At 36.5% G+C, this 144,179-nt stretch overlaps 2 protein-coding genes and 1 long non-coding RNA gene across 3 annotated transcripts; all 3 read left to right on the forward strand.

Annotated features, from left to right (window-relative positions):
• Positions 1-4,467: 4,467 nt before the first annotated feature.
• On the forward strand, positions 4,468-64,142 carry LOC116177895 (protein dachsous-like; the record flags this gene model as incomplete). Its single annotated transcript, XM_031497061.1, is given in 26 exon segments — positions 4,468-4,587; positions 5,443-5,515; positions 15,690-15,961; positions 17,405-17,569; positions 25,079-25,272; positions 25,327-25,543; positions 25,804-25,973; positions 32,692-32,858; positions 32,907-33,081; positions 33,128-33,290; positions 44,142-44,277; positions 45,843-46,025; positions 48,441-48,556; positions 48,610-48,837; positions 49,080-49,205; positions 49,258-49,369; positions 49,429-49,526; positions 49,575-49,976; positions 50,574-50,675; positions 59,337-59,559; positions 59,858-59,967; positions 60,020-60,183; positions 62,597-62,794; positions 63,043-63,213; positions 63,258-63,336; positions 63,747-64,142. Coding segments are annotated over 26 exon segments (4,191 nt in total), but the record flags the coding sequence as incomplete, so codon positions are not given.
• Positions 64,143-71,227: 7,085 nt separating this feature from the next.
• On the forward strand, positions 71,228-71,538 carry LOC116177899. Its single transcript, XR_004146778.1, has 2 exons — positions 71,228-71,370; positions 71,426-71,538. It is a non-coding gene; the product is annotated as an uncharacterized LOC116177899 (long non-coding RNA).
• Positions 71,539-80,325: 8,787 nt separating this feature from the next.
• Positions 80,326-82,038, forward strand: LOC116177897 (protein bowel-like). The gene is made up of 3 exons (XM_031497063.1): positions 80,326-80,863; positions 80,924-81,389; positions 81,446-82,038. Exons 1-3 carry the CDS (start codon positions 80,809-80,811, stop codon positions 81,858-81,860), a joined length of 936 nt encoding a protein of 311 aa, XP_031352923.1. The 5' UTR covers positions 80,326-80,808; the 3' UTR covers positions 81,861-82,038.
• Positions 82,039-144,179: the final 62,141 nt, after the last annotated feature.

Consider the following 144,179-nt stretch of genomic DNA (forward strand, 5'->3'; position numbering starts at 1 on the left):
TGGATTAAGCCATCGTAATCCATATCCAATGGTTTGTCCCAATTTTTTCCCAACCATTCGTGTACAGGTTCATAGTGCGTAGGCGCACTGTAAAGAAATCCATTCCGTGGGATTCTTTTCCTGATAAATGATATGAATTAGGTCTTTAATGGATTTATCGAAAGTTCCTTTCTCTCACACCTCTCACACTTTGTTTTCTAACATGTAGGAAATCCGCCTGCAGACTGTCACGTGGAGTCCTTTGTTTTGTACACTTCTCATAATGTTATCAAAAGTCCTTTTAATGCCTAAGATGGCATCCAGTGCACTTTCTCCACCTGTACAGTATATCTAACAAACAAACATGATTCAATAACGTCATATAACACAAAGCTGTCACCATGTGTTGTGTCATGGATGTTCTCCATATACCACACATATTAGTCACACGATTTGGGAAGGAAACTCAGACTCCTGAGTGCGGAAGAAACCCGTCAATACTGTTAAGTGCGGGAGGCACATGATAGAGAGTTCCAGTCACGGCTGACTTTCCAACCAACGCAACGTCGTGGCGCCACGCATTCTACGCCTGAATGTACCTGAAACCTTGGAGTTTTTTTGTTGAAGTTGTCTGTTCTTTTCTTCTTTTTCCACAGTGCATCTCAGCGTGGCTTGGCTAATTACCGGAGGTGTGGGGGGGGGGGGGTTAACTAAACTACTAAATAGCTTTTGTTTTTGATGAATGAAATGTCCATATCAGTACCGCACCGCAACTCGTTTAGACTTTGAATATAAAATTAGGAAGAAGTCTAACCATTGAATTTATTGAATTTATAAATTCAATGGTCTAACTTAATCACTTAATGGGAACTTGTGGTTCCGTGGCAATCCAGGGAGAGGTAAGGTGTACCTCTCCCACTTTTATAATAATATAATCGGTGTGACTAGCCTCCCGGCTCCGGTATTCATACGAATCCCGGTTTTACTATGACATCACGCTAGTGACGTCAGCGATGCCCGGGATTATTATAAATCCCGGCGGGGTAAGTTATTTAAACATTCAAAATAGAGTTGATAGCATTATACACTTAAGTACGTAGGTACCTACTTTGTAGGAGTATAATATTTATTCAAAATTGGTAAATATTTTAATCGTACCTACAACTAGAAAAATATAATAAACGCAATGGCAAAAGTTGAGCCTAATCGATTCAAAATGCATAGTGCTCTTTTGGTATCTCGGCCATTTATGAACCGAATTGCAAACTTTTTTTAATTTATAAATGTATTTAAATGACATTTGACACATATCCACTTGGAATAAAAGCAAATCTAACACCAGGTTCAATTTGGTTTTGCACATACTATAGCCATACCCAAGAGCTCGTTTGCTATATTTTTTACATAGTTATTTTTACCCATACTAATAATACACTATCAGAAGGGCGCGACGCAAAACCCTATAATTCATCAAAAGTACGGTTTGGGCTGAATGTCATTTTACTCAACAAAACCAAGTGATGTAAAAACATCCGCTGAATCTGAAAATCATAATCCCCTGGCCGGAAACTCCCGAAATATATTGTTATACAGAAAAAATGAAGAAAAAATGGGAAAATGTTTTTTTTCGCATTTGACTGCAATTATCTCGTTAACTATCGCCCCGAGGGAAAAAATGAAGAGAAGTGATATTTTTTATGAACTTTTCCATTTTTTTTCTGGTGGGGTATTCAAGTGAATTTGTTTAGAATCGAATTGTCTATGTCCTATGACATACATTTAGTATGGAACGTTCATTTTTAATTGTTATTGTTTTTTATGGAGAAATATAAAAAACGCATTTCCGAAAATTAACAATCTGTTATTACTGAATAAAATTCATCCGATCTTTTTGAAAATCCGAATTTGGTCCCTTCTTTTGATAACAAAACAATACGACAAACCCGATCACCGTAGGTATCATAGTCATTGATTAAATAAACAAACAAATTGGGTAACGCCCATATAGCGTTCTAAATGTTTATATAGATGGTGGAACCCCAAAGCAACCTTTTCCAAAAGTTGTCCCGATGATTTTTGCAAATTGACGGGCGGATTTCGACGTATTTTTTTATGTAGGTACATTTTCCGAGAGGTTCTGTTCGCCTATTAGGGAGTCAGTCGTCACATTTCTTGTTATATTTCGGAAATTATTTCATTTGTTAACTAGCAAAAGTCTTCGGATTTTGAAAAAACAATTTGACAGTCCGTCGATTTGCAAGAATCATCGGGACAATTGTTGGAAACGATTTGCTTAGGGTTCCACTAGCGGAAAGAATTGGGGGAGAATCTGAAGGAGACACCCACACCCACTTTGAAATACAAAGCATGGATTTTTTAATTTGTATTTTTAATTAATCAATGACTATGAGACCTACGGTGATCGGGTGATCGGTTGCCGTATTGTTCCGTTATCAAGCTACGGATAATATAAAAGATAGGATGAATTTTGCTTAGTAATAGATTGTTAATTTTCGGGATTACTTTTTTTATATCTTTCCATAAAAAAAACTATAACTTTTGTAAATGAATGTTCCATACCAATTGTATCTTATAGAAAATTCGATTCTAAACAAATTCATTTTTCTTCATTTTCTCTCAGAGCAATAGATAACCAGATAATTGAAGTCAAATGCAAAAAAGACGAAATTTTCCCATTCTTTCTTCGTTTTTTACGTTTTATAACAATTATACAGGGTCCTATAACACTGCGTCGGTCTTTCCTAGTTCATACCTGGTAAAAAAATAGCAAAAAATCTTTTGTGCAAATGTCAACTATAGAATGTTATGCATATACAGAAATTATTTATGAATGTACAGAGTGTCTCATGTTTACGGTGTCAATAAACAGCTGATTTTTTTAAATGGAACAGCCTGTTTATTTTTAGCTAATTCGATGTCATTTTTTAACCTCTGCAGGCGAAATTATTAATTTTTTTTCGAATAATTCTCTATAAACCAGCCCCGCTTTGATAAATCGTAGCGACCTTGATTTTAAAGTTAAGAAATAGAAATCAATAATTTCAATCTGAATAACAGGTAATGAGAAAGTTGAATTTAATGATACAGAGTGTTTACAAAAAAATTGTAAAATTTCTAGATTTCAAAGTGCTATAACTATTTTTATTCAAATGGAACTACCACTATTCTGTTTCTCTATTCGATGGTCTGTTGTATGCGCTCGTCAATTCTTAGAAGGGATATCCTGTGCCTGAACCCCGTAGTTTTTAAGTTATTCAATATTTTTCACTAAACAGTTACACATTAATGAATTACATGTTTATAAACAGGAGTAAACCGTGATAATAAAAAACCAAAGAATGCCAAATAGTAAACAATAAGTGCCATAAATTAATTGTTTGCTGCAAGTGTACTCATTATTTCCTAGTAAAATAAGATTTTTTAAAAAGACTAGTTCGAAATTCGCCTTTTTAATTAATCTTATTTTACTACGAAATAGAGAGCACATTAATTGCAGCAGATAATTTACTTGTGACACTTGCTACTGGAATTATTTTGGTTTCTATTATCACGGCTTACTCGATCCTGTTTATAAACATGTAATTCATTATTGTTTTGTGAAAAAATTGAATAACCTAAAAACAAGGGGGTTTAGGCACAGGACACCCCTTATAAAACTTGAATAGCACACAAAACCCTATCGAATAGAGAAATAACATAGTGGTAGGAAAACATTGAAGCGTACCTACCATAAAATTGCTCACAACCTTTGAATTTTAGATTCAGTCACAAAACGAAAGGTACCCACATTTACTTTCAAACGCTGTGAAAACGAAACTTCGTACAGAAAAACTCAGAAAACATAAATTGTAGAGAATTTAATTTCCTACAAAAAAGTCCGCGACAGCATATATGTATCTTTAACCATGAATATATGATAAGCGTTCAAACTTTCACAAAGATATTATTGAAACCAACGAGGACACTAGGTACAACTTTAAATGGTTGGTAAGGCTAAACGATTAAAGATAGATATATGCCGTCGCGGACTTTTTTATAGTAAATTTAATTGTCTACACTTTTTGTTCTATGAAATTTTCTGTGTCTAAATTGGTATTTGCAGCGTTTTCAATTATGTACGCGCGCCTATTATCAACATAAGAGTACGGTAACAAATCAATGAGTGCAAGTGGGAGAGTTCAGCGTATCTTTGTCCTACACATAAAACGCTCTGTAATAAGGAAGAGCAGTGACTGCCTTCGGCGGAAAGCGCGCATATAAATCCAAAGGTACTTTTCACGTTCATTTCGTAGCTCCATCTATCGCTCAAGGTACTTTTAGAGACCCACGCGAAAGTACAGGCTTAGACCTTTGACTTAAGACTTCTTCCTAATTTTATATTCAAATTTTAGGCTACTTGCATTAGAACGTGAAATACTTTGGCTTAACTGCATCTATTAATTTTTTATTTAATAATGGGGTTTTTAGGATTCCGGAGGAAATACATATACAACGAGCATAATTATACAAGTTATAGATGTACCAGATCGCCCTCCTGTATGGACATCAATTTTCTCGTATATAACAATACCGGAAAAAGAACGTATGGTAAGAAACATCCCGAGTTCTAACTGTATTACCGTTTTAGTTATCTTTTTAAGCAACCGTTATAGATTCATTAATCTCATCCTTTGATTATTTATACTCCTTAATGAAAGGTTTTACAATATAGAAAAGATAACTGAAACTGTTATGTGAAAAATGTGTATGTATTACTTCTTAGACGGATAAAAAGACTTGTAAAGTATTATTTCATTTTCATCTTATACAGATGCGTAAAATTGTCAAACCCAGTAAATAGCTCTAGAGTTTTAAGAGATATCAGAATGACCTACACCCTGTATTTTATTTCAATTTTGCGTAAAACGCGTTATTGTAATGTACATTTAATTAACGTGATTTATTTATATAAAATTAAATTATACATGTTCAGAAGACACTAACTAAGGAGCAATTTTACTCAAATTAATAACACTTACAATCTGAGCGCGGATTTCACTGTTTATCACTTCGGCATCGAATGAATACTAAGCCTAATTACCAATACAATTTAATTTGCTAATAAAGCAAACAATATAAACGTTCTCGAAAAATCTAGAAGACATGAAAACGCTTATTGATCCTAAATGTGAAAGGGGCACATGGTACCAAGGAGTTTTAATGAAACATTAGTCTTCTGCTCTTTCTGCGTTTTTAGTGAAATAGGCGCGATCGTGATTTTTACAAGAAAACATCATAAAATTTCATTAGCGAAAGTACGATAGCTTAACCCTAAACGCCCTCTGTAACGATTATAAACTTATTTACTTTGCGCTTATGCTCCAATAGGGAATAGGGAATCCATACTCTACCGTATTCAGCGTGCCTAAAGGGACCATACCAATCTGACGCACTTTGTTTCAGTCGAAGACCGCGGTGGCCATCGATGGGGACGTAGCAATAGCAGCTGTTCTAAACTACAAAATAATTACACAAAGTAAGTTGGCTATTAGATAGCATTTTTGTTTAAACATACAAACTATTTAAATGTGCAATGCAATGTTCTTGTTTCCGTCAATATGAATGCGACGCACTGTATCACTTACGTAAAGTAAGCATTGCCTTGTCTATGTTTGTGTACAAGACAAATGCCCAATGTATGATCTTTATAATATTGAAGATAATATAGCTACGATGTGACAGTATGCCCACGTTTTCGAGATGTTGTATAATATGTCATCTGAAGAAAAAGAAAGAAAATATGACCCTTCAAAATATTGTAGATGATTTGCATACGCTTCCGAAGTGTTGCCCTGTATATTCAAGAAACCCTCTTTGATGCACATCGGATATCTAAAATGCGATTCTCTTTCACATATTAAAGATGTAACATACCGGGTGAATATTCCCAAATCGAACATAGTGAATTAACATGGGAAATAGTTATTTACATTGTTAGTGCGGGAACAGTTATTTTGCAGATGAGCGCGAAGTTTGGCGGCGCGAGTGCGCAAAGCGCACGAGCGACGCATATCGCTCGAATACAGCAAATACTGTTCACGCACGTAACGTGTATTCTATTTTTTGCACGAATTAGTTAAATGGAAATTCAAATCATTTCCGCGAGATTTTTGCGACATTATAATTCTTTTGAAAAAATCAAGTCCTCTATGCCGATAAAGTAGAAATCTAGAAATTTAAAATGTCAATTTATTGTTCAAAACTTCTGGTTTCGATAATCTTTTTGTGCATTTTCACATAAAAATTGTCTTCTGATGAGAACTTGATAAACTGCACACCCCCAGAGGTTCGTGCTACTGCATGTTGCAGCAGTTAGCAGCTTACTACCTGCAAAATCGGCGGCCAGATATGAAAAAGCCATATAATCACGAACTTATAAATTAAGATGGACTGCTAATACTGAATTGACAAATGACACCTACATGGGGGCAGCCATGGTACAATAAGACAAGGTATGCCTATGCGTGACGTCATTGGGATAACTGGGCTATATCGTTCAATAAAGTAAAGGGGTTTTGTGTAGTCCTACCAGTTAATAAAAGTCTATCCCCGTTACGGATGTGATAAGATTTGTTCAATCCATGTCAAATGCGTCAAGTTTCTCACATTAAACTTACAAAGTATCAATTATTGCATGTTATCGCAATACAAATATTTAAAGTTACAATAAAATATGTAAGTAAAAAAAGTAAAAATTATATTAGCGTTTTCAAATAAGGACGATACCTCTAGCGGCAATAAAAAAACTTAAAAGGCTGATTAAATTTCTGAAATAAGTAGATTAAGTGGTACGTTTAGCTTCTCTATTGCCTGATATTTATTTCTAAATGCATTCCGAGATGCAGTGTGACTATGCAACTAATAAATACAGTTTAAAAAGGCATATGTTAATGCACACAAGAATTCCAGGTTTGTGCAATGTGCATTGTGTGATTTTACAATCAATTATAAATCCAGTTTCAAAACCCACTTTTTGTTGAAGCAGAAAACTTACAGAGATGCAAAACGAGACATAAAATGTGCCTATAGTATAATTATAATTATAATTATTATAATTATAATTATGCACACATGAATAGAAAATGCGCGTAGCCAATGTAACTTTGTAACCAATATTAATTAAGAAACACTTTGGAGCACATCCTATTACACATGACACTTCCGAGGATTGCCACCAAAGTTATTTATCCATCATTATTACACACTAATTGAGTAATTGCAATGGCACTTCTAATTCAAGTATGAAGCGTATGTCATTTTCAAACTTGGCGGTGATTCTTGTGACGTCATTGGAATAAAAACGTCATCTCCGTTTAGTTATAGGCATACCTTGTCTTATTGTACCATGGGGGCAGCCATGATGTGCACTCACTTGGCGCGAAATTCAAATCAACTAATAAACAAGCATTAACCTCACGTTTTCTAAATAAATTACTGTGACACCTGACACATATCATTTTCCAAGGCTGCAATAGTCTCAAAACTTGAGCACTAGGAGAATTCCCCTAGAAAATAACTAAAAGGGTCACATCATGGCCGCACCCATGCTAGAGTTATTTCTACCTCTATGCAACTGTTTGATCAGCAGTCCATCTTAATTTATAAGTTCGTGCATATAATGCTTTCATGGAATGGTGTAAAGCTAATAAGGTCAAAAATTACACGAAAAACTGTTTATTGGCTTATTTTCAAAACATTAGTGACTACAAGGTCATTATGGTCAATACACGGCATGTTCAAATTGCGCCTTGACATTAAATATAATGTGGATATTTTAAAAGCTACTCCCAAAGGGATTGTTGGCTAATAAAGGTGCCGATTTTTTTCTCTGTCAAAAGGTATATAGTGGATTTAGATCTTCGGCATTTACGGAAGGTTATGTTCTCCAACAAGATACAGGTAGCACAAACTTTAATTTCTGCGACAGGCCCATGCGGTGGATCCCACATAACTACATCATTCCTACGAAGTTTCGAATCGGTGTTTGAGTAATACAGTTAGTAATGAAAGTAACCCTGGAGTTTCTGGTATTTCAATTGAGCCTTCCACTAATTGCAAAATCACTGCAAATGTTTATAACAATAATTAAATTATTGTAGGAATAAGTACTTATTTGCTACTTTGTTTATTAAATCATTTACTGTTAGTCAGGGAGACATTTCTGAAAAAGGCTCTCTAAATCAAGTCTAACGGCGTTTTGTGCTACAAACTGGCTACAGGCGGTTTTAGACTAATTTCGACCCCGCTGAAAACGATGCGCCATGTTGCCAGACCTGATTTTGGCATTTAACCCCTTCAATCCAAGAGGGCGATTGAAATTGCCGCTTTTCGGTTATTTCGAGCCCCCAAGGTAGGTACGTCATTGAACATTTTGGGTATACTTTACGGGTAGAAATAGAATAACATCTAGTACACACGACGACACCGTTTAGGCACACTTTCGTATAAATAATAGGGGCCTAAATGCAAACATGTCGCTTAAAAACGTCAAAAATGCAAAAATGCGTCATGTTTCATCTTGTTTTCTTTTTGATCTGTTTTCAACGCCCGATATTTATTTCTATGGTAAACTTAACATTTAAGTATGTACCTAGACACCTCCAACAGCGCCATATGCCTGGTGCCTAAATACCAATAACTCTTGGCTTGGCAGTCGAAACTGTTTAGAATATTGAACACTAATATTATGCAAAATGATATTATGCAAACTGTAAAACGGTTTAACGAATGAGAAAGTTGCAGTTTAACTTTGTGACTTCCTCCATATCAGGGAAAACAATAATATTAAAAGTCATCGTCCGGGCCGTTACCTATCGCTTTTAATGTCAGATAAAATAATGTTACTTTCGCTGCCATTGTAGTAATTTGCACTACAACCGCACCTCTGATTGCATGGAAGAGGTTCTCCATCTTCGTCAAGTGTCCACCGACACTTGTAGGGTCTTGTTTTGCAGCCTCCCCTGCAGCCACAAGACACGAAGAGAACGTACGCACGAGAATGGATTCAAGTGACATCAAAATTGGCTTCATTGCATCATTCTGGATTCGCCATCCACACTCCGTTGCAGAAGTAAGGCGCCGCGAATCTTCACAGGCGGTGTTCAAATAACTGACTAAAAATAAGTAGCAATTTCACCCTTTCCTTGGGTCACGTCATCAATCTTTGTCAAAGCATCGTTTCCTCCAAACAGCTGGGATAAAAACGGACCATGGCAACTGCCTCGCTAATGCTGGTCTCAGGTCTGGCGTTAAGAGGTACCATTTGTACTGTATCTTACAGATTTCAAGTAACTCAGTGCAACGTGAACAAGCTCCGAAAAAAGAGAGTATATGGTGGCGGGTAAAACGCAAAAATCATTTCCATAAAGATTTTCATTTTGCATAATATTAGTGTTCAATATTCTAAACAGTTCCGACTGCCAAAAGTTACGTTTTAAACAAATCAAAGAAAACTTGGGAAGTATGTTTTCATATATTTTTACTTACCCATATTGCCCGCATATTACGCCGCCAAAAAACCAACTTGGCTTCTACGACAAAAAAACGACTTTTTCCCTGTTTTTGGACTTTCCAGGCGCCATATTGGTATTTAGGCTCCTGGCATATGGCGCTGCGGGAGATCCCCACATATTAGAAGAAATATTGGATGCCGGCACCAGGCCAGCAAGAAAAAAAAGGACGAAAAGTGACGAATTTTGCATTTTTAACGTTTTTAAGCGTCATTTTGGCACTTAATATGCATACCAAAGTGTACTTAAACGGTGTCGTCGGGTGTACCAGATGTTATTCTACGCGTAAAGTACCCAAAACGTTCAGCGGCGTGCCTTAGGGGATCGAAATAAGAATAACCGAAAAACGGCAATTTCGGCCGCCATCTTGGATTTGGGGGCTTAAATACCAAAATGGGGTTTGGCAACAGGCCGCATCGTTTTCAGCGGGGTCGAATTAGTCTAGGACCGCCTGTTGCCAGTTTGTATCACAAAACGCCGTTAGACATCACTTTTCAGAAATGTCTCCGTGACTATGTTGTGAATTGCCATTGGTTACCCTTTTTCTTTTCAATTACAAGATTTATACAAAGACGAGTACATTAAAAGCACAACACACGTATGATGGCGATGTCCTTGACCATATTTTAGTTACAATTAGCAGTCCATGTACTATATGGTCTAAGTTTAAGGGTTAGACCAAAGAGTACCGTTACTCTTTGGTTAGACTTAGTTAACTAGATGTGCAAAACTTATAATAGATGGCAACACGTGGATCAAGTGAAATTTTTAAAGCTTATTTTTAGCGCATTTCCACAAAAATAAAAAAAAATGCGCTATTGTGGCCACTTTGTCCGTCCGTCCGTCCGTCCGCTAACTTTGCGACGCTACTAGTTTTTTATCTTAAGAGCTATTGTTCTACTTTTTTCGCTATTTGGTTCGTTATGGTGTCGAGTCTTGTACCAAGGAAGGAATTTTTCTGTACCGCTTACAAAAAAAGTTATTGTAAAAAAAACAAAAAACCGTTTTTTACATGTTCCATAATTTTTCACTTTTGCCGTTTATTAACGATCCTAGAGATCGTTTATAATTTTGCATTGCTATCTGTCGCCTGCCGGTTGATCTCTCCGTCTGTTCCTTTGTCTGTCTGTCCATCTATCTGTCCGTGTGAACGATAACTTTGTTTAGAAATGTTCGATCGCTTTTACATCTCCGTTAGTTATGAAATGAATTGCATGAAATTCAATATGGGCATAGCTTTAGCCATATAATACGCAATGCCAAAAGTTGAATCGAATCGATTCAAAATTCACAGTGCCATTTTCGCATCTCGACCATTTGTAAACCGAATTGCAAACTTTTTTACTTATAAAAGTATTTGAATGAAATTTGATACATAGGCACTTGGGATAAAGGAAAATCAAACGCAATTTCAAAATTTGGTTTTGCGCATGCGCAGTGCCAACTTTTTTATTTATGGAAGAATTTAAACGAAATTTGATACATAGGCACTTGGAATAAAGGAAAATCAAACGCCAATTTCAAAATTTGGTTTTGCGCATGCGCAGTGCCAACTTTTTTATTTATGGAAGAATTTAAACGAAATTTGATACATAGGCACTTGGGATAAAGGAAAATCAAACGCCAATTTCAAAATTTGGTTTTGCGCATGCGCAGTGCCAACTTTTTTATTTATGGAAGAATTTAAACGAAATTTGATACATAGGCACTTGGGATAAAGGAAAATCAAACGCCAATTTCAAAATTTGGTTTTGCGCATGCGCAGTGCCAACTTTTTTATTTATGGAAGAATTTCAACGAAATTTGATACATAGGCACTTGGAATAAAGGAAAATCAAACGCCAATTTCAAAATTTGGTTTTGCGCATGCGCAGTGCCAACTTTTTTATTTATGGAAGAATTTAAACGAAATTTGATACATAGGCACTTGGGATAAAGGAAAATCAAACGCCAATTTCAAAATTTGGTTTTGCGCATGCGCAGTGCCAACTTTTTTATTTATGGAAGAATTTAAACGAAATTTGATACATAGGCACTTGGGATAAAGGAAAATCAAACGCCAATTTCAAAATTTGGTTTTGCGCATGCGCAGTGCCAACTTTTTTATTTATGGAAGAATTTAAACGAAATTTGATACATAGGCACTTGGGATAAAGGAAAATCAAACGTCAGTTTCAAAATTTTATTTTGCGCATGCGCAGTGCCAACTTTTTTTATCTATGGAACTATTTAAGTGAAATGTGATACTTAGGCGCTTGGAACAAAGGAAAATCTAACATTAGTTTTAAAATTTAGGTTTGCGCATGCGCAGTTCCAACTTTCTTATTTACAAAAGCATTGAAATGAAATTCTTCTCACTGAAATTGAAGTAGCACGTCAACAATGGATTGCCCATGTGCAACGCTATCTTTCATATTTGTGGGCGGATTTTTACGATTTTAACAGAAGTTGCATCTTACAAATGGGAAATGAATGCAAGTGGAAATGCGCTTTATGTAAATCGTTTACGATTACTTTTTAACTTGTTTCTTTTGTAGTACAGGGAACGATGTAAAGGGTATTTATATTTTCTTTTTTACTTTTCCATCATATTACTTATTAGTTTATGATCCGCACTAAATAGATAATTTTGTTGAATTTTTAGGCACTAGTGCGCGAAAGTAGATAGTCAATTGTAAAATTGACGTTCCCGTCGTTCATGTTTATTGGGAAAACACGATTTAGAATGAAGGAGTGCAAAAAAGGTTTCTTGTAGATTCTTGCTCCCCGTGTTAACTTAGAGGGTTTATAATGACACCTATCGAAAGAAGATTTTTTTCCTCGTCTAATGATATACGAATTAGTTCATTTTCAGGTGTATTTCTCACTATTTTATCAAAAATTCGGCAATAAATCCACTTACCAAAATCATGTTAAGCCATGACTAGTAAGACAAAAAGCAGATTCAAACGTCGAAATCAATATCAGTTTATGACAACTGGCATTAATTTTTTTGTAAAATGTGGTTCACTGAGGAAAAAGTATTTATATAATAAACAACGTTTACAGCGGAAATATTTACTCTAATAGTACGAGATATTTGTTTTCCGTGCATTTTAATGAGCCGAATGAGCGTGTTAGTGGGTTCATATGTAATCACCACTAAACAAAAATAAAAAAAGAAACGAATCTAACTTTTCTTTATTGTACGGAATAAATTGCCAATGTTTATCTGGCGAAAGCAACGGTGTTCTCCCCTTAAAACTATACCGCTGATGGTTTTCATCCCGGCAAAAGGAATGACAAAAAATCGTCCGGCACCTGCTTTGTCGGGGTGGCGTGATTTGTATTAATTACATGTCAAAGTCATTGGTCACGCCCGACCAGCTGGTCGAGGGTTGTTAGTTCTGTGGGTTAATGTCGCCACAAGCGTCCCATTCCGATTTCCGTCTGTGTGTGAAAACCTATCTCATTCTTTAGGAAATTCCATGGCTTAACATGATTTTGCTAATTGGATTTACTTATTGCCGAATTTTGGATAAAATAATGAGAAATACACCTAAAAATAAACTAATTCGTATATCGGTATATCATTAGATGAAAAAAAAAACCTTCTTTTGATTGGTGTCATTATAAACCCTTAATAGTTAACATGGGGATCAACGATCTGCAAAAACGTTTTTCCCATGTTAATTGCCTATGTTCGGTTTTAAAATATTCACCCGGTATACTATAATAAAGGAAAATGCTAAAAATAAAATATCTGGACCAGAGTTGTGCACAATTGATACTTTCCTACGTTGCTACGTTTTTTGTTACGAACATCGAAGATTAAAACGAGTAATTCGTATCTCCTGTGTTCTGTGCGTTCAAAATAAATCTGAAAACTTATAGATTTTTTTCTTGGGGCCAAAAATATTGCTGTAGAATTTTTTTGGAATTTTTAATAAAGAAAATTACTCGGAAAATTATATTCTTTATTCTCACGTTGGAGAACATATTTGATTTTATGGTCTCCTTTTCCACTCATTCAGTATGTAGCCTGTTAAATGAACCATAGGAAAGCATTATTAGAGGCTTAGTTCGAATTTTAGGTAAACAATTAATGTCACTATACAGGGTGTTACACGACCGTTCGAAAAAAAAAAATCGGGTTGTAGAGGGCATCAAAACAAGCACTTTTTCCAAATAAACCGAGGGTCCAACGTGTTTCGTTTGGGAGCCACCCCCCAAAGAGTGTTGAAATCTGCATTTCTTCTTTAATTTTTTTCTCAGCAACCATAAGAGTTACAAAGTCGGGTGGCATGTCTTTGAATAGGTTTTTGGGTATGCTCTTTCCGATTTTGCAATTTTTTTTTCAAAATTCCTACCCCTAAAGGGCGCACCCCTAAACTAGGGTGCAAAAAAATTCTGATTTCGACGAAATTTGGTATCTGGGGTTTTTTAACATGAAAATCACGAATCTGAAATTAGTTTTTGAAAATTCGAAAAAAAAAGTTCCACTGCAATTCTTGGCGGGACAACGAAAATAGAGATAATTCCACGAAATTTGTTGTGTACATACTAAACGAGTTAAGGAACAAAACTGTCGAACAGTTTTTTTAAATAACTTTTCAAACAAAAGTTATACTCATTTGAATGTTGGTCCTTCGGGTCGCGAAGTGTCCCAAGCCTACTAGTAAGCCATAAACCAATGTGTTGGTTGACAATGTCGCAAAAACAAAAGATTAACGGTTTGAGTCGATATTTTGTTATTTGGAATTAATTCGGTCATTAAATGATTAAAAAAATTCGATGTATCGATTAAAACACCTACCAAGGTATCTTAAAGCGCTGATCGATTGTTTATTATCTAAATAAGGTAGGGGAAATTTGTCCTTAAAAGGAGCGTGTTCTATTGGAAGTTATTTTTCAACCTAAGATTATGAAAATTTTTGATCATAGTGAAAAAGTATCATACGGAAAGTGATTTGACAATTTTTCCGATTAAATGATTAATTCGATGTATCGATTAAAACACCTACCAAGGTATCTTAAAGCGCTGATCGATTGTTTATTATCTAAATAAGGTAGGGGAAATTTGTCCTTAAAAGGAGCGTGTTCTATTGGAAGTTATTTTTCAACCTAAGATTATGAAAATTTTTGATCATAGTGAAAAAGTATCATACGGAAAGTGATTTGACTTTTTCCCCTACCTTATTTAGATAATAAATAATCGATCAGCGCTTTAAGATACCTTGGTAGGTGTTTTAATCGATACATCGAATTTTTTTATCATTTAATGACCGAATTAATTCCAAATAACAAAATATCGACTCAAACCGTTAATCTTTTGTTTTTGCGACATTGTCAACCAACACATGCGAAATTATGGCTTACTAGTAGGCTTGGGGCACTTCGCGACCCGAAGGACCAACATTCAAATGAGTATAACTTTTGTTTGAAAAGTTATTTTAAAAAACTGTTCGACAGTTTTGTTCCTTAACTCGTTTAGTATGTACACAACAAATTTCGTGGAATTATCTCTATTTTCGTTGTCCCGCCAAGAATTGCAGTGGAACTTTTTTTTCGAATTTTCAAAAACTAATTTCAGATTCGTGATTTTCATGTTAAAAACCCCCCAGATACCAAATTTCGTCGAAATCAGAATTTTTTTTTGCACCCTAGTTTAGGGGTGCGCCCTTTAGGGGTAGGAATTTTGAAAAAAAATTTGCAAAATCGGAAAGAGCATACCCAAAAACCTATTCAAAGACATGCCACCCGACTTTGTAACTCTTATGGTTGCTGAGAAAAAAATTAAAGAAGAAATGCAGATTTCAACACTCTTTGGGGGGCGGCTCCCAAACGAAACACGTTGGACCCTCGGTTTATTTGGAAAAAGTGCTTGTTTTGATGCCCTCTACAACCCGATTTTTTTTTTCGAACGGTCGTGTAACACCCTGTATAAATTGATCACGCATACAAAACTAGTTCTAATCGAAGTGCGAATATCATAAGTTGGTTTATAATTGTTAATGTTTTATTTTGTTAATATGTACCTACTAAGATATTTATGTTTAATGCTTTAAAATAAATATTTTCTTGAACAATTAAAATAATGTAGTACGAGCTGTTTTATGTCCATCAAGGCATAATAAGTGATTAAAATTAGAAATTTTGTAGGGCACGACCTGTTTAAGGTGGAAAAAGATACTGGTGAAGTTATTATCGGACCTATAGACAGAGATGATGAAAAACAAGAAATATTTAATTTCACTATAAGAGCTTACGAAAAAGACGATGCAACATCATACGTGGAACAAAGCGTTACAGTGAATGTACAAGATAAAAACGATCATTATCCGAATATTACTGTTACAAAAGATTCCGTTTCTATTAATGAAAGTTCTATATCTACTCTGGATACACAAATAGAAATAAACGATCTAGATCTGGTAAGTACATTGCTCAGAAAACTGCATTCTTGTTTCTCAGAAAGTAGTTAGCCAATTGTAATAGCCCTAATTAATTCAGCTGTTATTTCTTTATCATATCGCAAGTCGCGAAGAGAAGAATCTAGTCAATGAAGTTACAGTGAGTTTTTTTTAAATGCGAACATAGGAGTTTGCATGCAATGTTTTCCCTATGTTCGATTTTAAACAAAAACACATCAATCTATGAGGTGTGCGCGGTTCACATTCCCAAATCGCGCAACTTGTGTGACTATGAACAGCAACTCTAATAGTCTTTATGATGAAGAGCATTCGGTAAGATTTTTTTAAAGAAGTCATGTGAGGCCATGGCAACTTTAGGATACATTTTTCTTAAATTTACGATAACTTGACCTCACAGGCCACGCACTGACACCACAACTCATTGTAAACCAACCTTCAATTATTTGTAGGTCATGTACACCTGGTATTCTACTAATTTGATCTATTCAATACATAAATGAAGAAAATAAGAAAGTAAATAACGAAAACAATTACAATAAATGTTCGAAGTGTCCTCCTTGACATTCTAAGCAATAACCTAACCGATTTCGTAATTAAACTGGATGGCGGTATTTTTAAAAATGTGACAGCTGTCAATTCTATCTACTACTCATTTGAACTACTCAATAGATTGATGTGTTTTTTTTTAATCGAACATAGGGAAATTACGTACAGTACGACACATACAGTGAGTTTTTTTTAAAATGCGAACATTGGAGTTTGCATGCAATGTAATTTCCCTATGTTCGATTTAAAAAAAAACACATCAATCTATGCGGTGTGCGCGGTTCACATTCCCACCAGCAAAACGCGCAACTTGTGTGACTATGAACAGCAGCTTTATAGTCTTGATGATGAAGAGCCCTCGGTAAGATTTTTTTAAAGAAGCCATGTGAGGCCATAGCAACTTTCAGATACATTTTTCTTAAACTTACAATAACTTGACCTCACAGGGTACGCGCTGATACCACAACTCATTGTGAACCAACCTTCAATTATTTGTAGGTCACGGGCACCTGGTAATCTGGCATTCTACTAATTTGATCTATTCAATACATAAATGAAGAAAATAAGAAAATAAATAACGAAAACCACTACAATAAATGTTCGAAGTGTCATTTTAAGCAATAACTTAACCGATTTCGTAATTAAATTGGACGGCGGTATTTTTAAAAATGTGACAGCTGTTAATTGTATCTACTACTCATTTGAACTACTCAATAGATTGATGTGTTTTTTTTAAAAATCGAACATAGGGAAATTACATTGCATGCAAACTCCTATGTTCGCATTTAAAAAAATTCACTGTATGTTGCGTTGCTCATTTTTGTATAATAAATGATAAATAGACCACACATTTGATTCCATTACCTCAAAAATGTTTACAATGTAAATTAATTTTAGGGGAAGCATGCCACTTACAAGGTTTCACTGACGCCAACTAAATTTAGTGATGCTTTTCGAATTGTACCGCCTACGGGTTATCAAAAGGCATCCTTCTTTATTTCAGTTGTAAATAGTGAGCCACTTGATTACGAAGACCCGGAATGGAGGAAATTCGATTTAGAGGTTAGTGGAAATTATTAAAACACAAGTAAAGTTTAATTTCAATTTTGCGCTTGCGAATACACACTAAACAATACATACGTGCCTTTACACATTTTTTTGAGTTTTTGACCCAGCGGCAAAGAGACGGGATATGACGATGTGTTAAGATGTCGAGACTTCTCACCTTTTATTTGTGAATATCGGAATATTCTATTCTGACACTCCGCATTTAGGTATACTGTCCACTCAATTGACACCTTGAAGGAAAATCATGGCTAACAACAATGACTTGACCCCTAAACAAATCTGAAATTTATTGCGTTTTGTAGATACAATTATGCGTTTTATACTTCCGCTTCTGGAAATCGCGTTATTTACCAAAACTGCAGAAAAAGTAAACAAAGAAAAACATTTTTTTCTATTTCGGTGTCACAATGATGATTTTCGCCCGAAAACAGTTGTATAAAGACAGTGATTATAGTCGTTTTTTTTGGTAACTCATCTCTTAAGTTGGCAGTTACTAGTTAGTACAAGTAGGTACTTCGTTGGGTACTTCCATGTTTGAACTTCAAAATGTCAGTCTTACTACGCTGCCAACCTAAAACTTAACGGCATAAAAAGTGTTCCCAACATAAAACATGTTAGTTCTAATGTTCCCTATAGTTTCTGATAATGATTTTTTTAATTAAATTAAAGCACCGAAATAGAAAAAATAGTATGAAAAACGCGTGTTACAATGCTTTATTGTAATACTCCTATCTTGCGGACACTCGTGGCTACGCTTCGCGTCGCCACTCGTGCCACAAGATAGTCGTATTACAATAGGTCGCATTGTAACACTTGTCTTTCAATATACTATTGTATCCTTTAGTCCCAAATCATTCGTGATACAATTGTACGAACGACAAAGAAGTTTCTCGCGTGGCGAATTTTGCCCTGCGCGGATAATTAATGCGCGATCTTGTAGGGCTTGTTAAATCTACATTAATACCAGATAGGGCATTATATACGCATAATTGGAGGCGCATATCATTCTAGTTTAAGATACCGAAAGAACTATAATGATATCGTTCCTAGAAAAAGAAATATGATGGTGTAAAGATAGAACACGGATTTACTATCGTCGTTTTATCTCCAAAGACTTTAAACCTTAAAATTAATTATTTCCAGTATTTCTAAAAATTAACAAACACTATAATTTAACTGAGTAGATATACAATGCAGATCCTGGCTCACTTCAAGGTCGCTCGCCACCTGGTGGTGACCTTAGAAAGTGAGTTAGTCACGCGGCCGTGACTTTGGGAAGTAGGTCAAGGTGAAAGTTAAGTGTCATCCCATTAATTTCCGCGGTCATCCGAGGTCATTTACCCATTAATTTTCAAGGTCATCCGAGGCCATCGACTCCATTGAATTTCAAGGTCATCCGAGGTCATTGATTCCATTAATTTTCATGGTCATCCGAGGGCATTGGCCCCTTTAATTTTTAAGGTCATTCGAAGTCGTTGACCTCATTAATTCTCAAGGTCATCCGATGCCTCAAATTACATTTCCAATGTCGTCAGAGATCATTGACTCCATAAATGTTCAAGGTCATCCGAGGACATTGACCTCGCTTTTTTGTTAACAAATTACATTTTCAAGGACATCCGTAGTAATTGGCCCCCATAAAATATTAAGACCATACGATGTCGTTGGCCCCGTTTTGTTGTGATATCAAATTACATTTTCAAGGTTATCCGAGGTCATTGCCCCAATAAATTTTCAATTTCATTCGAGGGCATTGGCCCCATTGTATGTAGTGTCAAATTACCCGTTTAATGTGGTGTCAGATTTTTAAGGTCACAGGGCAATACCCTCTTTTTGTGGTGGGCAATTACATTCTCCAGGTAACCCATGGTCAATGAACCCATTTTTTTGTATATCAAATAGCATTTTCAAGAGTATAGGTCAAAATCATCATGTTTTGCGGTCTCAAAGTACATATTAGAGGTAATCAAAAGGCAAAGACTTCTTTACGTGGTGTCTAATTATATTCTCCAGGGGCGGCTACTACTAAGGGCCGCATGGCCGCGGGCCCCTCCTGAAAAAATCACAGAAAACAGAAAAAAGAATTTGTTTATGCGGCCGGCGTTGCCATGACAACAGACAGTAGCATGCGCACTGCACTACTTTCAGTCTGTTCATTTAGATTAGCCTTTGGCCGCACATCTTTAGCGGCTGGAACTCAGCAGTGCCCGGTGTTATACGTTGATTTGTATCGAGTTTTCACATGAACGAGATTGAGATTGCCTACAAAATAACGTAGTACGAGTGTATGAGTGTCCAGTTTGTTACCGGTCCTGATATTCGACTTTCTGTTTTTATGACTATACTTACCTACCATATATTTTTTTCTTTTTATTTTATTTTGTGAATGTACGGCTCGAGGTACGGCTTGTATAAGAAATAAACTCGGTTTATACCTACAATTACACCTGTAATTGTTGCCATACTGGTCGTTATATCGAAAAAATTCGTATTATGAACGTCTATATTTTTGTATAAAATAATTTTTAATTGAAATTCAGAAGTGCCAGGAAAACGCGTGACCTTGAAAATTTTAAAAAAATTTCCCTGCGGCGCAAAGTGGTCTCAACCCCCTCCTTCAGCCATCGCCGCATTTGATAATGCATACAAATATATCTTCGCGCCCCCATACTCAAAGTGCACGAGCCGCCACTGATATTCTCACGGTCATCCAAGACATAGAGTAAATAATATAAAGAGATTCCATGTTGTATAAATTTGTGGCAGTGAGAGACTATCCCTGAACATAGATGGCGAAAAGCAAATGCCGGCGCTCCCTCTGGATTCAATAATAGTGTACTAAATTATTACTAACACTGCTTGTTAATGTTGTTATCTCAGCTCGCTGTGCGTTAATAAGTGGAGAATGGAGTGGGCGACACGCGACCCTGAAATGTGTACTTTTATTTATCAGCGACATTTTGCTACTCACATAACATTATTATAATAAATGTGCTGCTCCCATTGACGAAAGATGGTCTTTACCTTGACCTACCACAATTTGTCATTTAATAATAAACTTTTGCATATCGTTTGATCATGCCCATTATAGAACATTATCTTAGCTATATTTGCATCGCAAGACGGCATAGCGTTTTAAATGACATCACTGATTTACGTAACAATTATTTTATGAAAACTCAAAATTCAAAGTAAATACTCGTAAGTGCCCCCTTCATACTGGTTTGTTTCACAGTGCTGCACTGCGTCCTGTCCTGCCGCTTAGCAGCGCTGCTAAGTCACCCAGTGCGAAGGAGCACTTACGAGTATTTACTTTGAATTTTGCAAGTATATGCATTTGCTCACTTTTATTCATATGGGCCATTGTGTAGTACAATAGGCAAAAAAATTTCATATTTATTGTGTGCATGTTTTTGAACATGAGAAATACATTCATGTACGGGGTGCTTGGATTTGGCCCATTTTTAATAAGTTTATTACATATGATATAGAGTATAGGCCAACTGTGCGCAGTTTGAACCGAATCGGCTCAAGCGTTTGGCAGTTACCTATCCTGTTCACGGACGGACAGACGGACACCATCGACTCTCCTATAAAGCTTGTATCGCTTTGTTCTGTAGCTTAATTATCATTACAAAAAAAAAGAAATTTCAATGCTGTGGACATGGACTAAATTACACTAAGAAAATTGACGAGAAGTATTTCAGAAAAATTTCATCACATACGTCATAAGAAGTAATCTACATAATCAACGTCCGACTTCAAATTCTATTATAGAATTAGATAAAAGTGAAAATGGCCTTGTAATGTGATCTTCATCTACGCCTACGTAAATTTTTGCTTTATCTTCAAGTCATAAAAGTAATTCAATCTTCGTAAAGTAGGAAGTAGGTCAGGGAAGAGAGAATTTTCCTGATTTTTCTGTGCGGAACTGCCGACTGCCCAGTGCCGAATCAGTTCCGATGTAGTATTTTTTTAATGCCTAGTATCATTGTATATACATCTTTATATACAATGGTAGTATGGATGGAATGGATCTTTGCTCTCACAAATACACTATACAGCACTCCCACATTAGTGAATTGCGCAAAAGGGCCTTGTTTGCGTAAATTCCACACAAAATTCCTAAAGCAGTGTTAAAACGGTCTACGTGTACGGCTAATCCAACAAAAACGTTAGAAATTATACGCATAATCAGTTATATTTTCTCACTGTATTTAATTTTCATTGCTAGCTAAATTCAAATAAAGTTTGTAATTGGGTAAAGGTAAGGCGTTAAAATAATAAAATAAATAGGTCTATGGCCTGAAAGAATTAAAAGACTCCTTGCATAGGAAGCATAATATCACATTCCGGTGATTAAATATAATGCTGACAGTATCGGTCTGTGTCTGGTGCAAAGTAATGACGTAATTCAAATCTCAACTTTGTTGTCAGTACATTTAAATAGGTAATACAGGTTACATGCTGCTATATGGTAATACAGCGATACAACAGCTTTGAAGAACAGTCACAAGATAGCAACACTTCCTTAGAAGATTTTCTACTGCAACAATATACTATCCCATGACGCCTCTTTATATTATTTGCTATATGTCCAAGATCAATGAATTCATTTTGTCCGTGTAAAATTATATTTTCTCAAGGTCATCTGAGGTCAATGGCCTCGTTTAAGGCAGTCTCTAATTACATTCTCAAAGTCAGCCAAAGTCAATGGCCTCATTTTTATGTGGCGTATAATTTCATTCTCAAGGTCGTCCGAGGACAATGAACCCATTCTTTGTGGTATCAAATTACGTTTTAAAGGTCATAGAAGTTCAATGACCTCATCTGTTGTGGTGGCCAATTACATTCTTGAGGTCATCTAAGGTCATTGGCCCCATTTGTGTGGTGCCAAATTACATGTTCGAGGTCATCCAAGATCAATGACCTCATTTTTATGTGGTGTCTAATTACACTCTCAAGGGCATACAAGGTCAAGGACCCCAGTTTGTGATATCAAACTATACGTTTGAAGTAATCCAAGGTCGAGGACCTCATTTCTTGTGATGTCTAATTACACTTATGACTTAATAAGGTTAGTCAAGATCAATGAAACCATTTTTAAGGTGTCAAATTACATTTGCAACGTTGGCACCATTTTTGTAATGTTATCTATTTTTATTTTCAAGGTTATCAGCGGTCAGTGACCTCATTTTTTTGGTATCAAATATCACTAGCAGGCCTTCCACGTGCATTCATTTCATCGAACTTGGAATTAACGCCATGTCTTCGAACTTGGAACAGAATGTTGAAACACCACTTCCACGTTCGCACATGGTTCGTACAAACTTGGCGAACAAATACAGGTACGATTGTGCACGCGAAAACAACGATATGCGTTTTCGGTTCCACATGTACTACAATGCGTAAATCTATCTCACTTATGTCTTAACTCCAGGAGCGACAACCACATCCACGCACGCGCCAAGCATCGCTCCGCGCCAAGAATTTAGGGTTGGCAAAACTCTTCGCTCCGCACCAAGAACGATGCAAACTTTGCGCGATGACCCCTTCCACGTTCGAACTTGGTCTGTTTGTAGGAGTGTACACTCCAAGTTCGATGAAATGAATGCACGTGGAAGGCCTGCTTTAGGTCATCCAAGCTCAATATCTCCTCCAGCCGTTCAGGAGAAGTTCAATCACAACATAACGTACAGAAGAATTTTATAAATTTAATGAATACGATCGCGCTTATTTGATACTACCTATGTGGTTTTTTTCAATTCATCAGCATTATCTAATACTTTTTATCAACTCCAATAATTATAAAATAAACAGAAAAGCGATCAAAAAGGGAAAGTCTATTTGTTTTGGTCCAATTATTACGCGTCTGGGTTCGTATAAGAAGCTGCATAGCATTTAATTGGCAGTTATGGTTTACCGGTTACTTATAATAGACTTTTTTTTGCAATCCTAACGTACTCGCATAGTAACTTTATTTGCCTGTAGCATAGAGTAAACAACGTTTACTCTATGCCTGTAGTTATATCGCCTCGTGAGGAATCTCATAACTTAAATACCTAATGCACAAATTTTTTTAATAAACAGGCTATGTGTAGGCATCATTGAACTGTATACTCTGTAACTGGAACGGCACTTACACTGTTTGCCGGAGCATTGCTTGTTTAGTTTGTACCACTATGTAAAGATCGTTTTGTTCGCAAGTAAAGTGTTCACATTGTAGTGGATGTTTGCGCTCTTTCGGTTCGGACACGGACGACGAACAGTAAAAACTATAAAATCACAAAACCGCCGTCAACTATGCTCGCGCGCGCCGGATGGTTCCCTTTGATGTACCGCTACCTGACCGAACAGTCGAAAGTGTTTTACCTGATTGCAAGCACTCAAAACGCTGCAAACAGGCTAAACACGACGAATATGATTTTGGTTATTCTTGATGCTGCTGGCTCTGTTTGTTTCGTTCTGCTTGTTCGTGCTGCTCGGCGCACCTTAAAAGGTGGGAATAGACCAAGCAAACATTGTTGTGCCACAGTTGAACAACAGTTGAAAAACACACAAGTTTACACAGTGCGTACGTGTTGCGCAACAGTTGTGCACCTGTTGCCGAACTGCTGCGCGGTGTTCGCTCATGAGGCGGTACTTCAAAGGAGATGTTGCCCTACAGTGTGCACACAGCATCTTCAGTGTAGACGCGTATAGCCGTATACGGGTCAACTTTAGTGAACGAACACTGGACAAACACCGGAGAAAGCAGGCTGGTCGCTGTTGACCAACAGTTTGTCGACAATGTTTTCTCCCCACGGAAACAAGTTAGCCAACAGTTGCCTACCTGTTGTTCAACTGTTGCACAACAATGTTTGCTTGGTCTATTCCCACCTTTACGTTTGGTACGTTGTTTCTATAAACATCCTTGTCTGGCACATTGTTTTGTAAAACGCATAAACGCCACGTGAGTGCAATAAGTACAATGAAGTATACCTACCTCTACCTATCTCTCTTGTCACGGCGCCCTTGCATCGTTTGTTTACGGGCGATGCCATTCCAGTTACGAGTAGGTATCTAGTTCAATGGTAGGTATACATATTATCTGTGAACAGGCTGGGCCGTTCCTCTACAATCTATATATTCACACTGTACAACTGAATTCCGTCTCTTTGCACCTGGACACAAATATTAAGATTATTATGATGTTCCTGGGTTCATAAATGAGTAGTTTCGTCACATTGTGATATACAGGGAGTCAAGTTTCTTAACTTGACTGTGTTGTATCAGTGGTGTGCGAAAAACTATTTCTTCTACTTATACAAATGTCTACTGATCCCAATTAATTGATGTACCTATTCATGTCTATTCACTCGACTCGTCCTTCTCTTTGTCGAATAGTTTCAGATTTTCTGCACCGTAACATCTTTTGGTGACAAATCGAATCGACCACAGGTCTGTGCTATAGGAAAATAATCAATAATATGCCGCATATTTTGAAATTTCTTTGTTTAACAGATTCGTGCTGCTGAAACCGTAGATGAAACTCGTTTCAATACCACGACCATCCATGTATCGTTACTAGATTTGAATGATGAGCCGCCAGTATTTGAACAAGAAGAGTACACAGTTAATGTGACGGAGGATGCAGGTGCTGATTTTTCTGTTGCGACTATCGTAGCAACAGACAAGGATAAAGACGATGTAGTAAAGTAAGCTCCTACTATTCCCAGTGCTCGAAAGATCAATATTTTGTGATTTTTTAGATACAGTTTGCTAGGGTCAGCGGATAAGAACTTCAGGATAAGCGATGCGGGTCTAATTACGACAAAATTTGCGAAGGTATTTGATTATGAAAAGATGACAGTAGTGATCGTCCAAGTTCTTGCGCAAGACTCACTTTACGAAAAGCCTCACCGGGCAACCGCACAGCTAACAATCAATGTTTTAGACGTTAATGACGAGACACCCAGTATAAGCGTAGTACGTAAATATCGCTTTACATTACATGGAAACTAATTCGAATCGATTCCTGTTGTTGTGGGTGCTGTAGGCACACTCCATTAGGAAATCTACTAGTTCAATTTTCAGAAAAGTTTTAAGTCGTTCTATCACCGATAATAATACAATTTTTTAGATCTCTATTCGCATTAGTTTCCTATATAATAATCGACTCAGCTATTCGTGGGCCACCCTGTATCTTAAATTTAACACTAAGTATTATAGAAAATTTTGTATTGCAGGAAGGACTGGAAATAAGTGTACAAGAAAACGAAGTAGTTGGCAAATTAATTAACGATAAAACTAAAATTACGGCTACTGATCCAGATACCGAACCACTCTTAGAATTTTCAATAAATTGGGGCCGGTCAGTTGCAATAAAAAATGGTCAAAAAGTACAACATGGCATCGGGTATGTAATCGCTTAACTTTTTAATATTACAATCTAACGAGATTGTAAGATTTTAAACTTCTAATATCTTACAATTATTTTGCGGGTCAAGCACATAATTCACAAACTAAAAGAAGGATCCCATACGATTTTCAAAAGGGGAATTTTAGATAAAATCATATCCTTAATGCAAATTCAGAATAACAATAGTAAACGTAACGTAAAGCGGACGAGTCTCGTTCAGAGCTTCCCTTTGTGAGTACCCCGAGAATTTAAACAAAACAACTCGCAAGATGATAAATTGCATGTACATAAAAAACATCAAAATGGCATAACTCTGCTCGGTCATCGACTACCATTCATTTAACGCGAAAAGTACAGGTGAAAATGCATGAAGTTTTCGTGTTAAAGTCAGAGATTAGACTCAACATTATGACACCAACAAAAAACCATTTACCCACGCCGACTTTTTGCCAACCTTCATATGCAAAAATCTAACCGTAAGGGCATGTATGTCACGACAAAGGTAAAAGGTAGCATTCGAAAACTTACAACAACATAGATAGATTCTTTCTTCTTATGAAGATTATTTCCTTTATGTAGTAAATGCACTAGAATTGCTATCGTTACTGTCCATATTTCAGCAATTAATTTGCAAACGTCTAAATTTTACCGCGGTCAAAAATGTGTGTAAATTTTATCGTTTTTGATTTGATTCGTTTTACCTAAATAACAAAGATACTTAGACGATCACAAACATGCTCTTGCTTAGATTTTGTTACGTGGCAAATTGACTCGACGTACTTCTAAGCAAAACATTTGCCGACAACGTCAAAATTTAATCGGCTATTTTTGTGCACTTGGGATATTACTGTTGACAATTCAACTCATGTATAAAAAATCGCATAAGCCGCAGTGAAATTGTCACTTTGACAGCGGCAAAAGTTACCTGCAACTTTTCCAGCGACAAATGCACTAGTGGTTTTTTCACTTATTCATTTTCGAACCAATTATCGCATTATCCTTTCCCATATGACTAGTTTGACGTCTGTCAATAATTGATTAATATGGTGAATTTCTTGTTCGTTAAATTGTCCTGCCGAATTACACTCGAGGTTTGTATTTAAACCGAGTAAATTTGGGTTGTTGCAATTCAAATCTGTTTCCTTTTAGCAATTGAACTCGAAAAACTGTCAACCTAAAAATGCTCCACCTGCGGTGTCGCATTTTTATTAGTTGACAGTTTTTCTCGTCTAATTGCTAGGCAACAGATTTTCATTACCTAAACAACCCAAATTTACTCGGTAAAATACAAACCTCTTTGTGCAATTATAAGTGACAATTCAACTCATGTACTGCAACTTTTCCAGCGACAAATGCACTGTATAGTGGTTTTTTCACTTACGGGGTAGCAATTAATTTGAAAACTTACCCCCCCCCATGTCTTAGGAAATAAACGACATATTTTAAAAAATCAAAATCCGTTTCGGTAATACGGAGGGGGAATCACAATGACATAGTTGGCGACGCACCCCTCCAACCCCCTGCGCCCCAGCCACCCCAACTTTTAAATCTTAAATAGTGACCCCCCATGTGTGATACGTCGTTGGAAAGCTCTGAAAAAATGCTTTCCAACCATACAAATAGCATTACATTTAGGTTAGTAATTATCGTGCAAATCAAAAAATGATACATTTGAAATCTGTCGTATTTAAAACGCAACCGGCGAACTAAAGCTGAATTTACAGTTCCGTACCCGCAACACCTTACCGTAACGTTTGGAATTAAACCCTACTTGTTGGGTGTGAACATTTATAATTCGCGTTAACGTTGCGTTAGAACGGTTACGGTACGTAGGAAATGCCCAAATCTTATTTCTTACGGTAAATCGTGCTAACGCGCTTGTGTTCGGTAGTACTCGGATAATTCAAACAGTTGAGTTTCGTTTATTTACAATAATTATTGACACTTTGTTGGTTATTATTATTTTGAAATGCACGTTACTCTTACTGACAGATGACATACAATGACAGAATTCGTTACGCGCTAATGCGCAAGCTGCCACTTGCCACTACGGAACTATAAATCTATAATTTTCGTTAACGTAAGATTTTACGGTTCCGTTCTTACGTTCTTACGGCTACGGAACTATAAATCCGCCTTAAGACAGAGAATAATTCAAGAATGTCGAAATATTGCAAAACTAACATTTGAAAAGGTTCGACAAGAGTTTCAGTAGTACTACTGCCTTACCAATAACGGAAACCATTTTGAACATTTATTGAAATAAAAGCCAACTTTAGAAAATGTACGAGGCATGTTCAATAAATACACGTTCGAACGCTGTTGCACGAATGTTAGTTGTGCTATAACCGCAGAGAGTTACATAGGACGGTCGTCGGTAATGTAGGTGTCTACTGTGACAGTTGACTCGTGATATTCGTAGAATACACAGTTGTTGTGCGCGTTTCAGTATGGCAGGTCATATCGTTGGAGCGTCCAAAATCGATCACCGAGCAGTACCTGCTTTTTCGATCACCGTGGACCATGAATTTAAAGACCCTCATGTTAACATCAATGCTGTCCGATACAGTGAAACTTTGACTCGCTTGCGTACAGCCATAAAGAATAAACGTCTTGGGATGCTTACGAAAGGCGTGATTCTCTTTCACAATAACGCCCGTCCGCATATCGCTAACATTATCACGTCACAGATAGCGCGACTGAGGTAGGAGGTATTAGAACACCCCCGTCACAGCTCGGTTCTGTCACCCTATTACTTCCATGTCTTTGGACTCTTAAAGAAGGCACTCAAGGGACAGCGATTCCATTTGGACGCTGAAGTCGAGCAGGTAGTTTTCACATGGTTCTGTCAACAGCCACAGGAGTGGTATGCCACCGGTATACCGCGTTTTGTGAAGCAGTGGGATGCCTGCTTATGTAGTAATGGCAATTTTGTTTAGCTTAAATGAACCGCTTATATGTAACATCGCTCGAACGTGTATTTATTGAACCTGCCTCGTATCATATTAGTTTATTTTTAGCGCATTTCCACAAAAATAAAAAAAATGCGCTGTTGTGGCCACTTTGTCCGTCCGTCCGTCCGTCCGTCCGCTCGTTTTGCGACGCTACTAGTTCTTTATCTTAAGAGCTATTGTTCTACTTTTTTCGCTATTTGGTTCGTTATGGTGTCGAGTCTTGTACCAAGGAAGGAATTTCGTCTGTACCGCTTACAAAAAAAGTTATTGTAAAAAAAACAAAAAACCGTTTTTTTTACATGTTCTATAATTTTACACTTTTGCTAGATATCGTTTATAATTTTGCATTGCTATCTGTCGTCTGCATGCTGGTCTGTCCGCCTGTTCCTTTGTCTGTCTGTCCATCTATCTGTCCGTGTGAACGATAATTTTGTTTAGAAATGTTCGATCGCTTTTACATCTCCGTTAGTTATGAACTGAATTGCATGAAATTCAATATGGGCATAGCTTTAGCCATATAATACGCAATGCCAAAAGTTGAATCGAATCGATTCAAAATTCACAGTGCCCTTTTCGCATCTCGACCATTTATAAACCGAATTGCAAACTTTTTTACTTATAAAAATATTTGAATGAAATTTGATACATAGGCACTTGGAATAAAGGAAAATCAAACGCCAATTTCAAAATTTGGTTTTGCGCATGCGCAGTGCCAACTTTTTTATTTAATGGAAGAATTTAAACGAAATTTGATACATAGGCACTTCGAATAAAGGAAAATCAAACGCCAATTTCAAAATTTGGTTTTGCGCATGCGCAGTGCCAACTTTTTTTATTTATGGAAGAATTTAAACGAAATTTGATACATAGGCACTTGGGATAAAGGAAAATCAAACGCCAATTTCAAATTTGGTTTTGCGCATGCGCAGTGCCAACTTTTTTATTTATGGAAGAATTTAAACGAAATTTGATACATAGGCACTTGGGATAAAGGAAAATCAAACGCCAATTGGTTTTGCGCATGCGCAGTGCCAACTTTTTTATTTATGGAAGAATTTAAACGAAATTTGATACATAGGCACTTGGGATAAAGGAAAATCAAACGCCAGTTTCCAAATTTGGCTTTGCGCGTGCGCAGTAACATTAGTTTTAACATTTAGGTTTGCGCATGCGCAGTTCCAACTTTCTTATTTAGAAAAGCATTGAAATGAAATTCTTCTCATAAACTGAAATTGAAGTAGCACGTCAAAAATGGATTGCCCATGTGCAACGCTATCTTTCATATTTGTGGCCGATTTTTACGATTTTAACAGAAGTTGCATCTTACAAATGGGAAATGAATGCAAGTGGAAATGCGCTTTATGTAAATCGTTTACGATTACTTTTTAACTTGTTTGATTTGCACGATAATTACTAACCTAAATGTAATGCTATTTGGTATGGTTAGAAAGCAAGCACGTATCACACATGGGGGGTCATTATTTAAGATTTAAAAGTTGGGGTGGCTGGGACGCAGGGGGTTAGAGGAGGTGCGTCGCCAACTATGTCATTGTGATTCCCCCTCCGAATTACCGAAACGGATTTTGATTTTTTAAAATATCTCGTTTATTTACTAAGACATGGGGAGTGGTAAGTTTTCAAATTGCCACCCTGTATAAACGAAAACAAATGGTAGATAAACAAACAGAAAACTCAACCACATATATTAAAATCCCAGTTTAAGTACTCTTCTACACTGTAGAATGCATTATTTTGCAGACGTTTTCGCACTTGAGTTTGAAATTGTTTTGTTGGCAAGCATCTTATTTGGGTAGGTAGTTTGTTCATAAATTTTATACCGTTCCTTGTTCGTGTAAAGCGTAGTTTTAAAAATGTTAAGTCGTTTTGGTTGAATGAAAATAATATAATATTTTCAGATATACGTATCTAAAATATCTTGAGAAAGTGCTTGAAGTAACGACTTTGAAAGTATAATTTTCAAAAATTTCCGGGGGAGTGCTCCCGGACCCCCTGCCGGTGGGTGCCCCCCCCCCACAATCATTGTTAAAAAATGCCCTGTAAAACATTTCACTCCAGGCCTAAGGACGGCCTTGTCTGTGCTGATAGTCTATGAGCCAGGCCCGTAGCCAGAATGAAGTAGCAGGGGTGGCCGGTATTTTTCTAGGTGGAGCTTAAGAAGTGTTTGATATCGACTGCCTCTGTAATTTTTGTAAAGGAACCATCAACCGAATTTCCAGTGGGGGCAAGACCACGTTCTAGGTGGGGCTCAACCCCACCTGGCCACCCCCTGGCTACGGGCCTGCTAAGAGCTAGTGGTACATTTTTATTATTGTTGAAATTTGGATACCTATAGGATAGTTATGTATATGCTAATAACATATCCGAGCGTCTGGCAGCAATTCCACGGATGGTGCGGTGGCGGTGGATGTTCGAAAAGGGATTAAATTTTGAAACTTCAAACAATTCTATTATTAATGAACCTTTTTTATGCATTATTTTTTAAATTACTTCGGTTGATTTGCCGGACCGACAATCCTTTTGGTACGTGTTGCCAGTGAACGCTTCTTTTTTTAACATTATTGTATAAAACAAAAACATGCGCACGTCCGGGGTTCGAACCCGCGACGTCGCATTCAAAATCGGCGATATAGTCATACATGTGCGCCAATCGGAGGGCAGTAATGGTACTTGTTTATGCTATTGTAAATGTGACAATTCCCTACTGCGTATAATTAAAGGCGCCTTTCCAAGTCTATATACCGCAAAAATCGTCTTGCATAATTATTTATCATTTCAGTACATAAATAAAATAAAAAAGGTTCATTAATAATAAAACTGTTTGAATTTTCAAAATCTTCGACCACTCACCGCCACCACACCATCCGCGAAATTACTGCCAGACGCTCGGATATGTTATTAGAATATACACTACTATTCTACCACTAGCTCTCCTACTATAAGTATTTGTCGATACAGCCAAGGATCTTGGTCGCACTCATATAGAATTATGCCGATAAACGTGTAATTTATACTGAATTTTTACGTGTAAGTAAACACTATTTATCTACACATTTCACACACTCTTATCTACCTTTAGTCCTTCACTGGAACTCTCAGAACCGTATTATAAGTACGTACCTATACTTATAAGAAATTATTCAATTGCTTTATAAATGTGTAAGGATGATTTTTATGTTGGGAGCTGATGGGCTATAGCATTTAAGTGCGTCTAGCTTTCTCCCTAACAAAGTTGGTAAACAGGTTGAGGATTATTGCTTCGTTGTTGTATTCATATACATACAGCATTATCCGTTTTCGGGATATTGACATTTTGGGTTTTTACCTTATCAACATATACGTGTCAACCAGCCCTTCCATTTTCCTTGTGCGAATACCTATTTACAACACTCCGTTCTCGAGATTTTCGTATTTGAGGTTTTGACCAAAAGAATAGTCATGTCTGGTTGAGACGCACAATTTTCTCTTTTCCAAGTTTTCCCTGAACATCGAAATTCCCTCCATCAGGTTACGTTCCCGAATACTAGACAACGTACTGAATATTATGAAAATCTTACACGTTCTATAATATATCAAAAGTGAAAGCTTATGGTTTTATATCAGCCATACTAAAATAAAGGAGCAAGTCTTAGAGTGGGATAGAGACATTTAGGTTTTTTCATGGTTTTTTCTAAGTTTGAAATTGTTTTGAAGGATCTGCAACAGATCTGCAGTATTACGCTCTTATGAGGTTTCCTTTTTAGATGCGTTATGGTAGAGACTAATTTTAACCCCCCAAATACCGCAACTGCCAATTTAAGGGTATCAGATAATAAAAAATGCGTATTGGATTACGAACTATTTGACACATTGAATATTTTCCTTGTTGTCACTGATAAAAATCAAAAGATTGGAAATGATAAAGTGGAAGGTAAGTAGACAGCCGTTTACGCATTATTAAAGTAAGTCCATATTTTAGTACAAATTACGATTGGGATTCTGGATGTGAATGATAACGATCCCGAATTTGTTCAAGAAACCGTTGGTTCTAAAAAGAAAGTAATAGAAAGGTCAGCAGAGAGCACAGTAATTGGTACAGTAACGGCGATTGATAAGGACGGTCCCGGAAATAACGTTGTTATTTACTCTATCAGGTACAGTAATTTGTCAACTAGTGGTTAGTTGTAAGTAATTTTTTAGACCTGTCGATGACAAAACTCCTGATACGTGGGTGGCCATCCATGAGAGTCTAGGAGAAATATTTGTGAAAACAGGTAACAAAATAGATGCTGATACACCACCCATCAAGGAAATCAGATACATGGTTAAGGCATCTGATTCTGAGCGGTTTACTGAGACGGAGGTATGTTTACCCTTGCGGGTCAATTATGTTACTTCCCTCTTTACCTTTATTTTTTTAATTTATTGTCTTTATGTTTAAATGGACGGGATTTCGGCCAAGTCTCGTCTACAGAAGCAGAAAATATAGTAGTAAACTCTTGACTCTTGATCATAAACTGATGATAGCTATACTGAATTATATTAGCTTTGATCCAGGGGCGGTGATGTTGATCAAAAATTATTTAAGTGACAGGTATCAGGCAGGTTCTTTAGGGGGAGAACTTTCGAATTTCTTATATAATGGCAGGGGGATACCACAAGGGTCTGTGTTGGGCCCACTTCTATTTATGATTTATATTTCTAATTTTTCAAATGTAATGAAACACTGTAAATCTCATTTCTATGCCGATGATACCTTAGACCATATAGTACATGGACTGCTAATTGTAACTAAAATATGGTCAAGGACATTGCCTGGGTATGTGCGTTTCAGGGTAAACGAGTCTGTCCGAAATTGTCCGATGAGACACGATTTGAGGCTGTCAACCTATAAATTAACAAACGTCAATTAATTAATCCCTTAGATATGGCAAAAAAAGCAAACCTAACTTGTGGACGTATAGAAGATAATCAGGAATATTTAAAGCTTCCCGTACTACGCGGTTACCATAAAAGCTACTCTTTACGCAATCCGAGTGGTGTTCATACGACTTTAGTTTACCCTGAGATTCACATACCCACGACTACAGTGCCCTCTATCCGTGACCACCCATTTTGTATTGAAAGCATAGGGCTAATAGCAGTCCACGTGCTATATGGTCTAAGGATGATACCCAAAGATATTTGACATTCTCTGCAGAGCAAGTTAACAATGCGTGTGATCTAATTAGTGAAAATCTGCAATTAATCAACAACATCTCTGAAGAGCATAAATTGAAATTAAATGTATCAATTGATGCCTCAAGAATCCAAAAGCTACAAAACGCGTGTTTACGATTCATTTATGGTATCCGTAAATACAACAGGATTAGTCACACTTTAGGGGCCTAAGGTTGGTTAAATGCGCGTAATCGACGTATGCAACATGCTGCGTCACTGTTTCACCAAATTATTTTATGCAAAAGTCCTGAGTCCACCGTACCTTTTCAAAAAATAACCTATCATTTCGGACAGATGTCCTTACGCTAAATTTAAGATAAAAATTATCAAAGTCCTCGTGTGAGATCGAAGGGACTTTAGCGCATTTTTGTGTGGCAGATCAGTATTCTATTAGCCACTTTTTACTCAACCATGAATAAAAGATCTTGTCGAAGGATACCACATTCCCTTTGACGGTACCCACTTCCGATGTCCCGTTCACCCGCAATTCGCGTTTGAAGATTTAACTCCACCATCAGTAAGATCATGTCGGGAGCTACCACATTCCCTTTGACGGTACCCACTTCCGACGTCCCGTTCACCCGCAATTCGCGTTTGAAGATTTTTCTCCACCATCAGTTAGATCTTGTCGGAGATTACCACATTTCCTTTTTCGGTGCATACTTATATTACACCCACATTTTGGGGGATCTCGCTAAAAACCTTCCACAAGATAGTACCATTGAATAAATTTTATTCAATGATAGTACTTAATTTTTGGGGGGCACTTCTCATTGCTCGAGCTTCTATTGGCGACACGAGAAAGAGAGACAGCCATTCGAGATTTACGAAACGCTAAAACGCGTGATGGCTGGCTGGCTAGCTGGATGGCAGCAAATGTGGGCGCGTAGAAGAACTCTTGTAGAAAGGCAACGGGTGTACCTGTATCTACAAGGCCGTATAATTTGTCAACCTTAGGGACAGGGCTACATGATGTGGGGTTGGCGACATCTGGGCGTCATCCTCGAGCGTAGTATACTAACGTAAAGGTTTTTCAGTTTTTTCCTATCTTCTACTACAGTTTTGGTCCGATTCTTTTCAAATTGGTATCGTCGGAAAGATGTTGTAAACGCGCACAACTCCTGCGTGGCGGAATTTTGTTTTTTGTCCTAGGGGCGAAATTAACGACCTTTTGCAAGGCGCGCGCGCGCGCGCGCGTCTTCGAGAAGTAGTCAACTTCGGGCACCTTTTACCTTCCGTTGCGAATTCTGTCACGCGTTTTAACGTTTCGTAAATCTCGAATCGCTTTCTCCCTTTAATAATAATAATAATAATTTTAATCAGTATAAGACAATTGCACAATTGTATAACATCGTCACAAACAGAATATAATAACCAGCGGAGGTCCTTCGTACTAAATCTCACAATATAAATTACTATATAAATTAATAATGGAAACTAGACATTTTTCATACAGTCTAAAGAATTCCTGGTGGCTGTAAACAACATTTTCTATTAAAAAACATTTTAATTTTTTTTTATTGTACAAGTGATGTACCTTCACTAAGTGAATACGGTAACATATTGTAACGGAAACGCTCCAGACATGACGTCGCCTTTGGCGCTCTGGAATTTTCTACGCGCGCGATAGTGGAATTTGTATAGGAATATTCCAGACTTATCCGGTAATTACGCGAGTGTTCTTGACTTACATTGCTTGCGTGTATAAATGGTTGCGGACCGAACATCGCAAGCAGTTTTTACTACCGAACGAGATCGAGTACGTATGAAACATCGAGCGCGGAAATATAAATTGCGAAGTGTGTGATATAAATAATCGATATAAATTGTACGGTTTTTATAGTGTTTTAGTTTTGTTTAATAAATATTGATATACATCGAACCCGAATTTAAAAATCACGTTACAATATTAAAATATTTGCACCCGGTATATTCCGGCGACTTCTTAAAAAATGAATGTCTCGGCTTTTCCAAAAAAACGCTTATTTTTTTCCCTCGTGTTGTAGCTGTGGATATCACTACGGATTATAAACTTTTGTCGATGCTTATACAGGGTGACAATTTGAAAACTTACCCCCCCCCATATCTTAGTAAATAAACGAGATATTTAAAAAAATCAAAATCCGTTTCGGTAATTCGGAGGGGGAATCACAATGACATAGTTGGCGACGCACCCCCTCCAACCCCCTGCGCCCCAGCCACCCCAACTTTTAAATCTTAAATAGTGACCCCCCATGTGTGATACGTCATTGGAAAGCTCTGAAAAAATGCTTTCCAACCATACCAAATAGCATTACATTTAGGTTAGTAATTATCGTGCAAATCAAAAAATAAACATGGAAAATCGTATTTAACCTGAACTTCCAAAGCCGACTCGACAGCAACTCATTTTTGATCGCCAGTTATAATCTATTCTCAAACTCTTGTCGAACCTTTTCAAATGTTGGTTTTGCAATATTTCGACATTCTTGAATTATTCTCTGTCTTAGTTCGTCTATGTTCGCCGGTTGCGTTTTAAATACGACAGATTTCAAATGTATCATATTAGTTTATTTTTTGATTTGCACGATAATTACTAACCTAAATGTAATGCTATTTGGTATGGTTGGAAAGCATTTTTTCAGAGCTTTCCAACGACGTATCACACATGGGGGGTCACTATTTAAGATTTAAAAGTTGGGGTGGCTGGGGCGCAGGGGGTTGGAGGGGGTGCGTCGCCAACTATGTCATTGTGATTCCCCCTCCGAATTACCGAAACGGATTTTGATTTTTTTAAATATCTCGTTTATTTACTAAGATATGCGGGGCGGTAAGTTTTCAAATTGTCACCCTGTGTATGTACCACACAATTGTACACATAGATGGAAAAAATGTCAATATCCCATTCTCACGAAACACACTACGACAACTTTCATTATACTTTAGCCCAAATATGAGGCGGAGCACTCGTTTTTGTAAGATGAATACCAGACTGGCATGACACGAGTTATACCCCACACAATTATATTATAATTAATCACGGAGTACACTAATCTAATGCATAGTAGACGTTTAGGAGCGCTTCGACCTTTAATGTCATGATTAAGAAAAACGCACTGTTTAGTTTGTTGCATACCGTTGAGTGTTGACACATCATGTTCGGACCATGATAGATTAGAGTTCACTGCTACTCCTAGAAATGAAGTAGTGTGCACTCTAGGAATTTCATTATTTTTAGCGCATTTCCACAAAAATAAAAAAATGCGCTATTGTAGCCACTTTGTCCGTCCGTCCGTCCGTCCGCTAACTTTGCGACGCTACTAGTTTTTTATCTTAAGAGCTATTGTTCTACTTTTTTCGCTATTTGGTTCGTTATAGTGTCGAGTCTTGTACCAAGGAAGGAATTTTTTCTGTACCGCTTACAAAAAAAGTTATTGTAAAAAAAACAAAAAACCGTTTTTTACATGTTCCATAATTTTACACTTTTGCCGTTTATTAACGATCCTAGAGATCGTTTATAATTTTGCATTGCTATCTGTCGCCTGCCGGTTGGTCTCTCCGTCTGTTCCTTTGTCTGTCTGTCCATCTATCTGTCCGTGTGAACGATAACTTTGTTTAGAAATGTTCGATCGCTTTTACATCTCCGTTAGTTATGAACTGAATTGCATGAAATTCAATATGGGCATAGATTTAGCCATATAATACGCAATGCCAAAAGTTGAATCGAATCGATTCAAAATTCACAGTGCCCTTTTCGCATCTCGACCATTTATAAGCCGAATTGCAAACTTTTTTACTTATAAAGTATTTGAATGAAATTTGATACATAGGTACTTGGAATAAAGGAAAATCAAAGCCAATTTCAAAATTTGGTTTTGCGCATGCGCAGTGCCAACTTTTTTATTTATGGAAGAATTTAAACGAAATTTGATACAGAGGCACTTGGGATAAAGGAAAATCAAACGCCAATTTCAAAATTTGGTTTTGCGCATGCGCAGTGCCAACTTTTTTATTTATGGAAGAATTTAAACGAAATTTGATACATAAGCACTTCGAATAAAGGAAAATCAAACGCCAATTTCAAAATTTGGTTTTGCGCATGCGCAGTGCCAACTTTTTTATTTATGGAAGAATTTAAACGAAATTTGATACATAGGCACTTGGGATAAAGGAAAATCAAACGCCAGTTTCAAAATTTGGCTTTGCGCATGCGCAGTGCCAACTTTTTTATTTATGGAAGAATTTAAATGAAATGTGATACATAGGCACTTGGAATAAAGGAAAATCTAGCGCTAGTTTCAAAATTTTATTTTGCGAATGCGCAGTGCCAACTTTTTTTATCTATGGAACTATTTAAGTGAAATTTGATACTTAGGCGCTTGGAACAAAGGAAAATCTAACATTAGTTTTAAAATTTAGGTTTGCGCATGCGCAGTTCCAACTTTCTTATTTAGAAAAGCATTGAAATGAAATTCTTCGCATAAACTGAAATTGAAGTAGCACGTCAACAATGGATTGCCCATGTGCAACGCTATCTTTCATATTTGTGGGCGGATTTTTACGATTTTAACAGAAGTTGCATCTTACAAATGGGAAATGAATGCAAGTGGAAATGCGCTTTATGTAAATCGTTTACGATTACTTTTTAACTTGTTTATTTTGAATGTAAATATTTGCTGTTCTATCCGTGTGGAATGTAGTTCTATAAAAGACGATTTTGTATAATTGATTTTTAAATGGTTATTTGCGCACCACTTGTCAAATTGCAGTAAAACTCTCTCGTCTTTCATGGTTACCTCTTGGTAGTTGCCCTCACCAACCGTCACCGTAGTGTCGTCGGCATACATAAAGGTCTTGGCGTCATCGATGTATTGTGGAAGATCGTTGATAAATAGAAGGAAAATGAGCGGTCCGAGAACACTGCCAATTCTTTCTCGTGTCGCCAAAAGAAGCTCGAGCAATGAGAAGTGCCTCCCAAAAATTAAGTACTATCTTGTGGAAGGTTTTTAGCGAAATCCACAAAAATGTGGATGTAATATAAGCATGCACCGAAAATGGAAATGTGGTAGCCTCCGACAAGATCTAACTGATGGTGGAGTGAAAACTTCAAACGCGAATTTGGGGTGAACGGGGCGTCGGAAGTGGGTACCAACAAAGGGAATGTGGTAGCCCCCAACACGATTTTACTGATGGTGGAGTAAAATCTTCAAACGCGAATTGCGGGTGAACGGGACGTCGGAAGTGGGTACCGTCAAAGGGAATGTGGTAGCCTTCGACAAGATCTTTTATTCATTGTTAAGTCAAAAGTGACTAATAGAATACTGATCTGCCACACAAAAATGCGCTGAAGTCCCTTCGATCTCACACGAGGACTTTGATAATTTTTTTCTTCTAATAATATATGTAGTAATGGGGTTAAATGGAAGAGCAGACTGCCGCAGTACTGAACTTCGCACCTTATTATTATTATTAAATCTCTTTATTTCGAAGAAAAGTATACCTACAGAATTTTTAAACGGCCTTTTTACTCATAAGGGAAGGTGGGACGACCTCTCTGCAATGCATTGTTTTATATACGAGTTCATGAGAAACAATGTTATTGACTGCAGTAACAGATGTAACAAATTTACTTTTTCTTCTACTTCTTCTGGTTGATTAAATAGGATGTAATCCTTGAGGTGTAGGTAATTGTAATTATATTGATCCTCGGCTGCTCGTCCGTTAATTAATCATCCTTAATTAATCATACCCATGCTTATTATCGGAAAGGTAGAACGCAAATAAAACACTTATGGAATTTGAAAAGCAAAAATTGAATAATTACTCAAAAGTGTAAAATAAATCAAAAAGCCGAAAGAATTCCTACAAATTTAGACAGAATACATTTAAAGCCAAAAGAATGTCGTGTTTCCCTATAACTCATCGGACAAAAGAACCGCTTTAAAGAAAATTCCTAATCACTGTTCACAGAGGTTAAATATAGGTGGAAAATCTGACGTTAATTTAATACAAAATTTGATAAACTAAAGGAAGGTCAGCTGAAGTAGATTTAAAAGCACCTCCAATCCTTTCCTTTTGTAAAGGATAACATTCCGAGGTCTATTACATAAAGTGCATAAAATGCATTGTTAATTAGCCGAACCTTCTCCGATCCGGTATGTATCTGAAGGTCCTGGATACGGTAACCTTCGAGGTGAATGCCGTTAAGTATGTTGCTACTTCAGTATTTATTAATTATAATTATTAATTCATTTTTCGAATAATTCATTTAAGTGTAAAAACTGATAAATTTGATAGTAAAACATAAACAAATATCTTGGTTTTCCTAGTTTTTATATTTTAATCTTAAATAAGTTCTAATTTACATAATAACGAGGTGAATATGAAAAAAAATGAAACTAATATCTCTGACTGGATGACATTAGGAGTTAAATTAAATTTGCTTTGTAGTCAAATGTTTTTACTTATTCTCCAGTTTTTGAACTTAAAATAAATTGTTTGAAAAATAAATTAATAAATTAATTTCGTTTTGGACGAGATAGATAAAAATTGCCTTTTTTGCATGGCCACCTCATTATTATGTAAATTACATGTAATATTTATATTTATTAGAATATAAAAACCAGGAAAACCAAGATATTTCGAAAACTATCAGAGATAGGTAGGTATATAGGACATTATTATTAAAAGTTGAAGGTTTTTGGAGGAGCTAAAAGAATGTCCATGAACTTGGCAGGCCTAGTACAGCAGACCATGGTTCTGCTTACTCATATCGTTAGTGTTCCGTTAGTGCACGTTAGTGCCGCTGAAGAATTCGTTAGTGCACAACAGGAAACTTACTATTTAAAAAAAAATATTTGTGGTTCTACTAACTTCATGCCAGCAGACCCATTTGAGAAAATCGATTCAATCTTTACACTAGTTAAACTAGCAGCGTTAGTGCTCGTTAGTGCCGCCAATATAATCGTTAGTGCTCAAAGTGTAACAGCTCAAAACGTTGTAAAAATGGGCCTGCTAACTTCATACAGCAGACCCACATTTGTCAAATTGGCTCTGTCCTAATGCGGATTTGAAGCGGCTCGTTAGTGCTCGTTAGTGTTTCACATGCGAACGTTAGTGCTGCAAGGGATCCGCGTCAAAAAGGTACCAAACCACCTCAAAATTAAACTTGACTTATTGGGACCTGCCAACTTTACGCCAGTAGACCAACGAACGAAATCCGTTTGATTTTCTACTTTAATCGACCGGTAAGTATTAGTGCTCGTTAGCGCCGCCAATATAAACGTTAGTGCTCAAAGTGTACCAGCTCAAAACGTTGTAAAAAGGGGTCTGCTAATTTCATGCAGCAGACGCACATTTGTCAAAGCGGCTCGTTAGTGGTTCACATTCGAACGTTAGTGCTGCAAGGGATCCGCATCAAAAAGGTACCAAACCACCTCAAAATCAAACGTGGCTTGGGACCTGCCAACTTCACGCCGGTAGACCAACAAACGAGTCCGTTTGATTTTCTACTTTAATCAGTATTAGTGATTATTAGTGTCGCAAAACAAACGTTAGTGCTCAAAGCGTAAGAGCTCAAGCGTGAAATTATGGATTTGCTACATTCATGCAGCAAGCCCACATTTATTAAAGTGGTCCTGCCTTAGTGCGAATCTGAAGCTCCTCGTTAGTGCTCGTTAGGACTTCACTTGTACACGTCAGTGCTTTTAATGGATCCGTGTCGAAAAACTACCAAAGTATCTTAAAAATTAACTATAACCTATAGATTCTGCTGTCAACAAAACAACTAGCAAAATTTGTTTCCAATTAAAAAAAAAGTCGAAGAGAATGAACGAAATGTATTTTGGGACTATTTTTAATTTTTTACAGGCGAATAATGAAATTAATTTCTTAAAGCATCGGAGTGAAAAGTCGTAAGTATTTTCTTTTAATAAAAAGTCAAACGAGTACGATAAGGAGATAGTGGCGTTTGAAAATCAACAAACTTTCCCCCTAAAAATTAATTCCGACATACCGTATATTGTCAAATATAAAGAAACTCGCTATTATTGGCAGGTCCCAATAAGTCAAGTTTAATTTTGAGGTGGTTTGGTACCTTTTTGGTGTGGATCCCTTGCAGCACTAACGTTCGCAAGCGAAGCACTAACGAGCCGCTTCAAATTCGCATTAGGACAGAGCCAATTTGACAAATGTGGGTCTGCTGTATGAAGTTAGCAGACCCCTTTTTACAACGTTTTGAGCTATTACACTTTGAGTCCTGACGTTTATATTGGCGGCACTAACGAGCACTAACGCTGCTAGTTTAACTAGTGTAAAGATTGAATCGATTTTCTCAAATGGGTCAGCTGGCATGAAGTTAGCAGGCCCACAAATATTTTTTTAAAATAGTAAGTTTCCTTTTGTGCACTAAGGATTTCTTCAGCAGCACTAACGTGCACTAACGGAACACTAACGATATGAGTAAGCAGAACAATGGTCTCCTGTAGTAGGCCTGCCAAGTTCATGGACATGCTAAAAGATGACAGAAAAATATACAAGGTGTTCCATTTAGAAAAAAGTGAGATTTTTTTAATATGAAGTTTTGCAACTTTGAACCTACACAAAACACCCTGTAAGCTATTTTTTAATGTTTCATATTAGATGGATTTATTTGACTTTTACTTTTCACAGGATAAAAGATATAGAACCTGAAAGCAAAATTTAAGTAATAATTTTGACATACAGGCTGATTCAAATTCGAGGGCCACCATGGGGATCTCGGGAACTGTAAGAGATAGATAGGTAGTTTAAATTTTGATGCTTAACAGTTTTGAAACTTAAAAAATTCCGACTACTTTCGGAGATATCCGGAAAACACCGAAATTTAAAAAATCGTTTTTGTTTTTTACTGAAGTTATTTAAAAAGATATTTCGAAATAAATAACACATTATTATTGCCACTTTTTTCTCTCTACAAGATGCAAGTTTCAAATTTTATATAAGAAACGGGTCTGTTATTACATTAGCCAAACTGCGCAATGCCAACTTTCTTATTTTTGAAAGCATTTAAATGAAATTTTATACATAGGCACTTGGACTAAAGACAAAAAATCTAACACCAGTTGCAAAATTGTGTTTTGTGCATACGCAGTGTCAAAAAGTTGGTCTAACGCATGTACAACAATGCTAACTTTTTAGCGTATATTCCTCAAAGTGAAAAATCCCTATTGGCTGCACTTTGTTGTCCGTCCGTCCGTCACACGTACTCAATAGGCGCTTTCTTTCGGTGATCCAAACGCGTTTGGATTGTCAAATCACGTTCTTTAGAAGCGTGATCTTATGATCATGATTGCGAAAATCGTGACCAAACTGAACATAACAGTTTTATGATCAGGAATTCCTAACCTATAAATGCAAGGATATTCTGCTCAAATTAGGTTAGGTTAGTCAATATTTGTAACTGAAGAGGAGCATAATCGTGCTTCCACTTGTATTTAAATTATTTTCATAATCCAAACAAAAAATACCTAATTCGAATGCAAATGTGTATTCCGTAAACTTAACCACACTTTGATTTAAATTCGCGCGTTCTTTGGGGGGGTATTAGCCAATGATCCTACGAATCACGCATGATTGCGAAGTAGTCGAAAGAAAGCGCCTCTTCTACACCGCTGAACCGATTTGGGCGATATAGGGCTCATTTGAAAGGGCTTGGTCCAAGGATTCCGTGCATACCGATATTTTTTGGTTTTGAGCATGCGCAGTGTCAAACATTTGGTTTAACGCATGTTAAAGATATTTAAATGAAACTTTGAATGTGAATACCACGAATATAAATAAAATTAACGACGTTTTCAAAATGTTGTTTTGCGTATGCGCAATGGCAATTTTCTTATTTATAGTTAATCATTAATCTTAATTCGGTATACCTAAATACCTACACCACTACGCGTAGACTTATTGTTCAATTATAGCTAGCCATTATCTTTGTTACAAAATGAAGTCCACTATTTTATTTTTTGTCTGTGTGTTTTAGATATCAATTGAGGTTATCGACACCAATAACAAGATACCAACATGTACATTTCCGACTGAAGTACATATTCCGGAATCGAGCGAGACAGGAACAATTGTCCAGTTCCCTCTAAAGTGTGAAGATAAAGATCGCGATGGTATGTTTAATTTTGTAAAATGTGGTCAAAAACCAGAATAAAAAGAAACTACCAGCGTATATAAAATATGGTGAATGAAGTATGTTTATAAAAACAAACTAAAGGAAACCGTGCTTTCACATTGTCTTTACCGCCTAATTAATATTTTACTGCCCTTTTACTAAAATTTTATTCTATGATCCCCATTTCGCTGGTTATCGAGAACCTTTTGAAAATCAGTGTGTTTAGAATAATGCGATAAGGTGATCTCTTTGGCCATATTTCTTTGACGCGGCACATTAATACCTGATCGATTCAATTGTTAAATGGCCTTAACTAGTTAATCAGATAATTGCGCAGTGTGATTGGCCGTTTGAATATCGTGATTCATGACACTTAAAAAATCAACCAATCGCATACCTTAGTTGCATAGTTAACTAATCAAGACCTACTGTAAGTTATCCATTGAATAAAACCGTTGTAAAACTTCTGAAAAATCTGAATTTAATTTAGACGTCAAAAATAGCAAGCTTCTATGGAAACGATACTGACAAATGTCATTAGAATGTCCAATCATTTGTTTCATTTTATCTACCCTTGCCTTTTTATCTACTCTTACCGTTAAAGAGAGAATTAGCCTGCTCATTCATATTAAAATGTCAATTTAATATGGTCAAGGACATCGCCTGGGTATGTGAGTTTCAGGGTAAACGAGTCTATCCGAAGTTGTCCGATTAGACACGATTTGAGACTGTCAACCTATAAATTAACAAACGTCAATTAATTAATCGCCTAGATATGCCAAAAAAAGCAAATTTATTGCGATTTGTGGACGTATAGAAGATAATCAGGAGGATTGAAAGCTTCCTGTACTACGCGGTTACTATAAAAGCTACTCTTTACGCGATCTGAGTGGTGTTCATACGACTTTAGTTTACCCTGAGATTCACATACCCACGACTACAGTGCCCTCTATCCGTGACCATCCATTTTGCATTGAAAGCATAGGGCTAATAGCAGTCCATGTACTATATGGTCTAAGGGGTAGATAAAGTGAAATAAATGATTGTGTATTCTAATGACATCTGTCATTCTTATTTCAAATGCACGATATAAACTGACGTCCAGAACATATGATAATTCTGTTTCTATAGAAACGATCACGACGGCAGAACCTAAGCTTGGTATTTTTGACGTCTAAATTAAATTCAGAATTGTCAGAAGCTTTACAATGATTTATATGGCTTCTGCTATAAAATAAAGTTTTGTATTATAAGTACACGACGATAAAGGGAAACTAACCATCTCATGAAAGTTAACTCACTTAATGGTTAAAATATCCCTTTATCGTTATTGTATATATTATTGTATAGCTTCTGCTATAAAATAAAGTTTTGTATTTTATACCCGACGATAAAGAGAAACTAACCAAACAAAGCATCCCTTTATCATGTTGTATAATTAATACCTATTTTTAACCATGCAACGAAGTGGCGTGGTTCAAAAAACCACAAAAATAATTTTGTCCTTTTATTCACAATAAAACGTTTTAGAAGCAGTCATTTAAATACAATTTTCCATTACAGATGATTACCATACTCCTTGGTTCCAGTTGGCTTCTGACAGTGTTAAAAAGTTATTTTCCATTGACACTTTTAACGGAACGGTGAAAGTTTTAACGACGCAGCCTGAAATCGATCTAGATAGAGAAAGTGAAACAACTAAGTTTAAGATTCCATTTCGGGTTAACGACAATTATTACCGTACAAGTAAGTTATTTTGATTTGTAGTTTCAACGTACCAACATTTTGTTTGATTTCTTGTCAAAATCCAAAAGGTAATTTATAAAATTAACAACCCACTAAAATAGATAATCTATAACTACAATGAGATGCGGACAGAACAGGTAAATGAGTGGTCCGATAAAATCAAGATCCTCTGTTTAAAGTACTTTCTTTCGATTATCTAGCGATTTTGATTCAATTAAGTCGCATTGATAAACCCTTTTATGTGAAGCCCCAAGTCGAACAATTATGCAAAAATCATGAATAAAGAATGAGTTCTTAGGAAAAAGAAAATTTAGTTGAATGCCAGAATACTATTCGTACACAAGCACAGGGTGGCCAACTAAGAATGCGAGGTACTGCATCTGAGAATCTATCCATCGTAGAGGCTTGCGGTAAAAAATTTATTACTAAAACGGCCACGAGCAAAACCTGGAAAATATTTTTAAGTTTCTGAAATGACCGCTAGGGGGCGTACCTGTAATCTGGAATCTAAAAAAGTAATTTTTCTGTGAATTCCCCTATATTAACCTAACAAATGTCCGGCCTTTGAAGTTGACGATAGTCTGAACAATTTTTGTTTGACAATTTTTCCTGTATCTCTACAAATGAAGTGGTGGGGGGTATTCAAAGGTTTCCGTAAAGAACACCCTGTATCTTCGAAACGGCTGAGCCGATTTTAACAAACTCAGGTTAGTTCAAAAGAGCTATTCTTCAGCTACAAATATTATACTATTTGAAGTTTTGTTAGTTTCACATATCACCGCTTGAGGGCCTTTTTCGACATTCCGACAGAAATGGTTAATTTTCTCAAAAAAATTAAATGCATTGGTACGATTTTTTTTCATGAAAAAGTAGCTAAATGATGCCTAAACAACATATTTTATATCGTGATGACCAGCATTTCGAGCATTTACGGCGGCATTAAAAGCTTCCTTTTTTTAAATCGATACACTTTAGGGCCACAAATTATATAATAAAAATAATTCCGGAAAAATTATCTTAAAAAAATAAAATTTTGAGGGTATAAAATTTTCTTTCGCCTAAATTTTAGGTTAGGAACAAGATATCGAGATGCGGTTTTCGCGAGCATCATTTAGCTACTCGACTTTGTTAAAATCGGCTCAGTCTTTTCGAAGATACAGGGTGTTCTTTACGGAAACCTTTGAATACCCCCCACCACTTCATTTTTAGAGATACAGGAAAAATTGTCAAACAAAAAAGGTTCAGATTATCGTCGTCTTCAAAGACCGGACATTTTTTTGTTAGGTTAATATAGCGGAATTCACAGAAAAATCACTTTTTTAGCTTCCAGATTGCAGTTACGCCCCCTAGCGGCCATTTCAGAAACTTAAAAATATTTTCCAGGTTTTTTTCCTGGCCGTTTTAGTACTTAATACATTTTTTTACCACAAGCCTCTACGATGGACAAGTTCCCAGATATAGTACCTCACATCCTTATTTGGCCATCCTGTACAAGGCTACAAGGAGAAAGAGCGGTGTAGTAAGTAGAATGGAATAGATGACTAAAGAAATCTGGGAGCTAGAGGTAGCGCTGCACATGGATATCGAAATAAGACGAACGGTAAAATTACATTACGGGAAAGCGCGGTGCACAAGAACCTAACCCAAGAAAGATTTTAGAAACTTACAGAGCAATTGCAATCGCATTAGAGATGTAAGGCTTAATGTTTCACGCAAGCAAAAATACACAAGGTAAATTCGGTCTGAGATTCTGTATCTCAAACGAGGTAGTTGCGGACAGTTCGAAAGATTGATAATTGTATAATGTTTATTTGAATCGGTTACAACAGTTTATTTTATATCACAGAAATTATACGTTACGTGATATATAGCTGTGTGCAATAGCAGACGGTTACAAACCCACCTGCAAAGCACATGTCCAGCTAGCTCATAAAAAACAACCTTTATAATTTTTCCTTGTATGATTTTTCTTTATAGTGAATGGCGGACGTCATTCACTATAAAGAAAAATCATAATGTTGACTTTAAATTTTATTATTTTGAAATGCTCGATCAACTCCCGACATTTCCAAAGAATTAACTGAACATATTTTAATTAACACCTGACATACTTGGGCACGCATACACAAAATCTGACATGAAAACATGACACTTTGGGTTCGATTAAATACACAACTGATTAATTGCCATAGACAACATTTTATTCCGCGAAACATAACAGAAATTAAAACACCAATGTTGGAAGAAAGCAAAACGTTAGAGCCTGTTTTTATACATACCACGCAAACAGGCGTTCGACAGACAATTAAATAAAATCTTAATTACTTACAGCTTTCCAATTTTTTAATTTTATCCGTGTAAAAATGTATTTAAGCGCTGTAGTGAAAAGTAACATATGTGATTACTTCATTACAGACACTAACATACAACAAGGAACGGATTATTCTTTTACAATTATATTAGACGATATCAACGATAATGCTCCAATCATAGAAACTAACGAGCTTAGAGCGATCGAAAGTATGGTAAAAGTACGTAGACCTATACATAATGCTGATGTCACTGACTACATCAAGCGTTTTAGGATAATGAAATTGGATCAATAATTGCGACGGATAAAGATGAAGCAAATACGGATAACTCAAAGATAAACTTTGAAATAGTAGAAATAGTAAAAGTGGGGGACGGTGCTGTCGACCTTCCAAAGGATTTGTTTACAATTCGAGTTGACAATCATTTTTCTGCAAAAGCAACATTGCTTGCAGGTCAAGCGCTTAGGAGTCATTATGGTACTTACGAAGTGAAGATAAAGGTAAGTTTCCACGGCTAAGCTGATATTTCGAATATGCAATTTAATATTTATCGTGCCTTTGATGTGAGGCTTATTTACCTTAACATGAGCAATGAGTAGGTACATAATCAAAGTAACTTTCCTAACACAGTGAAACCTTGTAACTTTTATATTCAAGAAAAAAATACAAAACTTTTATCTATTTCCAAAAAAGAATAACAGCTTTCTTTCAAATCCGGCCAAAGTAATCTAATCCGTCTTAGGCTGAAGACTATGGTACGCCTCATCAAGAAACTAAGAAGTCTTTGAAGGTAACTGTGGATAGGTACAACTTTTTACCGCCCATTTTTAAATTTCCGCTTGACAATGACATTATTTACTTAGCGAAGGTTTGTGTGATACTAATTTTATCAATAAGTTTGTAATAAGTAATTTTTGTAGGACCAGCCTATAAAAGCCCCGTTAAATAAAATGTCAGGGGGTCCACTTGAACCTTTGAGGGTAAGCGACCAACAGAATGAGAAATGGGATATTGTGATAACAATTGACACAGGTATTACATGAAAAACTATTTTCGTTCATTTTACGTACCTCGATAACTTTCTCCTTTAGAGACCAACCCCAATACCATATTTGGCATCCATAAATTACAAAACAATAAGGCGAATCTAATTTTAAACGCTTCGCAAGGAAATATTACCAGCATCAAGGTTTTTATCTTTCATTTTTATAGCATAAATCTATCTAAGTCATTTTAGTTGAAGTTAATCGCCGATTGCCAGTGTAAAGGAGAAGAGCCCAAAAAATCTGAAATATTGGTCAACATAAGATTTGTAGATACTACCACCGAACCAATATTTCCTAACACATCTGCTTACATTGTACTACCCGAAGGAGAGACAGGATTAACGGAAACACTTCCAAAGGCTTTCTTTAATGCGGAGGGAGAACAATGGGCCAATTTTACTCCATATTACTTTTTACAACCGACTGCTATGGCACAACATTTTAAAATCGGCAAAGAAAATGCCGTATTAACCTTGATTGAGGAACTCGATCGTGAAGCGGTGGCCCAATTTCAGCTTAAAGTGACCACATCAAAAAATTCAGCCGGAATTATTGCACCAGCAAATAGCTCGGTTTTAACTGTTTCTGTTACGGTTAGTATAAAACGACGCTTACACAGTGCGTAAATTTTAAGATATGTAACCAATCTTACTTACTTTCATCTTTTTCAAATGTTTTTCAATAAATACCAATATTTGAATTATTTATTAAATTAAGATTATTAATTATTATATTCTTAATAAAACGTATATACAAAAGAAGAAAAAATGGCAATGTTACAGATGTATTTCAATAATCACAGGATTTATTTGCTGCTAAATGCCCCGTAGAAGAAAATTCAATTAAATCGCTGTTCGTAATTTACCTAGAGAATTTGAAATTTCATGTCCGTATTAAATTCCACAATTCACAGTAAATGAGTAAAATTCCGGTAACTGAAAAAAGTACTCGTGCTATAAAACTACTTTAAAGACAGTTTCACAGTTAATAAGTCGAATCTGCTAAACAAATCGGTCGAATGCGTATCTAAAATAGCTACACTTTTGTTTCCACAGTTATTAAATTTGTGTGTAAGGTGGGTTGCATCACTCTCAAGCATATCAATGGGTTTAACATGGGAAATTTCTTCAAAATTTACGCACTGTATATGTAATGTTCCTATCGAAATGTATGTATATGTATTGTTTCAGGTGCAAGATAAAAATGATGAAACTCCCAAGTTCACTAAAGAGCAATATAATCAAGGAATTAAAGCGTCTGATGTACTAGACTCTTCTATACTAACTCTTCAGGTAAGGTCTGAATCGCCAAATCTTGACGTGCCAGTGACCCCATTATATAGTTAAGCTTTACGGGCAAAGTAGAACGTAAAAATTCCGTCGTTGAAATGCTTAACTGATTCTCTGCACTTCGATAGTCGTCTATCATATAGCAGTGGTCTCATACAATTACTAATTTTCAAGAAAGTTATTCATATGTACAGCCAAAAGGACACGTGATATAATGCTATTTGTATGGTTGGAAAGCATTTCCAACCATACAAATAGCATTACATTTAGGTTAGTAATTATAGTGCAAATCAAAAAATGATACATTTGAAATCTTTCGTATTTAAAACGTAACCGGTGAACTAAGACAGAAAATCATTCAAGAATGTCGAAATATTGCAAAACCAACATTTGAAAAGGTTCGACAAGAGTTTGAGAATAGATTATACTAATGTCTTACCAATAACGGAAACCATTTTGAACATTTATTGAAATAAAAGTCAACTTTAGTAAATGTATCATATTAGTTTATTTTTTTGATTTGCACGATAATGACTAACCTAAATGTAATGCTATTTGGTATGGTTGGAAAGCATTTTTCAGAGCTTTCCAACGACGTATCACACATGGGGGGTCACTATTTAAGATTTAAAAGTTGGGGTGGCTGGGGCGCAGGGGGTTGGAGGGGGTGCGTGCGTCGCCACCTATGTCATTGTGATTCCCCCTCCAAATGACCGAAACGGAAACGGATTTTTTAAATATCTCGTTTATTCACTAAGACATGGGGGGTGGTAAGTTTTCAAATTGTCACCCTGTATATCTACAACACACAACTCGACGTTGTTACCAAGTCTAAAATAAATCAGTGTCGCACGTTAAAAGTTTAAGGCTGGGATTGCCTGAAAAGAGAAGTACCCATAGTAAAGGACAAAGTTTTTTTCGTTAGACTGTGCTGGTACCTAATAATGAGTAGCGTAACTACAGCAGTTTTCTATACAAATATTTAAATCATTATACTCTCTTTAAGTGGGCCCCAAACAACACAGAGGGAGCTTTAAAAAAAATGCAATTTGATTTGCATAACCACACGACAAGCAGTGGCGGCTCGTCAGGGTGGGCAAGGTGGGCAGTGCCCACCCTGAAAAAATACAGTAAAAGAAAATTGAAAACGAAAAAACAAAATTAATTTTCTTTTTTTGTTTAAGTTCAGTAACAGTTCTTTCGTTAACTGTGCTTCTTTTATAAAACAACAGATTCCAAAACTTGTATTAATATAACGTTTCATTTTCACCGAAAGGCCCGAGCGGCGAGCGCAAATCTACTCTGTATCTCGCCCGTGCTAAATAATATAGCAAGGTGGTCGAGCCCAAAGCGACCGATCGCTCTACGACAAACGCAACTAACCTATCATATGAGAAAGACAAAGAGGAGATGTGGCGCGTGTATGTTCAACCACACCTCCGATGCATGTGGCAAGGTGGGCTGGCTCATTTGAGACGCTCGCATCTTGCGAAATAACAATAAATTAATCTTGCTATTTTTGCATTTTTTCCATACCAAAAGCTTTCAGTCGGTAGTTTTTTTACTATGTGTTTCAGTTTTAGACGAGCAACAGCAAAGCCGAAAATGGTATTTTTAAAATTCTAAAATACAGCATAAGAATTATTTCCTGAGACGTCAATTCAAATTCGTACTTCGAAAGCTCGTGCGGTGCGGGCCAGCCCATCGGATGCATTCGTCTTTCAACGCAATATTTGTGCATACGCTCACATGTCATACTGAATTCAATTTTACAAGTTTCAGTAGCTATAAAGTCGAAGAATGCGGAATTTTTTTGCAAATCATACGGAAATATCATTCGCGCTGCTATAGGCTTAAGATGTTAAATGATTTTGTTATTTTTATTAAATGTGTTTAATTAATCTAGTTTTTGAACATATTTTAGTCGGGTATATAATGAAATATTTAAAAATCAAAGGCGATTTTGTAATTTGGCTACTATTTCAATGGAAAAAGGGTTAACGAAGTATTTCGCGCATAAATTGTAACATTAGGGACTGGGTGATCGTGAAAAATAATATACCTATTAAAAAAACTATAAAATCTTGTGTATAGGGAATTTTTAATTTCTGGTCGCCACTTCGTCTGCCCACCCATTACCGAACTCCACGAACCGCCCCTGACGACAAGAAGATACAAAACACAAACGCAAGGTCGTTCACGGCTCCTTACAGACTGCTAGCTTAATTAGCTCTCTACCGCACATAACTTGAGGAGAATAATGAACCGCTTGTAACGTAACGTATGAAGTAAAAATCGCGTAATTATTGGCATGGGGGACCTTCAAAATTAAGGTCGTAAAATTGGTTCACAAGTGGCGACAGGGGCTTTTTGTTTGGAAGGGCCCTCAGTAAAACTCTCGATTCCTTCACTTAACGGTAAAACGCTGACATTTCTAAGAAAACACCTTTGGAAATTCAATTCTTTTTCATTGTTACCATTGAATAAAGAAGTTTTTATTCAATGTCATTACGAAGTGTGTTTGTTATACCATTGAATTTCCAACTCCTCAGAATGCTTATATGAGCGGCAGACTTTGGAGTATGTCGCCTGCCGTTATTTTGCAGAGGGCGCCGCGGAACTTGCCGTTTTGAGGTATGCCAAACGTTGCCGCTAGATGGCACCCTGCGGATTAGATATTTCAATAATAGCGAATTTTTAATCACAACAGTTACCGTTATCCACTAACAGGGGGCGCCTTTGAGGAACTGTGATTACAGACGGTGTTGTTAGAGCATAATTGCGCTAAATGTGCACTGCACTTGCACATCATAATACTAATATTAAAAACTAAAAAGGATTGCATTTTATCATTAAGGATGTATTCCACTTAAATTTTAATTCTATTTGACGTATGTTGGGTTGGCTAATACTTAATTGCAATGAAACGGTAACGAGTAGACAAAGATCGAAAAATGTACCTGCCCAACCATTGTATAAAGTAAACAAGTAATTAGACTAATTTATTAGTCATTGAGATGAATATGCAGATAATTAAACATCGATTAGAAGACGCAGATATAATTTTATCATCATATACAGCTATGCCTCAATAATTTCACTTTTCCCAGTCTGTTGATACCGATGTCCAAACGGCCCAAAAAAAGGAAAAATTTCGAAAGGCCTGGGCGCGGAAGTCGCGGCCCCCCCCCCCCCCCCCGCGGGGGCGGACCGGTACCGGAACACGTGTGTGGAAAGAGGCCTAAGTTGCTCGAAAACGTGACGTCTTTTCTCCATCGGAGCGCATCCGATGTAAAGCCCGGAAGGTCCCGAGCCTAACGTACGGGGTCGTTACCCCGACATAACTCTCGTTTGGTGATGAGGGTGAGGGGGGGTGCAAAGTTGGCCATCGTAGACGTCGCTCCGCTTTATCCTTCGCTACGCGAATACCCGACGACCTAATAAAAACTTTCTAAGGCTCCCAACTTACGGCGTACCGTACGACCACCTTCGTCGAAGGGGGCGAGAGGGGTGGTGAATCCCCATTCTGACAACCATATCCGGATTACTTTTAGGACGTAAAACGGGACGGTGTTCTTACAAAAAAAATAAAGTGGCACGTGTTTTTCAAAATTGTGAATGTCGTGGAAAAGTGTGTGTTAATAAAATACACTTCACATGGCACACAAGAAGAGGAGCATAGCGATGAAAATCCATGATACTGTATCATGATGAAAATCTCAATAAATTATTAAATTTATTACTTATTGAGAAAAATTAAAATCTTTTTGAGAAGATTAAGTTCAAGTATGAACAAGAAGACGCCTACTTACGCAAGTTGAAGTCAATGGAGCTAGGGGATTCATCGAATCGGTTGAAAAGCGACAGCCGCTACTCAGTGCATCGTCATACATTTTTTATCCTCATTTTTTTAATTGTAAAGATATTTTCAAAATATACCCCTCATTGGATTCGCAAAGTTACCCTATGAATTATAAAGGGTTTTCCAATAGGGACGTTAAACTTTGATAGTTGATTGTGGCGTTTTAACTACATCTGTCAAATTGGCTGTAATTTATTCAGTATGTTTTGACAAATCATAATAATCATCTACGCGAATCGTAAACCACCGATGCCCTTAAAGACAACATTACTCAATGCATCAACGAGATTCAGCCCGATTTGTGTGCCAGAGTAATCGAAAATTGGATCGTATACGTGCCACCTTTGTTTGAATATAAAATATGCCACGCAACGAAGTCACGGCGGCCATGTGAACGATATGTGATAGTTTTAGTTTCTTAGCATGAAGATATTTGTAGTTAGTTTTGCTGCTAGCTGGTTCGTGTGTTCTATCCAGTTTAGTTTTTTGTCTAAGGTGACCCATAAAAAAGATACCGATTTTGTATTTTCCTCTTCTTGGGTTTGTTTTAATGTGAAAATCATACGCTGTGTTTTATCTATGTTTAGAAGCAGCTGATTTGCTGCGAACCAATCCCGAGCCTTGAGTTGTATCTCGTTGCTACTGTATTCTAATTCATTTAAGTTTTTACCATTTAATGTTATCGTGGTATCTATCATCAGCGTAATGAGTGATACTGATATTATTATCTACATTCAGACAATTTGAAAAGTTGTTGATGTAAATTATGAAAAGCAACGGACCTAATATACTACCCTGGGGGATACCAACTTTAATTGGCAATAACTTTGAAAGGTCATTAGTGTTAACTGCTTGATACCTGCGATTTAAGTACGAATGTATTAAATTAACGCTATTGGAATCAAAGTTATATTTTGTGAACTTTTGAAGTAAAATATCGTGCGCAACGTAATCAATAGCCTTTGATAGATCTAAAAAGATCGATAACGGGTATTTTTTTTTCAAAGGCGTCTAATGTTTCTTGAGTGAATTTACAAATTGCTGTTGAAGTACTCATGTTCTTCCTAAAGCCAAACTGATTGTTGAAGAGATTGTTGGTTTCGAAATAGTCTATAACTTGTAGCGCAAGAGCTTTTTCAAAAATTTTTGAGAGGACCGGTAAAAGAGCAATGGATCTACAATTGGTCGGTTTATTTAGATTGCCTTTTTTAAAAATCGGCACTACCTTAGCTACTTTAAGTTTCTCTGGGAAAACACTTTCGGAGATACATAAATTAATTAGCTTTGTTAGTGGTGAAACCAAGCTTGATACATTTTTTTTTATGACGTATGAGCAAAGACCGTCAATATCCTTTGTTTTAGAAGATTGACCAGCTTTTTTACATACTTTTCAATTATACGCCAGATTCTTTGTTTTTGCCCTCGTGTTGTAAGTATGTTGCAGAAATTCTAAGACTATTAATATTTTTATATATAAAGCGAGATACAGATAAAAGGTAAAATTGATTAATTGTAAAAAGTTTGGTGTCCTTGAATAACAGATGAGATGGATAACGAGAATTTTTTTAGTCGTAATTTTGATTATCAGATTTTGTGCCACCTCTAGCTTATTTAAATATTTTTGGGCCGCTCCTCCTCCCGCCAGCAAACCATATCAAAGCACAGATTGCACAAAGCCGTAATATAAGTAGTTTTTAATGGTACTTCATTGCAGAACCGCGTTTTAACTTTCGAAGTCGGTAGACGTAGGTACCTCCTTAGAAGGCGCTGATAACTAACATTCTACACGGAAAGAATTTGGGACAACTAATCTATTACAAATTCCCTAAATGGGATAATGCCAGAGTTAAAAAAACCAATTTACCTAAAAAAACCGTCCAACCTTGGGACAATGAAACAACAATTTAATTAAATCCCTGTGGGTAAAATAAATCAATATTTACTACTAAAAAATTGTAATGTTTAAAAATAAGTTAAACTTGATTGAATCTACCGTAGTGAAGAACTCTCTCCGCGATAGCACCTTTACAAATTAAATTATCAATGGATGGCCATTGATTAACGTGCTCAAGACATGTGTGACTGAATGATGCCTTTATTAAAATATAGTTCAAGGCCTCTCGATTTATTTGGATACGCGTTCGGAGTAATTATACTAAGAAATGAAAATTAATTCTTTAAACGGAAATATTCCTAATTTTGCAATTAATTCTTCTCAAATTTTGAAACGTAAATCGTGCAGATTTACTACGGCAAAATAATTAGGGACGTTACAATACCCGCGCTTTGTGTAAAAAGTCGCTGCAAAGATCGCTGTTGCCGACATTGCACTCTGTCGGTAGGTAGTCATAGCTTTTGATTTGTTAGGAAACTCCACAACTTAAACCCACTATATATTTGGTTTTCCCCCCAGCTATAATTATGCTAATTTTGTATCTACAGGTTCTTTAACTCGTTAAAAAATAATTCCCCATATATTACTATTGTAATAAGCATTCTGAGGAGTTGGATATTCAATGATTATACTTATAACGATCCTAGTGCTTATTCAAATAACAGGTACCTAACTGAGGTAATGAAGACTTTGTAACTATCGAAATGTTATTACAGTAGAGACGCGTTTTGACTTTTAGGACTTGGAAAAAGTTCAACCATATTTTCGTTTTTTTTTTTGTATTTTTCTCTCGGTAGGGAAATTTCGAATTAGAAAAAGCAAAAGCTTTTATGGAGAATGCATTTTTGTCAAAAACTATAGTAAGTTTTTCTTCTTGTAAAGTCAATCCGGGGACATACGGTATACCGATTTTTTTTACATTTTTTAGCCGTTTATACCTAAATATACATTTGTATCTCTCTTCCCCATGTCTTAAATCCGAGGGATGGTCTTTTGTAAATTAGTAATATACAGGCTGATTCAAATTCGAGGGCCACCATGGGTATCTCCGATCTCGGGATTCGGGAACTGTAAGAGATAGGATAGGTAGGTAGTTTATATTTGACACAGTTGTGTATTTTGATGCTTAACAAAATGCAGTTTTGAAACTGAAAATACTGACTACTTTCGGAGATATCCGGAAAAAACCGAAATTTTGAAAATCGTTTTTGTTTTTACTGAAGTTATTTACAAAGATATTTAATAATAAATGACATATTATTATGGCCACTTTTTTCCCTCTACAAGTCTTCAGTAAAAAATAAAAACGAGTTTACAAAATTTCGTTTTTCTCCGAAAATAGTCGGAAATTTTTCAGTTTCAAATCTGCATTTTGTTAAGCATCAAAAATACGCAACTTTGTCAAATGTAAACTACCTACCTATCTCTTACAGTTCCCGAGATCACCATGGTGGTTCTCGAATTTGAATCATCCTGTATAGGTCAATTATCACCCATTACACTAAACTAATCTAATACTAATATATAACAGATACTATCATTGAATAAAGAGCTTTATTCAATGATACTATTGAAGTTCAAAAAATTTAATTGGCAGCAAGGTATGGATTATAAATTTACGGTATTTTAATCTGCAATAAGCAAAGATAAAGAATAAGGAAGACGGTCAAACAAATCGCATTACAAATAAACACCCACACAAGGTCGCCGCTTGCCAGACATCAACAACAATATACAACAACCCTTTGTTCTAAAAATAACGTAAAATTTTGATGCTTATTGTAAAGGAATGTTACCTATCCCCATTTCTATTATTTATTTCATACAACGGTAGGTCGGTAGGGGGTACACCGTTTGCAATGAATAGGAAAGGGAAACCAAATAAATATCGAAGCAAGGAGTTGACAAAATAAAATAATATACCAGTGAACGATCTTTTTTTTGCTGTCAGCAAATTCTTCTATTACACGCTCTGTTCAACCTTGAAAGAGATCGCTAAATGATTTAACATAGGCAACTTACATAGCCTGCTAGTTTTTTTTGCTCGTAAATTTTTGTCTTTTATTATCCCCATTACACAGTACTAGCCTAGACCCTAGTTAAACAAAATATGTCAATTTCAATTCTCTATCTAATGCAATAGTAAGAAAATGGTTTTTTGTCTTTGAAATTTTTTAAATTTGGATCTCCATATGCAAGTTAATTTTTTGTAAGTATATACTAAAAGAAAGCCCTATTCTTTCTCTATGCACTATGCACTGGTAAAAATGGATTACCATAACTAGAACCGTTTCCATAAGTAATCAATTATCAAGGTATCATCTGCATCCGCCATTTTTTTTAAGTCAAAATAAATTAAAAACCATGGTAGATATCGACATGTGGGTATCAAAAGAATTGAAATTTCACGTAGAATCCAAAAATGCAATAAAAAATAGGGGTTGCTATTTAAAATAACAAAATTACTAGCTACTTGCAGTATTTTCGGAAGTACGACCATGTTGACAATATATTACATCGATTCGGCCTTCAAAGTAACTCCTAAATACAAATGTTCAAAAAGCTACCTTTTTCACTTTCCCACAAACGTTTAACTAAAACTCCATGTAGGTAGGTTAGTAGGTATTATTTTTGAGATTTCATGTCAATGATAAATATTGAATAAATCCAATCTCTTTCTCCTCATGCTCACAATTAGCGACGGCCATGGTTCCACTAAATCAGTGTCACTCAGATCGCTTTTGGAGGGCGTGGTATCCGATAATTACGCAACCAATATATAAATTCGATTGCTCACATGTTTTTTCCTCATCTACCCTCGCTGTTAAATTCTACTCGGGTCCTTCAATGAAATTTACGCTCTACAAGACCAATTTATATACCTACGGATAAATATTTATACTTGTAGGCAATCGACTTAGATGATGAAGGCGAGCTATGTTTTAACATAGAGGGAAGGATTGAAGCAGTTGGAGATGAAATTAATAATTTGAATGTGCCCTTTTACTTGAAACCAGGAGCAAAGTTGCAACAAGGGAATATTATTGCTGATGTTCATGTACATCTAAATTTCTCAGTGCAATCAAGTATGGCAGGTTATTTCCGTTTTAAAGTTATGGTGATTGATGGAGGTACGTACATTATACTTTAAATTTATTGTTTAAGTTTCCATCATTTTATCTAAAACCTAAACGTCTCGATGTCAATAATGTAAAGAATCCTAAAATCAAATGGTTTTCTTTTAAATTTGTCTATAACTCCCATAAGCTGGTCGTTTGTAATACACCTACCAAGTTCGGCTGCTTTGCTGTTAATTTTTACTTCCACGAAAATCTGCCTTCACATAGCCCTTGTGGTAAAATTAAATCACATGTTTGAAAAAGCTTGATCTAAATTCGGTTTAGAGATCTAATTAACATTATTTTTCAGCCGACCACAGAACTACAACCACAGTCAAAATATATATTGTTGCCGACTCCAACAAAGTTACATTTAGGTTTCAAAACGAACGATCACTGATACAATCGAAGGAGGAATTAGTAAGGCTGCCTCATGAAATAATGTATCGAGTGTTAAGTTGTTGTTTTAAAGATTAAAGAAACTCTAGGAAAAGTTTTTGGATACGTATGTCACATTGAAGCAATCAGTAGATCGACCAACGACGCAGGTGAAGTTATTGACGGGCAAACCGATGTGGTTGTGTACTTCGTAGATGAGAAAACAAATGAGGCTGTTGCTAGTAAATATGTGCTACAGTAAGTGTCTACTTTCATTGGGCCAGTGAAATTTATTTCCGATTAGATCTCTTATCAATAATTTAAAGTGAGATATTGGTGATATAGTTTGTAGGCACCCTTTTAGGATTAACTGGAGAAATGCAACAATGCATTAGTTGTTGGACACACGACAAAATGATTCAAAATTCAAGTTTTGAAGTTTTCAAGGTCTAAATGTTGCTATACTGCGTTCATACCTCCAGATTCAGTATGGCGTCTTATTAAAACACAACTAATCTCCTTGTGCCTTGTGCTTGTCCTTGTGACAATGACCACGTTTGGCAAGCATGTACCTACTCTATGTCCATAAGCATTAAGCACCATACTGCATCTGGAGGTGCGAATTTAAAAGATAATCAAGTCACATTGCAAAACTGAATCTGAAAATGCAAATAACAACAATTAAATTAGATAATTTTTATAGTTGCCTACCCCTTTTATCAAAAATAAACTCATAAAGAGCGTTTAAAAAAGCGGCAGAGCACCTCGGGTGACCCCACGGAGTCATTGGATTTGACCCATTTTCAATTGTATTGTTATATTGTATGTATCGTATATACACTGAGTTTTTTTTAAATGCGAACATAGGAGTTTGCATGCAATGTAATTTCCCTATGTTCGATTTAAAAAAAAACACATCAATCTATGAGGTGTGCGCGGTTTACATTCCCAAATCGCGCAACTTGTGTGATTATGAACAGCAACTGATAGTCTTTATGATGAAGAGCACTCGGTAAGATTTTTTTAAATAAGCCATGTGAGCCCATAGCAACTTTAGGATACATTTTTCTTAAACTTACGAAAACTTGACTTCACATGGCACGCGCTGACATCACAATTCATTGTGAACCAACCTTCAATTATTTGTAGGTCATGTGCACCTGCTATTCTACTAATTTGATCTATTCAATACATAAATGAAGAAAATAAGAAAATAAATAACGCAAACAATTACAATAAATGTTCGAAGTGTCCTCCTTGACATTATAAGCAATAACCTAACCGATTTCGTAATTAAATTGGACGGCGGTATTTTTAAAAATGTGACAGCTGTCAATTGTATCTACTACTCATTTGAACTACTCAATACATTGATGTGTTTTTAGCGCATTTTTGCAAAAATTTTTTTTTGTAAAAAGTAGCTTTTAATCTCACTTTGGCTGGCTGGCTGGCTGGCTGGCTGGCTGGCTGGATGGCAGTAAATGCGCGCCCGTAGAAAAACGCTTGTAAAAAGACAAGGAGTGTACATGTAACTATCGGGGCCGTGTAATTAAGAACGTTAGGGATGGGGCTACAAGATTTGGAGTCGACGACATCTGGACGCCATCCCCGAGCGTATTATACTAACCTGGAGATTTTTCAGTTTTTATCTGTCTTCTTCTACAGTTTTTCTCCGATTGTTTTCAAATTGGTGTCGTCGGGAAGATCTTGTCAACGCGCACAACTCCTGCGTGGCGGAATTTTGTTCTTGTTTCCTAGGGGCGAAATAAACCACCTTTTGCGCGGCGCGCTTCGAGGGGTAGTCGACTTTGGGCGCCCAAAAGTTTCTTACAGCGCGAATCGCGGTCTCTCTTTCTCGTGTCACTAATAGAAGGTCGAGCTATGTGAAGTACCCAAAAGTTGAATACGATTTTATGCCGGGATTTTAGCGAAAACTACCAAAATGGGAATTACGAATGAACGGGACGTCGGAACTGTGTATCGACAAAGGGAATGTGGTAACCCCCGACGAGATCTTACTGATGGTGGAGTCAAAACTTAAAACGCGAATTGCGAGTGCACGGTAAGTGAGAAAATGGTACCGACAAAGTGAACGTGGTAGCTTTCGGCAAGATCTTATTGATGGTGGAGTCAATATTGGCTAATAAAACACTGATCTGCCACACAAAAATGCGCTGAAGTCCCTTCGATCTCACACGAGGACTTTGATAATTTTTTTTTAAATCGAACATAGGGAAATTACATTGTATGCAAACTCCTATGTTCGCATTTAAAAAAATTCCCTGTATGTTAACTGTGCAAAGTTTGAACCGAATAGCTTCAAGAGTTTGCCCGAGGCAGAGAGGCGTGACCGTACGGGGTCATTGGAATTGACCAATTGGCCATTTTCAATAGGCTTATTACATGTGGCATGTAGGTCAACTGTGCAAAGTTTGAACCAAATCGGTCCAAGCGTTTGACAGTTATCGTGTTCACGGACAGACGAACACCATCGACTCCCCTATAAAGCTTGCATCGCTTTGCTCTGCCGCTTAATAAATAGCAAACTATTAGACATCTGCTTTTGCTCTGGGTTTTTTAAAATATGACGAGGACTTTTTATTGATCAACACGTACCAGCAAGATCCCTACTGATGCTTCAAATTTTAATTGTCCAATTTGTGTATTTCAGGTTACTCAGTAATCCTGAGATCTTTGCGAAAATTAAGTCGCCTTTACAGGATGCTGGCATTGAACTTTTAAACACGAATAATCCAACACAACCTGAAGACTCTGAAGGAAAGTATAAGGCTTGGCTAATAGCAGTTTCAGTTGTATTGGGAACCCTATGTATCGTTTTGATTATCGCTTTCATCATAAAAACCAGAAGGTAGGTACATTTAGTCCAGTCCAATCATTTGATAATTGATATTAACACAAAATGAAAGTAAACGAGGTGTGCATAATCTTATCTTCAATATAAACCTACAATTAATTATACAGTTAACCATTTTATAATTAATTGAAATATTCGATAATAAAAACGTCAAAGGATGATAATGGACGACGTTAGTAAGTTGGTCAACTACATTTCATAGAGATAGAGTTGCGGTTTTTTAAACCGATTATGTGTTTTAGTTTATTGAAACGATTGAATAAACTGTCCTGCCCAAAGTTCGGTTCTCAAGAATCTGGTTTGAATAGAATAGGTTTGGCAGCACCCACAACAAATAAAAATACGACAGAAGGATCGAATCCAGTTTTTAGAGATGGTGAAAAAGCTCAGGAAATTGATCGGGATCGTTACAGGTTTGTCTTTATACAGCATTTGTATTTACTAATGAAATTTTTAGTATGGGAAGTGGCGATTCAGATTTAATTGGAATTGAAGATAATCCTAACTTTGACTACAAATCAGATTTAAAAACTACAGTAAGCATTCTAAACATACTTACAAAAACTTTATAAGTAACAGTTGTCTATGATGAAATGGATTAACATACAGTCTCTAGATTAAAATAATGATTCCTCAACAATTTATACTTTTTCAATTATATATGATCCAGTTGACCTGTGACGGTTGACATTTTTTTTATACCAAAAAAATCATGCCACTGATGCCAATGAGAAAATATGGCATGACTAAAATCATATCTGCTATGTATGAACACATAAGCAAATAAATTAATTATTATTGTACCCTAGAAGTCGGATATTACGATGCCTACCATACAAACCTTTCAACTGCATGTAACAAACCTCGTCATCAATGGCAACTTTTTACTTCGAACATTTGTTATCAAGTGTGCGTCTTTACAATTGTATATGTATTTTTTCTACAGTTTATAAATCCAGCATCCAAGAAGTGAACACGCCTTATATCGTCATATGTCTACATTTATTTCTAAATAGGTAACTTGTATATAAATAGGCTTAGTCTCACAATGAATAACATTTTTACATTGTTTATGTTTATGCCAAGTCTCAGGAGTTACGACATTTAAAACTGACTAATGGTGGGTTTATATAAGATTATCATTAGTTCACTATCAAAACCCGAAATAGCCAATAGAAACTGAGGTTTATTGCGCGTTGCTAACCAACGAAACCATCCTGAGCTTAGTGAACTAATGATAATGATTATTATAAACCCACCATTACTCTTACAATGTCTCAAGGTGATTCAATATAACTTTAATGTTTGTTTAATTTTAAATAAATGTAATTTAAAAATTTAATCGAGTTTTTTATTATTTCTCATTTCTATTATTTACTAAAGTGCTGTTATTTGTTCAGTGGGTGCAATTATAATCTCTATATGTCAAAATCAAAAATTGTGCAGAAAATTGCAGAAAACTTCTATTCAAAAGCGAAAAAACGCGCGGCGATCTAACGCGATGGAGAGCAACCGCTGCATGCACAATTTGCACACCATTTCGCCCCATGTCTCGGAAGAAAACGCGCAATGACAACAACTAATTCAATTCTCTTAGCTTTTCTTTCGAAAAATTCTCTTAAGATTTATATCTAAAAATATGTGTACCTACCGACCAAATTCGGTTCCAATCCGTTCAGCCGGAAATCAGAATACAGACAGGCAGACCGCCATATATCGTATGTCGGTAAGAAATAAGAACCTTTTAATCTTTCATATAATACAAATAAACCGATACAACGAAATATTCTCAGTATTACAATCACTTTTAACGCCAATTTATTTTATGTTATAGCAATGACATTTCATAGGTTTAAATGAGTAGGCTAATGTAAAACTGTGTAAAACAACATTTTTAAACATGATATAAATAAAACAAGATATGCTAGATTGCCGTTCCAAATTCGTCCAGTTCGCGCATGACGTCACGCGGTGATAAAATTTGAATTTAAAGCCGGATTTTTTTCTTAATTCTGCTACAAATACTATAATTTCTTAATTATAATGGTTTAGGGGAAAAAGAGAGTTGAAATTATAAAACCTAAACGCAAAATATGCCGAAAAATATTAAGAGATCGTTAAAGACCAGCTTTAAAAATGCTATAAGCTATAATTAAGCGCACCATAAAAAGAGGAAATGCAGGCGTTTTTCATAATATGGTAAGATACCTACTTATGCTAAAGTATCTAAACATTGTGGAGTAGATATTAAAAACGAAATGATTAATATAAAATATTGAATTATGTAGGTACACAAATTATAATTTACTAGTTTCAAAAACGCATTCGATAAGATGAGAATATATTGAATTATTGTTCTTTATTGGTAGATACATTGGTAATATAGAATTTAAAAAGTAAATCGGACATCAGGAAGTGTAAAGGAGTAGGTACAAAAAAAGACATGTTTGTTATTAGAATAGTCTCAAGTTATTTACAAAATATTAAATAAACAAGTACACATAACATATTAAATTAGTAATCTCGTGAACACTGAGATATGAGATGGAGTCAAACACTATTATTTACTACCTTCTTTAATATTCCAGGCATTAATGGAATTTTTTACACCATGCTCTAAGCGTTGACACTGCTGGCAAAGGGTATCCTTTTTTCCATAACAACCTATAGGCTCTTGTACCAGCTGAATGAATGATAATAGCTTTAGAAATATCTTCAATTGTCCATATTACTCGCTTATAAGGATGTTTTAATTTACTACCATCACCAACACTCCTATAATTAAACAAAACCTTGAAATATAGCTAATAATACTTTAGGTTAGATTTGCTTCTGAAAACGTCTCTAAACCAATTTCAAATACACCAAAACAAGAAACTTACCTGGTTTGTAGGAGAGTCGCAACTAATTTTGACCTATTTCTTTTGTTAATGCAACTGGTTCGGGCCGATTCCTCTTTCAGATCCTTTGAGTTTCCCAGTGGCAAATTGAAAAATGGTACGGCGTCTGGTTTCAACAGTCGACGATTTCGGGCGTTATAGCACAGTAGTTAAAACCGCAAATTTCGTTCATAAGACGACTCGTCAAAATGTTTCGAACATACTCTGGTAGTTTTCACATTAATATGACCTGGCCGGTTACAAGCTAACACCCAACGCTTTTGAATATTTTGATCATTCGGGAACCGGAAAAACATTAGATTGCTTGAAAACTGTTTTGATCCATTAGCTGTGGTACATTCAACCACGGAACACCTCATTTTGTTGAAAACTAATTCACAAATTCCAAAAAAGCACCAAAATCTACACTGACAGATAATTATATTTAATTTGAAATTCACCACGTGACGTCACACACGTGATTCATAACTCCTCCCACATGCGCAATATCATATCTTATATTTATTGTATCATGTTTTTTAAATACATCTACTTTTCAGATTTCCTTTAGACAGTGAATGGTGAGATAGATGGGTTTCGTTTATAAAAAGTGATGAATCTATCTGGAGTAAAATGTATGTAAGTTCAGTACTCTCCGCCAAAAAATTAAATATATTAAATGTGTGTACGCCACTGCGCGTATGAATGTCCGCCATATTGGTAGCCTAATAGGATCCTAGGTAATATAATAGGTACATAAACTGTGAGCTGCCTAAGTATCTTTCTTCTGTATTAAAACCATCAAGGCGAAACACAGGAGAGAGGTTTTCCTCTACCATTTTTCAAGAGAAACAAGACGCCATTAAAACTTGAATCGGTCCACCGATTGACTTTTAAACAACGTTGCCAAACTTCTCGGCATGGCTTGTAATTATAGACGGCTGTGGTTTTACTTTACCGTAAATGTCAATTAATTGTCAAAGTCGGTCATAATTGGGCGCGTTCATAAGACACGACTATTGTGGAACAGTTATCGATACGTCTTATAATTACGTCGCTACTTTTACGCTCTTTACGGAGCAGTCGGCCATTTTTAGTACCGCTATATATGTCAAAGTAAGGAACGTGACATAAGACTGTATCATGACATAAGACCCCAACTGTTTCCGATACGATCGTAGCGGTACCTATCTGTTGTGTCTTATGAACGAGCCCATTAGAAGCTTAATTAGAACCCTTAACAAGCGTATGTTTTATGTATGTAACCTTCCTTCCTTATGCCCGTTTGCACCGACAAATTTAAGCGGAACTTAGCTTAAGCGTCCCTTAAAATCCATGGCAACGATTATTGAGACAATGGTTGCCATGGATTTTAAGGGACGCTTAAGCTAAGCTCCGCTTAAATTTGTCGGTGCAAACGGGCATTAGTCTTTTATTTCAATGATTCCAAGTGCCTATGTATCAAATTTCATTTAAATGCTTCCATAAATAAAAAGTTGACACTGCGCATACGCAAAACCAAATTCTGAAACTGGCGTTTGATTTTCCTTTATTCCAAGTGCCTATGTATCAACATCATAAATAACAATGGAGCGCAAATACGACCCAATCAACGTAGACATCTCCAAAAAAGTCGAGACTGCACTGATGGACTAAAGAATGCTCACCTGGACCGGACGACATCCCAATTGCGATGTTGAAGAACTTACCGGCTAACGCAAAAGAGCATATGAGACAGATATTTAACGTTATGAGAACCCAAAACAAATTCCCCATGAGGTGGTCAGAATCTATAATAATCCCAATACCAAAACCCAACAAAAACAAACTTAATCCAGAATCACACCGACCAATATCTCTGACATGTGCATTGGAAAAAATTCTGAACCAAAAACTAACCTGGAAAAAACAAAATGTGTGATGTTTTCTAAAAGGCAAAATATTAATACACCACAGCTAAATTTTCAAGGGCATAGCTTGAATTTTGTCGAGACCACTAAGTTCTTAGGTATGACTTTTGACAAGCAACTAAATTGAAAGTCTCACAAAAAGCAAATAATAAGAGGATGCCAGCCAGGCCTAAACCTTCTAAACACGTTAAGCCATAGCAACTGGGGAGCAGATACTGCTAAACCCAATTCACAACACGGCCATTATAACAATCATTGGAATTTTTCATACCAGCCCAATACAAAGCTTACTTATTATGCGAATCAGGAGAGCCATCTCTTGAAAGGAGAAAAAAAAATTAGAAATGAGCCCTCCGATGGTCGAGGAAGTTAGGGCTCAAAAGAAGGGGAGAAATACGACAATTAAAGGAAGCATAACATATTTAATTTCGCCTGGGACGTAAAAAAACAAACTATAGGTATAACAAAATTGTGACAAAAAAAAATGATAATAAAAGCAAACTGTTTGCGTTAGGGTTTTTTTTTGAGGGGAAAACAATAATCTAGGGGAGGAAGAAGGGATGGGGGCTAGGTAGGAATTATGGTATAAAGGGTAACACTCAATGAAAATATAGATAATTACCAAACTACTAAGATACTGGGTTACTGCTTATTGTGAGATCTCACATTACATACGGGCAGTGGGGTTACCTTTCTTGATTTTTAATTTATTTATGTATTTATTTACTTGGAGTGATTGGGGGGGGGGGCGAAGCAAAAGGGGAAATATAACAAACAATTTGCGAACTCAATACAATACTTGCAGTTTCTATTCGCGGAGTCCAGCAGGCGACGTTAAGGGTAGTTATATAGAGAAAAGGGGACGGTAAAGAGCAAGGGGAAAATAGGATTAAGAATAGAGGAACGAAACTTAAGCGGTAGGGGAAATACTGAATAGAAAAGGAACAATGAATTAGGGGAACGGAAACGGGGTAAACGGCGTCTTCGTGTCTTCAGATCCGGCTGATGGTGTCGTTTAGGGGCTGCTTACATGAAGGTAGTAGGTAGACGCCGTACAGTAATTAAATTACAGAAAAGAAGGCCCTAAAAGGGGAACGAAAGATAATGACACGCAAAACGACAAACAAACCAAAAAAAAATACTCACAAGGTGGTGGAGGCCTTAAGGAAGAGTCATCCGGTGTGCGACGAACTACAGGGAGTTAAATACAATTCTACAAAAAAAAATACAGGATGTACAACAAAAATTACACAAGGGGGTACTTACAAACGATGAAACGGAAACGCACACCGAAAGATTGTAATCGTAGACCAATACGGCGTGTTTTACGAGATCGCTAAATCCCCAAAATATGGGCGGCTCGATAGTCGATATAATAAAAACTTCTCCGAGCTTCTGGAGATCTCAATAAAAAGAGGCTAAATCCCAATTAAGCTTGGATAAAAAATTTGGAAAACTTTTGCACCTCATGCACGCACAGCAAAAACGATAAGTATTAGAATGGCCTCCGGAAATAATAAAAAGGAAGACGATCACGCAATCAAGGACGAAATTTGGGGAAAAATCAAAAAGTAACGGACACTAAGCGGAAATAACAAAAAGGCGGGAAAATAAACGTAAAGCGGGAAAAATTAATACAATACACAAACGATAGAGGACGCTACAGAGGAAACCAAAGAAGCGACACAAAACGTAGAAAGCAGGTGAAAGATAAATGAGCAGAAAATCATAAGGAAAAGATTAAAGAGCCAAAAAAAATAGGACGAGGGTAAAAACGGCATCACAGATACAAAAAAAAATATACGGCGAATTCCAAACGTAACTTACAGTCCTAAAAGAAATAAAATGAATACTATAGAATGGTACGCCACTGGTATACAACCATCAACGAAACCCAAACAAAAATCCCTAATTCTAAAACTAAATATAAATCCTAACCTAAAATAAAATCAAAATAAAACTTATAAAGGGGTTTCGAAGGCGACAAAACTAACGACAAACTGAACAAAAAAAAAGGAACGTAACAATACATCAGAATGTTAACGGTTAACCTTCCTTTGGTTCCTTTTGCTTGTTTCTTTTGATTTTTTGGATCCTTCACATTCTTCCAACGCTGCGATGTGGAGTAATTCCGATTCAGCCGTTTTGGTCACGTAAAAGACACTAAGATTGTGTTATCGCCCCTTCAGACTCACCAGAGGAAATTTTCCCATGCGATTAATCGGTCACAACACATCCGGTACCTAATCACAAAATATAGATCACCAAATTCATTAATAATGCAGTGGCTTAAAAAATTGGATAATCACAAAATATTAGACCTCTACTGGAACCACCCTGCATCTTTCATAATACTCAACTCAAAAAACTGAGCTATACCCAAACTCGTTTCAACCACCAAAGCCTCATAAAACCCACATCCGATATGTCCTAATCACTCATGTGGAAAATGAAAATTTTAAGAAAACTCAAATTCCAAGCTTGAACTTTAAGTATCAAATTTTAAGCTTTGGACGCTAATAAACTTTTTTTGCACTAAGGTTCAATTTTCTAGATTTATACTTCAAACACAACGATATGTAGGTTTTAACACATACCAGTAGGTCCTATGTCTAGTCTTAAGAGTGCCTTCCTCCGACATGATCGAGGTCGCGGACTAGAAGCGTGGTTGGTAGAAATGAATTCCTTTTTTTGAGAACCTTTTATTAGAGTAGGTACTATGAAGGATAAAACCTGAGATTAGGGGCTGTATTTAATGGAAAACCACGGTTGCAACTTTAATGGGCCTTTTTTTTATTGTGTGAGCTATAAATTTCAAATATAAAGCTCTAATGTCATTCAAATACCATAGATTTAAAAATACGTGATTTACAGAATCTTAATTTCAAGTTTAAAAAGGGACGTAAGTATTCATTTTTTTGGTACCTATCCATTCTAGATGGCTCGTCATATTTTTAAAGTTCAGGGGATGGTGCTGCAGTGCGGAGTCAATTCAGTTTCAATTACTCCAACAAAATTGGTGACTAATTGTCCGATTTTAATTGAAACAATTTTCAGATGTGATTAATCTGGTTATTGGATATTGATAAAGCAATGATTACGTTTAACAAGTAATTAAAATCAGTTTAATTTGATTTCAAGTATGTACCTAGCTACAAATGAGAGCATACATTTTCGTAATTCCCTTTTCAAACATACACACATCATCTCGTGAATGTATCAAATATTACATGCACTTACTCGTATTTATTTATCTAAAAACCACTTAAAACAGGCGCAACACATCAGGAACATTCGTCCTCTCCGAAAAGATAAAAACCGTTCGACTTTTAAAGACTAATGGCAGACCTAAATTTACCTAGAAACGAACAAAATTCGGTCTCGAGGCGGCGTCCCTTTGATCTTAATTTTAAAATGCGACCTTTTCGCTACCGAAAACTGACACCAATATTGATATGCACCTTAAAAGTCGATTTGTTTCTAAATTTTATGGCTCTTTCTTGAAGCTACCACCTTAATGTTTCGCCGTCCTTGCACGTCCCGGTTTTAGGGGTTGAAGAAATTTCGACGGCAACTTCCACGATCAGGTGCGGCGGGTATAATTTTATTGGGGCCGAGAAAGTAAGTAGGTAGACGTCTCGACGTTTTTATATGTCAAAAATGATCGGAAGAGTTTCGCGTCAGTCACCTCCTCTTAACGACGAGCAACGTAAGCAATTGCAGTTGGAGATTTTCATTAACGCTGTCCTATTTTGCACCACAGTTTTCGGAATACGACTAGGTAAATCCTTTTGCTATACGCGAGTCAGAGATTTATCCATCGTTTTTTTTTGCAGTGAAATGGTTTACAAACTGATCATTAAAGATAACTTTGTTACGGAGATGTGTCAGCGCCTTGGGTTTTCAACAAATTGTAATAGTTGACTAATAAATGCGCCATAATTAGTTCTGATTTCTTGGCCAACTGCAACGCCACGATTTGATAGACCAAACTGATTTCATATGAACCACCAAAGCATCCCAAACCCACAACAAAATTGGGTTCGGAGTCGGACACCATACGAATGAAGCTTTTAATTAAGGGCTGTTTGATTTAAGGCCTAACTGTTAAACTACAAGCTTCTGGATTTGAGCGTGTATAGTTTGAGTCTTGATCCAAACGTTTAGCTGGTGATACCTCAAGTTTGATCCCTAAAGTTTCACGTTAGGGACGTAGGGGCTTATTGAATAATAAAGTGTCTCCAGCTTAAAATTTGGATATATTTTATGGGGAGATCTTGGATTTTCATTTACTTAATTTAAAATTTGAAGGCTGAATATGATTGATCTTTAAAGTTTGCTCTTGGAAGTTTGAAAAATCTCCAAGATTCAAATTTGCAGCTTTGAAATTCGAATCAGTGTGGATTTTGCATTGTTAAAACCTCATTCCTTCCTCCGACACTCCATTTTCACACGTATATACATTTTATATCGGCAGTAGATATTCAGACACTCCGTTCTGCAGATATTTACACTGAAATATTTGACATCACCAGTAGATGTGTCTCGTCCAGACGTTCCAATTGCCCTTATGAGTGCAGTCTTTCGACATTTCGTTTTCGAGATAATATTTGTTTCGTCCTCCACAATCAATATGCCTCGTCCAGACGATTCATTTCACCTTTGTGAGTACTCTCCTTCAACACGCCGGCCGTTTTCGAGATTAAAAATTTTGATATCAGCAAGGGATGTATTTCCTCCCGACGCCCCAATCGCCCTTTGTGGGGTACGGGTACCCTTCTCAGACACTCCGCTCTTCAGATATGAGGATTTATAACAGATCACGATCATGGGTCGAAGAGGAGAGCTGTGGTTGGTAAAAATCAATTCCTTTCGTTGAGACCTTTCCTTAAAGTACCATGAAGGATAAAACCAATAGGTACCCCTCCCCAATCACCCGATTTTAATATGGGGTCAGAGAGGAGTGCGGTAGTTGACAGAAAACAGCTCCTTTCGTTGAGGCCTTTAACTAGAATACCATGAAAAATAAAAGCAATTTTGAACTCTGGGCCTTTTAAAAATGTATACCCTCAAAGGCCCTTGGATGTTGTTAAAATTTCTTATACGCCCAGAACAACTCTGAAAGGCTCAGCTCTTAAAAGCTCTTAAGTACAAAATATCTCAAATGTGCTTAAGAAAAAAAGTATTGATAACTAAGTTTTTAATCATAATAAGTGCAATTTTGTGTTCTTTATTTCTCAAAGGCTAGAAATAACAAATTAGACAACCTTTGATGTGTCAAAATCTCGCAAAAATGACATAAAAATTTAAAAAGATGACATTTTAAATAACAAATAAATTTATTTATGAAACTGAATAAAACCGCAAAATTAAGTATGTTAATAAGCAATTAGGTAAGATAAGACAGGAATTTCATTGGTGGTTCATTTCCACCCTTTGCAGGTCAGTCAAAGAAACTGGGTTATGTAAGGTATATAATGACTCACTTACCGTATCCCAAAGAAATGTAATCCCTTTGTGGGCATTCGTTTGTGGATGACTTAAGCACGTTCCAAGAAAACGTTAACTATGCATTTAGCTTATAATTTAGGTTTTAGGCTTCATTTCTGAACAGGTAAAGATACCCGGAACTACCGAGAAAAGAAAAATGTTGCATTGTATTTTAGAACTCTAAGACTGCATGAAAAATAAAAATTTAACAAAGGTTTATAAGTTCACCAAGAGAAATACCGTAAAATATCAATAAAAGCAGCCCTATTCTTGAAAAATGGAAAAAAATCATAGTAAAACACACAAAAACTCCAAAAATACCGTAAAAATTAGCAAAAAATTACCCATTGCTCAAAAATGGCAAAGAATGCAAAAAAATGCACCAACAAGTTGCTGTCATTTGATTCAATTTATCCTGAAACACGTTTATACAGGGTGAGTTGTTTTCATTTTAAGCATTAGGATCTCAGAAACCGTAAGACATAGAGATTCGGTTAAATGATGAAAGAATTGTCGTTTTTAAGAGCTTATTCAAGATATGCTTTTGTTTTTTGAAAAAAATTCACAGTTTACTAGATATGAGCGAAAAACAGATTTAGTGATTTTTCTTTTAAATGTTGTATTAGAAATACAAAGATATGTACCTAAAGGACAAAAATTGTTGATTTTTTTTCCGCTTAATAAGGTACATTCATTAATTTTCATTCTACTTTTATAATTTTCGAGTTATAACATTTAAATGGCAACCATAGTTGGCTGTGACATTTTTAAAAAGTGCATTTTTTTCTGTTCACTGTGATATAAGGTTCATTGTACTTACTTTGACAAATAAACATGATACACAACTGTTTGTATTATTAAGAGTAGGTATATATAAGTAGTAAAAACAGAGTTTGTCATGGGAAACATTTTTGTTCTCTTAATTACTTAGTCTATGCCTTCAAAATAAAGGTAAAATGAAGTAAAATAAAATATTATAATATTTAACTTAAAACTATAGGGCCACAAATAGAACAACAAAGAAAAGAAACACATAAGCGGCATCTTTCGGGATAAAATTTACAGCTTTCCGTATTATCCTACCATCTAAATTGCGAAAAGCATTTACCACACCATCATGTAAGTACCTAGTCTTTTGTCGCATAAGTTCGCTGATATAAACCCTTTTAGAACACCGAAAAGGAAAAATCGAAAATTGAAAGGGCTGGCGATCTTGGTGACCAAAGAGCCGACCCGATCATACCTATCCATGACTTTGGAAATAAAAATCCTTGAAAAAGTCCTATCTAACCAGATTAAAGAATACTTAACCCAGCATAATATTCTTCCAGAAATGCAATCAGGCTTTAGATCGGGATATAGTTGTGAGACGGCTTTACTTAAGGTAACCGACGATATTTTGTCAGCCGTGGACAGTCACAAATTTACAGTGTTAATATTGTTGGATTTTTCAAAGGCGTTCGATACCTTAAATCATGATTTTTTTGTTTCTATGATGTATTCCATTGGCTTCGCCGAAGATTGCATTAGACTTGTATCTAATTATTTAAATGATAGAAGTCAAGTAGTTGCAGTCGATGGGAATTGTTCAGATAAGGCATATCTGCAGTGTGGAGTACCACAAGGTTCTATTTTAGGTCCCATATTCTTTTCAATTTACACTGCAAACATCATTAAAAAGCTAAAATTTTGCAAATATCATTTGTATGCAGACGATACTAAGTTGTATTACAGTTTTGATAAATCCGATATCGCCAAGGCTAATAAAGAAATTAATGAAGATTTAAATAATTTCATTTCTTATGCAGCTCAGCATTCATTAAATATAAACTTAAGTAAATGTAAATTGATGTTATTTGGCGCTCAATATAATGTTGTTGCCCGTGAGGAAATGTGTGCGCTTTTGGATATAAAGATTGATGGAGAAAGACTGGAGTTGGTAGACGAAGCCCGAAATCTCGGTCTGACTATTGACGTTAAATTTAATTACAACACACATATTAAAAAATGTACTCAACGAGATTTTGCTAGTCTTCGGTACATATATGGAATTAGATTATCAATTTCATCAAAAATTTTGCTCTGTAGGTCACTTGTATTATCTCACTTTACGTATTGCAGTGCTGTATATATGGTCCTCGACTCTCGTACTCGCATAAGAGAAGGTTGCAGGTAATTCAGAATTCTTGCTTAAGATTGATTTATGGCAAACGTAAATTTCAAAGCGTTTCGCATAAATTAAAATCAATATCCTGGCTTGATATGGAAAAAAGTCGACTCCTTCACGCGGCGATTTTGTATCACAAAATAATATTTTTTAAAACACCACCGTATCTTTATAATAAAATCACCTTTCGAACTGACGTTCATAATGTAAATATCAGACGAAAGGATCTCATTACTATATATCCCTGCTCTTAGTTCAGAGATATTCAAAAAATCTTTTTCATATAGCATTACCACTGTCTACAATGCCATTCCATCGAATATTAAAAAGGTTACAGTGTCCAGGTTTAAATCAGCACTACGTCACATTCTTTTGAACGAGTAAAGTGTCCCATTCTCAAGTTACTTATTAATTAACTTTTTTTTTTCACAGTATTGTCTTTTTGTGTGTGTGTGTGTGCTCTCTCTTTGTCACCCGTCCATCGAAATTGTAAACATTTAAACTGAAGTTATGTTATGGGTTAAGTGGAAGAACACCTGGTGGCGATGTTGCCCCTAGGTGAACTTCCCCCTTTAGATCGTCATCTAATAAAGACCTTATTATTATTATTATTAAGTTAAGTTTCCGAAACGTCGAGCAACTAAAAATAGTAACTTTACACGAGAGTAAACTCGAAAATGGATTTTATTAATAAAAATAGTAGCGCTCGTTGAAAACAATAACATAATCTTATCGTACCAATAGTTATCGACACATCGATATATCAATAGTAATCGGCATATCGTTATATAAATAGTTATCGATATAACGATAGGTATCAATAGTTATCGACATATCGATAGGTATCGATATATCGATAGTTATCGATCTATCGATATATCGATTTTTTTAGCTCTGCCTATTGTTATTCGATATATCGATAACTATCGATACCTATCGATATATAAAAAACAAGTTGTAAATCAGCATATGCATGATTAAAGCGCATTTTTGGTAATGCAGGTCAGTATTTTATTAGCGAAGTTTAAAATTATCGATCTCACGAGTAATTTTGGCTGCGTTAAATAATTAATTTTATTTAATTTCAATTGACGGTACGTCTTCATTTTGTAAAACAAATCACAAAGTAAATAATAAGTTTTTATACTGGTAGCGCTATCTAACGGTAAAATTATAGCACCTCCGAAACCCATATCGAAATTATTTTCTTCAATTATCGATCTCACAAGTAATCTAACTCAAAATAGACTAGTGCCTGCACATCTACACTATAGCAGAAAGCTTTTAGTGAAAATTTGAAGTCTCTAGCTATTGTAGTTGTGGAGATCAAACGCGGACAGCCGGCCTGCCAGCAATGACGAATATAATAGCGTATTTTTTTCAAAAATGCGCTAAAAATTCCCATGCGTACCTGTGACAACTAGCCCCGGTCTCCCCTACATTATCATAGATAGGTACCTATACCTAATGCATTAATCTTTATTACGAAGACAACGACGTACGGCATATATAGGTAGGTACTTACCTATAAAAAATACAAAAGTTGGAAACATATTATTTTCAACAGGATTGTGTACCTACGCGCTACGCACAACGCGCTAACCGTGCGAGAGTAGGTATGTACCTCTGTATGTAGTACTTACCTATCGGACAAAGTTTCTGGAAAATGAAAAATTTGTAAGGAAACATGTTTCAAGTGCACAGCTACCTATAACCTTCAAAAACAGTAGGTACCTAGGTAGGTACATATATTTACTTCCTATAGGTATGTAGGTACCTGCCTAGGTAAGTATAGGTAGGTACCTACCTATAATACCTAGCAATAAATTACCTATAACTCTTTTATCGAATTATATACCTAGTACCTACTTACCCTTTAATCCAACAAATAAGTTTATGATTTAAATTTTTTTGAGTGATTTTATCAAATAAATTTTTTAAGTCTTAGTAGATATAGGTACGTACCTATAGGTACCTATAAGTGCCTATCTAACACTAAAAAAGTCACAGATACCCACCTAAATTTAAATGGATCCATCAAAATTTGCAATTACTTACCTATTAGGTAAGCCACGATTAAGTATACCTACCTACTATACCTATATAACTATATGCCTTTTTAAAAGTAGGTGCCATTGTACAACACCATATACCTAGCTATTCTATTAGGTCCCACAAGCCAGCAGAGCCATTTTAGAAAAATGAAGGACGAAATACATCAGAATTATAGGCTGATTATAGGCCCTTTTTCGACACTTGAACAAATTTTCAGGCGGCATCCTTTAAAGAAAAAAACTATGGCTCTGCTGGCTAAAGACGAAGCTAGCTGACCATTTGTGAGATTTACTTCGAAGACGAAAAATTCAGATCACAAAATTATAGGCTATTTATATAGGCTTTTTTTAGACACTACAACAAATTTTCAGGCGGCATCCTTTAAACAAGAAAAACTATCATCCAGATCAGTTTGATTTTGCCCCTCTCGGAGATGTAGTGGATAAATAAAAATTATTTATTTATTGTCTATTTATTGTCCTTCTCTTGTTCTGGGCCCTCAACGGGCTTTCGCCCAATTAATATATTTATTTAAACTTATATTTCAAAAATCCGATACAACTGAATACCAAACGATCCTCGAGATCTTCACACATACATCATTTTTACAATACACCCTAAGGGGTTGATTCTGTCCCACCTGACCAGCATAGCTTGTAACACAAATTGTTTGAAATGACATTAGTTTCACTTTTATTCGAGGCGCCTAGATACAGAATTTCATTTAACTATATTAACAAATAAAAAATTAGGATTGCGCAAATACAAAAGTGGTTATGCGCATGGGCAGTATTTGTTTGCATCTGCATAGTTGCCTGAAGTTTAAGGAATATTTACTAACACAGAAAACCGGACATTCATATGTTCTTTGTAACAAGAGTTAGAAACCCTATTTGGAGGTTTGCGCAGTTTTTGGTCTGTAACTTTTTGACCCGTTGGTCTACGTAGCCGAAAAACAATTGCGAACTTTGTTATATCCTGAAGAACATGTGTATATCAATTTTTAAAGCGATCGGACGTTTCTACACACTGACAGACAGACAGACGCACAGACAGGCAGCAATACAAAATTATAAACGATCTCGAGGTTCGTTAATAATATAATGAGACGAATAATTTTAATTTTTTTTGTACTTCTTTCCAATTCAGGAATATCGTTTCAACTTTTCTTCTCCTATAATATAAGAGAAGCTACATAGACAACTAAGACACTTTTAAAATCTGAAACAAAACAACTTGCTATATATTTGATTTATTAGTAAAAGAAAATTCAAATTTCAAATACCTACTTGACAGATGTGTCCAAACAGGTGGAACAATCCCTAACATTAAAGTTACTAGAATCTGGTATCTTCCTCAATTTTTGGGCAAAAAACATGCGTTCTCTCTCTAACTCACGGGCCCAATGGATTGCGGTACTTGCTATATTTAGTGACTTATAATGGATCTACAGTGACTGTATACCTACTGTATAGAGGCAGTTTGGTCATACTTTGGTGTTGTTTTTTTATTGGTAGGTTGGATATCCGCCATATTTTAACCAAATAAATCGGGTTGGCGGAAATTAACTTGGAATCCAAGGTGATCAAGTTACAAACAGTTGTGGCAATAATATTGTAACCATAGAAAAGTGCCAAAATCTACCAATTCAATTAAACCGATCAGCTCAATGAAGAATATGGGAAAACATTGCGGATATAGAGCATATGATCACACTGTCTTTATACAGTCACTGTTAATGGATCGATATTAATTACAAGGCAAAAATTTTGCGCATGCGCATAGCGTATCGCACATGTGATCAGCTAGCTTCTTCTTTAGCCAGCAAAATCATAGTTTTTAGCATTGCAAATGCATATGTTTTGTACCTATGGGTATGAAATGAATTTACCAGGTTTGCCGAGCAGAAAAAAAGACAGTGGTGTCGCGTCTAGTGTTGATTGTACCGTACTCGATTGCAATCGGTAAGATTCAGGAAAAGTCGCGGATACTGTCGATACGGTACTTATACTTAACAGTGCGCAGGGGTTTTTTAATTCGAATTTAAAATTTTCGCACATCTCCCGTGATTGTACTTACGCCGCTTATTATTCAGAAAGTCTACGTTTGCGACACGAGCGAGCTTGTGAGCGAGTGGTGCAAGATTATTCCGTGTGAAGGGTTATTTATGACTTTATAGGTTATACGATTATCATTTCCAATGTATCCGATGGTTGCAAGGATTGCGAAATCTGTGAATTTTTTGTTTAAAGGATACCGCCTGAAAATTTGTTGTAGTGTCTAAAAAAAGCCTATAAATAGCCTATAATTTTGTAATCTGAATTTTTCGTCTTCGAAGCAAATCTCACAAGTGGTCTGCTAGCTTCGTCTTTAGCCAGCAGAGCCATAGTTTTTTTCTTTAAAGGATGCCGCCTGAAAATTTGTTCAAGTGTCCAAAAAGGGCCTATAATCAGCCTATAATTCTGATGTATTTCGTCCTTCATTTTTCTAAAATGGCTCTGCTGGCTTGTGCATGGGACCTTATTCTATTAGGTATATCATGGGTATAGAAATATACCTATGCAATGTATTTATAGGTAGATATATTAAAAATTGAAAACGGAAAATACCAATAGGTAGGTAATTAGAATTATGTCAGACACTATAATAAGTATAGGTACAACGTCGTACTTTTCAGCTTAATTATTTATATGGTTAATCATTGCAAAAAATACAAGAGAGTGTCCTATACCTATAATAAAATAGATTCTAATCTTATATAATTCAATTCCAAATAATTTATCTCTGAAATAAAACTAATTTAATGTTGCCTATTCGGGTTTTATCTCGCACAGAAAATGTGAAGAACAAGAATACTATCATTACTGCCGATTGGAAATAAAAGCCGTAATCTGCATTTTCGAAAATGTGCAGCTGCGATAACAAGGTTTGATAAAACGGCACGCGCGCGAGGCTTATCATTTCACCCAAGAAGTAAACGCGTGTTCGTATTCGAAAATGTTTATTAAAATAAAGTCAGTGTTTTGTGTTGACAGGTGTTATGGCAATTAATGAATTATTCAAAACGGGCGCGCAAGCTGCACCGATTTTTCGAGTAGGACTCATAATTTATCTTTGACTACCTACTTGAAACAATACGAATTGTCCACAATTTTTGACGAGGGTTAAATGCAGCTGGCCCGCCTACGGCCTTTTTTCCGAAATTATGCAAATCTCGCGTTTGTTGATGTTATTGTGAAAACCACCCAGATTTTTAAGCGCAAAGAGGACGGTAGCTTTAATGAGGTAGGATCCTGAAGGATATAGTGACGAGGGCGCACGCGTTCCGGTCTCCAATCGTGTATAGTCCTGTAATGGTAAAGGCGTGCTTTCCTGCTACTTTATGATATTATCTTCCCTACTCCTTGCTGTAAACGGCTTGGTAGTGGTAGCGTTGTTACCACCACATTCGATTTCTCAGTCGATACCCAAAGGTTACACGGTGTAGTTATTCAGTGAGTGTTTAAAATGTCTGCTGCAAGTGACTACATTAATTCAGATGCGATAGTTAAAGGTCATCAAGGTAAGTGCTGATTACTTTGCATTGTATCGCCTTATAGTAACGCGCTACGATTTACTTTAGGATATCCACCACCTCCTTATCAGGAAATTAAAATCGAGGCCACGCATACGTCCCCGCTTTTAACGCCGCCGCACACGCCGACGTACTCGACGTCGCCTCCTCCACGTTACCCTTGCGAGCCTTGGTTTCAAGAGCCACAGAGATACCAATACCAAAGTCAACCACCACCCGTGCCGTATCCGTCCTATAATGCCGTTTTGGTGAATCAATGGTTGCGAAACGCCGCACTTTACCACGCGAGAAGTCAAGTGGATCTCCGCGCACCGGGCAGAGCCCCAATGCCTATGAAGATGGGCCCTGGATCGTCACGTCCCAAAAAGCAATTCATTTGCAAGTTTTGCAATCGACAATTCACAAAGAGTTACAACTTACTTATTCACGAACGGACCCACACCGACGAGCGCCCGTACTCTTGCGACATCTGCGGAAAGGCCTTCAGGAGGCAAGACCACCTAAGAGACCACAGGTAAGACTCAAAAACTTAGTGTATAGTAAGTTGCTATACAATCTCGTTTCGTTTAGGTACATCCACAGCAAGGAAAAGCCGTTCAAGTGCGGAGAATGCGGAAAGGGTTTCTGTCAAAGTCGCACGCTGGCAGTTCACAAGATCCTCCACCTGGAGGAATCGCCTCACAAGTGTCCCGTCTGCAACCGCTCGTTCAACCAACGCTCAAACCTCAAAACCCACCTTCTGACGCACACAGAGAGACCGTTGGAATGCTCGATGTGTTCACAATTTTTCACTTCGTACGCCGAACTGAGGGCGCACGAAATCCAACACTCCACCACCAGTAATCCATCAGTCGACACAAACTCATGCCTCGACCTGAGCACCAAGCGATACTCCTCAGTACAGCGATTACCAAACACCACCGACAAGGACGGCAGCACGCGAAAACCCCTCGGTTTCAGCATCGAAGACATCATGAAGCGATAGTTTGCCTCGCACATATCTGCAGCCACTGTTAGAATTTATATTTCTGTTAACCAAAGATTCCAGTAGATCAGATTACCTCAGTTAAAGACTGAATCTCAATTGCGTTACCATTTTCGATCTCCTCTATTTAATTTTTTTTTTTGTAAATATGTACAAACACAATGTAATTAAGTTGTTTTTTTTATAATTGTAGGATTAAAGTTTTATTTTACGAGCGCGTTTTCTCTTCCGACAACTACCGCCACCAGCGGCCTTAGGCTGAAAGATAAAAAGAAAACTGCATTTTCAAGGGCGCGCACACGTTTAAAACCGCAAGGTTAAACATTAATCCACCTGTCGGTAGGTCAATAATTCATTAAAAAAAGCGCTATAAATAATCGTGGAAAGGCAGAAGCTGTCAATCATTATATAGGTAGAAACCTCAAACTACCACCTTATTACATTTAATTTCGCTTATTACCCCGCGTGATTTACCCGAGCGTATCTATACCTACAGGTATATCAAGAGTATAAGAAAAAGAATCCATCAATCTATTTGACAGCTGAAAATCGCGTGCGTTATTTTCGTTTAAATTGCATTTAATTGTTTAATCGACCTATTGTTAAAATGTTTTCGTCTAATTGTGCGAGCGGCGAGAGCAATTATTTTCTATGGGGATGCGCGCTTGATTTGTGCCTGTCAATTGTGATAGATAGAAAATGCTCAAATTTGTGGGTAATTCTAGAAATTGGCCCGAACTGTTTTTGTTTCAAAAGTATTTGCCCCGATGTATAATTATAGAGATGAAAACGAGAATGGTATATAGGTACATTATAAGGGTTTTTGATTAAAGTAGAGGATTTGATAATTGATGTGGCTAATTGCAAAATTTCTTCCAAGAAAGAAGCTGTGGTGCTTCGGTCAGTATAATCGATGATCGATTCATATTGCACGCAGCATGCAGTAGATGCATTGGGGGATTCTTCATAAACAAGGCCAAAGTAGGTTAAACCTAAAAGTCCAAAGTGTCTTGAGGAAGATGTTAAGAAGATATTTATACTTACATTCACTTAGCTACCCTAGAGATTGTTCCTATCGCGAATACCTACTATAGACTTACCTAATTAAGTAGGTAGGTACCTAAGTATAGCCGATAGGTACCTACCTACCTAATCTGAAATCTAGAATAAGAATTTTAATTTGGTTTTCATGTGTGTAGAAAATCCAAAGCCTTGAAGATATTTTTCTAATTATGAATTTTCTTAATTGTCGAATTAAGAGTCTGAAATCAGTGCTATATTTATTTAGAAGCAGATTTAGGGATTTACGTGTATTGTTTTTCCCTATGTCTACTTTTAAATGACAAAATCGTTTCTGGAGGGCGCCTAATTTTATGCATCCAAAGTAGCTTCTTAAAACAAATAGATATCTGGCTGTCAATTTGAATATTGTTTGAACATATACCTACTTCACAGAAAATAAATCTCCTTATACTGTTATGTGCACTAAACTAAGTGACGAATACAACGATTTACGGCAAAATATGATTCTCTATTATGTCATTTACTAACAGGAACCATCAATAAATTATTTTGATATTTTGTCAACGCCTACTACACCAAAATGTTAAAAATTGTTTATTATTTACGTCAGAAAAAAGGCTTGTTAGTAAATTTTTCACATTTTATTTTGGTCTAGCAGGCGTTGACAAAATGTCAGAATAATACATTGATGATTCCCTTACAAATGACGTAGGTACCTCTACCTAATAAAGAATTACCTATATTGTGCCATACGTCATTGTATCCGTAGTAAAAAATGTTACTCAATATAGCATGTAGGTACTAGTGATTCGCACAAGAAGCAAGAATGGAATACTGATCTGTCACTCAAAAATGCTCTGAAGTCCCTTCGATCTCACACGAGGGATTTGATCATTTTTTCGAATGTTTTCCGAACTGATCGAAAGGTCCGAATTTTTAAATGAATTTTTTTAAATTGTTGAATTAAAAGTCTGAAATCATACCTATAGGTGTAGTGATGCTATTCATTTAGAAGTAGACTGACGTGTATTGTTTGTCTACTTTTAAATGACAAAATCTCTTCTGAAAGGCGCCTAATTTTATGCATCCAAAGTAACTTCTTAAAACAAATAAAGATCTGGTTGTCATATTAATCAATTTGAATATTGTTTGAACATACTTCACAGAAAATAAATCTCTTACGCTCCTTATATTGTTACGTGGACTACACTAAATGACAATATCAACTTTTTTTTTCAGAGTGAATACATCGCACACGAACGAAAATAAAAATACGGAATCCAAAGCAATAATATTCCAATTAATTAATATCAAGGCCAGATCTTTATTTGTTTTAAGAAGTTATTTTGGTTGCATATAAATAGGCGCCTTTCAGAAGATATTTTGTCATTTAAAAGTAGACATAGAGTAAAACAATAGGTATACGTAAATCCCTATGTTTACTTCTTAATAAATAGCACTGTATATAGGTACTTCGATATTGATGCTATAAACCCGGTTTGAACTTTGAATTATAAACTTTGATTCTGGAATTGCACAAGTCTTAATTTGTAGATTCTGCAGGGAAATTTGAATCAGTTAGTAAAATTAGTTTAGAATAGTAAGTCTGAATCTTGACGTTTACATCTTAAAAATGGAAGTAGGTATCTGTTATAGTTAGGTAGCGTTGACTATTACACAGACTGATTCAAATTCGAGGGCCACCATGGGGATCTTGGGAACTATAAGAGATACGTTAAGTTTGTCAAAGTTGCGTATTTTGATACTTAACAAAATGCAGTTTTTAAACTGAAAAATTCCGACTACTTTCGGAAATATCCGGAAAAAAAACGAAATTTTGCAAAATCGTTTTTATTTTTTACTGAAGTTATTTCAAATGATATTTGGAAATAAATGACACATTATTATGGTCTTTTTTCCCTCTACAAGGTACCACTTTTAAATTTTAAGTTTGACGTTTCATCTCCGGTCAACCATCATCAACTTTGTTTTTTCTTGTGGAAGTAATTTTTACTTTCTGTGTCATTCGATAGCGCATTTTTTTCTGATTTCAAAAATGTAAACATCACTAAATAGCGCTATTAATTCGTAAAAATGTAAGAAACTACGTATACGTAGATACAATATCCAAGACAATGTTTTCTAGGCTCTTAACAATATTAAAAAAATTGTCATGTTTACATTTTTGAAATCAGAAAAAAATTCTCTATCAAATGACACAAAAAGTAAAAATTATTTTCATAAAAAAAACAAAGTTGATGATGCTTAATCGGAGACGAAACGGGCGTCCTGACCAAAACAAAATTTGAAAACATGAAAGCACCCTTTGAGATGTTCAGATACTTAGGGGAAGATGAAGCAAAATCAGAAACTTGAGAAATGCTCGAGGGAAACCTCAATGAAACTTGATCTTGAAGAGAACATAAGAAGAAATTGGAGACCACATAGGAAATCCTTAGACTAAGGAAACTAAATGTAATTTACGAACCTGCAAATTTAACCTGAGGAAAAAATAAGGAGCAAGCTCAGAAGCAGCGTATATGCTTAGAACAACTTGGGATAGGTTAGCAAGTTTGAATTACTTGATGAAAACTGGAAGAAATTGAAAAGCGTGCCTCCCCCCCCCCCCCCCCCCCCCCAGTATGGGGTAATCGGAAACTATAAGAGATATACACACTCGGCTAAATTTAAAAAAAGGATGCGTAGTTTAGGACATAGACGCTTTGAAAATCTGGACATTCCGATCAGTTCCGAAGGCATTCGAAAAACCTATCAAAGCCCTCGTGTGAGATCGAAGGGACTTAAGTGAATTTTTAAGTGGCAGTTCAGTATTCCATTGCAACTCCCGTTCACCCGCAATTCGCGTTTTGACTCCACCGTCAAGCACATTCCCTTAGTCGGTACCCTCTTTCGACGGCCCGTTCACCCGCAATTCGGGTTTGAAGTTTACACTACAGCATCAGTAAGATCTTATCGGGGACAACCACATTCCCTTTATTAGTACACGTCTCCGACGTCTCGTTCACCCCCAACCCGAAAAAGAAATAAAATTCCGTCATGCAGGAGTTTACAAGATTTTCCCGACGACACCAATTTGAAATCAATCGGGCCAAAACTGTAGAAGAAGATAAGGAAAAACTGAAAAATCAACACGTTAGTATAACACGCTCGGGGATGGCGCTCTGATGTCGACGACCCCACATCATTTAGCTCCGTCTCTAAAGTGTTCAATTACAATGCTCCGGTATGTACATGTACACCTACTCCTCGTCTTTCTACAAGCCAGCAGCGGCCCAAAATGAGATTAAAAGCTACCTTTTTACAAATAAATTTGCCAAAAGCACTGTTTGAATACACTTCCTCATATGAAAAATTTACAAACGATTTTTCTGAATTAAATAATAAATAATTTTTAACATTTTGGTGTAGTAGGCGTTAACGAAATGTCAAAATAATTGATTGATGGTTCATGTTAGTAAATGACATAACAAAGAATCATATTGTGCCGTATAACCGAAAAAACCGAAAAAATCGAATATGGTTATTTTCGGTTTCTTTTCGAATATTTTCAGAAGTGATTGGAACTTCTAAATTTTTAAAGCCCGTTTTACATGGTCAAAGTACGATTTGAGGAAATTTTTGAAGTGAAGTCAAATGAAATACGAACCAAAAAAATATAGGTTAGATCGACGCCTTTCATAACTTTTTTCTCTTTTATTTCTGTGCAGTTGTAATTTTCGCCTTTACGCCCGTCGACACACATGACACAATTTATTTATTTATTTATGTATTTCCCGATTCCCCATGCTGTTTGTTCTTATCTTGGACACACTGTATACATAACAATATATTTTACACTAATTATATAGTCAAAAAAATGATGAGGGTAATCTTTTTCTGTTAAGGAATTGTACTACGATGGCAAGGGGGGGAGGGGGCAAATTATCAGAGCCTAGGGTTCATTAGTCATTATCCGGCTAGTCCACCTCTGAGTGGATGTTATATTAAACAGGGGCCCGTAGACGGTTTACAAATGTAGATAATGTCAACAAATGTTCACCTACCATTATCTACCTATACAGTATACAGCGTTGAAATTTTGTCTGGAACGCTGTATATCTTCAAAACGATTTTTTTAAAGAAATTTTTGCTATCAATCTACGTACTTTAAAACTGTGGTCAGTGGCGTACGTCTGCAGAGTCAAAGGGGGCATACATATTTTTTGATACAGAAACCACTATTCTTCATTACACATTCTTAAAGTGCACGCACACCTTTTTACATATAAAAATGTAACAAATTTATTATATTACATACCAAAATTTAATAGAAAAATTAAGGAAAATAGTCGTTTTATGATTAATTTTAAAATTTCATTAGATTGCGTGATATTATTGTAATAATATCATATAGTTTGTTCTTCTTTAGCGGCCGAATTAACTACAGACGCACGCCACTGTTTTTAAGTCTGTAGATTTTTTGCAAATTTTTAATAATTCTTGATATAATAAATCGCTTTGAACCCAAACTAGTAAAATTATACCTAAAATTAATTAGCATACATAACTATTTTCCTTAATTTGATTATGTAATATAAGTTTTGTATGCTGCTATATCCAGAAAACTGTAGGTGCTCTATAATAATAGGTAATGAAGGCTAGTTGTTGCCGTTACAAAAATATGCCCCCCTTGAAAGTGCAGAAGTACGACACTGAGTACAAATTTAAAGTACCTACATCTACATAGTTAGCGAGGTAGCAAACTTTTTGTAATTGTGGATACCTTAAAAATAGTTGGAAAAATTGTTGTATGTATACTCAATGTTCCAGACAAAATTTGCACCTTATATTAAAATACGTATAACCAAGTGGATACAGATTTTAGTATTTGACTACCAAAAACAAAATATACCAAAATCAACAAGAATAGTATACTAAGATCAGGGCTTCAGTCGAGGGTACACGGCGGTATACGGCCTTCTTAGAATAACAAAGTCCAAAAAAATCTCATTTTTGTGGCACCCCAAAATGCAATTGCAGCACATACCGCACGATAAATTATACAGCCGTTTTTATACAGTAAACCTCATCATATTTCGATGCGTGCACAGTATACCCTCTGCTAATTTTACGACTGCAGCCCTGACTAAGATACAAGTGTATAATCAAGTCTTTAAAGCACGCGCAACGAGTTTAATGGGACGACGCGAAGCGGAGTGCCTTTAACGTCGCAAGTGCTTTAAAGATCAATTGTACACGTGTATCTTATAGTATTTTCTATTATACCTGCAGTGTAATTTAAAAATAGGAAATACAATGAAATCATATTGACGTTATACTCGAATACATGTCTAATGAAGTCACCCAGCCCACTTAATTAGACATGTATTCGAGTATAACGTCAATATGATTTCATTGTATTTCCTATTTTTCGTAATTTCACGATTGCCATGGAAATGTCACTTGACGTTTGCTTATAAAAATCATCGTCTTTGTGAATAAAACGATTTCCGTTGAAAACGATAATACACCGTCCATTAAATCGCTTGTTGTAAAATCTAAACAAACGTTGGTAGGTGTAAAATCCAAATCCAGTGAAGCCTATTATAAAGAATATGAAAGGTTGTTTCCATGGATGAATAGGAAGTTACTTACGAATGCATCGATAATGCTGGCATATTTATCTGAAGGAAATGTCAAAGGTATTTAGATCTTCTATCTTTTGGCGCATTCATTCAAAACTTCAAACAATGCTGCGATTAAAAAGTGGAACAGATTTGGAAGAATATCCTATATTACGCGCGTTTGTGAAAGCTTCAACCAAAGGGTATAGGTACAAAACCTCGGTACAAGCCAAAGAAATGTTCTGCATTTACAGAAAGCGACCTAAGAGGATTTTTTATTTCACCCAGATGACAGTTTCAAAAGTCATACTTGAAGCATCATTACCTAGCAACTTTAAACCACGTGTGTTTTAAAGGCCTTTTTTCGCACGCATTTAAGTGTTTAAAACCGAGATTGTGATTCAGGTATAATAAAATAAGATTTTCGCACTGAGGCGAGTATCGCATTTCCCATGACCAAGGGACTTTCCGAATGGACACAAGCAGGGCACAAAGGATATCTTTATAAATATGAAAGTTGACTCTGTACATTTGCGTATTTGAGGTTCAACAGGGACGCTACAGTGCAGGAATGGTGCCTCACTTGGGGGGCTTACAGTGCACCCAGACAACATACAAACAGAGAAAAAGGCTTAGTCTTTGGGAGCTACGATTGCCCATGCAGGAGATGGAGTATAGGTGCACTCCAGAATGCAAATACTTAGGAGTCATGCTGGACTCTAAGAGCCTCACATCACGATGGCGATCAATAAAGTCATCACGGCCTAAAGGAGCTGCCGAAGCCCTTCGGAGAGAAAATGGGTACTAAATTCCCGCCGCTCCTTCTGGCTATACACCACTGTAATTAGGCCTATCTTGATCTACCGTGCGGTGGTATGGTGATCCAAACCAAGGGTAACCCTGACTCAACAAACTAAAAAACCCAAAGCTTATAGCTGCCATGGAGGTTATGTTGAGTCTCCTCCCTCCCTCACTTAGTGTGGAAGAAGGAAGCAGCGAGGAAAGGGATCAGATTGCTCTGGAATATACAAAGCTGCAAAATACTGAATTGTACAACAATTAAACATTCCTGAGTACATATACAGGATTTCAGCCTGTGTGGCCCCCAAATACCGCCACGACAAGCCCTCTGGGACAAGGAAGTCTGTAAGCACAGTCCAGAATTTGAGAAAGCAGCTTTATGGTGGTACACAGATGGTTCCAAGTAGAAGGATAGGGTGGAAATAAAAATAAGAGGGCCTAGTTATACTCTCTCAATGGGCTTAGCAACCACTCCTAATAGCTATAATCAGGTGTGCAGAGGTCATTGTGGCCAAAGGGCTGCTGGATGCGCGCATTTACATCTACTCGGACATTTAGGCAGTTCTCAAGGCTGTAGCAGCCCTCTTCCTGACTTCCAAGCTGCTCATCGAATGCTACACAAAATTGAAAAAAGTAGCCAGACATAATCCTGTTACGTTAGTGTAGGTACCACTACCAAGACATGGGGGATAGCCGGCTGGCACCAAACATCACGAAATTGGAGTACCAGCAAGTCTAGCTGAAGGGGTGATAAAAAGTCAGCTCATAAAATGTGGAAACGTCTATGGTAATCTGCCCCTGGACTAAGACAATCCAAGAAACTGATCAGCTTCCAGGCTCGTTGCTAGCGCTCGGCGCAGAAGTGATGTAAGGTCTGGTCACTGCCGCTTGAGATATCAACGCAACAAAATCGGAGTAGCTGCTGCTTCGAGGAGAAATCTGCTGGTGTGAGGCTCCGAATAGAGATTACAAGATCTGGACGAAGCTGTAATAGCACCTCAGTAAATCAGGGAGTTGCAGCCCAGATGATCCTAAGATTTTTCAGAGTGTGTCTCTCGGAGTAAGACATTGGGGCACGCACAATAGATCCAAGGGTCAAACTGCGTAAGCATGATATAGCTCAACCCAAGGAGGGAAAAAAGGTCTAGGTAGGCTGAAGTGCTTGGTACACCTTTTGTGCTTAGTCTTTCTTCTGAAACAGCTTGAACTGTTTTCTTACTCTACTGTGGGTATACTGAAGAGTGACTTTTTTCGTACACTTTTTTCGTAAGTGGTACAGAGGAAATTCCTTTCTTGATGCAAGCCTTGACACCATATATATCAACCAAACAGCGAAAAAAGTAAATTGCTCGTAAAATAAAGATTGGGTAGTGTCACAGTCGTAGGGGCAAAATGACCACAATAGAGTTTTCTTTTTATTTTTGTGGAAATGCACTAAAAGGGTATAATTACGTGTGCACAATTTTAGTAGTCGATTAAGACCCTCGTCTCTTCTAAGTAAATGGTAGGTATCGTATAAGTAAGAAGGAGCCGGATGTTGCGGTCCCACGGCTTTTTAAATAAATTAATTTGCGAAATGGGGCGATTAGCAATCATATTGCCATAAAAAACCAACAAAAAAGCGCCTCTTTGTTACCAACCAAGACCTCGCCACCTGTTTCTTCTACAGCTTCGGGATATTGTCTCTCAAGGTCTCTCATCTGCATGGGTAAGCATTTCCTGAAATCGCCTCCCTTATTAATCGATCATCCTACACCTGGACTGGTTTTTACTTATAATACACGTATCAATTCTTTCGAGCATTATACCTACTGCTAATAATATCATGAGTATTATACTTTAATAATAAAAAAAATAAAACTGCGCATTTCGGCGTAACAGAAAGTCGTGTTAGAAATTCCGTCGGCTCTGGTACTCTATACTTATGTATGTCTCCAGAGGCGTTCCTTATAGGGGTTCGAGAAGGCAAACCTTGCGGCGCCCTCGCACGTACCCGATAATTTAACTGTTTATGTGGGTGGGTTATTCCCGAGATTAAAATCATTCTTAGATTTTTCCCAGACTTTTATAAACCTTTGCCGATGAGCGCGTCGTTGACAGATTTTCGCAGATTTTTGGGGGGAGGCGCAGTGGTACCAACGACGACTACCAACATCCCTTTTAGTTTCGGACCGCGCGCAAACCGCCAATTAGTTATGATATAAGCGGCCGCGACACAGTTTTATACATTTTAGTAAATTACCGGGTTCGGTGACTGTCCGCCCGCCCTAAACACAGGCCCCTGCTTTTTCACCATAAAGGGTCGCCTCTCCTCCAAATTGCCAAAAGGCGAAATGGTAGTGCGTTATTTATTTTACTTTTTCCACTGACGTATTTCAACGTAAACGTTTCATCTTATTTTTTTGTGTTGTCTTCGTGGTCTGTGTGTGTATAGAAAAAATGACGGGGCGTGACATTTTATAGCTCGAGAAAAAAATTATGACATTCCCTAATCTTGTATCTGCATGACTCTAACATTTACACCTTCCACCGTATAACTGAAGACGTGCAGCATACTGGAACTGTATCTATGTGCAATCGCGGCTCTCTTATGTAAATTTACGGAGGTTATGAATCAACAACGTTATTACTTTCATATCCTCAAAAGGAAAAAGAGAACTACGTACTCACGTAGCGTATGAGCAAAATGGATATCAGCGCGTGTCTGGCAGACTCCTTCGGGGTATGTAGGAGTTCAAGCCGTGGGAACGCGTGCTTAAGACCACGCTTTTCCCGTAAAAATCGCCCCGATAGGGTTGCCGTCCGTTACAACTTCATACCGAATTTTTTTACGCCCAAACCTGCACGACGAACGGAATTTTGTGGTATCAAAGATTTACAGAAGGTCAGAGGTCAGTGGCGGGTCACACACCCGGCCGCAGGGCGAGTGGATATGCACGAAACCGCATAAATACTCTAACAACTTTTGTCGCTATTTAGTAAGTAGTTGTTGCCTTTTTGGTTCCGCTTTAGACTTTCTTTCGTATAGTATAATTAAAACTGTTTACGGTTTTTAGAATTCTCTCTTCTCACCAACAATTCGTTCATTCCAGAGGACGCTTCACCGTTATACTTAAAAGCGATTCGATACCGTGTCACTTAAAAACGCATAAAACGCTATGTTCTCAGCTACGTTCTCAGGACCTCGGGATTAATTTCGGTTTTAGTGCGCGATTAATAGCCTCGAAAAAAATGAATTTAATGGCGGCATCTGGTGGAAAATCGGCCAATCTCGCAATTACTTACATGAACACCGCGACCCTTTTCTGATCCGAATTTTCAATATTTCGACAAAAACCTTTGGTAAAATTACAAAACACTTAAATGTGGGTTATTGAAGTAATATTCAACAAAATACCTACCGATTATATTTAAGTGGAACGCCCTGTATACTTTTTTACTATTCTTTCTTCCTCGACCAACCTATTAGGTCTAAAACACTCAGAGGCGGATTAGCCCACCTTTGGTAATCAGTGTACTTTAATGTAGTAAAGTTCACCGTCATGTTGTTCTCAAGTTCTTCAATTCTTTAATTTTTCCTTAAAAAAGTTCATCCCAAGCTCTTCACGAAGTTCTTTTCAAGTTTCTCTCAAGTTCTCTTCAGTTTTTCTTTCCCTCGCGCTTCTCACAACATCTTCTTGCGTTTTTCTGGCCCGTCTCATGCTTCTACACTACACTTTGTTCTTAGCCATAGTGTCCGTATCCAAATTCAGGTTTCCTTTTAAGTTTTTACCTTACCTTTAAGTTCTCCTTAAATCCTTTCTTTCTTTGCACGGGTGTTGATTTTTTTACATCTCAAGGGCCCATTTTGTAACGGTTAGTTACATTATAGAGGTTTAAGAACAAGATTGATCCTCTACGGCACTGGTAAGAACGTCACAATTAATCTTACCCACGGCTAGCTCTGTAACAAAAGTGAAAAACCGTTAACCTTGCGAACGTTTGTCCTTTTATCTCTTTCGTAAATCGGATCGTAAATCGGAGAACCAAAACTTGACGCTCTGGTTTGACTACCGAATAAATACGTATTCCAAAATAAATAATTGAATATGAGAAAGTAAAATCGATCCAATTCCATTACTCCTTTACATTTGTTCTGATTTACAATATTGATTTGTTAAAAAAATACAACCCTTATCTCGTGACTATACGTATCAGTTCTAAGTTACGCTTACTTAAATGTTTTTATGCATAATACATCTCCGGCAATTTCTGCACAAAACATTCATGAACGCCTTATAGCAAAACAAAATTTGAATCCATCCACGGCCCTCTCTCGAAAAAGGATCCCTCCAAGAAAAATTGAAAACTGGATCGTTTTGGGATGATACAGTTGAATCCTCTTGTGAGTGGTTCTCGTGCAATTGGCTCTCGTTGTATAGACATTTTCAGGGTAATGAACCTTGTATTTACCTCGCGTCCAAAGCTTGCGTTAAATTCTTAAAGAAATAACTTGAGTTTTGGGTATTAGTGCATAGAAAATAACAAGCCCACTAGTCCAATTATCCCTCGGGCAGCATACTTCAGCAGCCCCCTACCGCATTTTGATATCCACCCTTAATATCTGACGAATCTGGAATTATGAGAAAAAAACTAATAGGGTTACAAGTTACAAACAATATAAAATTAGGAAAAATAAATTTTGATTTTCACACCCCCCGAAACAAGTTCGGGTCTTCGCCGATCTTTCACAGATACTTCTAGTAAAGGCGAACATATCGCATATGGCACAAATCAGATGTGCGCATGCGCATACTACGCAATGCCAACTTTCATATTTATGAAGATATTAAGCGTACCCTCCTCGGACATTCTGTTCTGCAGATATTCGCACTGAAAGTTAGGACATCCCCAGTAGATGTGTCTCGTCTAGGCGTTCCACTTGTCCTCTCCTCCGATACACCGTTTTCGAGATATTCGCTATTAGTTTTGACAACGGCAATGGATATATTTCAGAAGTTCCAATCGCCTTTTGTAAGTTTGCAAGTACCCTCCTCCGACACTCCGCTATTGAGATATGATTAATTATAACCAATAACGATAACGGGTCTAGGAGGAGCAGTGTGGTTGGTAGAAATGAATTCCCTTCGTTGAGACTTTTCATTAAAGTATAAAACCAGCCTCCTCCCTCCAAACCCCGCTTTTGGTAAGGGGTCATAAAGAAGGCCGGCAGTTGGTAGAAAAGTTTCTTTGGTTGAGACCTTTATTTAAATTACCCTCAAAGATAACATTACTTTCTATCCCCCCCCCCCCCCCTTGGCACCGCTAAATGCATGCGTATGAACCTTTCGTCGATACTTTTAATCTCGCTTTTAATAGATCTCGAAAAGGAGTGGAGGATAACAAAAAAGGAATAAATGGAAGAATGGGCTTTAGTGTAGACCCTCTTCCATGATGTCCATTTACGGTTTATTGCGGACGATATTGCTATTTGTACAATTGTAATGACGAGGTTGGCGATCTCTTGCGGTAGCGCTGGGAAGGATTTGTAAGAGAGGCTTCGACGAAGGCCCATGATTTGCAGCGACAGGAACGACGAATTTTCGCTGCTTGAACGATGCAGATGATTAAGACGACCACGATGGCTTTCACATTTTCAGAGTTTCCAACTTTTGTTTTTTTTTGTACCGTACATCGTAATAAAAAATGCTACTCAATACAGTATGTATTTTTTTTACGGGCCGTATAATAAAATCAAGTTGATTTCTCCTAAACAAAACGTTATAATGAAAATCTCAGTGTCTTGGAGAGTTCAAAAAGTGGCAATGAGGAAGTGTTCTTTATTTTCATGAAACCGGCAAATTTTCTGGGATATCTTCGGAAGTAATCGGCATTTTCTGGTTTTCTTTAAAGCAATAGCATGATAATTTCCCCGAATGTGGCCATCGTCGTATTTTCTATGGTTCCCGAAATCCACATGAGAGACATCCTTATCTTGGACACAGTTTACTACTTGTTCAATAATCCCTGTAATATTTCTGTAATATTTAATTTTTAATTTTTTATAGCTTTCCGGAAAGTTAGGTTTCCAAAGCAAAGTCTTTAATAGAAGATTATTGTTTCGCCGTAATCTAAGTACAATTTCCCTAGCAATTTCCTATATTTAAATGCTTACTATGTCACACCGTTACCGAGATGTACCAACCCGCATGCCTGGCGCGATTTTGTTCATATTTCTTGTGTTTGTGGAGGGATATGATATTGATGGAATTTAACCACGCAATTTTCCGCGGAGAACTGACAGCACCTTGATTTTTGATAATCCATTCTCATATCTTTTTCTTCGTAAGCCGCACGTGAATTAAGAAACAGCTGAAAGCGTAAGGCAGAACGCCTGGAATTGTAATTCTTATCTTCCGAATATATGTATATTGATCTCTGGCGATTGAATTTTTAATTTGGGAACTCCTGGACGGGATTCACCTGTGCTCCCAGTGGAGGTTATTATATGCGTTTTCCCCTTTTATCGTTTCGGCTGTATTTGTGGTACTATAATTTCCATCGAGAATTACTGCGCTTTATCTACGATTAGCACCGTTATATAAAATTCTGTCATCAAAGAAGGGCGGTTACCTTTGATTTCTTTTAGGGTTTAAGTTCCGGACACGTTTTACGTTACATACCAATTTTTATTCGACGTACACGTTTTGTAAACTTGGGTTAAAATTTTTATTACGAATAAAACGATGTATGGCACACAAAAGAAAACAAAAGCTGGAAATTGTTGGTTTCAGCAGGACGGTGTACCCGCGCACAACGCCCTAATCGTGCAAAAATACTTATTAATACTATACCTATAAATTTTGTGGAAAGTAAAAAAAAAACAATCGACTTACAAATAAAAAAAGAAAGCTCGAGTTTGTCATTTAGATATTTTCTGGTTTCCTTTTTTCTTGGTTTATTAAGAATCAGTTATTTGTGCAATATATTATATTATGAGTTTATGAGTTTATCTTAAACTGGAACAGACAATTTTGCATGCAATGTTATTTCCCTATGTTCCATTAAAAAAAACTCGTCAACCTATAGGAGTAGTTCAAATGAGTAGTTGGTGCAATGTATAACTGCCACCTTCAAATCTAGATAAATTTTCAAAAATGCTGTCTAAAGAAATGAAAATTGAAATTATGAATTTATACAAATGTCACAACAGTGCAAGACAAACCCGCGATTTACTTGCAGTCCAGTATGCTGATGCACCAATACCTTCCATTTCAAGGTACATAACCTAAAAATAATTAAAGGCTTCTTCAGTTGTGACTCGCACAAATTTCCAATACGTGTGTATAGTTGTGAACGGCACATATATCCTATAGGTTGATGCTTTTTTAAATGGAGCATAGGGAAACACCATTGCATGCAAAATCGTATGTTCCAATGTATATTATGCAAAAAATCTTCAATTTTTATACGTATAATAAATACATTTTTTATATGTTCATTTTAAAAATTGTATGCGCGCCTCCCTAGACCAAATCCTAAATCCGCCAATGCTGTATGCATTGACCTAATTACTAAAGCAAAACAGATTTTAAGAAAAATCGAATTTAATAAAAACGCTAGAAAGTCCCCGTTACACCCGCAAGTACCTAATACCAAGTAAAAGTAAGACTTCTCCAGAATCCTAAAAGTACATCGAAAGCCTTCAGTCGGAGCTTTAATAAATTAGACTTGCAAAATTCTATGGCCTATAATTTATATGAAAGATGCACCAACCGAAAATGTGTAATTTTTAGCGCAAGATGGCCACATGCGACTTTTGTAGTCAACAAATTTTCGATTTCCTCCAGCCAATTTAACAACGAATAGATAAAATAAAATACGCTGTCCACTTCCCGGAAATCGTGAGAAAAAAATTGTAACTAATAGCGACACAATATTTTATTCGGAAAAAAATACCCACTCGTATATAGGTACCTAATATACGTAGGCCAGTAATTTATGGTGAAGTTTAATTTTTTTGAAATTTTTCATCACGAATAAGTTATGTTAAAATATGTGCAGATCTCCAACAGCGTGTTGTAAAGGTGTGTATTTATACAGAGACATCTTCATACAGGCATTACCACAACATGCCACAAATATTTCCCTAAATATTTCAGTTGGTAGCTTGTGTTGATAATCATTCATTCGTATCCCAGCGAGCTTACTACTACCAAAAAACGGCCTACTCGAACGTCGAATAATTCGAGAAAAAATTTATATGCTAATGTGGACTTTTTTAAATTTTAAATTATTAAACTTTCATTAGCTCGAATATAAATTTTGTTTATATTAATGACGCGGGGCGTCCAATATTTTTTCGTCGTTTTATGATCTAAAAGTCTCCGGAGCTTTTTAATTATCGAGTGGTAGTCGTGCTGTAGTTGTAAATTTCGTTTTATATTTACTCAGAAAGTATGTAAAACAGTCTAATAAATAAGTTACGTTGACAATATTATAAATACGGTGAGATTTCGAACAGAAGCGTTGTCACCTTGACAAATTGTATCACACGTGGAGTTCAGTCACTTTCCTACAATATACCGAGTACAGCACGTCTACGGGCCATAAGAATTATTGTACGCTCATGAATTATTTATGACGAGTAAACAAGCCAACAACAATGATATTAATCGATCCTCTCCTCTTTCTGTCTTCTTCGTGTCGTCTAACCTCAAACAATTTTAGCGAAAAATACTTTCCCATAATCAGAATTAATAGGAATACGGCCGTGAGGTTCGCGCACACTTGATTACATTTTAATGAGTGGTTGGCAGCATTGCCGACCACACGGTAGTCATTTATCTGTTTTAACATTCTAAACGACCGCTGAAGACATTTTAATTTGATAAACTGAATCATTTTTGATGCGATTTAGAGGAGACACACATTTTCTCACGCTTTCTATTCGTTTCTAAAGGAGCTTAACATCGGGGATTAGTGTTTGAAAATGGCCTGTTAAAGGGAGGCCACTGACAGGATGATACGGTTCCAGTCATAATGTTGAACACGCATATTCAAATTATGCCGTTTAGATTCTCTCTTGATAGTGTCACTTTTTATTGCGTATCAAGAGCTTCCACGCTAGCGTCTCGTACCTAACCTTAAAGGTTTATGACGTAAACGTCTTTCTTTTCGGCTCATTATAAAGATCGTACAGTTCTCAGATAAACTTCTCATATTACCTACCATTTGCGAAGAGCGAATATTTTCGTCCAGGAAGCTGGGACTCCTATCTCAAACTAAAAGTGAGTATAAGTAAAAAAAGATCTCCAGTACCCAATGCGCCGGGTCTCCAGAAATTACGATGATAATATATCAACGAATTAAGAATTTCGTTAACAAGCTGACCAGAAGGCCGTAACCAATGGTTACAATGCTACAAATAAAAGTGTGGTCGTATTTTGCAAATGGTTGGTTCGTGGTGTAAATTCTTCTTGTCTCTTCGTTGTTGTACGTCTAGGGAGTCCTTTTATTGGAACTTACATCGCTGTACTGTAACAGTCGCTGCCCTCTGGCGGATGTAGCTTTTAACGACTCGTGTCTAATTTCCACAGGTCTGCTCGCTGGAAGGTTTCGCGTAGTGGTTTTGACGCAGTGATTCCTCGATTTGGCTGAATATCTTCTTGGTAGCAATTCTCCAAAATGACAAATTTAAAGCTATCCCGTGAAAATAATCGCGGGCTGGTGAAAACAACGCCAGCTTATTTCATATTAATAGAAGTTTTTCTTTTATTTTCGGGCATGGAGCTGATGTACGTCTTCTTACGCAAATTTATTAATGCTTTGTTTATTTTTGGCCGAAAACAAACTTTTTCCCACACTTCTTTAGGTAAACTCGGCTTTTTAATTCATCTAACCTTTAAATACAGGACCAATTCCCCTGCTTTGCTTACTATACCAACATAATAGTACGTACCTCACTGCCTGAATGTGTAAAAACACTTAAAACTGCCACTTTCAGGCATCTCCTTACTAAAACCATTGAATAAAAACACTATAAGAAGCCTAACGCTTATGGAAGAAAGCGCGACAAATCTCACAAATCCCCTTGCACCCGCATTGGTTGTGACCACCGAACTCTCATTGCGGTAAATAGGAGGAAAGCAAATTCTCATTCTTCTCAGTTCAAGAATCGACTCTATTGACAGTGTTCCCATTATATTCTCAGTTCAAACTCTGTCGCGCTTTATTTCCACGGGGTTAGGCTTCTTATAGTGTTTTTATTCAATGCTAAAACTATTTATAAAATAAAATAAAACTGTTTTTTTTGTTTTTTGTTTTTTTCCTCTTTTTTTATTAATTAACTTCCTCTCTTCTTCATCTATAAATTATTATTGTCATTTATTGCAAATGGCACGCCACTAATCAACTAAACAATCAACTATTTCATATAAATTAACAAAAATTGTTGTATTAGGGTTAAGTGCAAGAGCAGATTATGAAACTTCCTTTTCACTTTCAACTTCGCCCTATTGAATGTGACTCTGAGGTTAGTTTTTATTTTCTATTTAATAGTAATGAATTCTGCTTATTAGTATGTACAGTGTTATTCTACAATAAATGGCCATTATTATTATTAACTACTTTAATACCATACACTGTTAATAAAATTTAAGCTTTAAGTTACACCGTCAAATTTAAATATTACTCTACTGCGCAAGGTAATAAGAAACCATTGTTTTTAGAAACGGTATGCCATTACAGTACCCCCTCTTTGTGTTTGAAGCAACTGAAGAGTTGAATCGAAAACAGCTACTTGGAGTTTCTAAAATGGATTAATAAAATTAAAATAAAAAAATATGTACAAAAACACAGTATTTCCAATTGTAGAACAAAGGATCCTAAAGGTATTAGGTATAGTTAGGGAAGATTTGGGTCGCTACCTGTAAGTTTGCAGTACTATAGTTTTTTTATTTGTTTCTTTCTCTTTTTTCAATCTCTTTGGTTTCCTCTCATTATAGTGGTTCTTTCTTAAAATTCTTCACTCTTTCTTCTTCTACATAAGCATCTTCAATTCTTCTTCTGGTTGATAACTGTTTTTCTAACTCAGAATTTCTTTCTAATGCCACTACTGACTTCTTTCGGAATTTTTCATCTAATGTATGGTTATTTTCAACAAGGTTCTTCAGTGCCTTCATTTCAGGTAACTTGAAATTTTGTGATTTTTGTTCGGCTAATTCTCTTAGATACTTCTCTTCAACAAAATATCAACTTCTTTTACCTACTCTTCTACCCTCTCCAGCACTCGATGGGTTTGATTATCTTTTCTTAGTTAGTTGATGTCTGTTTGTTTAATTTTAGTGAATTTGTTTCTTTTTAAATAAAACTTTTTTCGTACTTCCGAGACTAAAGTAACAACTTCACTCCATTATGACAAGTACTAAAGTGTCACTTTTTGTCCCGCCGGGATTAAATTTGGACGAAAATCCCAGAAGGATGAAATTACTAACAAGGCAATTTCAGTAGTTTGTTCCACATTTTGTATGCTGCACTACTTCTTAAACGCATCGTACTGCTGCTCATATAGTTTTTTGGATTTCGGTGGTATCAATTCTTTACCTAATTTGGCTGCTTTTTATCAATATCAAATACACCTTTGTCACCCACCACCAAAATTATGACACTAGCAATGACAGTTTCCAAATTATTTTTGTTACCATAGCATAGGGATTGTCGTACCAACGCAACGTTCCTATGGTAACTTGTTAACCAGCGATTTTTTGAAAGAACGCGTTTTCTAACTCCATACATATTAAGTGTTTCAGTTTCGGAAGTACGAAAAATATCGTATATACCTTGCGACTGAAGTAGTGGTCTTAATCCCTCAGGTAAATTATGGCCCTCCCTTCGGTCGGGCCATAAACTTTACCTTCGGGATTAAAAGTACTACTTCAGTCCCGCGGTATATAATATACTATTACGAAATTTATGTCGTTGATTTGTTCCCTTTGTTTTTGCTGAATCAGCGGAACAAGTGATGCAGCTTTTACTCGTTTCCCTGTCCTTCTCTTTCCATAGCCGCCTCTTCATAATTTCTGGCATTTTAGTTCCTCGTTTTATCTCCTAGGTAGTCTGGTCTCGACCTCTTCTGTATTGCGTACAGGGTTTACTTGTTTTCTATCATAATTTTGTCTATGGTTTCTTCTATCGTGGTTTCTGTTATTTTGCTGATAATCGTTTCGGTTTTGATAATTTCTCTGGTCTTGACCTCTTCTTTCATAATTTTTTTCTATTTTCTTTTCTATCTTGTGTTCCTCGGTTTCGGTTATCTAGTTAGCTATTTTTTCTAAAATTTAGGATTGGCTTTTTATATCCTCTCGAGAGTGTTAGCCAGGTTCTGGACTGTTTTCTGTCCTCATCCAATTGTTGTGCCTTTGTGGGTAGTTTACTCCGACAAACCGTTTTCAAGGTATTTGACATCACCAATATATTTTTCCAGACGTCCCAATCGCCCTTTGTGAGTACCTATCCTCCTCCGACACTCTGTTGTTAAGATATAAGGAATTATTTATATCCGATCACGATAAGAGGTCGAGGCGGAGGACTATGGGTGGTAGAAATTAATTCCTTTTGTTGAGTTATCACACAAAACCCGTACCTTAAAAAGCGGTGGACGTGATAGGTTAGTTTTTCGTGCACAATCAAGTACTAACGAAGCACTAACGACTGGCACGTAATATTTACTTAGTGCTTCCATTACCGCACTAACCTCATGTACCTAAAAAATTCTAGTGAAATTCTAAACAAAATTCAGGGGTAAGAAAACAGTTGTAGTGTACTTAACTCCCAGGTTCTACGATAACTTCACACTACAAGAACACGGAAATAAAGTCAACCCGGTAACGTTTAAAAATGGCCACCCGAATGACTATCCCTCCAAAACTAAACAAGATCCCGCTTAAATTTGAAAAGTGGCACGCGATAAAACATCTAAAGCAGGGCCCCTTTACGTTAGTTGTAAAGAACGCTATGACCTGAAGCACAGTTGGGAAGGAACGTAAAATAAAACACTGAAATTGTGAAAAGTTTGTTCAATCGCAATTATTATTGATTGTAAAAGCTCGGAAATTTAAGTTGAAATAAATTACATTGCAAAAATAAACTTTGAAAATGGTAGTTCACCGAATAAAAATAGAAATAGGCTGGAAAAAAGAACTTACCAATAAAAAAACCAGCCGTCAGATTAATATCAAATTGTGTTGTAAAATTAATTGTTTGTAGTGATGTGAATGCGTAACATAAAATTATAACATCAAAAAAGTAGCAGGTAAACTTCAAGAGGTAACATATAAGTTAAAAACAAGTTTTGGGAATTATGTTAATAGCAAGATGGAATATTACTTGGTCTTGTAGACAAATTTAACTAAAAACAAGATATGTAGAAATTGTTGAATCGTCACTCATTTATCGCACATAGTTTCTAAACTGAAGAGCTTTGATTAGCGTAATCCCGCTCCTGCAAGATAGGTAGCCCACCCCTGGTTTCGGGGTTTCGAGTCTACTGTTGAATGTCGAAGACAATCACGGAATTAGGTGCCGTACTTCAATTTTGACTACAGTTTTTACCACCCCCGTGACTGCTTCATTCACGGAGAAAATGGTTAGTAACAAACAACAAGTGAGTACATACATCAAATGAATCGATAATTTCCACATATTAAAATAAAATTATCAAAACTGATGTGAATGTAACTTCAGGGACAAGACCAATTAATCAACATCAATGAACATAAATTAAGCAAGCATGCACCAAAAACGTAAACGATTACAAACAAATGGATAACGGTATTTAACATGTCATCTGCATTGCGGATAAATCAAGTAAATTTCAAAAACAAAGATTGAAACACACAAAAAATATAAAATGCGGCATACAAAACACAAATACGATATAAGGAAATGTAAGGATTACTACCTACATTAAAATAACACAAAATATCAACAAACATTTATGGAGCGACGTGTTCACGACTGCCATTCAAGGCAAGATGATCAACGTAAACCCCGTTCGTGCTTTTTATATGGCGCGGGCAGCTTTTTCCCACCTAGAAATTGCATGGTTGCCAACACTCAAAAATGTATGTATCGTCGCAAGTTGTATATACAGGGTGGAACCTTTCACAGTATAATCTTTGGAGATAAAATAATATAACATGAAAGTAACATTTCAATCTTTGATTTTGTAGCTTTAAAGAACTGTGATGATATACTCCTACGGTTAGGCAACACACCTTACATCTGGAAAATGGCACTATGGAAAAAATACGGAACGCTGTGTGATGTCTTCATCTTCGATTGTTCTGCGCCGATGCCGAAAAACTGGGGATTTTCGCGACGAAACTTTTCAGAAAATTAACGTGGGCCACTAGCTCCAATAGCGGGGTAGCGTGATGGCGTGCCGGATTTTTATTAATGTTTATTTTGTTTGAAAAGTGTATTTACAGATAGTTTTATTCTTTCTCGTACTACCCATCTTTGAATTTCATTTCACAATTTTGTTATGTGTTTGGCGTGCTCCAAGCTTTTGTTTTGAGTAACGTTACTGAATCATGTTTATTTGTTATACGGTACAGCCCTTATGTTATTTTATTAAGTATTATGCATTCACCTAGAAGTATATATTATCGGTGTGATATTGCCTGTATGATTTGACTAATCATTTATTCTGTAAAGGGAGTAGGTACCTCATATAATTGCAATTCTTCACTGTATATGGTGCTCCCTTATCTCGTGCCCACTGCCGGACGGTGTGTAAGTAAGCAATAAGAGAAGAGGGTCCTCGAATTAACTTTTCTTCTGTTTCGTAAGATTCCAATTTTGTGAGAAAAACGACTTTAACACTTTAACTTAAAAACTTCTTGCATTTTTACTTGTATCTTTGCGTGTTACTTAAATTAATGGTAGCCGAGGCTGGAGTAGAATCATACCATTTCGATGTGTTTTTGGTTATGTACTGTGTGTCTTATTTTGGTTGAGACTGCAGTGTATCTCAGCTGTTGTTAAAGATAGCGACTTGAGGTGTTCGCGACCCTGTGCCACTTTTTTGTGAAACTTTTAATACCACAAACAGAGCCAATCTAGCTACGTTTGTTTCTGAGATACAGGGAGAAAACCAGAAGTTTGGCTTTGTGGGTGGTTACCATACTTTACTGTCCGTGCAAGATAGAAATACGGTAAAACTGCCTATTTTATAGATATTTTTACTTAAAATTCAATGGCTTAGTAAAAAAATTTTTGGGCCAACGTTTTTGAGATTTGACCCATACTTGGTCTTTTTTAAATGCAACATCATGTATATCTTAACGTAAATTTTGTTCACTCTTTCTCCTGATTGCATTGATGCCTCACATTATATATTTTTTAATTTTAGCCATGAACCAAAAGTAAAAACCTTATTTTTTTTACTGTTTTAAAATAGTAGGCCATGAATTCATGGACAGTTTGTTTTGTTTATTGTATCCATGGTCGATACCCATCAAAAGAATGGTTAACGGCAGAAACATAGCATTTCACAGTTTTGAAAAACATGATATAATATAATAATCATATAATATAAAAATATATAGGTTGTGATACATCAATGTAATCAGAAAAAGAATATCAAAAATTGACGTTAAGATATACAGGATGTTGCATTTAAAAAAAACTTTGGGTCAAATTTCAAAAACGGTGCTTCCCTAGGTGGTGCCACATTTATTTGTGACTGAAGTGGAAATATCTAAAGTATTCAGTTTTTACCTTTTTTCTATCTTACATGGGTAGTAAGATGTGATAGCATCTCAAGTAGTCAACCATGAATTATTTCCTGAGAATTGTTTTTGAAAGTAAAACGTCCATAACTTTACATGCGACAACAATAATTGGTTTCAGATTATATACACGCATGTCTTTAGTAGCGATTGGGACGTCTGGAATAAATGTATCCGTTGGTGATGTCAGCACTCTAAGAGCCAATATCTTGAAAACGGTTTGTTGGAGGAAAGTACTGTCAGGGTCGTAATCTAGGTTCGATTCAACACACTTGGACATTGACAAAAATTTATTCCGAAACACGTGAAATCAAATGAAACAAAGTTTCCTGAAAGAGAGAGGGAAGCTTGCAAAGCTTAGGTATTTAGACAAATTTTATCCCGCACGCGGATGTTGTGCTTCTACTTTTTCGGACTTGGCCGCCCTAGGCGTCAGCCTACTCAGTATATGTGTAAATCCACCCCTGATTTTGGATGAATCTCCTTTTAAAATAAACTGAGGGTTCAAAGCCTCCACCCTGCAATTCTGTGGTGCTCTGGGAGACCTCAGTATTTTGGGGACTTGAACTTTTTTATTTACTTTAACCGTTTTAATTTACTTATTCTGTGATTATTATTATGCGATTTATTTATGTAGGTACAATTAATTCTTAATGAATTTATAACAATCTTTAAATAGATTAATTTATAAGAGTTAATTATTATATCATTCACTTGTGCTCAAATTTGTAACGTACACACGAACGCGAATGTCACTTCGGTATCGATGTTGGAACCAAACTTAACCACGATTCAATTTGCTTATATAGGCAATAACCAGAAACTTCTAGAACATTCTCGAATAAACATATTATATTTCCCGGTGACTAATCATTTATCGATTTGTTAGCGCTCTGATGCCGACCTGATGCTGCCCCAGTGTCACTAAGGAAAATTCGCTACAAAATCGTTAATCAGTTTCAGCCTTACAGCATTTTGTCACGTCTGAATTGGTTACTTTGAAATTCGATAATACCCAGATAGCAAATCGGGATTTTTTCCCGCGTCGCTTCAGGGTGCGAATGGAAATGTTTGAAAAATATTTGAAAATGCAAAAGAGCATTCACAAAACCCCTTTATATGGTTTATATGGTTGTTGAAAAAATTCAAGAAGGAACGTAAATTTTGGGGCTTTTGCTGCCGTTGTTGTTAAACGAAGCATTTTTGATCCGCAATTGAAAAAATGTTCATTTTGGTCCTCAAATTTGGTTTGATGTACTTCATTGTTACATTCTTCTACGCACCTGTAATATACTAATTACAACCAAATTACGTACTATACTTTTTCTACGACCTCCGTGAATTTCGAAATGAAAATAAGGCAGCACCCAAAACTGACAGTTTTCACATTTGTAGATAATTATCACTTCCACACGTACATGATCTATTCTAATTTTTTTTACGCACGGGTGTAGGTAATGGGTACTATATCATATGCCTCTAAATTATGGCCTAATTTTCAAGGAGGTCGTAGAAAAATCTTAGTACCAACATTCCATGTCAGAAAATTAAGAAAAATAACGATACAGGGTGTTACGTAAAAATATGTACCTTACCCACAAACGCCGCGTGTTTCAATAAACGACTGAGAGATGTCACGCGCTGTTTGAAGTGGCGCCAATGAAAGAGTGCGAGAGGTTGACAAAAGTAGTTGGGGCCTGTCATAAATTTGATATGTAAATTAGGTCCGCTATTCAAGTAATGAAAAAGGATAATCATTTAATCATACGTTGAAGCTCTCTCGAAAGGCAGCAACAGTTCGATCAGCATTCCGAAAAAGATCGTCACGATTTCAACGGACGGTGGTGGCGTGGTCCACCAGTTCAAATCATTTCACATTGTTAGCCCGCACAAATCGCGGGCCCATTCTAGTCCTTGCGTTTCGATGAAGTTGTAGGCGAGTTGTGTTAGTTTCAGGGGGTTGCGAAACAGTACACGACTTCGATTTAAGCGATAGGGCTACGAATTAAAAATACCACGCGTTTCGTAACGTGTAATTAGGACAAGCCTTCGAGCACTTTTAAAGAAATGTTCTCACGCTTTTAACTTTAAAGGGATTACTCATACGGTTTGGTTTTAAGACACCCGTTTTTCCTTTCGATTAGGTATCGATTTTCGTCTATGCAGATGTCGAAAATTTAAGTGGAAACAAAAAAAGGAAGGTTGAAAAGTCTTTGGCCTTGCCGTTCGGTGTATGATGATGTATAGACCTCGAGTACCCATCTCATGTCCCCTGCTGCGAGACTCACCAAGAGAAGCGGCTTCTAATTGGCATATTCTTAAAAAAAGGACCGCGCACTTCTTTTAATGACCAAAAAATGAAACAATTCCCGTCTTTTTATTAATCACGGCAACGACAGTTCTTGATTGGTTTAGGTGCCCTCTAAGGAAATCGCCGGATTCCTGTGGCGTCCTTAAACTAATCAGTATGGCTTTTTGATTTTTTTCTGAGCCGTAGAAGTTATCTAGTGTTGCTACTCACACTGTGTTTTTGTTTGCGATCATTAATTTTAATAAACTTGTTAAGCGGATACGATTTTTTCCGATACGCGAAGAAAAATGCTTTTCCGATAAAGATGACAGGGCGTTGTTGTGATGACAGTATGGGTCCCGCGACACGACCCTGCGGGGGGCATAACGCAGCACGCGCATCGGCGCCCCCATAACTCAAAACAAACTTGTAACCCACGACTCTGGCGACAGCCTCTCTAATAACGCATTCGTATAAATATTAGATTCTTATTTCGGACTTTGAAAAATCATCGTACACTGCAGCAGTCGGCATTCCTGAAAAAGCTCGGGCAATTTTCATTCAATTATTGGCACTCCCCGAGGGCTTTTGTTTTAGAAAAACAGTTGACTATCGTGTCCCACGCCAACGGTCCCACACTTGTCAGTTTGTACGTCTATAACATTGTAATCATGGTCCTATTGTTCTCTACCTTAACTCAATTATTATCTGTCTACAAAAACCTTTTAATTGTTTTAAATTGTTTGCTTTATTTATAGGCAAAGTCGGGCGCAGCGCTCCGTAGCTTTTTCTTTTTCACCCATTCATTCGATCGTGCGCGCCACTATTCAATTCTGGGTCAAATCGTTTACCTGCGAGGCACAATAATTTTGAAGAAATTAGTATACTTCGATATGTACGTCGAGTAAAATTGGGTAACGCGACGGAACAGAACCCCTTTCGCATTAACCTTAATCGTGTATTTCGAAAGAACTTTACGCTTACATGGGTCAACTATAAACTCATACCTATGAAATGTAAACAATATTGTCATTTTCGCCCCGTTACAGTGCCCCCTCCTCTTTTTGACAGAACTGAATAGGAAACGGAGCACTACGTAAGGAAAGGTCTACAGAATCTACCGAATCTACCTACAGGATTGAATTGACAGATTCTACAAGACCAACAACAGATATTGAAAATGAAAGGAAGGTTTCGTCACAGTATACATCTCGAATTCGAAAATTCCTAACTATTCAACAACACTACGTAAGGAAGAAGTTTAGCAAAGTATACTGTGACCTATGCCGAACAAATCCACGAAATTTACTGAATCAACGGAATTTCTGAAGTACACAGTATCTACATTAATTAATAATTTTAAGCGCTTTCTACATTCACAGAAGCTACAAAACGGAGCGCACAGATTCTACAGAATCTAATTAAATAGCCTACAGATTTGATTTAACTTCAAACCATATAACCGATCTAGGGGCACGGAAAGCAGAATCAGTGCTATCCACGGAATCTACCAAACCAATGAAATCGATGGGACACACGGAATCTACATAATGAACGACATCCAATATACACAGATTCTATCAAAAGCTCTAACAATTGCAGTTCCTACAGAAGCTACTACTACTGCACGTTAGATGCAAAAAATCCCAACATCAACCTACATGAACTGAAAACCTAGAAAACCTGCGGAACTTGCAGAAAATTCAGAACCTACCATCCTGTAGATGTAGGTTCTGTATATCCTGTAGATACTGTAGATTTTTCAGATCGTGTAGGTTCTGCAAGTTCTGCAGATACGTAGATTCGGTACATTCTGTGCTATATTCTGTAAACGCTGTAGATGTTATAAATTGCATATATATATATATATTGTACACCTATTAGATGCTACATATTCTTTAGATATTTCAGGTGCTGTAAAAGATGTACAAACTTCTGCCGATCCTATAGATACTGTAGATTCTGTATATGCTGTAGGTTCTTGTAGATTCTGAAAATGTTGTAGATTCAGTAGATCCTGTACATCCTGTAAATGCTGTAGATACTGTAGTTTCTGTACATTCAATAGATACTGCACATCGTGTAAAAGCTGCTGATTCTGTAGATTGTGTAGATATTGCACGTTCTTTAGATGTCGTAGGTGCTGTATATACTACAATGTAGATTTTGCCGATTGTACCGCGTGACTCAATAAGACTGTTGTTCGGCCATATCTCGGGAACCGTTCGTCGTATGACTTAGGGGTAAAAAAATTATTGGCTAAAACGGTCATGAAGAATCGCTGGAAAATATTTTCAAGTTCTAAAAATGACCACCAGAGGGCGTAACTGCCATCTTAAACTTTAAAATTGCATTTTCTTTAAATTTCGCATAATAAACTAAAATTTTTTTTACATTTTTAAAGAGAACAAGTTTATCTATCATTTTTGTAAAAAAACTTAGTTATTTCAAAAACAAAGATGATGTGGGGCGTTCAATTGTTTTTGCAATAGCCTGCTTTAACTTTTTAACGATTTGACCGATTTTAACAAATTTGGTATAGTTGAAAAGAGTATTCCTTATTAGGCAATAAGAATCAACCAAAATATAGTTAATTTAGTTGGATCCTTCTCCGCCAGGGGGATAGTTTTGACACCATGACCCAAAATCCTAAAAAAAATCAATAAAATCAAATGGAATGATATGACCTTTTCTTTATGACAATGACATTTTTCAAAATCTCGTTCCTAACCTCAAATATTGGGAAAATGAGATTAATGGATCTTTGAAGGCCAAGGATCGCGCGGTGAATTTCCTAAAACTACTAAAAATTTAGCTAAAAGATGAATAAGATGTTAAAGAGACAATTCTGAGTCTAAAAAATATATATAATTAAAAAATATATATCATCAGAACATTCATGTTGCTCCAAAGGGACTAAACGCATCCTGAATTTATTAAGTCACTATAATATTATAAGTATAATCGAGGGTATATTATAGTTAGTTTACTGAATTTTTTTATGATATGGTCTGTGGCTCTAAGAAGAACCGTTTTTTTAATAAAGCCCATGAAAGGAAAAAGAAAGTGATCTAATGGCGACCCAGGTGTTCAAAATGGCCTCCGTTATTTTGGATGCACATCTGAAGACGCTGATGAGCAGCAGTCTCAATTTTAACTCTTGGAATGTTCTTGTGTTAAATACTTGCCTTGGAGGCCAAGGGAATAGGCTTCCTCTTTCGATCCAACGGTCAGGGAAGGTGGCATCTAAATACTGGCGAACACCAAGGGTATAATGGGCGGAACAACCATCGTGCTGGCGGACATCCAGCGGAATATCTTCCATTAAAATTGGAAGAAAGAAATCTAGGTATGTTCGACCATTTAATGCGCCGTCAAAAATAAATGGGCCAACAACCCGCCCTCCAATTATCCCAGACCGAACATTTACACTATATCTCCAATTATCTTTACACTATATCTCCCTTGATGCTGGACTTCTCCCAGCCAGGGCGGATTATTTCTAGCCCAAAAGTGGTTTTCACTGGCCTCTTTGGATGTTATTTAGCTACTTTTTCATAAAGAAAAGGTAATATCATTCCATATGATTTTTTTAAGTTTTTGGGTCATGGTGTCAAACCTAGCCCCTTGACGGAGAAGGATTCAACTAAATTAACTATAATTGATTCTTATTGCCCAAGGAATGCTCTTTTCAACGATACCAAATGTGTGAAAATCGGTCAAACCGTTAAGAAGTTATTGCAAAAACAACGCCCCACACCATCTTTGTTTTTGAGATAACTGAGTTTTTTTTACGAAAATGATCGATAAACTGGTTCTTTTTAAAAATGTGAAAAAAATTTTTTTTAGTTTATTATGCGAAATTTAAAGAAAATGCAATTTTAAAATTTAAGATGGCAGTTACGCCGTCTGGTGGTCATTTTTAGAACTTGAAAATATTTTCCAGCGATTCTTCATGACCGATTTACCCAATAATTTTTTTTACCCCTAAGTCATACGACGAACGGTTCCCGAGATATGCCCAAGGAACGATTGTAATAAGATTTTATTGGGTCACGCGGTACAATCTACATTATCTGTAGTATATACAGCACCTACAACATCTAAAGAACGTACAATACCTACACAATCTGCAGAATCAGCCGAGGCCGAGGAACAGTCTTATTGGGTCACCCGGTACATTCTGTAGCTACCATATAATCCGTGTGCTATGAGAAAATTGTAACGGTTTCTGTGGATTCAACAGATTCTGTGAATTCGATAAATTAAATTTCTGTAAGGTCTGTTCTGTAGAACACTTCAGTGGATCTATTCCATGTGTTCCCTTAATTTCGTTGAGTCTGTAGCGCCCCGGAATGTTGTCAATTTTAAATGTTTAATTGATCCAATTACTTCAGAGGCGTCTGTAGGTTCCTATTTTTTGTGGATTCATGGAAAATATGGAGGAAATTATAATCTTTAGAAAGATACTGAAGTTCTGGAGGCATCCGTAAGGCTTTGAGAAGAGTCTCAAGCTCCAAAAAAACCATTCCGTAGATTCGGCGTATTCTATTTCTATGTACTCGTGTATGGTAGATGCTGCAGAATCTGCAATATGTACAGAATTTACAGTATATGAGGATGATCTATAGAATTTGCAGAATCAGCAGTACTTACGGTGTTCACAGGATTTACAGCATCTGCAGAACCTTCAGAGCCTACATAATGTCAGAATATCTGGAATATACAGAACCCGCATAATCTGTAGACCTTACAGAATCTACAGAATCTACGGAATCTACAAAATTTGCAAAATCTACAAAATTTACAGAATCTACAAAATCCGCAGAGTCCACAGAATTTACATCAGAATCTACGGAATCTGCAGTATCTACGGATTCTACGAATTCTACGGCATCTACAGGATCTACAGATAATCTACAAACATTTCTGAATGTACAGAATCTGCAGAATCTACAATAGCTACACAACCTCTGCAGGGCCAACAAAATCTACATAATCCCATAACCTACAAAATGGCGATTTTAACTTTTTTCCAATTATCTACGAAACGATTAATTTTTTCAAAATATCGCATCGGAAATCTATCAGCATCAAAAACTACAAAACTTTTCCAATTTAATCGAATCTGTAAGTATTATAATAACAAAGATAGTCATGTTATCCTACTCAATTTAAAACACCCTGTATACATAGATCCAAATCTTGGTAGAGAAATATCACAGACAGTTGAAAGCTCTTGGCAACCCATGGAGATGTTTGAAAATGTCTTAAAGGATTTATCTTCTTAGGCTTCATAGAGGCTTTTAAAGATTTTAGAGATTAATATAATCTGGTAAAAGCAGTGCTTCTAAAGGTTAATAAAGATTTTACAAACTCATCTGAAGGGCTATTAGAGACACTTACAAGCCCTTAAAAGCACAACTGTCAAAGACTCTTAAGCACTGAAAGCATCATAAACGCTCTAAAGGCTTCAAAAGGCTCCGAAAGTTTTTGAAGGCGATTTGCAACTGCGGGCGGAATCATACAAGCTCTTTAACGATCTTAAATGATTTTAAAGACTATATAAAAAGGTTATTTAAGCTCTTGAAACTCTGTGAAAACCTTCGGCGACTCTTAATGACACAAATATTAATAGATAGGTACATTTAAAGTTTGAACCTCAGGATTTTAAACGCTTTTAAAGGTTCTTTAAGAGAGGTGTAAATGTCGAGGACTAAATGCTTCTAGGAAGCTTTTGGAAAGAGATTTCAAGGATTTTAAAGGCTACTAATAGCTTTTGAAGCTTTTAAACACTCATAAAAGCTCCAAGGGTCGTAAAAGGGTTTTCAAAAATTTTTAGAGACTAAATGTCAAATGCCTTCAGATTGCATTTTAAGTTTCTTGAAGACTCTATAAAACTTTGGTGAATCATAAAACTTTAAAATTGTCTAAAAGCCTCTGAAGGCTTTTTTGAGAGCCCTTAGAAACTGATGGTGAATCATCAGTAATAATAACGACTCTTGCTCTTAAACGAACAGGTATCGAAATTACCAATATCAAATATAAGGACCTCACACTTAATTTTCAAAGAACCGGCAAAGATGTACTTTTTTTTAATTATGTAAGTAGAAATTTTGTTAATTATTTCTAAGGCGATTTCGTTGGCGTATAATTTTTCAAGTATCCCTCCGAAGATATTTTTAATTAAAAGACAAAAAAAGTATTTTGTTTGAGATGGATGTCTTTAATCATCTTCAAAAGCCATCGAAGATTAATAGGATATTTGTTAAGAGATCTGCAAGGATGGCTTCTACTTTTTTGTAAATTTAGTAATTTATATTCTAATAACCGCTGGAGGACATCATCTGTCAGCTAAAAACCCGGAGATTGTTTAAAAGCTCCTCTTCCCGTGTAATTAACCGGTGGCTCATCGTCCGCCCAAAGATTGCATTTTTGGAATTTTTTAACGTGTTATTTTTTATAAGGCCCGCCCTTTTTGTACATCTTTAAGTCGTTGGCCCGCGCGATTAGCTCAGTCACGGTCAGGCGACGTGCATTATAAAACTGTTATTATTACGGCGCGCAATTTGAGAGAAGGTGCATTACTTTCGACGATAACAAAGAAATGTGGAACCGAGAGGAAATGAACCGTGGCCGATTGCTAAATTATGAGACCACAAAGTGCTATGAAAAGCGTGACGTCATGAATTTATTAGGTGTGGTTATTTGCTGCGAACGAAAACCACCGCCGACCTATCAATCAATCATTTATATAACAAAAATTTTTCGTCAAGTCGCCCGAGGACCTTCCATAAAAATGTTCGGTCATAATTTCGGTAGTTTGAAGCTCGCGCAATAATAAAAGTAAAAGCTGGATAAAGTGAAAATAAATGCCGGATTTTTTATTATTTTTTTGCAAGTGGGGAAGCGATTTATTAAAATCGTTCAGTTGTCCTTCTAAAGCTGCCATGGAATTTGGAATTTAGGACGTAGCTAAATTTTTCTCTTCATTGAATTGTATAAGAAGTAAAAAGAAACAGAAGGGAGTCATCTTCATCATATGGTGTCCAATACATGTAATCTGAGGTTGTATCTTTCCCAATCTGCAGTGCTAAACTTTTGTCTTACTTTTTAAATTCGGTCCAGTGTCGGAAAAGCAGTATTACCTATTGGTCTACACTTCCCAGGACGCGCTTCAACAAAAGAATACTAAATGACAGTGAAAATGGTACAGAATCAAATTCTCTGAATCAAAAAATATCATTAGATTTCCTTTGAACAGTATCCAAATTAACATAAATTTCAAATCTCTCAAAACTAAAGTTCCAGTACGGAAGAGTTTTCAAAGAAAAATTGTTGTCGTATTTCAAAAACACACATTCTGACAAACTGAAAAATTATAACCATACAAGTATCCTATATTATCATAATAAGTTGTAAGCTGATAATTACAGAATTAATAGAAATCTACTTTTTAGTTCAACCCACGAAAGTGGAGCGCTTATGTCCTTACTTTTCCGTCCGTCTGACGGTCTGTCCGTCGTTCCGCGCTATATAGCTTAAGTCCCTAGACTTCGTATCGACTTCGAGTTTTTACCCGAAATCGGTCAAAATCGTTATTTATGCATCAATTTTGTTGAGAAAAAACACTATTTCTTGATGCCTAAGGAGTCATCCATATGCATTTTTTTGCTGTGTGTGCAATGACAAACGGTCACTAAACCATCCACAAAAGTTTATAATTTTCTTATGAAATTTTGTTGAAAAGTAATCATACAAAAATGCTTCCTTTCTTTCTGCCTCTTTCTCTCCCTCTCTCTTTTCTCTCTCTCCTACTCATTTATAACGCGCTATTATATGGCCACTTTCACCGTTCGTCCGTCCATCCGAGGCTTACTCCTACACAAGTTACCTATTTACTTTGTTCTTGCATTTCGTAGCTATTGCACCTGAACAAAAAAAAATTAATATGGCATGCGCAGACTGCACAATGTCAACTTTCTTATTTATAGGAATATGGGTTTCTTATTTATGAGAATATCTATGCTTTAACTTATTTCCCTTTTTCTTCTTACGCATAAATAGATCGTTACATGTCCTTTACACGGATGATATTTCTTTGGCATCTTCGGCGCTACAAATTTTCATGTTGCCACATAATAAAAACTGATTGGAATATACAAGAAATGCTTGGGCTCTACTCACGTTCCATATAGGTTCCAAAAAGGAATAAACAAAAAAAGGAATTGATATTTTAACTTACAATGAAAGCGGGCAGTCCATGAAAGTCGATCGTAGAGTAAAGTTAGTAAAAATGTAGATACTCCTTTTTTTACATTTAAAACATTAAGGTGTTTTGCATCATGATTTTAAAAACATTCGGTTGTATTGCCTGGCATACTGCTTTTTCGTATATGAGAGTGTGTGGTTTGTAGCTTATGCTCAGATTAAGGCAATTCAGCTGAGCTTCGATTCTGTGGTAGGAAGTGAAGGAACAAATAATTTTGGAAGATCACGAGTTTGTCCTTTGAGTCCTCGTCGAGTGTATCAAATGCAACTTGACGATAGTTCAGATTATTTGGTTAAAATGATTTATTGGTCAATATTGGTGTGATTGTAAATAAAAAGAAGTTCATTTCTATAATTGTGACAGGTTCCACCCTGTATATACAACGACGGTACATACATTTTGGAGAGTTGGCAACCATGCAATTTCTAGGTTGGAAAAAGCTGCCTGCGCCATCTAAAATGCACGGACGGGGGTTACGTTTGGCATCTTGTCTTGAATGGCGGTCGGTAACGCGTCGTTCCATAAATGTTTGTTGTTATTTTGTATTATTTAATGCAGGTAGTAATTTTTGCAAATCTTTATATCGTATTTGTGTTTTGTATGCCGCATTTTATATTTTGTGTGTGTTTGAATCTTTGTTTTTGAAATTTGTTTGGTTTAACCGCAATGTAGAATCACATGTGTGATACCGTTATGCTATTGTTTATAATTGTTTACGTTTTTGGTGTAATGCTTGCTTAATTTATGTTCATTGATGTTGATTACTCGGTCTTGTCCCTGAAGTTACATTCATATAAGTTTTGATCATTTTATTTTAATATGTGGAAATTACCGATTCGTTTGATGTATGTACTGACTTGTTGTTTGTAACTAACCATTTTCTCTGTGAATGAAGCAGTCACATGGGTGGTAAAAACTGTAGTCAAAATTGAGCCACGACACCTAATTCCGTGATTGTCTTCGACTTTCAACTGTAGGCTCGAAACCCCGAACGAGGGGCGACGCTACCTATCTTGTGGGGGCGAGATTACGCTAATCAAAGCTTCAGTTTAGAATCTATGTGCGATAAATGAGTGGCGATTCAATAATTTCCATACATCTTGTTTTTAGTTAAATTTACCTACGAAGCCATGTAATTTTCCATCTTGCTTTTAACAAAAGGACTTTATTGCATCAAAGATGAGTCACATCCTGTGTATTTCACCCTTTCTTAGAATCTTGGTATCTGCTTACCTGACCCATAATTCCCAAAACTTGTTTTTAACCTATTTGTTACCTTTTGAAGTTTACCTGCTACCTTTTGTGATGTATAATTTTATGTTACGCATTCACATCATTACACATAATTAATTTTTTTCACTACTAGCGTCTGATGACATGATTATTAACCTATTTTCCACTTGTAAAGTAGGCTTTCTCGGCATTTGTTCAAAGTGGTTAATAATGTAGACATTATTAACTAGTAGTCAATGATGAGAACTGTCACGCTGTCACTTTTAGAAAACACAACCCGAAATTTCGCTCAATAAACGTTTGGACAAGTTCTCTAAAATGAATAATTGCCACCATCCGCCATTTCCAGAGAAATTACATACCTAAAATTATCACATTTTGAAAAAAATCGAACGAAATTACTCTTTGAAAATATCTCAATGACAGAACAAAATACGGCCTGTTTGACTTGTACTTCCACGTACTTGATTGACATGTTAAATTAAGAAACAAACAATTCTGTCCAACCGTTCACTTTCTTATCAATATAATATGTTAATTTAGAGGACTTCAAGTGCTAGTAGTGAAAAAAATAGTATATATACCACGGTAGAGAAGTCTATTATTGCCTTCGCACCTTACACCCCTCGGCGCAAGCGCCTCGAGATGTAATCTTGGTGCTCAGGCAATAATACTGGACTTCTCTACCTTGATATATAATGTACTATTACAACACAATTTGATATTAATCTGACGGCTGGTTTTTTTTATTGGTAAGTTCTTTTTTTTTCCAGCCTATTTCTATTTTGATTCGGTATATTACCATTTTCAAAGTTTATTTTTGCAATGTAATTTATTTCAACTTAAATTTCCGAGCTTTCACAATCTTAATAATTGCGATCATTATTAAACAAACTTTTCACAATTTGAGTGTTTTATTTTACGTTCCTTCCCTACCTGTGCTTCAGGTCAAAGCGTTGTCTACAACTAACGTAAGGGGGTCCTGCTTTAGATGTTTTATCACGTGCCACTTTTCAAATTTAAGCGGGATCTCGTTTAGTTTTGATGGGAATAGTCATTCGGGTGGCCATTTTTAAACGTTGCCGGGTTGACTTTATTTCTTTCTTGTAGTGTGAAGTTAGTGTAGAACCTGGGGGGGTTAAGTACACTGCAATTGTAATTAAGGAATAAACCTTAATTATCTCCTAATACTTAATACTAATCTACCCTGCTTTTGTGCTATCTTAAATAAAAAGCCGGTAGACGACGATCACTAAAATTGTAAGATACCTATCATCTAGTAAATCTGCGTATAGGAAAAGGTGAGTAATAGTAATAAGCTCCTTAATTTCACGGGCGGTGTAAATTGCTACCGCTGACTCTACTCGCTCCAATAATGAAACAAGCAACAATAATTTTCAGAGGACCTGTTTTTTAACAATATTCTCAAAAGATAGGAAATTGAACAGAAACACACCTGCAAATTTCATACAATTTGAACCTCTTATGAAATCAAGTAACCAGATTTTCCAGTCGATCTGGTTCTGCATTAAGTAATCAAAGACGATACCATTTGCGGGGTGGCCAGTCTCAACAAAAAAATTATACAAACTACAATTCGCCCTGCAATAATACCAATATCAGGACCTTCCGTGATTTTTAACTGATATTTATTGAATTTCTTGCGTCCGAAGGTTTAAGGTCTCAGCACAGTGGACAAAAACGGATCATTTTGCCGAGAAATTTTGGGATTCCGGGAAGATGCAAATGAACATTGTAAGATACTTAAAAAAACTGCGAATACTTGTAATCGTAGAAAATCCAGCCATATGTATAAGAAGTAGAGCTTTCACGGGGTTAAAAATTGGGTTTGCCCGTGCGAGACACGACTTTTTTTGTACATACTTAATTTCCAGCCCCGTACACATGGATTTTGATCAAAACATATCAAAATCGTTATTCTTGCACCGCTGTCGTTGGGAAAAAGACCAAGAGGATTATCTCAATGACCAACACATGAATTTGATGCATTTTTGTTAACTCTAAAATGTATTTTGTAAGATTAAAATAAATGATCGTTAAGTGATTGTAATACTGAGGATCCTTCAATATTTCGTTGAATCGGTTTTTTCAAATTAAAAAGCATAACGAGAGTGGTTCGTCATTTGCTAATCAAGCGTGTGTTATTAATTAGAAAATTAATTAATTGGAACAAGGTGCGTATGGTGATCGAAACCGAGTCTCTTGCACGGTGGTCCAAAAGTGTATAGATAGATAAAAAAACAATTTCAATACACAAAGATTTATAAATATATTCATTTATTTCGGCATTATTCAACAATATACCAAATTAAGCCTACCTTATAGAAAGTTGGAGGCTAGAAAGGAGAAGATATACGACGTCAACGTTAATTTTATGTTTGCTATTAACATAAGCTATTTTTAATTAATTAAATTTCATAATTTGACCGTTTATTTACGGCATCAATCATCGGTATTCTGATTTGTAACTGTCTATAGGTAATAGGCCCATCGAATGTTCTATCAATCACAATGAGAATAGGTAAAATAGACGAGGCGAACGATGAAGGTAATGCTGACGGCAGGAGGAGAAGGGTGTCATTATAACACGTATAAATCCTTATCTAAATTACAAAGGGTGCAGTGTAAAACACGCTTTAGGAATTTAAATTTTACGACTGTGGCGATTTCTTGAATGAAGCTGTTTGTGTGGCGTTTTAATTAGCGGCGCGAGGAATCTTAATAAGACGTTAAAATTAATTAAGTTGATAATTCGATATAATTATCGCGTGAGAGAGATGGATCGCGCATCGAAGAGTCGATATTTAGATCTTCGGCCGTGAATAGCTATTATTAGCCATAGCCACGGGGGTGAATTTAAAGATGGTCTAATGGGAACCGTTTACACGTCTTTTAGGACGGAACAACTTCACCATTTAATATCATTTATATATTTTAAGCTCTTATGCATATTAAGTAATGCCGGTAAAATATTTGATTTCGCAGCGGTGGGTTTCGGATTAAAAACAAAAGGAAACTACCTACACAGAAGTGAAAATATTTTTATAATTTCTTACATTCTCGGTCTACGTGATTTCGATTATCCTTCTCCTTTCTCAACTTCGACCTCTTCCGGAGCACCGCGCACGTTCCGCACATTTCTCTAAAATATTCAATCAATATTTTTATTACCGAAATTTACATGTGAATTACACGCTGATTTTGTTTCGAGCATGTTTTATATCATTTTATGAGGAGGTAATTTGTTGATGAAACATTTACATTTTTCTTGTTTGTTCTTCGTATATAAAACATGGATCTTTATGATTTGATTCATTTGATCTGACCCATCGAAACCGTTATTCGAGGTCTAGACAGTACTGGCATGATGACTTTCTTTGGAACGCCCGTAGATTGTATCAAACTGTTCGCGTTAATGAAATTTTGAGAAAATTTAGAGCCCTAAAGTGAAAAAAATATGGCGTACGAGTCAGTTACTTACGAAAGCTCTAGAACTACTTACACTACAATAGTTTGCTAAATACGATCGAGTTGAGGAAGGGTAAGTAAAAGTCGCAAAACACAAAAGATAAAATTGAGATCACACTACTTATTAATTACTGAACACATTATTACATCCAATAGTACATAGATCTAACGTGTCGTGGTTGAGTATAATTATTAATCTGAAGGCACCTATAAGCACATTCAAAATAATAACTCCGGTAACAGAATTCCTAAAAATTTCCAAACTCTTCCTATAGAGATTTTTGAAATCTTTTGGAGAGGATTCGTGTCTGTTTTTCCAAAGATTTCCAATAATGTCTAAGTATGCATAGATAGTTTGTGAGAAACCGAAATGAGCCGATTTTGTTTTATTTTTTTCTGATTTTAATTGAATAGATACAAAAACATAAAAAAAACACTTTCTCATTGCCATTGAGCTCTACAAGAATCCGTTGAGAGATTTTCAATACACCGTTTCGTTTTGGAGAAATCATGATTAACTTTACTTTCTTACGTGGCCCATAATGAAAGTGATAGGCATCCTTATCTTGGACACACTGTATATAACGTTCCTAGTTGATGGTGAAAAATAGCTTTTAATTTTGATTTTAGTTAATCCTTTTTATCGAGCTAAACTCGAAAGTTCTGAAATGTCCATTCACCTAGCAGAGCAAGGTCAGCAGAACACAATCAAACATATTGCATAATTAGGTGTTAATTAAGTGCCCTATTCCCGATTAAATGCTCCTTTTTTTTTAAATGATTACATGTTCTGCCAGGTTCATATGAACTCAGCAGAGCACTACCTCAAAAAACCAAGAAAATGAAAAGTGAACTAACTATAATTAGGTACTAATTAGGTGCTAATTAAGTGTCCTATTCCCGAATTAAATGCTCCTTTTTTTTAAATTATGCACCTGGCAGAACATGTAATAATTTAAAAAAAAAGGAGCATTTAATTCGGGGATAGGACATACTTAATTAGCACCTAATTATAGTTCATTTTTCATTTTCTTGGTTTTTTGAGGTAGTGCTCTGATGAGTTCATATGCACCTGGCAGAACATGTAATAATTTTACAAAAAAAAGAGCAATTAATTCGGCAATAGGGTACCTAATTAGCGCCTAATTAGCAGGTAGTGTTCTGCTGAGTTCTTATGAACCTGGCAAAACATGTAATAATTTTTTAAAAAAAGGAGCATTTAATTCGATGATAGGGCACTTAATTAGCACCTAATTATAGTTAGTTCACTTTTCATTTTCTTGGTTTTTTGAGGTAGTGCTCTGATGAGTTCATATGCACCTGGCAGAACATGTAATAATTTAAAAAATGGAGCATTTAATTCGAAGAGAGGGCACCTAATTAGCACCTAATTATGCAATATGTTTGATTGTGTTCTGCTGATCTTGCTCTGCTAGGTTCATGGACATAGTTCAGAAACGTATTCATAATACCTTCCTAAACTTAAAACCTCATTACCAGATACACTTGAGAATATTTGCTGTTTTCGTTCTTGGAAGTAAGTTTTGCGGCTTTATAACCTAAGTAGATCGAAATGAACGTCGTATCCATAGATGCATTAAATGTATTGATGGAAAAATGTTGACACAAGGTTCGAAATCGAACCTTAAAAACATCCGAAACAATCTTCAGTGTTTTCGTATCGCTGTTGGGTTAATAGTTATTTATGGAAGAAAAGATTATCACGATCGTTTCACTTCCGATTATACCGGATATGCTTAGCAACTTTCTTATTTTAAATAGAACACCCTGTATTTTATTGCATTTTTACATCGCAGTAGATGTGTCTCGTATAGACGATCTTTCCGCCTTTTGAGAGTACCCTCCCCCAACACTCCGTTCTGCGGATAGTTGCACTGACAATAGATATGTCTCGTCCTGAGGATTCATTTTGCTTTTGTGAGTACCTAATTTCCTCCGACAAACCGTTTTCGAGATATTAGTTTTTAAAGTTTTGACATCACCAATAAATATATATTTTTTTCAGACGTCGCAATCGCTCCTTGTGAGTACCCTCCTCCGAATCTGTTCTTGAGATATAAGGAATTATGTACGACCACGATAAAGCGCCGAGGTTGGTAGAAATTAATTCCTTTTGTTGGGACCTTTCATTAGAGTACCATGAAGGATAAAACCAGTTCCACCCCTCCACCCCCTCTTTTGATATAGGGTCAAACAGACGGGCGGTAGTTGGTAGAAAACAGTTCCTTTTGTTGAGACCTTTAATTACAATACCATGAAAGATAACATTAATTCCCCCCTCCCCGGTCACCCACTGACATCGAAAGGAGCCACGCGGACAAGTTATACTTTGTACTGCGACAAACTTTCGCCAGAAGCAAGCGCTCCAATTGTGGCGGTTCTCCTTTCCACACAAAAAATAAACGGTATAATTACAACAATCAAATTTAATGAAGGTAATAAATAAGGAAAATCCTGCAGTAATTTACAAGTCAAAAGTTGTAGACGGTGACGGCGGCGATAGTCGGCAGAACGGCGGCAGGAAAAAGCGGAACGGGGGTGCTTCGGGCGCCAACACCAGTTTTCGGTCTCTCTTGCTTCTGGACAAGGTGCCGTCAAAGGTAATCTTCAGGTAAATGGAGAACGCCGGTCCCAGGAATTCCAAAGGGCAAACGATGGGCGGCTACTAATAAATAGTAAAACAAACTTAAAGCGGGAACAGTTAATAATCGGACTCGGTAGTGGTTTCTACGGGAAAGGAATTGCAGGAAAGCGAGACAATATCCCCCACCTCTCCTATAATTAATGAAACGGAAAGTAGTAAAAAGCTTACCCTGCAATTAACGGAGCCGTAGCAATTATTGTGCAATAAAAAGCAAAAGTTATAGTTACGGTGCGGTAAAATTAATGTAAAAGAAAAAAGATTAAACGGTATGAATGTAATAGTTATTTACATATGAGTATGGTAAATCAAGGTTTACGTTAACGAGTGAGATGTTTATTGCCGAAGCGTAGCTGAGGCAGGAATTTCGAAACGAGTAACGTTAACTGATTTAACATACAAATAATGTAAAACATTTTATTTCATACTGCTCTATTTCTATTAAAATACCATTTTGATTAGAATGTTGTAGGTACACATTAAAATAAAAGCAAAAGTCGATCACTTGATTTGTTTGATCTGACAGTAGTTTGACAAATATCAATATCAATCAAATTTCACGTTTAGATGGATGTCAGTTGCGGTTGCTAGGCAAAATTTCCAGTCTGGTAAAAATTGTCAGTCTGGTAATAGTATATTAAGTATGGAGAACGGTAAGGGATTTTTACCGTTCGAAGACAATTGTTTGGAGGAGGAGCGAAGCGACGACTCCAATTATTGTCTGAGAACGGTAACCCTTAACGTTCGACGTGCTTATAACATTTTTTGCGCGATCGAAATTAAAATTATCCAACCAATATAACTATGCACTAAGAAATTAACGAGCAGAATAAATCGAAATGATAGAAGTGGTATGGTATACGGCAACCAGTTTAAATGTCACAATTGAAATTAATAATTTCGTGCATGTGTCTGATGTAACTAGCTTTGCACTTCCTTTATGAATGTAAGGATTTTAAATGTACCTAACAATAATTAAAGATTCAATGCCGACTGTTGATTTTTAAAAAGGCGTCGGTAAGTATTTTTGGGTTCTGTTTTTAAATCGGTAAGTAATTTTGGCGTCGTCGTAATCCAACTGGTAAATTCTACGTACTGTCATGGAAACACCCATGGTAAATAGTCAGAAATGACCGATCGCGCAAAAAAGTTATTTACATAATAAGTCATGAAAGTGGTCGTTTACATGACGCGGAGGCTTATTGAAAAGTACGAGGACGCGCAGCGTCCGAGAATCTCTTTAATGCCTCCAAGTCAGGTGGACTCCCTTTCATGACGTATTATGTATAAAATTTTACCTGAAACCGCAACATGTAGATAACTTTTCCAAATTAAATTATTCATATGTGTGAAATTTTGATACGTAATCACGCATGTTAAAGTCACTTTATTTAATTGTTTCCATAGAGATTTCAATCAGTGTCATTTTTAATGCACTTTGCAGTTTATGCTTTGTACTTTTCAACTATACAGTCTTTATAACTAGGTACAAAAGCAGTAGTGCAATATTCGCTCCCCACAAAGTCAAGGAAGAGGTACGACAAGGCGTACAAACCTTTTAATGACTGGCGCAAAACTAAAGGAATAATTACTTCCACACATATTCCATTAATTGTTAGTAATTTAAAAGACCATTATCCTTTGTGTAGGTGTATTAATATTTCAAAAATATCCACATAGTCTGCATTATAAATATCCAATCGTTGATTGAATAACTTATTCAATGAATGATCTAATTGTTATTTTGCATGTACTACGACTGTAATGGGAGTCAGGCAAAAATATTACAGTACTAGTCAGGTAAAGATCAACTTTCTAATGTCAAAATAGCCCTGAAATTTAGATTTTCTTGACGGTTTCAGGTAAAATACGATTTACCAGACTCAAATCCGATAAAAACTTGAAAAAAGTAACGATTAAATAACGTAAGTAGGACAAGCAAAAATGGGAGAAGTTTTCTTACGTAAACTTACGCTTCGGTAAACCACCAAATGTAAATTAAGCGTTTACCACACACAAAATTCGGCTATGCCGAGGAGGGGGGGCCACGGGTTTTTAAATTTTTAAAATTTAATTACGCCCTTCCCAAACATTTAAAAAATGCGAGATCGGTGTCAAAATTCAAGTTTTTTAAGAGCGCACCTAACGGATGTAATCTCGACTTAATCGGAGGCTGTTCTATAAATAAACCATTCAACTAATTACCATTAATTAGACCTATTTAAGTAGTCGAAGCGCAATCCCCAAATTCGGCAGTCCACCTCTTTGTATTCTTTGGAATGTAAGGTCAAATGGCGGAGTCTCCTTTTAGGTTTATATTTACGTAATCCGTGCATCTTCCTCATTTAATCCTGGATTTTCGTATACCATTAGAAAACTAAAATCGATTCATGGATAATTAACGGACCTTATTCAAACCCATTAACTTTTATCGCACATGTCTATTTTGTACAAAATAATGCTTAACAAATTATGTCTAAAGATGAAGAATTTGTACACAAGGAAAACTTCTGCAAACTTTATCAGTTTAAAATGTTTTATCAAATTAATTGAAAACAATGATTTCGCATTTCATCTAATAACGACCCATATATATTTTTTTTAAATCACGTGGCTTGGGGTTCGGAATAGATAGTAAAAGATTTATCCATTTTTGGTCTGACTTGCATTCACATTTCGGTATCCAAAAAAAAAGAGAAACGCATCTTCCAGGGAACGTCGGGGCAATAATAGTAGTTCACTTTAATTGCAAATCGTAAAAAGCGGCGGTATTCACATAAATCGACGCAAATATAAACAAAACGTGAACATGGAAGCAAATAAAGGCCATAAATGCAACACGATACCTCTCGTTACCGGCGTTACATTTGTCATATCGTTTCGTATTTTAAAGTTGGTATTACCTTTGAGCATGCAAAACACATAACTTCACACCACGTTACCATATTCGTTTTGAGAGCGTTATTAATCGACGGATCGATTCATATACGAATAGCGTCAAAAAGGCTCCCTTTCGCAAGAACGAATTTAATGAAAAAATGCGAGTAGGCCACTGTGAAGGATGCTGCTATGGTCATTGGGAACTCTCGGCAGGGGTCCGCGCCGTACCCGAGGGCATCCGTAATATATGACGACCACTCCGGCCGCATTAATAGTTTACAATTAAAATACCCTGCCTGATGATGCACATGCAGCCCGCGGCCTTCTCTCTCCTCCTTTTTTTCCGAAAAACCCTTTCTCGATATCGCGTACGCTGTAAAAATTAAAAAGCTAATCCGGTTCCGCGGAAGCTCCCACGGTATCGCGCGCCACTGACGAATAACCCCGTCGAAGAAGTTCACCACCCTCGGAGCGCCGTCGGGGTTCGAACGATGGTTTTTCTTCTCTCCGTAGAAAGGCGCTTTTCTGCAAAACGTTTATTAATTTTCGATTATTCACGGAAGAAGCGGCGCTCGTGCTTTGCGTCGATCACGGTTTCCATGGGATGGGGTTAGAGCCACCTGCAGCTTTGGTAATAAGGTCTGCAGGAGTCCGAATGCTACACCGCTACCCGCTACCAACATCCATCAATTATGATTATTCGTATATTAATATATTTAACGTAAAAACAATAGTCACGTTACCGATTCATTTTTTAAGTCGACTCGAAGGCCTTCTGTCATAATTTTTTATCTTCAAATGTTTGCCTGTCCCTTAATCCTTTATTTGATTAACCTTTGAAAGGTCTAACCACATCGGTCCAGACTGATGCGGTCGGATCCAGCACAGCAATATTTTCGAGGTGCTTTTTCTCTTTGGATGTTCACGCTGGTGATAAGGCAGTTAATTTCAATTAAAATTACTTTTACTTGTTCAATTGTTTAAGTTTCATTTCAAAAAATCTTGACCTTAAAATTTACACGATTTTTTGTATCTTAACCTAAGGGCTGAAAAATGTTTTTTTTATTATTTTTTATTATACCTGAATCACAATCTCCGTTTTACACAATAAAATGCGTGCGAAAAGAGTCATTTAAAAGACATGTGTTTTATAGTTGCTAAGCAATGATACTTCAAGTATGACTTTTGAAACTGTCGTCTGGGTGAAATAAAAAATCCTCTTAGGTCGCTTTCTGTAAATGCAGAACATTTCTTTGACTTGTACCTACCCTTTGGTTGAAGATTTCACAAACACGCGTAATTTAGGGTCTGCTTCTAAATCTGTTCCACTTTTTTCGCAGTATTGTTTGAAGTTTTGAATGAATGCACCAAAAGATAGGAGATTTAAATATCTTTGTCATTTCCTTCATATATGCCAGCATTATCGATGCATTTAAGACTTTATAACTAGTAACTTCCTATTCATCCATGGAAACAAATTTTCATATTCTTTAGGCTTTACTGGATTTGGATATTACACCTACCAACGTTTGTTTAGATTTTACAACAAGCGATTTAATGCACGGTGTATTATTCAACGGAAATCGTTTAATTCACAAAGACGATGATTTTTATAAGCAAACGTCAAGTGACATTTCCATGGCAATCGTGAAATTACGAACACCCAACCCACTTAGTGTGGTGTCACACTATGCGTTTTTACCGCTCCCGCTAAAACGGATGCGGTTTGACAGGATGAGATCTACTTGTCACACTATTCCGGTCTAACGGGATGCATTTTTGCTATATTTTGGCAGTCTAAGTAGTGTCATGTCTCAATTATATTGGTAAAGATTTAGTTTTCTAACTCAATGGTAAAGATGGTTTGTGCGCTTTAGGCGGAGGGGTTATTGCGGAAGCAGATATATCGTCAATATTGAATTGAACCTTTTAATTCAGAACGAGAATCTAATAATAGGTTCGAGAAGTTTTATGAAAAAATTCGAATGAACAAGAAAATTTTTTTTGTATATTACCGAATGTCCAAAAATGCAATTTTTACCCATGATTTCTCCCTACAGTTTTTAGCTACACACTCTTTAGATTGTTTTTCCCACAGTGCAGATTTTGCATGCACGCACTCGATGAATAAACCGACATCAAACATTGTAAACCTAAGAAAACACTCGGTTGCAACGCTCAGTGTGACAACTGATGACAACCAACGTGCAACAACATGTGGTTTCATGTCATTGTGGTTGTCATATCATCCTGCGCAGCGGCAACAGGATGCGGTTGCATCCGGTTGGTGCGTCGAAAACGCATATATGGAACTGGTACCATTTAATAACGTGTGATATTATCATCCCGTCAAACAGGAGCGTTTTAGCGGGAGCGGTAAAAACGCATAGTGTGACACCACACTTAGTTAGACATGTATTCCAGTATAACGCCAATATGATTTCATTGTAATTCCTATTTTTAAATTATACTGCAGGTATAATAAAAAACACTATAAGATACACGTGTATAATTGGTTTTTAAAGCACTTGCAACGTTAAAGGCACTCCGCTTCGCGTCGTGCCATTAAAATCGTTGCGCGTGCTTTAAAGACTTAATTATACACTTGTATCTTAATATACTATTAAAATTTAACGTGCGAGAACATTATTATCATAATAGTTATTTATATAACAAAAGCGCGAAGTTCAATTTCGCACATTGAGACTGAAGGTATTTTGACGAGACGAATATCAGTCAAATGCGCGAAATAACTTCGCGCTAGCGTTATATACAATATTTTTTCTACAACTGAACCGATTGTTAATTAAATTTACTGTTTAAGTTCAATTTTGTCATGTGTGCGAACTACTTTTTTTCATTGTTAACGGTTTCGCGCACGTTATCAAGAGCTACCTTACTTATTAATTAACCGTTTAAAAATCTAGTTCTTCGCGTTTCGAAATTCGTCAGAAAATGACAGGTTTTTTGACAGTTAAAAGTAAATTTTTGTCACTATTTCCATTCGTTTAATGCAAATTAATCTTGTTTGATTCTATTCCACCATTTAAAATTATCTGAGACAATTTGAGAATTTAAGAAAAAAATCCAATACAGCTAAATACCGAACGATCCTCGAGATCTTCACACATACATCGTTTTTACAATATACCTTAAGGGGTAGATTCTATCTCCCCAGATCAGAGTAGCTTGTAAAACAAATTTTTTGAATGGGCATTAAATTTTACTTTTATTCGAGGTGCCTACATACAAAATTTCATTTAAATATTTTAACAAATAAAAAATTGGGATTGCACAAATACAAAAGTTGGAATGCGCATGCGCAATATTTTTTTAAATCTGCATAGGTGCCTGAGGTTTAAGGAATATTCACTAACACAGAAAACCGGGCATTGATATGTTCTTTGCAACAAGAGTTATAAAAGAAGCCTTTTTTGAGGTTTGAGCAGTTTTTGGGCTGTAACTTTTTGGCCCATTGGTATAGGTAGCCACAAAAACAATAGTGACCTTTCTTATATCCTGAAAAACAATTGTAACAATTTGATCAAAGTGATCGGACGTATCTACACAAAGTTATCGTGCACACGAACAGGTGGACAGACAAACGGACAGACAGACAGCAATACAACATTATAAACGATCTCGAGAACCGTTAATAAATGAAATAAATTTAATTTGAAATTATCTACAAGGTAAAAAAATGTCTCCTACCTAAAATAATCATCACCGATATGAATGTAATTTTGCGCGGGGGGAGGGGGAGGGGAGTCCGCTCCGAAGTGACGGCGTTTGATAGGTAGCTATCAGACCAACCTATACGCACAAAGAGGTTCAGTCAACCCCAACCCCCAACTGCCCCTAAGAGAGGGTGGTCCAATGTAAGTTATAATCCGACATGGAAGTTAACAATAATCCATCAGATCTGAGAATAACCGAATAATGGTGTAAGGGAACACTCCTTGTCCATCAACCCTACAAAAATTGAGCTAGTTCCCTTCACAAAGAAGGAAAGGTCTTCGAGCTCCCCTGCTATTCCAAAATCAACTCCAATTTTCAGTCAGTGACAAAACACTACAGCAAATAGGGCTTTCTGGAAATGTTGCCGCGCATTTGGCAGACTGTGGGGACCATCCCCGAATGTTGTCCTGTGGCAGTACAGACCCTTCTGGGTCTGGGTCTGCCTTCACTAGATCTCTACGTGAGACCAGGCCATACTGCCATCACTGAGTCTTAAAACTAAGAGGTTGTTAAATAGCAGAGGTACTCAGGTGTGCCACTTCCGTATTCTGGGCGAGACGATTAAGGCATTGCCTATCCTAGAAGGGCGATCGGACTCACTCACCCCTCAAATACATATTAGGGAAGAGCTATCACATCTTTTTGATGCGGAAGTCGCATCCCAACCAGAAATATTCATCTACACGGAAGGTGTACTAGTGCACTAGTAGTCTGGTACCCCAAATAACACATTACCCATCCACTAAGAACAAAACTATCAGAATCTCCAGTGACAGCAGGACAAAAATTTAAAAAAAGGCACCATTGTGACCAGATTGTCCGTCTATCCGCCCGTCCGTCCTTACGGTTGTTACTATCTAGGGAATGCAATACCGGGGGATCGCGGGATCCCGAAATACCGGGATCCCGCACCATTTTTGCGGGATTAATCCCGCACATAAATGGAGCGGGATCCCGCGGGATTTGCGGGACTGAGGAATTTGTCGACCAAGGGGACGATTCTGTTTACTTTGTTAATGAAACGCATAACGGAGAAGTTATTTTTTAAATAATTGTTAAACTTTTTTCGTTAAAAATGATTTTTGAGGTACTTTAGAAGTTCATTTTTTTGTGCTTTACAGGTGAGGTTTTTTTGAGTTCTAAGTTAGGCTGAAGGTACTTTTTTGTTAAATATTGTGATAATTAGCGATTTATTTTAATATAGAAGTTAACCGCACAGAATTGCTTATTTGCAAATTTGTTTAGTTTTGCGGGATCCCGCAAATACCGGGATCCCGCGGGATTAACATCTAACAATCCCGCAAATACCGGGATTGAGATTTTGCTGCGGGATTACATTCCCTATTACTATCAGATTATTATCTTAACAGCGATCTCTAATTTCTCTACTTTTTCGCTAATTGAATACTTTTGGCGGTACAACTTGTGTGAAACTCAACATAGTTCGACAATAGGCGGTTCAATTGAAAAGGAATAGGGCAAGGAGCTTGTGCTTACCGGTATTTTTCTCGGCCTTAGCATTATTATTATTAGGAAAAAAAATACGCCTAGTCATTTATGTTTGCATAATGACTTTTTAACTCGTTTCCCATTGCGGGCAGTACCTAATATCAGTGTAGTTCAAATCCCCTTATTTCATTCGCAGCGCAGTAACTTAATACGGCAGTTTTCTTATAGATTGCATATGCGGTCGTTCGCCAGCTCTAATACACCCCTGAAGGCTACGATGACGGCCTGATTAAGTCACAAAAACGGCTTGACTGCTCTGATCTTCCGTTAAGTGTCGTCGGGCAGCGGTGGTTACTCAACCAATTACACGGTTTCCTTCTACGAATGCAGATACATGCAAATTAAGGTCCCAACGGTTAAATCCTTATGCGGCATGGTATAACAAAAACCTTTTCCGAGGAATCCAATAAAAATCGCATGTAACATCGAAACAACCAAACACAAATTCTGAATAATCCTTACCTTCAGGAAGAAGAAGAACGCTCAAATTGAACTAGCTAAGCACGACTAGTTGCAATCTCCGTAAGTAACCAAAAAAATTTCCTCGTCTTTCCAAATATACCCAAGTAGAAAAAGGTCAATTTCCCGTCAAAACGGCATCCGGACAATCCCCGATCTGTTTTATGCAAAACAACCAAATGGATGTCCCGATTTCTGACCGATTTACATCAGTAACAACTTTCGAAGTGTCCATTAAATTACAAAGTCGCCATCTTGTCGCTATATTTCTACAAAAAGATCTCGAATCGTGCAAATTCCGAAAGTTCACGGCAGCCAATAATCATACTACGGACAAAAATCATAGGTGTCAAAATCACTACACTGTAAAATCGCAACCAACCGCTACAATTTACATATCCAAAAACTCTGGATTCTGGATGTCCCAGAAGTAAATTTTACACATTTGCCATGTGCATTTTGATCTGCGCATGTTCTAATAGTTGTTTATGCAAAAACTTCGGTGGGAGGTTCATTTACGTGTTTTGAAAGAAATTCTAAAATACATTTGGGAAAGTGATTTAGCGACTACATACTTAATGTGACAGAAACTAAGGATTTTTGGTGAGATTTACATCGTACATCGTAGCTTCATGAAATTGTAAAGTGTATCGTTACACTATATGTATGTAGCTAGTGAAATACGCGTTTGGCTAGGTCTCAAATGATAATATCTGATAACTATACGTGAATTACATCTGCTACTGATAGAGAAGAGACGTCGGTATACTAATTTATTTGCTGAGAAATCTATTGCAGGAATGTGTTAAGAAAGAAAGAAGCTTTGCGCAATCGAAAAATAAATCACACAATCGAGAAGACTGCTTTGAATAAATTACACCCTAATGTGGTAGTGTGCACAGTGTGACTTCCCGAAAAAAAAAGTATGTCCGATAGATCACAAAATCGTAACTGACAAAAATAAAATACCTCACCGAGCCTATTTATAATAAAAATTGTTCGGTCACCGCGTCATTTGAATGAACATAAAATAGCCGGGTACGCCGCACGAGGTGGTATTTGGGGTGTGTCATCACCTTTAAAACGTACGCGTTCAACTATGGGCAATAACAAAGTGACGCACGAAATAGGTTTTTGTTTTGGCATTTCAACATTAGATGGCACATTCGTTTTAAGTAACATTGACATGATCTGTTGTGAGCTTTGCCCTCCCTCTGTGAATTTTAACATGGCCCCTTACCCGCTACTTTATAAAGGAATTCATATTTACCGATCATCGATTTTTGAGATAAGATCTACATTTTTGAAATAATGCCAGTCATTTATATGTCTGAGGCATTCGAGCTCGCCAGTTTTATGATAAATGATAGTGGCGATATAATAAAAATTCGCACGTATTTCAAATTTTCACAGTTAAGAGCACTTAACGGGGACAAAGGAGTGACACTTACACAATGAGGGCGAAACAGGTGCACGAGGTTTTGGGAAGCTCCCGATTTTTCTAAATCTAAACATAACAAACCGCATGGTATGGGAAGAGAAAGGTCGAAGAGCGCCGCCAAATAAAGCACACAAAGACCTTACAAAAGAACTACTTTATAAATCTGACGTATCTAATGAAATGTCTTGGATTTATGGGCCCCTTAATAGTTTTACGTTTTGTATTCATAATAAGTTGTTACAAGTTGAATTGCTCTTGTCCGATTTGAAAGCTGTAATAGCAGCAAAGTAATGAACTAAATTAATATCAGTACAAAGAAGGAGAAAACCCGAGTCTGACCCAGATCGAAAATTAATGTTTGCAATTTTAAACGGTGGGTTTAAGACATAATTTTTCAAAACTGAACATAAAAGTCGAGTCATCCCCGGTTCCACAAAATTTTCTCTTCGTTCTTCTTCAGCTCGCATCCTCACCAAGCTGTTCGTCTCGGTTTTTTGCGACGGCGGCGTTGTCGAAAAATTCGTCATAAATTAATAATATAACAAAATGCCATCGCGCAGCTAGAAGCCAAGTTGTCAACAAGAATAAAGGTCTGAAATATTTTTTTTTCTAGAATTCTGGACACCCCGGTGTTACGTGAATTTAAAATCTTTTACGATGACCGCGCTTCATAATCATAATTCATCTTAATGTCGGTTTTTTTTTTTCATAATGCCGCCGATTTACAAAAAAAATAATATTCGTTAATATTTTCGTTTTGCATATAAATATTAGGACTTCGTCTCCAGCTGGATTTTGGTATTCAATTTCGAGTATTAACTTATAGTGAAACCGTTACTTATAGTTCTCATGTTTAGTAGGTAAGAGGTCCGTTTAACCGTATATACAACACATTGACATTCACCAAGGGATCAGTGTAGGGTACTTTTTCCTGTTGATGCTGCATCAACTACAAATAGTTTTCGCATTAATGTACTTAATTGTTTACTCATTTACCTTTTTGCTAACGTTTTCAATTTCCGTTAAATATTTTTTTCCATCTGCGCTGCAATTTAAGATTTATTACATGCCGTTGCCCCGTAATCAGTTAGGAGGGACAATTCCCATGTTTTCTGTTGAACCGTATCTTTTCGTTCTCTAATTAAGTTACTCGGAACCAATTTTTGGTGGTAGTATGTACAGACACGAGGCCGGAAACCGTCACCATTTTGTGTAAAAACGGTGAATGAAGGTTATCACATTCCCGGTGCAAATCAACCCTTTCGTTCTGGAGAAAGCGCACCGAATTTTATTACATTATAACACGCAATTATAGGCAACTAATTAAACATTTCTAGATTATGCTTTGTTTGGTTTTGTCAAATAATTTTGTAATCCATTTTGATAAAAATTTATTTCTTTGAATAAATCCACGGAATTAGATATTACAGTGAACCTCCTTCACCAAACGTTTCCTATAAGTATAACATATATTTTCATGAAATAAACAAATTCTTTAATAATTCTAGTTGTTACGCCCTGAAAAATCCTCAGGTATGTCTATACCTGATTTTTGAAATAACACATTCGTATATTCTAGCCATTTTCCGTTCTACAATACATTCTGGGTACTTTTTATACAACGTACCATATGCAAATACATCCTCATAATAATAACCATTACAATATGCTCCTTGAATAATATCACTATAATAATATAGTTTTGTTTTGTTTGCGGTCACTGCATTAGTTTGTTTGACAACTTCTGTAACAACTTAAGCGTTGTGTAGTGGCCGCTACTTACGGGGCCTTTCGTTTTCGCGTAAGATTCAGAGCGCTTCTTCGTTTTTTTTTTTACTTCTGACAGTACAATACGTATATTGTACTGCAAAACGCCTTCTATTGGACACTTTAAGTGAAAGTTGGAAAAAAATGTGGTTCTAATTGCAATCTCATATTAATATATCTCTGGCGATTGAACCTGCTGATCTCGAGTTTTGGACGGGGTTCTGCAATTTGATGTGGATTTTCTTTTCACTTACTTATCGACAAGTTAGTACAGCCATTGTGTTTTCCACCTGGTTAATTTTTGCATTCTCATAGGAACTCTCTTACGAGTAGCCCTCTTATTTAATTGGTATGTGGGAGATCCGTTAATCGGGATGTCACATATGTGTCTTTTAGGGCTCCTCATAGAAGTCAGATCCTTTTTAAGTTCTGCCCTGGGCACCAGTTTCAATTCTTTCCTGCCATCTGTACCGTATAAGAAAGGACATCGGTTCATTATCAAGAAAGGTGCAGCCATTTTGTCTACGAGGTCACTGGGTCAACGGGAATTGATTATAAGACACCTTTAAGTCTACGACGATATTAGTCCCGGTGAGATTTTTATCCAAAAATGCGCTATTATATTCGTTGTGGCTGGCTGGCTGTCCGACTGAGGTATCAGCAATTACAATTATTAACGGGGTAAGTTAATATTACTTGGTACTGTTTATACTTGAGAATATTGTGTATGTATGTGAAGGATTGGAGAACTCCAGCTCAGCCTACTACTCCTGTGACCCAAACCTAAACTTTCAGTACATGGAACTCCGGTAAATAAGGAGGAATTAAATTTTTGGGAGATATCAAGGGTGAAACCCTAAACTCTTTCGTGGATAGGGTCGAACGTATGGCTAGGGCGAGGGGAGTGCGGATACCGAAGCGACCATTCATGCAGGTTGTCGAGACTAATCAATCAACGTGTTGGAACTGTCAGCGCTTTGGGCACCACCGAACTAAATGTAAATAACCGCGGCAGCTCTTTTGCTATAAGTGTGGCATTACGGGCGTTACTGTACGTTTGTGTAGATTTTGTTCGGGAAAATGACCCAGACTCTCTGATAGTTTACTTACCAAGACGACGTCGCTCCTCATGCCTCGGTTAAACCAAAATAAGATTTTTTTATTGGAACATGTAAGTAGGCCAAGATTTGAGACATTATGTGAAAGACCGCATTAATGATATGCCTTTTTTCGGACACACCGAGATCTGTTATTAATGAAACTCTTGTTTTCTAAATTACAAGATTAACATTTACGTTTTATTAATCAACCTAGGTCGTAGCACCATCACCCCTATTGGGGTATGTGACGACGCCCATTACTCTGAAAAACCGAAATGTCCATTGGTAGTACTAACATCGACAACTGATTTCCTATTGGGCATGGATTTCTGGGATCGTATGGGTATTGTACCTAATATTTCTGATCATTTCTGGAATTTCACTTCGGATCTAACCGTGAGGTCAATTTTTGTTATTGTGAATAGATCTCTTCTGAGTGTCGATCGCTTTACATGGTCTTCTTACTGTTAAAGGAAACGACCCCCTAACGTGGTCCCGATAAAACAACGATATTATCCTGTTAGTCCTGTTAAGCAGAAAATCATCAATGAAGAGATTGATAAAATGTTAGCACAGGGAATTATTGCACCTTCTAAAAGCAGGTGGGCATCTCCAATATTATTGATTCCAAAGAAGGATATCGATTTTGTGTCGATTATCGGAAGAAACTCAGTCACATTAAAAGATGCTTTTCCCATCCCTTACGTTTCTACGATTCTAGACCAACTGCCAGACGCACGTTTCCTCAGCTCCATCGATATCAAATTCGCATATTGGCGAGTTGGAATGGCTTTATCTTCGGGCCATATACTGCTTTCACCGTGTCTGTACGGGGCTTGTATCAATTTTGCAGAATGCCTTTTGAGCTGACGAATGCACCGGCACAGAGCAACGTATTATTGAACAAATTCGGGGACCAGAGTTATAACCCAAAGTGCTAGTCTATCTCGATTACGTGATCATCGTTTCTTCTGATTTTGACTCACATCTCAAAATGCTGTCTGATCGATTAATTTGCATAGGGGCTCCTTGTTAATAAAGATAAGTGTCAGTTTTGCCGAACTGAACTGAAATATGTTGGGTACGTAGTCGATTCAACAAGGTCAAATTTTAGCAGTTGGTCCGGGATTCAAAGTCAAATGACGGCAGCTGGCCGGGGGGTGCCCTATTTCGGCAGTTGATCTGTGGTGCGGTGTTTTGGGATGACATTTTGAACTCGCCATCTTAGATGCTATTTTGGACCGCAGCCATGGACCTGCGTCGCCATTGATTGCCGGAGAATTTTTTTGATTGCCGTCGGGATTCGAACCCACAATGCCTGAGCGCGTGGGCTACAGAAGCTTTAACAATTTTACAGTTTGAGGTTGAAATCAATAAAAAAAAGCAGGACAGTGTTCTTTGAACTTTAGTCATTTTACAAATTGTACAAAATTGTGATTTCCCAAGGGCATTGTCCCGGGATTTCCCAAGGTCTTGGTCCTGGGATTTTCCAAGGCCATTGTCCCGGGATTTCCCAAGGTCATGGTCTTGGATGCTGGATCAAGGTTATGTCTTTCGATTCTGGATCAAGGCCATGGCCGTGCGTTTTTGAATTTGCTCCAAAGTCGTGGTTTTCTGTGAGATGAATGCGAACAAACCAAAACCAGAGCCTGTCATAAGAAAACAAGGTGATGAGAGAAAGATGCTGTATTGCAAAAAACCCTAAGCTATTCTTAAAAAAATTACCAAAATTTTACTAAGAAAAATAAAAGGCAAGCAAGCATGCCAAACAAATAGAAACTTTACTTACGTATTATAACGTTATCCTAGTTCATGTTTGAAAATTTTCAAGTTCCACGCATGAAAAGAGAGATACACAGTATAATTGTGTAATATAATGGATGCTCATGAACCTAGTAGAACAAGGTCAACATAACACATTCAAACATATTTCATAATTAAGTGCTAATTAGGTGCTAATTAAGTGCCCTATTCCCGAATTAAATGCTCTTGTTTTTAAGAAACTATGACATGTTCTGTCAAGTTCATATGAACTCGGCAGAGCACTACCTTAAAAACCAAGAAAATGAAAAGTAAACTAACTAATAATTAGGTGCTAATTATGTGCCTTATTCCCGAATTAAATGCTCCTTTTCTCTTAAATTATGACATGTTCTGCCAAGTTGATATGAACTCAGCAGAGCACTACCTTAGAAAACAAAGAATGAACTAACTAATAATTAGATGCTAATTAAGTGCCCTATTACTGAATTAAATGCTCCTTTTTAAAAAAAATTATGACATGTTCCGCCAGGTTCATATGACCTCAGCAGAGCACTACCTTAAAAAACTAAGAAAATGAAAAGTGAACTTCAAGTGTTAGTGATACACATATCATTATTACTTCCCAAGAAGTAAAAATAAAAAAAAAACGGCACAGAATTTAAACACAGGGCACTTAATTAGCACCTAATTTGCACCTAATTGTTAGTTAGTTTAATTTTCATTTTCTTGGTTTTTTAAGGTAGTGCTCTGCCGAGTTCATATAAACCTGGAGGAACGTACCAGAATTTAAAAATAAAAGAAGCATTTCATTCGGAAATAGGGCACTTAATTAGCACCTAATCAGCACCTAATTAATCTTATTCGTTAGGTCACTTTTGATTTTATTGGATTTTTAAGGTAGTGCTCTGCTGAGTTCATATAAACCTGCAAGAACGTGCCAGAATTTAAAAATTAAAGGAGCATTTGATTCGGAAATAGGCACTTAATTGGCACCTAATTAGCACCTAATTGTGCAATATGTTTGATTGTGTTTTGCTGACCTTGCATAATGACTGTCCACGCGCGCGCTGGAACAGGTGCAAACTATCCGAAATTAGAAGGCTATTTCGCATTCGAAAACAAGGTCTGCCTCGGGATTTTCCGTGCCGTTTTCGTTTGGTTTAACGTTGAACTTATCGCAACGTATTTACAGCACAGTCTTTGCAGTGCCTTAATTTTACTTTTACATTGTTCTCGACCGTAATCGCTGCTATTTTCTGAAGTGTCCGACTCCTGGAGTTCCGTTCTCTGGTTGAGTATTACCTGGGGCAACCATTCCGTAACCGGCCCGAATACTTGTCCAAGAGCAAGACGGCACACCTTGGTGGTGCTCGAGACCATACCGTTCTATCCCGTCAATTGCAACGCTGTTGTCGACAATAGTTTTTTTTTACATTTATGTATACTGGTAATTTATAATGATTTTGTTTTTTTTTTCTTAAACTTGAAGTTGGTTTCACTAATTACTGTTTTTCTTCGAGCCACCAGAACCGCCGTTTCGGACTACTCAAGTCCGCCGCAATATTTCATATGGAATGACATTATCGTATTAGGAAATTTGGAAACGAAATGCTCCTATATGTCTTGATATACCTTGTGAAATAATGGGGAGAGGGCCAAAGAGCCGGATAATATTTTAAAATTAAAAAGCGATTTCACTCATGTGTCTGTAGCTTTAATTTGCGGCTATTCGTATTAGCCAGATCAATTTGTGTCTGGCTAAATGACCCATGATCCAATCTATAAAAAAATATTCCAAAACCCACTATTAATAATCAAGATACCTATGGTACCATGAAAACTTAAAAAACAATCTACACCGTTTTGTATGTTAACATACGCAATTTATTACAAATGGATATCTGTAGTTACTCATTTTTGGCAAATTTCTAAAATTTGTGTCTCTGTGAAAACCTTCGCGCTAATGTAGGCGAAATTTGTTTGTACATGATAATAAATTAATATGGTACTCTTAGAAAGAGTATCTTTAGAATGGAATATAGGATAAGGCGTGTAAGCGCGGAGACGAGATTAACATTCTTCGCTTGGCTTGCGAAGTGTGAGCGCACGAGCCGTGGCGTAGTCGTCACTGATTCGTTAGTTTTAAAGCAGACCAAGTAAATAGAAGAAGAAATTTAAAATGAGCCCCGGACGGTCCACCTGATAGTCCGCATTTATCTCTGTGTGAGAAGTATTTTTATTTTCTAAACTCAAAGAAGATTTACGCGGTCATCGCTTTATTACCCCAATTGCAGTCCTTGCATTTCAAAACCTCGTACCGAAGGGGACCCAAGAGCTGTTTAAACGATTGTTTCTATGCAATGGCTAAAATTGTTAATATTTTGAAAAATAATAATGAATTTTCCTGATATCTCCGTAGTTTTGTTAGGTTGCAGAAGTTTTCGGAGCGATGGAAAAACAAAAGAAGTGTAAATTCAAAGTTAAGACCAAGTCAAATGTTTAAGATTATTCCATAGGAAAATTAAGTTGGTACGCCACTGTTACATAAATAAATTATGTCTTACGAGCAATTAATCGAAAATAATTTGTTGCGAGTAACCACTAATTATGCGAAGCGTAGAGTAGAATTGAAAAGGGTAAATAATAAATTAGAATGCAAATAAGAATAAAAAGTTCTTTTCTACAACACTAAAATAGATTGATTTTTTGTTTAGATCGTGCTGAATACCATCTGTTCGTTACATTGGTACGATGAGTGAAAGTGTGGGAGTATATATGCTAGGTATATAAGCGCATCATTAACAATAAAAACCACAAAAAAATCCCGTTTAGCGCGCACTATTTCGTCCTTTTTTACGATAATTCAATGCATTTAACTGTTATAGCGTTTCTTACTACAAGAAAATATTATAACAGCCTTAGGCGCTCGTGCTAACCAAGCGATGCCTCTCGACCATATACTATCTAAAGCGAGATTTGTGTTCTCTATATACAGAGTATAACTATATATGTATACCGTGAGAAACTGAAAGATTAGCTCGTGCTGCCGCTCATTACCAACCGGGGGATATTGGTAATTCACGAACGCCACTGCCTCCCTATGCACACACACTCAGTACCTCTTCCCGTTTGTGAACCTTTTCAAATGTTTGCCTTTGTTTGATTTAGTATCGATAACGACCATTTTTTGTTTGAACGACACGAAAAGAAAACAAGTCAAAAATCGCTAAACCGTAAACACTAACGGTAATAATTGATCACGAATATCCCCTTTACGCGCGCGGTCGTGGCCAATCTGCTTAAATTGTTTACAAATTCGTTGAGATTTTTTCGGCTAATCGTATTAATAAAATGCGTCGCGCCCTGCAGGTGCAATAAAAATGCCCGAATTTGCACTCAACACCTTGTTAAAACAGTTGGATATTTCGCGGTGACATTTTTCTCTTAATACGAGACGAGATCCCAAATTTTATTTTTATTTAATTTTCGAAAGGCAAACAATTTTATTGCATTTTATTGCCTCGATAATCTTATTTTAAGAGGATCTACAAATACCGAGCAGGTTAATATACTTTTCTTTGTGTCTGTCAAATTCGAGACCGCAATAAACGTGTAGCTTAACTGGAAATTATTTACGATGGATCTTAGTAACAATCAAAATCAACATTTTTTGATACTAGTAGTCGCATTGTTAAATTTTCATTACAGTACGTGTTCGTCTGTCCCGTCCAACCCCGAAATTTTTCTACGCGACGAGTTTCGGAAAATTCTCAAAGTATTCAGGGCTTAAATATTCACCCTCGGAAGACCTTGGCGCTCAAGAAAGATCAATGCATATAAATAGCACCGGTAAATTCGCGCAAGACTACTCGACCCTCAATTATCCCGGCACAATTTGCCTTCGTAAAATGTTTGTGGAAAATTCGCCTCTCAAAACCCGCTTTTAGGAAAATTCGGAACTAGGGGGGGTCTAGCTTCCTGTCTGAATAATCAGCGATAGCTAACATAATTATATAATCATTTAACTTCAATAACAAGAACAGCTGTTCCTAAAAGACCTTGTTTCAAGAGAACCAATATAAGATATCCGGGAAAGGAACTAAAATTGGGAAATCAAACATATGTTGATACGATTAACCTTGCTTACCCCATATAAATGCAATAGAGAATAGATGATGTATTAATTAACTTCGAATTTGTCGAGAACATGTGATATAAACTAACCTAGAAATAATGAAAAATATTGTAAACACCAAAAATATGAAAAATATGCTTACCTAGATTAAGGTTAGCAAACTCCCATTCACGTTAAGACGTTTAGATAAATAATTAAATTATTATTTCAACATCTTTCGTAAAGTAAGTACCTGTCATTACAACGACAAAAGCCCAAGTGTCATTTCCCAGTGGTACCATCTCACACTCTATATTAACCCACTAAAGGCGCATTCAGTTAAATACTCCCTATTGGTATATTCAACGCAGAAACGGAACGGAAATACACCATAGGCAAACACGATCGGATAAATTCGCCTGGTAAGATTCGCCCTCAAGAGTGTTCGCTAAATTTGGCTCTAAGAAAATAGAAATTCGCTCAGGTAAATTCTCTTTCAAGAATTCGTCCTCGAACAGTTTGCATCTGGGAATTTTCTCCCCGAAGACTCGCCCCCAAAAAGTTGCCGGAAAATATTTCTACGTAATACACGGTGTCCATTTTTCGAGTGCCACTATGGGGATCTCACTTATCTTAAGAGATAGAAAGTTGGTTAAATGGGGGCAAAGTTGCCAATTTTCGTGCTGAATAAGAATCTGAAAAGATATTTCAAATATCTTCAATAGTTTTGAAGATATCTCAAAAAAACAAAAATTTCTGATTTTCGTTTTTATTTTTTTTATGATAAACTAATCGTAGTAGACATTTCTAATTAACACATTATTCGGACACTTTTTAATGGAGATTTCAAATATGGCATCCTGTTTATAATAACTCCCAGATGACGGAGAAACACGTGGCAACTTTAGTTTTTCTTATTCTTATTCTTTTGAGATTACGTCTTTTTTTCTCTTTACAACGATATATCACCACACATGGTGGTTCAGTATCACATTTTTCCTAAAAATATAATTTTTAATTTTTTGAGAAGAGTGCTTTGGAAAAACAAAACGTTCTTTTGTTGTGAACAAAAGGTTGACTTATTTCATGTAGTGTCATTTAGGTTTATGCTAGTTGTATTGCGAAAATGCCTTTTTCAAATGCAGATCAAAGAGATATGATTCAAATTTACTACACTTCTCTTCTCATCGAAATGCCCACATGACTGCTGCAACATACTTGCAGCGTTATCCAGAGGGGCAACAACCTAGTTTGAGGTATTTTTCTTTGCTGCATAAAAACTTGGGCGAATATGGTTCTTTTACAAGATGTAGACAGCAATATGGTGATAGACCCAATGAATATGAGCAGGCAATTTTGCAAGCGGTTGAGATGAAAATCGAATTTCTACTTCTCTGACAACTAAACGCTGCAACCAGACAGATGGATCAAACTGTCAAACTTTTGTTGACAACAAAAGAACGTTTTTTTTTCCAAAGCACTCTTCTCAAAAAATGAAAAATTATATTTTTAGGAAAAATGTGATACTGAACCAGTATGTGTGATATATCGTTGTAAAGAGAAAAAAAGACGTAATCCCAAAATGTCAAAATCCAATATGGCGCCCATAAGAAAAACTAAAGTTGCCACGTGTTTCTCCGTGATCTTGAACGTAATTAAAAACAGGATGCCATATTTGAAGTCTCCATTAAAAAGTGTCCGAATAATGTGCTAATTAGAAATGTCCACTACGACTAGTTTATCATAAAAAAATTAAAAACGAAAATCAGAAATTTTCGTTTTTTGTCATATCTTCAAAAGTATTGAAGATATTTCAAATTTCTTTTCAGATTCTTATTCAGCACGGAAATTTGCAACTTTGCCCCCATTTAACCAACTTTCTATCTCTTAAGATAAGTGAGATCGCCATAGTGGCATTCGAAAAATGGACACCGTGTATTCTCATACTTCTTACTTTTAGAAAGTTCGCTGAAAGGTCGAAACCTTAGCTTTCGAAATATTTGGAGTATTGCGCCATCAAGAAAATGTTAAGTATGTGCTAATTAACACCGATAAATTCGCAAAAATTTATCTTAGGAAAATCCGTGTGTCGAAAATTAGTCTATAGAAATGTTTCTCTCGGAAAAGCAAATTATATAATGCAACTAATTCACTTCGGTCTTAGATCAAGAGGATTGCGGAATATTTTGCCCCCCAAATATCTCCCGGATAAATTCTCACTTCAAGACTCACTCCTAGGAATATTTCGGTAATTTGATGTTTGGGAATTCGGCCTGGGAAACAGGTAATTCGCTAAAGTAAATTCTCTTTCAAGAAATCACTCTGAAAATCTGAAAATTTTGCCTCGAATGTAGGTGATTCGCTTCGGTAAATTCGTTGG

This window comes from Photinus pyralis, unplaced genomic scaffold (assembly GCF_008802855.1).
Source record: "Photinus pyralis isolate 1611_PpyrPB1 unplaced genomic scaffold, Ppyr1.3 Ppyr1.4_LG8, whole genome shotgun sequence".
NCBI classification, from domain to species: domain Eukaryota; kingdom Metazoa; phylum Arthropoda; class Insecta; order Coleoptera; family Lampyridae; genus Photinus; species Photinus pyralis.

Excerpts from the sequence above, each read along its gene's own strand:
- LOC116177897 (XM_031497063.1), top strand. The coding sequence starts at position 80,809 with ATGTCTGCTGCAAGTGACTACATTAATTCAGATGCGATAGTTAAAGGT. Across the intron at positions 80,864-80,923 it reads GATAGTTAAAGGTCATCAAG|GATATCCACCACCTCCTTAT; the intron begins GTAAGTGCTGAT and ends GATTTACTTTAG. Across the intron at positions 81,390-81,445 it reads GACCACCTAAGAGACCACAG|GTACATCCACAGCAAGGAAA; the intron begins GTAAGACTCAAA and ends CGTTTCGTTTAG.